This window comes from Lampetra planeri, unplaced genomic scaffold (genome assembly GCF_965212315.1).
Source record: "Lampetra planeri unplaced genomic scaffold, kcLamPlan1.2.h2 scaffold_115, whole genome shotgun sequence".
Taxonomy (NCBI): domain Eukaryota; kingdom Metazoa; phylum Chordata; class Hyperoartia; order Petromyzontiformes; family Petromyzontidae; genus Lampetra; species Lampetra planeri.
Genome location: NW_027613862.1, coordinates 71,021 through 198,023, shown reverse-complemented (window position 1 = coordinate 198,023; position 127,003 = coordinate 71,021). Strand labels below are relative to the sequence as shown.

The 127,003-nt window shown below is 48.8% G+C and overlaps 2 protein-coding genes and 2 long non-coding RNA genes across 15 annotated transcripts; 3 read left to right on the top strand and 1 right to left on the bottom strand.

Moving 5' to 3' along the window:
• Positions 1-9,104: 9,104 nt before the first annotated feature.
• Positions 9,105-22,792, bottom strand: SLC10A4 (solute carrier family 10 member 4). Its single transcript, XM_078621756.1, has 3 exons — positions 21,757-22,792; positions 11,663-11,873; positions 9,105-9,677 (listed from the first exon to the last, which is right to left on the bottom strand). The coding sequence occupies exons 1-3, from the start codon at positions 22,407-22,409 to the stop codon at positions 9,105-9,107; spliced, it is 1,437 nt and encodes a 478-aa protein (XP_078477882.1). The 5' UTR covers positions 22,410-22,792.
• A 1,490-nt stretch (positions 22,793-24,282) lies between these two features.
• Positions 24,283-95,650, top strand: LOC144738757 (uncharacterized). Its single transcript, XR_013589312.1, has 2 exons — positions 24,283-25,651; positions 93,706-95,650. It is a non-coding gene; the product is annotated as an uncharacterized LOC144738757 (long non-coding RNA).
• Positions 37,828-95,650, top strand: LOC144738754 (uncharacterized). Of its 12 annotated transcripts, none has more exons than XR_013589309.1 (9): positions 37,828-38,185; positions 68,334-68,486; positions 69,468-69,559; positions 70,166-70,428; positions 86,706-87,177; positions 88,607-88,766; positions 90,587-90,638; positions 90,885-90,949; positions 92,981-95,650. XR_013589309.1 is itself a non-coding variant. In XM_078621752.1 (8 exons), the coding sequence occupies exons 1-7, from the start codon at positions 38,009-38,011 to the stop codon at positions 90,594-90,596; spliced, it is 1,320 nt and encodes a 439-aa protein (XP_078477878.1). In that variant the 5' UTR covers positions 37,828-38,008; the 3' UTR covers positions 90,597-90,638; positions 90,885-95,650. The 12 variants fall into 12 exon arrangements, 9 of the variants coding, with proteins under 9 accessions (XP_078477878.1, XP_078477872.1, XP_078477871.1 ...); XR_013589310.1 differs by having other exon boundaries at positions 90,582-90,638; XR_013589308.1 differs by having other exon boundaries at positions 90,587-90,949.
• LOC144738756 (uncharacterized) lies at positions 76,983-84,579 on the top strand. The gene is made up of 2 exons (XR_013589311.1): positions 76,983-82,985; positions 83,067-84,579. It is a non-coding gene; the product is annotated as an uncharacterized LOC144738756 (long non-coding RNA).
• Positions 95,651-127,003: the final 31,353 nt, after the last annotated feature.

The following is a 127,003-nucleotide window of genomic DNA, read 5'->3' as shown; positions in this document are numbered from 1 at the left end:
CACAGATATTATCAGAGCGTGTTTTTGTTTGCATTTTGACCGCAAGCATTGTGGTTAATGCAGTTACGTGAATCCTTGTAAAAAGGTTCCAGTTTTGTTGCCATAAAAAAGGGGAAAAACCCTATTATTATAACACGACACCTTACTAACGCACGTCTTACTAAAACGCAAGAACTTACTAACGCGTTATTCCTTACTAACACACAGCGCCTTACTAACACACAGCGCCTTACTAACACACAGCACCTTACTAACTTTATAGCAATATCCGCCATTCGCTACTAAGTGACGGTGGCGTCACCACGGTGCCTGTGCCAGGCTAGGTGCACTTTGAGGCCACGTGAAGTTGTCGAAGGCTCGCTGCTAATGGGAGGTCACGGAACTGAGATGACCTGCAGATGCACCACCAGCTGTACCCCCTGCTGTGTCAATTTGATCTATTTTATCCGCCCGGCGCTCCGCTCGTTGTTGTGAGCGTCGCTCCTCCGCCCTCCGTTGTTGTTGGAAGGCGACTGCCTCCAACTGCCCAGTAGCGTCCTTCACGAGCCTCCTCCACTGAGGCCGATCTTGACACCGCTGGTACCAGTCATCGGCAAGTCCACTCAGCTCCACGTCCTCCTGTACCACATCACTCCATCTCTTCTCTAGCCCGTGCCGCGCCCGTTTAGCCCCCTCGATCCGGCCGAACAAAAGCTGTTTAGGCATGCGGTGGCTGGGCATGCGGGCTACATGACCCAGCCAACGCAGCCTCGCCTGCCGGAGGAGCTCACCGATGGGACTTTGCCCAGATCTTTCAACGATTTGTGAGCTCCTCACACAATCCAGCCTGGTTAAACCCAGGATGGATTTTCGGCAGGCCAGCCTAAATGTTTCTAACCGGCGAAGATGTACCATTAGGGGGGTCCACGTTTCACAAGCGTAGAGAAGGGAGGGAATGACTGTGGCCGAGAAGACCCGAAGCGACAGACCAGGTAGCTTCCACACAGCGTTACGCAACCGATGAAAAGATATTGCCGCTCGACTGATTCGGAATGAGACCTCCGCTGTCAAACCGGAACCGGTCATGAGCACACTGCCCAGGTATGGGAAACTCTCCACTCTCTCTACAACTGCCCCATCACCAATGAAAAGTTGAGGGGGTGGAGTGTCCGATGGCACAAAATACCCAGACAGGTGCTTTGTTTTGGTGGGGCTGATGGTAAGGCCCCATCTCTTAGTGGCACGCTCCAGGTTCAGCAGCAGCGCCTCCAACTCCTCCCCTGAATGAGCAGCAATTACCAGATTATCAGCATACATAACGTGGTTGACCAATAGGGAGCCAGCCCTCGACCGCACCCGGGCATCGATCAGCCTTACATTGTATCTGTACCAGATGGATATTCCACTAACATAAAACTAACATAAAACACCATCTTCTTGGTTCTTTCGATAAAGTCACGTAGAATGGAAATAATAAAATAATAAAAATAAAACATGTTTTATTTGTATTAAAACATAATATTATGCTTTATTTTTATTATTTTATTATAATATTATGTTTTATTTTTATTATTTTATTATTTCCATTCTACGTGACTTTCCCGAAAGAACCAAGAAGATGAATCCCTGCAGTCACGAAAGCTTTATATCGAAATAAAACACCATACTAAGATAAAACACTTTACTACCATTAAACACCTTACTAATATACAATCCACTGATACGCAGTGTGAAAGGAATGGCTTACTAACAACACAACAACAACAACACAACAACAACAACACGGGCCGATACGTCAGCAGTGTTAAACGTTGGGCAGATTGACTCGTCACAAAAAGTCAGACCCCCCCCCCCCCCTCAAAGATGACGTCACAAAGCTCTGCCCCCCCCCCAAAAAAAAAATGCTTCAAATCGCTTTAAACTATTGTCATTGCATCTTCTTGGTTCTTTCGGTAAAGTCACGTAGAAGGGAAATAATAAAATAATAATAATAAAACATTATAAAATCATCCTCACCTGAGGACGGCTGCTTGCGTTGTGGCCGAAACGTCGTAAGAATTGTATTTTATTATGTTTTATTTTTATTATTTTATTATTTCCCTTCTACGTGACTTTACCGAGAGAACCAAGAAGATGAATCCCTGCAGTCACGAAAGAAGCTTTAAATCGAAATTTATTGTCATTGTAGTGCGTATTTAATGTGGCGCTGCAACTCTGATGTTGTAGGAGAAAACATTTATTAAAAAGTCTATTTAATGAAGTAGAACGTGTTGTCTGTATTTATAAAAAGTTGCGCATTTTGATGTGACGTCACATTTCTCAAACCCCCCCCCCTCATCGTCACACATTGTCACAAATGTCTGACCCCCCCCCCCCCACCCCTAGGTGCGTGACGTCATTTATGGACGGCCCCTTACCTAAACACGTGAATATTATTAATCCTTGATCAACCTTCATTTGAAGCTTTCGTGACTTGCATCAATCCATATTCTTTCGGTAAAGTCACGTTGGGTATAAAAATAAATAAAAATAAATAAATAAATCACGACGTTTCGAACGCAACACAAGCGATCGAAACGTCGTGATTTTGTATTTTATTTTGCATTTTATTTTATTGCTTTATTTTATTTTTCTACCCACGTGACTTTCCCGAAACAACCAAATATTACGCAATCCTTGCTCGTTTCTGCGCGGATATAAATATCGGCCGTTCTTTCTGATTCGTGGGGGGAATGGGGGGTGAGTGCGTCAAGCGAACGTACACAAGTGGGGGGCACAGGGAGGTGGGGGGGGGTGTAAAAGGTTCGTGTACGTACAGGGAAAAGGGGTCGAGTTTTCAAAGATTTGTACTCAATGAGATGGGGCCCAACTCACGACTCAAATCGTAGGGTTATTGTTGTTGTTATTGTTGTTATTGTTGTTGTGCTGCTCAGTCGCTGTCGTCATCGTCATCCTCGTCGCAACGTTCTGACCCCCGTGACCCCTTTAGCGGGGTACATCTGTGACAAAAAGCTTCATAGCTCATCGGATTCCTCCTGCAGAATAAACACGATTTGTGTGTCCTGACGATTCTGATGATCCTGCGAGGTCATCGCTAGCTATCCAGCGCGCTGGGAGATCGTCGCCAGCGTACGTACGCTACAGGAGTCTGTGCGTGCCTAACGCACAGGGACAGCTGCTACTGGGGGTGCCCATAGGCTAGACCACAGCAGCAGCAGCGTCGCCACCCGATTGTGAAATCACCGCAGCCCGCGTCTGTGCAACCTCAGCGTCACCGCCACCCCCAAGTTCTAGCATGTGTCAATCGCAGGGAACGATTCGAATCGATATGCGGCGCTGGCTTATTACACGTTACATATATTATTATTATTTTCGTTTAAATACGTGAAACCATAAATGGAACGTAAACATTGGGTTTTTTTTCCTCTTCTTCCGTAAACAACACGAGTGGATGCATCAACACGACAAAGCCAACGCGAGCATTGTACAACTCGCAAACAGTGCCATCGCTTACACCACTGGAACCTCATTTGCCAGTAAAAATAAATATGATGATTGGTTTTTTTAACCCTTTAATCTGGCAACAAAACTGACACCTTTTTTTACGAGGAGTCATGTTTGCAAAGACCACAATACCTGCAGTCATAATGCAAACAAAAAACATAACTCTGATAATGTATGCACTGTCCTTGAAGTTGATTGGTCCACACCCGAGACAGCTTTCCTTAGAGCCTAGTCTCACATGGTGTTGGACCAGATGACGCCAAAAGGCGCACAACTCAAAGACAATGCACCATCAGAGTATGAGAGCTCGGGGTGAAGCATTTACACCATTGGTACCTCATTTGCCAGTAGCAAAATATGATAATTGTTTTTTTACCCTTTTATCTGGCAACAAAACTAATAATAAAAACTCAGGCCAAAATGTCGCCAGCAAAATAAATTAGACATCTTCAGCATCCCCCCCCCCCCCCGTGCTCATATATACAGTACACAGCCCCTCCCCTCCAAAACCACCCCCCACAGCCCCTCCCCTCTTAATACTGTACAGAGACTCCTCTACTTACGAACTAGTTAGGTGCCAGAGGTACTCAATTTTGACTTTAAACTTTCGCGACTGCAGGAATTCATATTCTTTGGTTCTTTCGGTAAAGCAGAGGTCGCAAACGGGTTTTGATTCCTTACCCGTACCCGTACCCGGCCGCACCAGGGTCGCAAACGGGTACCCGTACCCTACCCGTACCCGGCCGGGTACGGGTAGGGTACGGGTACCTGATTGCGACCTCTGGGATGTAGCCATGTTGCAGGCGTGGGTGGGTTGATTCTAGGAACTTGAATTGTGAGAAGAGACAAGACGTTGGGAAATGAGTGACAAACGGTGACTCACCAGTGACTCACGGCCTACCCGTACCCGTACCCGGCCGCACCAGGATCGCAAACGGCTACCCGTACCCGTACCCGGCCGGGTACGGGTAGCCGGGTATCGGGTACGGTACGGGTATCGGGTACCCGGTTGCGACCTCTGCGGTAAAGTCATGGAGATAGAAGAAGAAAAATAATAAATTGAATAAAAATAATAAACAATATATAGAAACCACGACGTTTCCATCGCAACGCAAGCGGTCGCCATCAGGAAAAGGGGGTTAAGCCTCTAAAGGCAAACTGTTTATAAAGGTTTAAAATGCGCGTAGCCCAAGTTTCAGCAGCATGGGCAGGGCAGCTGATGTTAAAGTAAGCGATGGGCAATGGTGGCATTGGTGGTGGGTTTCCACCAATTAAAGGGCTGCCAGGTAAAGGTTTAACAAGGGCTTAGCTCAGTTGTAGCAGCATCAGCTAATGTTAACGTAAGTGATGGTAGTAGTGGGTAACGACAGCACAGGTGGTGGGTTTACACCAATTAAAGGGCTGCCAGATAATCATTGCACCTCGATTTACACACCCACACTGTTGACGGTGGAGGTTGCTGCTAGTGGTGACGTTAGTCGTGGGTAATGATGGTACAGGTGGTGGGTTTCCACCAATTAAAGGGCTGGCAGGTCTAAAATGGAAACATTACAGACAGTTATGACTTAAACTGGTTGATAACGTCCTTCCAGCGATTGCTGAGTTTGTACCCATCTTCTCGGTTGACATTGTGTCTATGTCTGTATATATGGATGGCTTCATGAACGAATCTTTGTTGATAGCCAGTGGGTTTGCAAAGTACCTTCGTCTTAGAGAAATCAATTTCGTGTGAGCCAGCTGCATTAATGTAGCCCTTAAAGGTTTGGGACACCTCGCAGCAGACGTGACAAGATCTGAAATCGCTACAAATATCAAAAGCGCTAAGATACCAGTCATCATCATCAGTAAGGATGAGCGTTTTGAGTTATGTCAATTGAAAAAGAGACGGATGATATCGTCATCCTCTCAGCCGACAAGGGCAATGCCACGGTCATCATGGACAAAACCGTGTACAACAACAAAATTCGGGACATACTTAATGATGGTAGCTACACAAAAATTGAAAGAGATCCATCCCACCGACAACTTCGTTACAAAAACGAATAGTATCATCACTGATTCAGCTTCATTAATTGAACAGACCAAACGGTTTTCCTTAAAACCTTCTGCTGCTAGACCACCCAGATTATATGGCTTACCAAAAAACCATAAAGAAGGGGACACCCCTTCATCCCATCGTCTCCACCATTGGCTCACCCACCTACAAACTGGCCCAGTAACTGTCGGAGACCTTACAGCCATTCACTGGTAAGACCACCTCTTCTGTACTTAACTCAGCTCACCTGGTATCATCAATTAAGGACATCTCACTGTCCCCAGGTGATTTGCTCGTTAGTTTCGATGTAGTTTCTTTGTTCACCAAAGTTCCTGTGCCCGACACCATTGCGATCATTGAAGATTTGGTCCAACAAAGATTGAATGCTGATGTACCGGCCCCTGTTGGTGAGACACTGCCTCACCAACACATACTTCACCTGGAATGGAACATTCTACAAACAAACTGAAGGCACCCCAACGGGTTCTCCCTTATCTTCGGTTGAAGCCAGGCGAAGGTACGCTCATCCTTGCTGATGTTTCTGACTGGTAATTTAATGCTTTTGATATTTGCAGCGATTTCAGATCTTGTCACGTCTGCAGCGATGTGTCCAAAACCCAATTTGGCTCACTCGAAATTGATTTCTCTAAGACGAAGGTACTTTGCAAACCCACTGGCTATCAACAAAGATTCGTACATGAAGCCATCCACATATACAGACGTAGATACAATGTCAACCGAGAAGATGGGTACAAACTCAGCAATCGCTGGAAGGACGTTATCAACCAGTCCAAGTCAAAACTGGCTGTAATGTTTCCATTTTAAACCTGGCAGCCCTTTACTGGTGGAAGCCCACCACCTGTACCATCATTACCCACTACTACCATCACCACTAGCAGCAATCTCCACCGTCAACAGTGTGGGTGTGTAAAGCGAGGTGCAATGATTATCTGGCAGCCCTGTAATTGGTGGAAACCGCCATCTGTGCTGTCATTGCCCACTACTGCCATCACTTATTTAACATCAGCTGCCCCGCCCATGCTGTTGACACTTGGGCTACGCCAGAGGTCGCAAGCGGGTACCCGATACCCGTACCCTACCCGATACCCGGCTACCCATACCTGGCCGGGTACGGGTATGGGTAGCTGTTTGCGACCCTGGTGCGGCCGGGTACGGGTAGGCCGTGAGTCAGTGGTGAGTAACCGTTTGTCACTCATTTCGGGTAGGGTAGGGTACGCGTAGGTAACGGGTACCCGTACCCAGCCGGGTACGGGTACGGGTACCCATTTGCGACCCTGGTGCGGCCGGGTACGTGTACGGGTAAGGAATCAAAACCCGTTTGCGACCTCTGGGCTGCGCCCATTTTAAACCTCTATAAACAGTTTGCCTTTAGAGGCTAACCCCCCTTTTCCTGATGACGACCGCTTGTGTTGCGATCGAAACTTTATTTTTTTAAACTTCACTTTATTATTATTTTTCTATCTCCGTGACTATACCGAAAGAACCAAATAATATTCATCCAGAGGTACTGTTTGTCAGTCGAGTTGTTCGTAAGTCCAACTTTACTACCCGTCGATTCCAAACATGTTGTATGGTGTGTACACTAGACACGGGGAATCGCTTTAAAAGTTGTCTAATCTCCTGTAGATGTCACCGGTTCTTCACGTTCTGTAGATGCCACCGGTTCTTCACGTTCTGCAGATGTAGATGCCACTGGTTCTTCACGTTCTGCAGATGTAGATGCCACTGGTTCTTCACGTTCTGCAGATGTAGATGCCACTGGTTCTTCACGTTCTGCAGATGTAGATGCCACTGGTTTTTCACGTTCTGTAGATGTAGATGCCACTGGTTCTTCGTGTTCTGTAGATGAAGATGCCACTGGTTCTTCATCTTCTGTAGATGTAGATGCCACTGGTTCTTCATGTTCTGAAGCTGTAGATGCCACTGGTTCTTCATCTTCTGTAGATGTAGATGCCACTGGTTCTTCGCGTTCTGTAGATGTAGATGTCACCGGTTCTTCACGTTCTGCAGATGTAGATGCCACTGGTTCTTCACGTTCTGCAGATGTAGATGTCACTGGTTCTTCACGTTCTGCAGATGTAGATGCCACTGGTTCTTCACGTTCTGCAGATGTAGATGCCACTGGTTCTTCACGTTCTACAGATGTAGATGCCACTGGTTCTTTACGTTATGTAGATGTAGATGTCACTGGTTCTTCACGTTCTGCAGATGTAGATGCCACTGGTTCTTCACGTTCTGCAGATGTAGATGCCACTGGTTCTTCACGTTCTGCAGATGTAGATGCCACTGGTTCTTCACGTTCTGCAGATGTAGATGTCACTGGTTCTTCACGTTCTGCAGATGTAGATGCCACTGGTTCTTCACGTTCTGCAGATGTAGATGCCACTGGTTCTTCACGTTCTGCAGATGTAGATGCCACTGGTTCTTCACGTTCTGCAGATGTAGATGCCACCGGTTCTTCACGTTCTGCAGATGTAGATGTCACTGGTTCTTCACGTTCTGCAGATTTAGATGCCACTGGTTCTTCACGTTCTGTAGATGTAGATGTCACTGGTTCTTCATGTTCTGCAGATGTAGATGCCACTGGTTCTTCACGTTCTGTAGATGTAGATGTCACTGGTTCTTCACGTTCTGCAGATGTAGATGCCACTGGTTCTTCAAGTTCTGTAGATGCCACCACCACGATCAATCGCACGGCGGTTGAACTTACGACTCTCGGTCCCAGCAGGCAACTGGCCAATACGGAACAGCTTCGTTCGTATCTCTAAAAGTTCGTAAGTCGAATGTTCGTAACTAGAGGAGCCCCCGTATACCACCCCCCACAGCCCCTCCCCTCAGTCCCCCACAGCCCCTGCCGCTACAATACCCCCCCCCCCCCTCCACCACAGCCTCTCCCGACCCCCCTTGATAAATTACCCGCCCCTCCCCACAGCCCCTCCCCTCGGTCTCTCACAGCCGCATCATTTCCAGTGGAGCGCGAGACGACCCCACCCCACCCCCCACAACCCACCCTCCACCCCCCACCCCCCGGGGGTTTCGTATCTCTCGCGCTATCGCCTTGCGCATGCGCAGACGGCGGCTGGCGACATCGCCCGTCCTGGAGCCTCGGGCCTTGTCTCGTGTGCCCAGCCAAGACCTCGTAGGCCCAGCCTAGGCCTAGTAGGCCCAGCCTAGGCCTAGTAGGCCCAGCCAAGGCCTCGTCACCCACCTACTCCGCTCACTCACAAAGACAAAGATTCCCCCCCCCCCCCCCCGACCGTATTGCACACCCAGCCCGCCTCTCTCCCCAGCGGCGATGTTTGCTACACGCCGCACCAGGTGTACTCATTTTGTGGCCGAGTCGACCTAGAGGGGAGGCCCAGGAATGGTTCAGATAATGGTCACCAGTGGTGGTGGTGGCCGTGGGCGGGAATCGAATTCGGGTCGCCCCCGGGGGTTACGTAGTGCTAACCGCTTACCGCTCACTCGCTCGCCCACCCACTCGCCCACCCGCCCGCTCGCCCGCTCGCCCACCCACCCGCTCGCCCACCCACCCGCTCGCCCGCCCACCCACTCGCCCACCCACTCACACGTACGTGGACCTCACAGCATCGTCGCCCGCGTCGCCCGCGGGACCCGCGTGCCTCTCCTTGGCATCCACCGATCCGTAGGTGGCCTCCCTGGGCAGCCCCCCGTCGTCCTCCTTGAGCTTCCGGTACGTGATGTCCGAACCCCCCTCGTCGTCGTCGTCATCGTCGCCGCCGTCGCCCGCGGCCCGGCCTCCCGCGGCCCGCTGCCGGGCCCTCCTCACGCGGTAGGCCACGATGAAGAGGCCGGCCTCGGCCGCCTGGAAGAGGGCGTAGAGGAGCGGGAAGAGGAAGATTGCGCCGATGGCCTCCGGGTGGAAGGTCAGCTTGAGGATGGCGGTGCACAGCTGGACGTTCTGGCATCCCGTCTCCATCGAGATGGTGCGGCACAGCGAGGGGGGCAGGCGGCAGAGCCTGGCGAGGCCGAAGCCGACGCCGTAGCCGACGAGGGGCATGAGGACGGCGACGAGGTAGACGGTGGCGGGCAGCTGGCCCATGAGGTCGGGGCCCAGCAGGGAGCCGGTGAGGATGAAGAGGATGCCGAGAATGGGCAGCAGCAGCCACACGGACACCTGGGGGGGGGGGGGGTGGGGTTCACGTCGTCGTCAAGATGATAACGACAATGACGACGATGATGATTGGTCATCGTGGTTGTTGTTGTTGTTGACCTACGTCTCTGCTTTATTGACCTGGTTAAGGGACTATGATACCATCAGTAGGCCTGGGCTCTGGGTTGTTCTTCGTGCTTTCGGAGTCTCTGACCTCTCTGTTCACGATCATCATTAAGGTCCTTCATGATGGTGAGCGGGCCCGGGTAATGCTACGTGGCCGAGAGTCTGAGCAATTCCCTGTTCACCTTGGGGGTGCGACAGGGATGTCTTACATTATTTAACATAATCTTTGACCACGTAGTTAGAGAAGCTTTCCATTGCTGTACCGGAGGAATTAACATCCGGTACAGATACAATGGGAGGCTGGTCGATGCCCGGATGCAGTCAAGGGATGGCTCCCTATTGGTCAACCATGTTATGTATGCCGATGATCTGGTGATTGCTGCTCACTCAGAAGAGGAGTCGGAGGCGCTGCTGCTGAACCTGGAGCTTGCCACTAAGAGGTGGGGCCTTACCATCAGCCCCACCAAAACTAAGCACCTGCCTGGGTATTTTGTACCATCGGACACTCCACCCTCTCAACTCCCCATTGGTGATGGAGCAGTTGTGGAGAGAGTGGAGAGTTTCCCATACCTGGGCAGAATGCTAATGACCAGCTCTGGTTTGACAGCAGAGGTGTCACTCCAATTCAGTCGGGCGGCATTATTTTTTCATCGGTTGCGTAACGCTGTGTGGAAACTACCTGGTCTGTCGCTCAGCACAAAGCTTCGGGTCTTCTCGGCCAAAGTCATTCCCTCCCTTCTCTACACTTGTGAAAGTGGACCCCTCTAATCTGCGCCGGTTATAAACATTCAGGCTGGCATGCTTACGATCCATTCTGGGTTTAACCTGCAGGCTGGATTGTGTGAGGAGCTCATGAATCCATGAAAGATCTGGACAAAGTCCCATCGGCGAGCTCCTCTGGCAGGCAAGGCTGCGTTGGCTGGGTCATGTAGCCCGCATGCCCAGCCACCGCATGCCCAAACAGCTTTTGTTCGGCCGGATCGAGGGGGCTAAACGGGCGCGGCACGGGCTAGAAAAGAAATGGAGTGATGTGGTACAGGAGGACGTGGAGCTGAGTGGACTTGCCGATGACTGGTACCAGCGGTGTCAAGATCGGCCTCTGTGGAGGAGGCTCGTGAAGGACGCTACTGGGCAGTTGGAGGCAGTCGCCCTCCAGCAACAACGGAGGGCGGAGGAGTGACGCTCACAACAACGAGCGGAGCGCCGGGCGACTAAAACACAGCGAGTTGGCACAGTAGGGGGCACAACTGGTGTGCATCTACCGGTCATCTCAAGTCAGCCAACCCATGGCACCTGCTGGGTCTGTCCCATGACCTCCTGTCAGCAGCGAGCCTTCAACAACTTCACGTGGCCTCAAAGTGCACCTAGCCTGGCACAGGCGCCGTGGTGACGTCACCGTCACTTAGTATTGGTATTAAGTTAGTAAGGTGTATGTCAGTAAGGCGTTGCGTGTTAGTAAGACGTTGCATGTTAGTAAGGCGCCACGTGTTAGTAAGACGTTGTACTCTCTCTCCATTGCACCCCGCCCCTGCCCTTCTCTCTCTGTCCGGCCTGGTCAGGCCTGGTCAGGCCTGTCCGGCCTGGTCAGGTCGTTTCAGGCCTGTACAGCCTGGTCAGGCCTAACCAGGCCTGACCAAGCTGGTCAGGCCTGGTCCGGCCTGTCCAGCCTGGTCAGGCCTGTACAGCCTGGTCAGGCCTAACCAGGCCTGACCAAGCTGGTCAAGCCTTGTCAGGCCTGGTCAAGCCTGTCCAGCCTGGTCCGGCCTGTCCAGCCTGGTCAGGCCTGTACAGCCTGGTCAGGCCTAACCAGGCCTGACCAAGCTGGTCAGGCCTTGTCAGGCCTGGTCAAGCCTGTCCAGCCTGGTCCGGCCTGTGCTGTCCACCTTGAGGATGACGTCTGCGGCGCCCGGTGCGCGATGTCGCAGCGCCGCCCCGGCGGCGAGCGGCACCAGCGTGCCGCAGAGCGTGAGCGCGATGGCGCCGAAGGGCAGCATCTGCACGACGGGCGTGTCGAGCCAGTGGCGGCTGTAGACCCAGAGGCACAGCGGCATCAGCGGCAGCGCCAGCAGGGCCGACGAGGCCGTCATGATGATGCTGAGTGGGGGGGGGCGGGGGGGGGGGGGGTTGGGGGGGGGGAGAAACTCAGGGAGATACACAGAGACTTATAGAGACTCGTAGAGATACACAGAGACTCATAGAGATATACAGACACTCATAGAGATGCAAAGAGACTCAGGGAGACACACAGAGACTCGTAGAGATACACAGAGACTCATAGAGATGTACAGACACTCATAGAGATGCACAGAGACTCAGGGAGACACACAGAGACTCATAGAGATGCATAGAGATCCACAGAGACTCATAGAGACACACAGAGACTCATAGAGACACACAGAGACTCATAGAGATACACAGAGACTCATAGAGATCCACAGAGACTCGTAGAGATACACAGAGACTCAGGGATACACAGAGACTCATAGAGATACACAGAGACTCATAGAGATACATAGAGATCCACAGAGACTCATAGAGACACACAGAGACTCATAGAGACACACAGAGACTCATAGAGATACACAGAGACTCATAGAGACACACAGAGACTCATAGAGATACACAGAGACTCATAGAGATGCATAGAGATCCACAGAGACTCATAGAGATACACAGAGACTCATAGAGACACAGAGAGACTCATAGAGATACATAGAGACTCATAGAGATACATAGAGATCCACAGAGACTCATAGAGACACACAGAGACTCATAGAGACACACAGAGACTCATAGAGATACACAGAGACTCATAGAGATACACAGAGACTCATAGAGATCCACAGAGACTCATAGAGATACACAGAGACTCATAGAGACACACAGAGACTCATAGAGACACACAGAGACTCATAGAGATACACAGAGACTCATAGAGATACATAGAGATCCACAGAGACTCATAGAGACACACAGAGACTCGTAGAGACACACAGAGACTCATAGAGATACATAGAGATCCACAGAGACTCATAGAGACACACAGAGACTCATAGAGACACACAGAGACTCATAGAGACACACAGAGACGCATAGAGATACACAGAGACTCATAGAGATACATAGAGACCCACAGAGACTCATAGAGACACACAGAGACTCGTAGAGACACACAGAGACTGGGAGTGTCTGGGCGTGGGTTTCTCTTCTTTGCCATCTGCTGCTGCCGCTGCCCATTTTACTCGAGCTGCCTTAATTCATTAAAACACAACAATCGGTGTTTACTTTAAACGCTTGTTTTTTAATTTGTTTGATCGCCGGCGCTCGCCGCACCCCCACCGATGAGTGCTTAGGTACGGTGCGAAAGAAGTTCAGCGTTATTGTATATACACAGAGACCTGCAGAGACTCAGACCCACAGAGACCCACAGACACCCATAGAGACCCACAGAGACTCACAGAGACCCACAGACACCCATAGAGACCCACAGAGACTCACAGAGACCCACAGACACCCATAGAGACCCACAGAGACTCACAGAGACCCACAGACACCCATAGAGACCCACAGAGACTCACAGAGACCCACAGACACCCATAGAGACCCACAGAGACTCACAGAGACCCACAGACACCCATAGAGACCCACAGAGACTCACAGAGACCCACAGACACCCATAGAGACCCACAGAGACTCACAGAGACCCACAGACACCCATAGAGACCCACAGAGACTCACAGAGACCCACAGACACCCATAGAGACCCACAGAGACTCACAGAGACCCACAGACACCCATAGAGACCCACAGAGACTCACAGAGACCCACAGACACCCATAGAGACCCACAGAGACTCACAGAGACCCACAGACACCCATAGAGACCCACAGATCTCAAACCCACAGTGACCCACAGAGACTCAGACCCATAGAGACAAACAGAGACCCACAGAGACCCACAGAGACTCACAGAGACTCAGACCCACAGACACCCACAGAGACCCACAGACACCCATAGAGACCCACAGAGACTCACAGAGACCCACAGATCTCATACGCATAGAGACCCACAGAGACTCAGACCCACAGAGACTCATCATCACACATCATCATTATCATCACCATCATCACATTATCATCACACATCATCATCACCATCATCACCATCATCACAGCACCACCATCATCATCACCATCATCATCACATTACCATCATCACATCATCATCATCATCCTCATCACCATCATCATCACACTCAGTATCATCACCATCATCACATTACCATCACCATCATCATCACCATCATCATCATTACATCATCACCATCATCACACACATCACCATCAACATCATCACCACCATCATTATCACCATCATCATCATCACACACGTCACCATCACATCACCATCATCACACACATCATCACCACCATCATCACACACATCATCACATAACCATCATCATCACCATCACCACACACATCATCATCACCATCATCATACACATCACCATCACCACACACATCACCATCATCACACACATCACTATCAACATCATCACATCACAGCATAATCATCACCATCATCATCACCATCATCACATTACCATCACCATCATCACAATCATCATCACCATCAACATCATCACATCACAGCATCATCATCACCATCATCATCACCATCATCACATTACCATCACCATCATCACCATCACCACACACATCATCATCACCATCACCACACACATCATCACCACCATCATCACACACATCACATCACCATCATCACACACATCATCATCATCACCATCATCACACACATCACCATCACCACACACATCACCATCATCACACACATCACCATCAACATCATCACACACATCATCACCACACACATCATCATCACCATCACCACACACATCACACACATCATCACACACATCACACACATCATCACACACATCATCACACACATCATCACCACCATCATCACACACATCATCACATCACCATCATCATCACCATCACCACACACATCATCATCACCATCACCACACACATCACACACATCACCATCATCACACACATCATCACCACCATCATCACACACATCATCACATCACCATCATCATCACCATCACCACACACATCACCATCAACATCATCACATCACAGCATCATCATCACAATCATCACCATCACCATCATCACAATCATCACCATCACATCACCATCATCACATCACATCATCACACACTGGTCCCTGCTTAGACGAAGGAACCGGGATGAGGGAGTGAGAGAGAGAGACACGGGGGGCGGGGGGGGGGGTCTCTGTGATGCTCGTGTTGTGTTTAGCACAGAGACAACAACGACAACAGCGGCAAGGAGATCATTAAGCTTCTTGTTGACGGACAAACTATGTGGGTTTGAACACACACACACGCACGTGTACACACACACACACGCACGTGTACACACACACACACACGTGTACGCACACACACACACACGCACACACACGCACGTGTACACACACACACACACGTGTACGCACACACACACACGCACACACACGTGTACACACACACACGCACGTGTACACACACACACGCACGTGTACACACACACACGCACGTGTACACACACACACACACGTGTACACACACACACACACGTGTACACACACACACACACGTGTATGCACACACACACGCACGTGTACACACACACACAGACGTGTACACACACACACGCACGTGTACACACACACACACACGTGTACACACACACACACACACGCACACACACGTGTACACACACACACACACGTGTACACACACACACACACGTGTACACACACACACACACATGTACACACACACACACGTGTACACACACGCACGTGTACACACACACACACGTGTACACACACACACGCACGTGTACACACACACACACACGTGTACACACACACACACACGTGTACACGCTCACACACACACGTGTACACACACACACACACGTGTACACGCTCACACACACACGTGTACACACACACACACATGTACACACACACACACATGTACACACACACACACGTGTACACACATGCACGTGTACACACACACACACGTGTACACACACACACGCACGTGTACACACACACACACACGTGTACACACACACACGCACGTGTACACACACACACACACACGTGTACACACACACACACATGTACACACACACACACATGTACACACACACACGTGTACACACACACACGTGTACACACACGCACGTGTACACACACACACACGTGTACACACACACACGCACGTGTACACACACACACACGTGTACACACACACACGCACGTGTACACACACACACACACGTGTACACACACACGCACGTGTACACACACACACGTGTACACACACACACGTGTACACACACACGCACGTGTACACACACACGCACGTGTACACACACACGCACGTGTACACACACACACGTGTACACACACACGCACGTGTACACACACACACACGTGTACACACACACACACACGTGTACACACACACACACGTGTACACACACACACACGTGTACGCACACACACACACACGTGTACACACACGCACGTGTACACACACAAACACACGTGTACACGCACGCGCGTGTGTGCGTGTGTTGAACTTCTTTCGCACCGTACGTTGCCAACCGTGAAAATCTGTGGGTCTCTATGGGTCTCTATGGGTCTGTGTCTCTGTGGGTCTCTGTGAGTCTCTATGGGTCTGAGTCTCTGTGGGTCTCTATGGGTCTCTATGGGTCTCTATGGGTCTGAGTCTCTGTGGGTCTCTATGGGTCTGTGTCTCTGTGGGTCTCTGTGAGTCTCTATGGGTCTGAGTCTCTGTGGGTCTCTATGGGTCTCTATGGGTCTCTATGGGTCTGAGTCTCTGTGGGTCTCTATGGGTCTCTATGGGTCTGTGTCTCTATGGGTCTCTATGGGTCTCTATGGGTCTGAGTCTCTGTGGGTCTCTATTGGTCTCTGTGGATCTGAGTCTCTGTGGGTCTCTATGGGTCTCTATGGGTCTGTGTCTCTGTGGGTCTCTATGGGTCTCTATGGGTCTGAGTCTCTGTGGGTCTCTATGGGTCTCTATGGGTCTCTATGGGTCTGAGTCTCTGTGGGTCTCTATGGGTCTCTATGGGTCTGAGTCTCTGTGGGTCTCTATGGGTCTCTGTGCCTCTCTGGGATGGACCGCAGTGACGATTATCTGAACCGGGTCCCGGGTCTCCCCTAGGTTGACTCAGCCTCAAAACGTTCATTTATTTTTTATCACGTAAGGGCCACTGTGCTGACTGTACTTATTAGCTCGAAATATTTGTTTCAGAACTGACGTTGATTCTAAACACGGACGGGAGAAAAACCGGTGGGGACCCGGAGAAAAATCCACGCAGCCACGGGGAGAGAGAGAGACGCGAAAACTTGAAATATACAGCAGCAGGCATCGTCAGGGTCGAGATCGACCCCACGACCTCTTGTAGACCAGGCGAGGTAGTTAACATCTCACCACGGAGAGAGAGAGACACGAATACTCCAAATGTACAGCAGCAGGCATCGTCAGGGTCGAGATCGACCCCACGACCTCCTGTAGACCAGGCGAGGTAGTTAACATCTCACCACGGAGAGAGAGAGACACGAAAACTCCAAATATACAGCAGCAGGCATCGTCAGGGTCGGTATCGAACCCACGACCTCCTGTACACCAGGCGAGGTAGTTAACATCTCCTAGCCACCGTGATGATGATGAGAGAGAGAGACACGAAAACTCCAAATATACAGCAGCAGGCATCGTCAGGGTCGGTATCGAACCCACGACCTCCTGTACACCAGGCGAGGTAGTTAACATCTCCTAGCCACCGTTTCCAAAGCAGTCATTGCCTATGACCGTGCCATGATAGATATTGTTTTTAATCTGGAGGGAAAGAAACGTGAAGATGTAACGCTTGCTTCAACTATCCTGTCCCCGAGTAACAGAGGAGACACATACGGAGGCTGGGTAGCGGTACAAATATAAAGATCCCCCGTGTAGCCTGTAACAGACTGAAGGGGCAAGTGCTGTTAGCGAGCAGAATCCTATGAAGGCCGGCACGGCACACGAGGGGGTGGGTGGCCAGCACCACGCCCGGCCGCCTTTGTCTCCCCAGTGACGATGTTTACTGCACACCGCTCCAGGTACTCATTTGAGGCTGAGTCGACCTAGGTGAGGCCCGGGACCGGTTCAGATAATCGTCACCGGTGTTGGCCGTGAGCGGGAATCGAACTCGGGCCTCTGTCGGATTCGTGACGCAGCGTAGCGCTAACCGCTGCGCCACCGCTCCCCCCCTCGCCGAGACAGAGACAAAGATCCCCCGTGTAGCCTTAACAGACTGTTGGGGCAAGTGCTGTTAGCGAGTAGCAGCACCTATGAAGGCCGGCACGGCGCACGAGGGGGTGGGTGGGTGGCCAGCACCCACGCCCGGCCGTCTTTGTCTCTCTCCCCCCCCCATCACCCCCCATCACCCTGATGGAGACTCCCTGGCTCCGTGTCTCCGCGTGCCGCTCCGCTTGCTCGCTTTGATGAATCGTGGCGACTTCTGTGACAGGATTTCCATCGCGGTTCTCAGAATATCGGCGCGAGAAGCAGATCTTCAGACGACGCCGTCCTGGCGGAGATCACGACGATGATGACGATGATGATGATAATGTTGATGCTGATGATGATGACGATGATGATGATGATGTTGATGATGTTGATGCTGATGATGATGTTGATGATGTTGATGATGATGTTGACGATGTTGATGACGATGATGATGATGATGTTGATGACGATGATGATGATGTTGATGACGATGATGATGATGTTGATGATGTTGATGATGATGTTGATGACGATGATGATGTTGATGACGATGTTGATGATGACGATGATGTTGATGACGATGATGATGATGTTGATGACGATGTTGATGATGACGATGATGTTGATGACGATGATGATGATGTTGATGATGATGATGACGATGATGATGATGACGATGATGATGATGTTGATGACGATGTTGATGATGACGATGATGTTGATGACGATGATGATGATGTTGATGATGATGATGATGTTGATGCTGATGATGATGCTGCTGCTGCTACGTTCGCAGTCCAGTGGTGGGGAGTGGTGGTGCTGCGGTTAGCGCTACGCTGCGCTACGAACCCGGCAACCCGAGTTCGATTCCCGCTCACGGCCACCACCAACACCCAGTGACGATTATCTGAACCGGTCCTGGGCCTTCCCTAGGTCGACTCAGCCTCAAATGAGTACCTGGTGCGGTGCGTAGTCAACATAGCTCCTCTAGCAACGTAACTCTATTGGAATTTCGAGAGCAGTTCATATTCTTATCATCTTTTCCATTTCGCTCAGATTGAAATCGATGAGTGGAGTTTATTTTTTACGCTCCCCGCTTTTGAGACACTTCAGTATGAAGTACACTTCAGAATAAGTATTTTTTTTTTACTTTTTTCAAAACACGCTTTTATTACAGCCAACGTCAGTTGAGCGTGGACAATTAGACCCAAGCCGAAGCATAACGTATTAAAAAGATTGTTTAAAAATATATATTTTAGACTTTTATGATAGAATATGGTATTGTCATCAGTATGACATCATTATACGAAGTTTGCAGTCGATTCCACATTGGGAAGTGGGTTAAAATTCAGTTACAAGATTTGAGGATCCAACAACAACGACAACAACAACAGACAGAGTGAGTTAATATTGGTAGGAACCTCCTGGTTACACCAGCCCACAGGGGATTATTGTGTCCGTCAGTCGTGCATCCGAAAATGGGAGGGGTGGGGCTGGGTGGAGAGGGGAGGGTGGGGAGGGGCTGGGTGGGGAGGGTGGGGCTGGGTGGGGGGTGGGAGGGGCTGGGTGGGGAGGGTGGGGCTGGGTGGGGGGGTGGGAGGGGTGGGGCTGGGTGGGGAGGGGCTGGTCACCCCGTGGTGCCCTTATAAAACTCAACGTTTAACCTACTCACGCCGGCTTGTGCCCGCCCTCACAGTCGGGCATATTTGCGGAATACACCACGCCGCCGTTGACCCTGCAGGCCATTGACCGAGCAACCCAACGTTCCTACCAGCTCCCTCCGCAGGAATGTGTTTTATCTGTGTTGCCCTTACCCTGTATCTGCGATTAGCATGGTTGACTACGTACGGTGCGAAAGAAGTTCTACGTAGATACATCATCCCATCGCCCCCATCTCATCACACCCGAGGTTCATGTCTCCAGCATCACCATCCCATACACATCATCATCCCATCTCATCATCTTACAATCATCATATCATCATCGCATATCATCATCATCCCACCCCATCTGACCATCACCATTCCATCACTACCATCCCATCCATCTCACCATCATCCCATCTCATCATCTTACAAGCATCATTTCATCATCATCCCATCGTATCTCACCATCCCATCCACCCCATCACCACCACCATCACCACCAGCCTACTTGAGTTTCATGTCTCCAGGATCGTCATCCCACCCCATCTCGCCACCACCATTCCATCATCACCACCATCCCATCCATCTCACCATCATCATCCCATCTCATCATCTTAGAACAATCGTCTCATCATACCATCTCATCACCAGCATCCTGCATCATCTCATTATCACCATCCCATCCACCCCATCACCACCACCACTCCATCTGAGGTTCATGTCTCCGTCGATGAACAGCGACATGATGTTGGACAGCGTCCTGCCGGGGCAGCAGCCACACACCATCCCATCATCATCATCATATTGTCATCATCCCATTCATCTCATCATCTCACCATCCCACATCATCTTCACCACCATCATCACCACCCCACTTAAGGTTCATGTCTCCAGGATCATCATCCCACCCCATCTGACCATCACCATTCCATCACTACCATCCCATCCATCTCACCATCATCCCATCTCATCATCTTACAAGCATCATTTCATCATCATCCCATCGTATCTCACCATCCCATCCACCCCATCACCACCACCATCACCACCAGCCTACTTGAGTTTCATGTCTCCAGGATCGTCATCCCACCCCATCTCGCCACCACCATTCCATCATCACCACCATCTCATTCATCTCATCATCTCACCATCATCATCCTCAATCATCATCTTACAACCATCATCCCATCCACCCCATCACCACCATGACCACAATATCATCCATCTCATCATCTCATTCATCTCACCATCATCATGTCATCTCACCATCTCATCATCATCCCAAATCATCATCCTTACAACCATCATCCCATTCACCCCATCGCCACCATCGCCACCATCACCACCACCCCACTTGAGGTCCATGTCTGCAGGATCATCATCTCACCCTATCTCGCCACCACCATTCCATCATCACCACCATCCCATCCATCTCACCATCCCATATCATCATCACCACCATCATCACCACCATCTCATTCATATCATCATCTCATCCATCTCACCATCATCTCACCATCTCATCATCATCCCAAATCATCATCCTTACAACCATCATCCCATCCACCCCATCGCCACCATGACCACCATCTCATTCATCTCATCCATATCACCATCTCATCATCATCATCATCATCCTCAATCATCTTACAACCATCATCCCATCCACCCCATCGCCACCATGACCACCATCTCATCCATCTCATCATCTCATCCATCTCACCATCATCATGCCATCTCACCATCTCATCATCGTCATCCTCAATCATCATCCTTACAACCATCATTCCATCCACCCCATCGCCACCATGACCACCATCTCATTCATCTCATCTATCTCACCATCTCATCATCATCCTCAATCATTATCTTACAACAATCACCCCATCCACCACCATCACCACCATCACCACCGCCACCCTACCTGAGGTTCATATCTCCGTCGATGAACAGCGACATGATGTTGGACAGCGTCCCGCCGGGGCAGCATCCGCACACCAGCACCGCCACCGCGGCCGCCTCGCCCAGCGCAAACGCGTTGGCCATAGCGAACGCCACGAAGGGCATCACCGCAAACTGCGCCAGGGCCGCAATGAGGACCCCCGCGGGCCTTCGGAGGTGGTGGCTCAACTGACCGAGCTCCACCGTGCAACCCATGCCCAGCATGGTGAAGGCCAGCACCACGGCCACGTACACACTGATGATGGGGTTGAGCGGCGAGTCCCAGATGGGCGACACGGTGGGGCCCGTGGTGGCGGTGGCGGTGGCGATGGTGGAGAGTAGTCCACCTTCTCCTTCGCCTTCTCCGTCGCTGCTACCGCACGGGGGTGACGCGGTGGGGGGCGTGACCCCGAGCTCCAAACCGCCGTCCGTGATGTTCTCCAGGACGGAGTCCCACAGCCATGACGATGAGGAGTTGAGGAAGTCGATGGTGGTGGTGGTGTTGTTGTTGGTGGTGTTGTTGTTGGTGGTGTTGTTGGTGGTGGTGGTGTTGGTGGAGTCGTCCGGCACGGCGCTGCTGAAGAAGGTGACGTTGGTGAAGTCCTCCCCAGACAGCTCCACCGTGAAGTTGTCCATGGCGCCCGCAAGCTCGTCCCTACGACCGACCGTCGGAATCAGCTGACCGACTTTCTGACTGATCCTCCGACTGATCTTCTGACTCACCTGACCGACCTTCTGACTGACCTTCTAACTGATCTTCTGACTGATCTTCTGACTGATCTCCTGACTGACCCTCCGACCGACCGTCGGAATCACCTGACCGACTTTCTGACTGATCTTCTGACTCACCTGACCGACCTACTGACTGATCTTCTGACTGACCGTCCGTCCGGCTGACCGCTCAACTGACCGTCCACCGGCCCAGCTCGGCGTGGAGCTTGAGGAGACGACGAAAACCGCCCTGACAAATGCAACAACAACAGCAGCAGCAACAACAACAGCAGCAACAGCAGCAGCAGGGGCTGGAAGACCTCCACAGACCCACCCAACTTGTGTGATTGTGTGGTCTGTGGTGTGTGTAGTGTGTGTGGTGTGTGTGGTGTGGTTGTGTGGTGTGATTGTGTGATGTGTGTGTGGTGTGTATGTGTGGTGTGATTGTGTGGTGTGTATATGTGTGGTGTGATTGTGTGGTATGTGTGTTTGGTGGGATTGTGTGGTGTGTGTATGTGTGGTGTGATTGTGTTGTGTGTGTGGTGCGCATGTGATGGTATGTGTTTGTGTGCGTGCGATTGTGTTTGTGTGGTGTGCGTGTGATTGTGTGTGCGTGTGTTTGTGTGGTGTGTGTTTGTGTGGTGTGTGTGTGGTGTGTGATTGTGTGGTGTGATGTATGTGTATGTGATTGTGTGGTGTGTGGTGTGTTTGTGTGGTGTGCGTGTGTCTGATGACTCACCTATTCACCTGTCTAGTTTCTCAGCTGTTCAGTCGTTCGGCCGTTCACCTGTTCAGCTGTTCAGCCGTTCACCTGTTCAGTTGCTCGGCCGTTCAGCTGTTTGGATGTCCATCCGTACGTCCGTTTGGTTGGTCAGCCGTGGGTTCGGTTCAGATATTCGGCTGTTGCAGTTCGTCGGCTGTTGTTTGTTCGCCTGTTGGTCTTGTTCTGCCAGGACCAGCTGTTCTGTGCCGCTGCGTGAATCTTGTCCGCCTCGCTCCGCTGGAGCCGGCGGCTTTGTCTGTGGCACGCGGTTGCCAGGCTGGGCCGCTCTGACTGAGTGAATGGGTGGGCGGACGGGCGTGCGTGCGACACGCACACACAGACACACACGCACACACAGACACACACGCACACACACAGACAGACACGCAACACATTCACTCTGAGCGGTTGTGCGTGCGTGTGTGTGTCTGTGCGTGTGCGTGTCTGTGTGTGTGCGTGCGTGTGTCTGTGTGCGTGCGTGTCTGTGTTTGCGTGTGTCTGTGTATGTGCCTGTGTGTGTCTGTGTGTGCGTGTGTCTGTGTGTGCGTGTGTCTGTCTGTGTGTGTGTGTGCATGCGTGTGTCTGTGTTTTGTCTGTGTGCGTGCGTGTGTCCGTGTGTTTGTGTGTGCATGTGTCTGTATGTTTGTCTGTGTGTGCGTGTGTATCTGTGTGTGTGCGTGTGTCTCTATGTGCGTGTCTGTGTGTTTGTCTGCGTGTGTGTGCATGCGTGTCTGCGTGTCTGTGTTTTGTCTGTGTGCGTGTGTGTGTGTGCGTGCGTGTGTCTGTGTGTGTGCGTGCACGTGTCTGTGTGTTTGTCTGTGTGCGTGCATGTGTCTGTGTGTGTGTGCATGTGTCTGTGTGTTTGTCTGTGTGTGTGCGTCTGTGCGTGTGTCGGTGTGTCTGTGTGTGTGCGTGTATCTGTCTGCGTGTGTGTGTATGTGTGTGCGTATGTGTGTCTGTGTGTGTGTCGCTGTGTCTGTGTGTTGCTGTGTCTGTGTGCGTGCGTGTGTCTGTGTGTTTGTGTATGCGTGGGTGCGTGTGTCTGTGTGTCTGCGTGCGTGTGTCTGCGTGCATGTGTCTGCGTGTCTGTGTGTGAGTGTGTCTCTCTATGCGCTGCGCTACGAACCTGGTGACCTGGGTTCGATTCCCGCTCACGGCCAACACCGGTGACGATTATCTGAACCGGTCCTGGGCCTCCCCTAGGTCGACTCAGCCTTAAATGAGTACCTCGTGCGGTGTGTTGTAAACATCGCCACTGGGGAGACAAAGGCGGTCGGGCGTGGTGCTGGCCAACCACCCCCTCGCATGCCGTGCCGGCCTTCATAGGTGCTCGCTAACAGCACTTGCCCCAATAGTTAAGGCTATACAGGGGATCTTTGTTGTGTCTGTGTCCGTGTGTGTGTGTGTCTGTGTGTGTGTGTGCGTGTGTCTGTGCGTGTGTCTGTGTGTGTATGTCTTTGTGTATCTGTATGTCTATGCTGTGCGTGCATGTGCCTGTGTGTGTCTGTTGTACGTGTGTCTGTGTGTGTGTCTGTGTGTGTGTCCGTGTGTCTGTGTTTGTGTGATGGGGCAGTTGTGGAGAGAGTGGAGAGTTTCCCATACCTGGGCAGTGTGCTTAAGACCGGCTCCAGTTTATCAGCAGAGGTCTCACTCCGAATCAGTCGAGCGGCAATATCTTTTCATCGGTTGCGTAACGCTGTGTGGAAGCTACCTGGTCTGTCGCTCCGCACGAAGCTTCAGGTCTTCTCGGCCACGGTCATTCCCTCCCTTCTCTACGCTTGCGAAACGTGGACCCCCCCCCCCCCTAATGGAGCATCTTCGCCGGTTAGAAACATTTAGGCTGGCCTGCCTACGATCTATCCTGGGTTTAACCAGGCTGGATTGTGTGAGGAGCTCACAAATCCTTGAAAGATCTGGGCAAAGTCCCATCGGTGAGCTCCTCCGGCAGGCAAGGCTGCGTTGGCTGGGTCATGTAGCCCGCATGCCCAGCCACCGCATGCCTACACAGCTTTTGTTCGGCCGGATCGAGGAGACTAAACGGGCGCGGCACGGGCTAGAGAAGAGATGGAGTGATGTGGTACAGGAGGACGTGGAGCTGAGTGGACTTGCCGATGACTGGTACCAGCGGTGTCAAGATCGGCCTCTGTGGAGGAGGCTCGTGAAGGACGCTGCTGGGCAGTTGGAGGCAGTCGCCCTCCAACAACAACGGAGGGCGGAGGAGCGACGCTCACAACAACGAGCGGAGCGCCGGGTGGCTAAAGCACAGCAAGTTGGCACAGTAGGGGGCACAGGTGGTGCATCAGCCAGTCATCTCGGTCATCTTAGTCAGTCGACCCGTGGCACCTGCTGGGTCTGCCCCGTGACCTCCTGCCAGCGGGCATTCGACACTTCACGTGGCCTCAAGGTGCACGTGGCCTCAAGGTGCACATGGCCTGGCACACGCGTCGTGGTGACGTCACCGCCACTTAGTGGCGAATGTCGGTTGTTGTCTGTGCGTGTGTGTCTGTGCATGTGTTTGTCTGTGTGTCTGCGTGTCTGTGCGTGTGTGTCTGTGCGTGTGTGTCTGTGCATGTGTGTTTGTGCGTGTGTCTGTGCGTGTGTGTCTGTGCGTGTGTGTTTGTCGTGTGTGTCTATGTGTTTGTCGTGTGTGTCTGTGTGTGTCTGTGCGTGTGGTGTCTGTGCGTGTGTCTGTGTGCGTGTCTGTGTGTGTCTGTGGGGAGCGGTAGTGTCGTGGTTAGCGCTACGCTGCGCTACGAACCTGGCGACCCGAGTTCAATTCCCGCTCACGGCCAACACCACCAGTGACGATTATCTGAACCGGTCCTGGGCCTTCCCTAGGTCGACTCAGCCTCAAATGAGTACCTGGTGCGTTGTGTACACATCGCTACGAGGGAGACAAAGGCGGCGTGGTGCTGGCCACCCACCCCCTCGTGTGCCGTGCCGGCCTTCATAGGTGCTGCTAACAGCACTTGCCCCAACAGTCTGTTACAGGCTACGCAAACGCATCCATGCCATCATCAACTCCGTAATGTTGATGATGATGATGAATAAACCCAGCCTGGTTAATGCAGCATTGTGATTAATGACACGTGCGTGCGTGTGTGTGTGCGTGCGATCAATTGAGGGATTGTGTAATTAACCCAAAACAAATGTGCGTGTTACATTGATTCGCTTTCTCGCCCCAAACGGGATCGTGCCCAGCCAACAACGCAAATCGCCTCTCGCTCGCAACGCGGAACGCTCGCTGGACAGCTGTCTGTGCTTGCATGCTGTGTGTATGCTGTGTGTATGCTGTGTCTGTGTGTATGCTGTGTGTATGCTGTGTGTATGCTGTGTGTGTGTGCTGTGTGTGTGTGCTGTGTGTGTGTGCTGTGTGTGTATGCTGTGTGTGTGTATGCTGTGTGTGTGTGCTGTGTGTGTGCTGTGTGTATGCTGTGTGTGCTGTGTCTGTGCTAGCATATACACTGTGTGTATGCTGTGTGTGTGTATGCTGTGTGTGTGTGTGCTGTGTGTGTGCTGTGTGTGTGTGTGCTGTGTGTGTGCTGTGTGTATGCTGTGTGTATGCTGTGTGTGTGTGTATGCTGTGTGTGTATGCTGTGTGTATACTGTGTGTGTGCTGTGTGTGTATGCTGTGTGTGTGCTGTGTGTCTATGCTGTGTGCATTTGTCAGTAGTCATCTCGGCACTCAAGCCATGGCACCTGCTGGGCCTGTCACGTGACCTCCACCTGCACCTAGCCTGGCACAGCAGTTAACAGGTTACACCTGGGTCTGTCCACGTGACCTCCACCGGCACCTAGCCTGGCACAGAAGTTAACACCTTGGGCTAGCACAAATGATAGCTCCTCAACAACGTTGGCGGCTGATCATCACGCAAACTCCAAATATACAGCAGCAGACGTCAGGGTCGGGATAGAACCCACGACCTCCTGTAGACCAGGCGAGGTAGTCAACATCTCACCACGGGGAGAGAGAGACACGCAAACTCCAAATATACAGCAGCAGGCGTCAGGGTCGGGATCGAACCCACGACCTCCTGTATACCTGGCGAGGTAGTTAACATCTCCTAACCACCATGATGATGATGATGAGAGACACGAACTACAAATATTCAGCAGCAGGCATCGTCAGGGTCGGGATCGAACCCACGACCTCCTGTAGACCAGGCGAGGTAGTCAACATCTCACTGCACTTGCCCCGACAGCCTGCGGGAGGCTACCTCGACACGAGGGGGACCTTTTGTCTTTGTGGGTCTTTTTTTTTAAACACCGTGCCATCAAATTAGCCTGAAAGCGATGCCGTGCGCGCACCCCCCACTCCCCCCCACCCACACCCACCCCACACCCACCCACAGCCACACAACCACCCACAGCCACCCATCCACACACACACACCCACACCCATCCACCCACACCCCCCCACACCCCCCACACCCCCCACACCCACACCGCCCCCCCCGACCACGCCGTGATGTTGACAACGCAAGGCTCTCTGCGTAATTAACAGTGATGCATTGCGCGCCACTCCACTGCTGGATGACTCCCTCCCCCTCCCCATCTCTGTGCATTGTGGGGGGGAGCGGTGGTGCAGCGGTTAGCGCTACGAACACCGGCTGTGAGCCGAGTTCGATTCCCGCTCACGGCCACCGAACCGGTCTTGTGCCTCCCCCTAGGTCGACTCAGCCTCAAAACGAGTACCCGTTGCGGTGCGCAGTAAACTTGCCCCTACAGTCTGCTGAAGGCTACACGGGGGACCTTTGTCTTTATCGCCACGATTGCCAGTAACCGGCGTGGGGAAGTATGGTCGAAAAGACTCCCACGTGACCATCCGTGGCGTGGGGAGGGAGGCGATTCGTCCAGCAGTGGAGTAGCCAGGAGGTGCATCAAGGGTGTCCGGATTATAAGACGCACGGTCCACCACCACGTGCGTCTTATAATCCGGTACTTGTGTGTGTGACCAGATTTGTATAACTTTACTGAGTGCATACTCTTAGTTCTTTAGGTAAAGTCACGTAGGTAAAAAATGAAATAAAAATTAATAAAAATTAACCCGTAAAAACAAAGTTTTTCACTATAAATCCTTTATATGCGTGTTCAATGGGCCACAACCCAGCCCACATTGGTCTTTGAAACGGGCGGCTAGAGTCCTCTCGTCCTCTGGCTTGAGATGGCTGCCACCTATGGGTCAGATGATTGTGTGCCAGCATTAACCAATTGGTAAATAAATATTTAAACTTTTTCCCCTAAACAGTGTAACATTTTGGAAAAAAAATTTTCACGAAAATTCATTGCCACTTAAGAGTCTGTGTGCAAAATGTCAGCTCGATTGGATCACGGGAAGTGGGTTAAAAAACTACCGAAAGATTTGCACGGTCGTAAGCAAGCAAGCAAGCGAACTTAATATAAAGGATTTAAAAAAATTAAAAACAAACAATACATTTTTTTTTATTAATTTTGATTTCATTTTTTACCTACGTGACTTTACCGAAAGAACTAAGAGTATGAATCCTTGCAGTCACGAAAGCTTCAAATCTAGAATTTATTGAGTGCGTCTTATAATCCGGTACTCGTGTGTGACCAGATTTGTATAACTTTATTGAGTGCGTCTTATGATCCGGTTGTGACCAGATTTGTATAACTTTATTGGGTGCGTCTTATAATCCAGTACTGGTGTGTGACCAGATTTGTATAACTTTATTGGGTGCGTCTTATAATCCAGTACTGGTGTGTGACCAGATTTGTATAACTTTATTGAGTGCGTCTTATAATCCGGTACTTGCGCGTGACGAGATTTGTACAACTTTATTGAGTGCGTCTTATAATCCGGTGCTTGCGTGTGACCAGATTTGTGTAACTTTATTGGTTGCGTCTTATAATCCGGTTGGTGACAAGATTTGTATAACTTTATTGGGTGCGTCTTATAATCCGGTACTTGTGTGTGACCAGATTTGTATAACTTTATTGGGTGCGTCTTATAATCCGGTACTTGTGTGTGACCAGATTTGTATAACTTTATTGGGTGCGTCTTATAATCCGGTTGGCGACCAGATTTGTATAACTTTATTGAGTGCGTCTTATAATTCGGTACTGGTGTGTGACCATATTTGTATAACTTTATTGAGTGAGTCTTATAATCCGGTACTTGTGTGTGACCAGATTTGTACAACTTTATTGGGTGCGTCTTATAATCCGGTACTTGCGCGTGACCATATTTGTATAACTTTATTGAGTGCGTCTTATAATCCGGTACTGGTGTGTGACCAGATTTGTATAACTTTATTGGGTGCGTCTTATAATCCGGTACTGGTGACCAGATTTGTATAACTTTATTGGGTGCGTCTTATAATCCGGTACTTGAGCGTGACTAGATTTGTATAACTTTATTTGGTTGCGTCTTATAATCCGGTACTCGCGTGTGACCAGATTTGTATAACTTTATTGAGTGCGTCTTATAATCCGGTACTGGTAACCAGATTTGTACAACTTTATTGAGTGCGTCTTATAATCCGGTACTGGCGTGTGACCAGATTTGTATAACTTTATTGGGTGCGTCTTATAATCCGGTACTTGTGTGTGACCAGATTTGTATAACTTTATTGGGTGCGTCTTATAATCCGGTTGGCGACCAGATTTGTATAACTTTATTGAGTGCGTCTTATAATTCGGTACTGGTGTGTGACCATATTTGTATAACTTTATTGAGTGAGTCTTATAATCCGGTACTTGTGTGTGACCAGATTTGTACAACTTTATTGGGTGCGTCTTATAATCCGGTACTTGCGCGTGACCATATTTGTATAACTTTATTGAGTGCGTCTTATAATCCGGTACTGGTGTGTGACCAGATTTGTATAACTTTATTGGGTGCGTCTTATAATCCGGTACTGGTGACCAGATTTGTATAACTTTATTGGGTGCGTCTTATAATCCGGTACTTGAGCGTGACTAGATTTGTATAACTTTATTTGGTTGCGTCTTATAATCCGGTACTCGCGTGTGACCAGATTTGTATAACTTTATTGAGTGCGTCTTATAATCCGGTACTGGTAACCAGATTTGTACAACTTTATTGAGTGCGTCTTATAATCCGGTACTGGCGTGTGACCAGATTTGTATAACTTTATTGGGTGCGTCTTATAATCCGGTTATTGTGACCAGATTTGTACAACTTTATTGAGTGCGTCTTATAATCCGGTATTGGTGACCAGTTTTGTACAACTTTATTGAGTGCGTCTTATAATCCGGTACTGGCGTGTGACCAGATTTGTATAACTTTATTGGGTGCGTCTTATAATCCGGTACTTGCGCGTGACCAGATTTGTACAACTTTATTGAGTGCGTCTTATAATCCGGTATTGGTGACCAGTTTTGTACAACTTTATTGAGTGCGTCTTATAATCCGGTTCTGGTGACCATATTTGTATAACTTTATTGGGTGCGTCTTGTAATCCCATCGCCCCGTATTCTTGTACAGGGAAGTTGAGTTTGCAGGTCCACACGACGCACAGCCGTTTCAGTGCGGGCAACACAACCACACAACTTTGTGTCTCTGTGTTTGTGTTGTGATGGGACTTCGTAGGATGAACGCTGAGATTCATAAGGGGCACGGGGTGACCCGTAAGGTCTGAGTTGGTCTGTAATGAGGTTGGCAATGATAAGGGATTGACAGGTATGTATACACTACACTATACACTACACTACTATACACTACTATACACTACACTATACACTACACTACTATACACTACTATACACTACACTATACACTACTATACACCACTACACTATACACTACACTACTATACACTACACTACTATACACTACACTACTATACACTACACTACTGTAAACTACTAGACACTACACACTACACTACTACACACTACACTACTATACAGTACACACTACACTACTATACACTACACTACTCTACACTATACACTACACTATACACTACTACACACTACACTATACACTACACTATAAACTACACTACTATACACTGCTAGACACTGCACCACAATATACACTACACTATACACTACACTATATAGTATATACTACTACACTATACACTACTATACACTACACTACTATACACTACACTATTATAAACTACTATACACTACACACTATACACTACACAATACACTACACAATACACTACACTATACACTACACAATACACGACACTGCTACACACACGGCGAGCTTGTAAGACGAGTGGAGGGAGGGTGGAGGGGGTGGGTGCGTCTTTACTTTCCAGAGTGGCGTCTTATTATCATCATCATCCCGAGAATTCTAAACTTTAAATAACAACAATCCCCACCAGCGCGCGCTGTTGCAATACCGTGGCTGTGATGCCATCTAGAGGCTAGTCGTGTTTAAATCGCAGATGTTTCAGATCATATTTCGCGACACGATATTTGTTGCAAAGTAAAACAAGTTGTTTTGCTGTGCCTTTTTACACCTGATGAAGGAGGCTTGTGTTGCCTCCGAAACGTCGTGATTTAACTTAGTTGTTTTCATTTATTTTAATTTATTTTATTAATTGTTTTACCTACGTGACTTTACCGAAAAAACCAAAGGGTATGAATCCTTGCAGTCACGAAAGCTTCAAATCTAGAATTACAAACAATATTATTATATTTTTAAGGTTCGATATTTGGCATGAGTTCATACGGTCGTCGATCATTAACGCGGCGTTGATTAGGTCAATTAAAATTGTTGTCAAACATCGAAAACCCACACTCGACACCAAGTGGCGGTGACGTCACCACGACGCTTGTGGTGCCAGGCTAGGTGCACGTTGAGGCCACGTGAAGTGTCGAACGCCCGCCGGCAGGAGGTCACGGGGCAGACCCAGCAAGTGCCACGGGTCGATTGACTGAGATGGCTACTGGCAGATGCACCACCTGTGGCCCCTACTGTGCCAGGCTAGGTGCAGGAGGTCACGGGGCAGACCCAGCAGGTGCCACGGGTCGACTGACTGAGATGGCTACTGGCAGATGCACCACCTGTGGCCCCTACTGTGCCAGGCTAGGTGCAGGAGGTCACGGGGCAGACCCTACAGGTGCCATGGGTTGACTGACTGAGATGGCTACTGGCAGATGCACCACCCGTGCCCCCCACTGTGCCAACTCGCTGCGTTTTAGCCACCCGGCGTTCTGCTCGTTGTTGTGAGCGTCGCTCCTCTGCCCTCCATTGTTGTTGGAGGGCGACCGCCTCCAATTGCCCAGTAGCGTCCTTCACGAGCCTCCTCCACAAACATCGAGCACTCACACAGACACACACACACGCGCGCGCTGGTTAATTTCGTGAACGTATAACGTTCTTGGCCATCAGGTGGCAGCATTTGACGATCTTACACAGTGTACAGGTATCTTTCGATTTAAAGCTTTCGTGACTGCAGGGATTCATCTTCTTGGTTATTTCGGTAAAGTCACGTAGAAGGGAAGTAATAAAATAAAATAAAACATAATAAAACAATTCTCACGACGTTTCGGCCACACCTGAGGACGGCTACTTGCGTTGTGGCCGAAACGTCGTGAGAATTGTTTTATTATGTTTTATTTTTATTATTTTATTACTTCCCTTCTACGTGACTTTACCGAAAGAACCAAGAAGAGTGTACAGGTACTCCTCTACTTTCGAACGCTCGCCTTACGAACATCCAGAGATACGAACACACCTGTCCGTGTGTCCAGTTGCCTGTTCGGACAGAGAGTCCATAAATGACGTCACGCAGCTGGGGTGGGGGGGGGGGTCAGACATTTGTGAAGATGTGTGGGGAGGGGGGTGGGGAGGGGGGGGGAATGTGACGTCACATCAAAATGCGCAACTTTAAATAAATACAGACAACACGCTATACTTAATTAAATAGACTTTTTAATAAATGTTTTCTCCTACAACATCAGAGTGCAGCGCCACATTAAATACGCACTACAATGACAATAGTCTAAAGCGATTTGAAGCATGTTTTTTTTTTTGGGGGGGGGTGGGCAGAGCTTTGTGACGTCATATTTGAGGGGGGGGTCTGACTTTTTGTGACGCCTTGTGACGAGGGGGGGGGGTCAAAAATCGTCCAAAATCGCGTGACGTCATTTATGGACGGCCCCTTAGCTCGCATACAACAACAAAACCTCATCCCAGGAGTATGTCGTGAGTTTGTGATGGAGCTGAACACGCGATCCAGATCCGCGTTTTGCGGAAATCCAGGCCCCGAGTTTTGCGGGTATCCAAGCCCCGAGTTTTGCGGGGAATCCAGGTTTTTGCGGGGAATCCAGGCCCCGGGTTTTGCGTGAATCCAGGCCCCGCGTTTTGCGGCAACCCATGCCCCGCGTTTTGTGTAGAATCCAGGATGCGTTTTGTGGCAATCCAGGCTCCTCGTTTTGCGGGGAATCCAAGCCCCGGGTTTTGCGGGAATTCAGGAAGCGTTTTGCGACAATCCAGGCCCCACGTTTTGCGGGGAATCCAAGCACCGGGTTTTGCGGGAATCCAGGCCCCGCGTATTGCGGGGAATCCAGGCCCCGGGTTTTGCGGGAATTCAGGAAGCGTTTTCCGGCAATCCAGGCCCCGCGTTTTGCGCGGAATCCAAGCCCCAGGTTTTGCGGGAATCCAGGCCCCGCGTTTTTCGAGAATCCAAGCCCCGGGTTTTGTGGGGAATCCAGGCCCCGCGTTTGTCGAGAATCCAAGCCCCGGGTTTTGCGCGCAACCTTTTCAATCGTGTCCGCAGACAGTGGCACTGTAATTCCATGTAACTCAGTCTATGAATTATTAAATATTTATTTATTTGTTATAATAAAGACTGGCTTTTATCCCTGCTTCTCATGCGTCAGTGAGCAAGTATTTTGTTTAAAAGTAAATACAAAATAAATATGTAGTTTCAAGGCCGTAATTATTATTTTTATTGGGGGGACACACATCCCCCCATATTCAAATATTCTCAAAATGTCCCCCCCCCCCCCAACATACTGCTATTAAATAAATTTCTGTTTATATGATTGTGGTTATGGTTGTACTTTATTAATCCCTAATCTCTGCCATTACATACAACGAAACAAGAACAGGTAAAAAAAAGAAAAAATAGAGCAATGTAATACAATACACTATTAGACATTATTGTTAAAAATCTATAAAAAGTCCATCCAAAGCGTTAGTGATTTTTTAATATTTTAGGCAGGAAATGAGTTTTCAAATTGAGATTTTTTTTCTGGGGGGGCCCAGACCCCCTGGAAGATTTGGTACCCCCCCCCCCCCCAATGTTGACTCCACAGTAATGTGTCGCGAGTGATCTCGTCGTTACTATGTTTGTAAAGTTTCAAAATATCCTACCCCGTGTGCTTGGGGGCCGTCCATAAATGACGTCACGCACCTAGGGGGGGGGGGGTCAGACATTTGTGACGATGTGTGACGAGGGGGGGGGGGTTGAGAAATGTGACGTCACATCAAAATGCGCAACTTTAAATGAATATAGACAACACGTTCTACTTTATTAAATAGACTTTTACTGGTAGGAACCCACTGGTTCTACCAGCCCACAGGAGATTATTGTGTCCGTCCGTCGTGCAGGGAGGGGCTGGGTGGGGAGGGAGGGGCTGGGTGTGGAGGGGAGGGTGGGGAGGGGCTGGATGGGGAGGGTGGGGCTGGGGAGGGGCTGGGTGGGGAGGGTGGGGAGGGGCTGGGTGGAGAGGGTGGGGCTGGCTGGGGGGTGGGAGGGGTGGGGCTGGGGGGTGGGAGGGGTGGGGCTGGGTGGGGAGGGGCTGGGTGGAGAGGGGAGGGTGGGGAGGGGCTGGGTGGAGAGGGGAGGGTGGGGAGTGGCTGGGTGGGGAGGGTGGGGCTGGGTGGGGGGTGGGAGGGGTGGGGCTGGGTGGGGAGGGGCTGGTCACCCCATGGTGTCCTTATAAAACTCAACGTTTAACCTACTCACGCCGGCTTGTGCCCGCCCTCACAGTCGGGCATATTTGCGGAATACACCACGCCGCCGTTGACCCTGCAGGCCATTGACTGAGCCACCTAACGTTCCTACCAGCTCCCTCCGCAGGACAATGTGTTTTTGTATTCTTAGATATTTTTTCGGTAAAGTCACGTAGGTAAAAAAATAAAAATTTATCAAAGTAAAATAAAATAAAAATCATGACGTGTCGGAGGCAACACAAGCTTCCGTCTTCAGGTGGAACCGTCACAGCATGACTGCTGCAAAAAAACCCCTAAGAATATGAATCCTTGCAGTCACGAAAGCTTCAAATCTAGAATGTGTTTTTGGTTTGCTAACTCGCTGGCCACAGAAATCCAGTTGACCATGTTTTTCTTATAAATGCCACTGTATACATTGCATCATGGGAGGTGGGTGTGGGTGGGGGGAGGGGAGTTAATTATTCATTAGTATCCAATTAGTAGCCGTGCCAGTGTTGTGGGACAATTAAACTCTCCGCCTCTTAACTCGGGCGAACCACCCGCACGCCGCCTACAAGTGGAATTTACACCGAAATCCACAATCCACGAGGGGAAAAGAACAAAAAAATCCACTCCGGGTTCGATCCCGATCCAAAAAGTATATGGAGAGGAAATCCACCCCGGAAAATTCAATTTCCGAATGGTAACACCACGGCGTAAGACATACAGTCATAACCCGATCCCAATCCGAACGTTTGGCATGCAAATATGAAACTCCACTCCGGGTTAAAATCTTTCATTTTGCATCCCATGAAACAGATGGAGAAACTGGTTTGACTCCATAGGAGCCCCCCCCGCCCTTCGCCCCTGTCTTTGAGCATCTGGTGTAGTTAGTTAATCGGTATTGGCTCGCGCAAAGCTTGGCTCTGCTGATGCTACACTGAAAGTCCAAACCAGTGTCTCGGGCGTTTGCTGCTGTACTCCCAGAAGGCCGAGTAACTGATGGGATTACATTGGTTGTGTGTATATATTTATGTTTGTAGGAGGCGTTGTTTGTCCGATGACATATTTTTTTGCGTGAGATAATCCGGTCCTGGTTTCCCTTTGCACGATCCATTCCGCGAGCCGGCGTCGGTGGTGGGGGGGGGGGAATCCACTCCGCGTCTTCCGTTTCGCGCGCTCACATTCCTCAGTCGCCAGGCGCGAGGGGCGGGGGTGTGTGGGGGGTGGGGGAGGGGTGTGCGGAGGGTGGGGGAGGGGTGTGTGGGGGGTGGGGGAGGGGTGTGCGGAGGGTGGGGGAGGGGTATGTGGGGGGTGGGGGAGGGGTATGCGGGGGGTGGGGGAGGGGTGTGTGGGGGGTGGGGGAGGGGTGTTTAGGGGAACGGGGAGGGGTGGGGGGGGATGCTGGTAATGTGGGTGGAGCCTATTTTCAATTAGTTGCTATTGGTCAGTTATGATTCTCACACACCAATCATACGCCAGATGGGGGCGAAGAACGGCTTACGCGATGACGTCACCGGCGCACGCTTTGGGTCTGGAGAAGCTTAGCTCGAACGTGATGACGTCACTACGCACGCATTTGGTCAGGGCACTCGTCGCTTATCTCGAGCGTGATGACGTCACCGCGCACGCTTTTTTGGGTCAGGAGAGTCGCTTCGCTCTAGCGTGATGACGTCACCGCGCACGCTTTGGGTCAGGTGGTCGCTTCGCTCGAGCGTGATGACGTCACGGCGCACGCTTTGGGTTAGGAGAGTCGCTTTGTTCTAGCGTGATGACGTCACCGCGCACGCTTTTGGTCAGGAGAGTCGCTTCGCTCTAGCGTGATGACGTCACCGCGCACGCTTTTGGTCAGGATGGTCGCTTCGCTCTAGCGTGATGACGTCACCGCGCACGCTTTGGGTCAGGAGAGTCGTTTCGCTCTAGCGTGATGACGTCACCGCGCACGCTTTTTTGGGTCAGGAGAGTCGCTTCGCTCTAGCGTGATGACGTCACGGCGCACGCTTTTGGTCAGGATGGTCGCTTCGCTCTAGCGTGATGACGTCACCGCGCACGCTTTGGGTCAGGAGAGTTGCTTCGCTCGAGCGTGATGACGTCACCGCGTACGCTTTGGGTCAGAACTTCGTTCGAGCGTGATGACGTCACCGCGCACGCTTTGGGTCAGGAGAGTCGCTTCGCTCTAGCGTGATGACGTCACGGCGCACGCTTTTGTTCAGGATGGTCGCTTCGCTCGAGCGTGATGACGTCACCGCGCACGCCAAAGGCTTAACACCCGAGTGGGGAAGAAAGGCGGAGGGCTCGTGACGTCGTCACGCACGATGGTTCTCGAGCGTGCATCTATTTGAACGTAATGACGTATTCAAACGTCATCGCGTTCGTTGACCGATGGCTACGAAGTGGGTCGCGAACGGAACGCGGTGACGTCACCACGTCACGTTGGCGCGCGCGCGTGCGCGGCAATCGGCTTCAGCGCGATGACGCCACGCGCAAGTCGATGTGCCGTGACGTCATCGCGTTTGGCGGTTGGTGGGGGCGGGAGTTTAGCTCGGTGTGGGGTGGATGGGTGTAGAGGGGGGTTGGGCTAAATAGGGGGGGGGGGCTAAATAGAGGTTGGCTAAATAGGGGGTGGGGCTTAATAGGGGGGCGGGGCTAAACAAGGGGGGGGGGTGTGGCTAAATAGGGGGCGGGGCTAAGCGCGCGAGGCAACTGAGGAGATCGCGCGCGTTTTTTTCCCCCGTCGCCTCATCACCCCCCTCGCACAACGCAGCGAACAAAAACAATTTAAATTAATCGAGTGAGTTGCCTAGCCAATCCGTCATTTTGGCGACCCAAGTTTGAACGACGCACACGCCACACGACCGACCCATCATCATGTCGCAGGACGAATGCTGGGGCTGGGCCGGTTGCGAGGAAGCGCTGCACGGAGCGTGCAGAGACGGAGACGCGGTCCGCCTGGCGCAGTTGCTACGTTCGGCAAGACACGATCCCCTCGCCGAAGACAGACTCTACGGCTGGGCTCCTCTTCACTGGGCCGCCTACTTCGGCAAGGTAAAGCTGCGTGCTCATCTTTTTTGCCCGCCAAAAACAAAAAAAAATTGTGTTTTTTTGCTGCTTCTGAGGTGACCGGTGTTGAGAATCGTCGGTGGTGACGGTGGTTTGTTTGGAGTCGATCTTTTTTAATGGATTGAAAAGGGGAAATTAAAGCTAAGATCGCTTGTTGGAATCGATCGGTGTGTTCGAATTACGTCGATCAATCGCTTTGGACTCTTGCCGTTGATTTGCGTGCGAACGGGGGGAACGGCGGTTGACGGATTCGGTTTATAATCAAATAAAAAAAACAACGCGCACATAACGAGAATCGATACTGGAAATCGATAGCGGCGTTTCAAAATGTATCGGCCGAAATTCGACGGTGAAAATTTTACCTCGCGGATTTTAACTTCACAGTGGTCGAATCGAATTGTTCGATAATTGATATCCCATCCTGGATACACGGAATCGATCATTTGGTGGGGCAAATGCGTGCCAGGAATCGTTTTTTTTCCCACTGAATCGAGTCCGTGGTACCGTGAACAAGTGCTAGCCACCCACAGAGTTTTAAAAAAATACTTTGAGTTTCCCTCTCAGACCGTGCTCAGTAAAAAAAAAGTAGAATGTTTCACAAACCCGAGCCGATTGGTGGACAGTCCACATTAACACGCCGTGAGGTGTGAGCAAGGGCCATTAATAGCGTAAGTTTTGTTTCATTCATTCACTCATTCTCTCATTCACTCACCCACCCACTCATTCATTCGCCCATCCAATTGTCATTCACCCACTCGCCCCCACCCACTCAGCCACCCTTTACTTCACCCACCCAATTACTTCTCATTCATTCACCCACTAATTAATGCAATCATTTATTCACTCATTCATTCTCTCATTCACCCACTCACTCATTCACTCACCCACTCATTCACTCACCCACCCATTCATTCGCTCATCCAATTGTCATTCACCCACTCAGCCACCCTTTAATTCACCCACCCAGCAACTTCTCATTCATTCAATCGCCCACTAATTAATGCAATCATTTATTCACTCATTCATTTTCTCATTCACTCACTCATTCATTCGCCCATCCAATTGTCATTCACCCACTCACCCCACCCACTCAGCCACCCTTTAATTCACCCACCCAGCTACTTCTCATTCATTCAATCGCCCACTAATTAATGCAATCATTTATTCACTCATTCATTCTCTCATTCACCCACCCACTCATGAATTCGCCCATCCAATTGTCATTCACCCACTCGCTCCCACCCACTCAGCCACCCTTTAATTAACCCACCCAGTTACTTCTCATGCATTCAATCGCCCACTAATTAATACAACCACTCGCCCACCCTCTCATCCACCCACCCGCTCACCAACAAAGACAAAGATCCCCCTGATAGCCAACAACAGACTGTAGGGGCAAGTGCTATGAAGGCCGGCAGGGCACACGAGGGGGTGGGTGGCCAACACCACGCCCGGCCGCCTTTGTCTCCCCCAGTGACGATGTTTACTACACACCGCACCAGGTACTCATTTGAGGCTGAGTCGACCTAGGGGAGCCCCAGGACTGGTTCAGATAATCGTCACACACACACACCGACCCACTCAATAACCCACTCGCTTTCATTTACCCTCAACTCAGTAATTTATCTCACTAAGCCACTCTCAGCCTGGATATCTGTAAACTGGGAATGTGAAAAGTCTAAATAAAGATTCTGATTCACTACAAACTTTTGGCTCACAATCTTGTTTTACACTTTTATAGTTTTTATACTTATTATTGTGAGGCAATGCTTTTTTGGGTTTGTTCCACATGACTTTTCCAAGTTTCACCCCACCTACTGGTAGCATTAACACAACAACCGCCACAAAGTGTCGGTGGTGTCACCACGGTGCTTGTGCCAGGCTAAGTGCACGTTGAGGCCATGTGAAGTGTCGAAGGCTTGCCGACAGGAGGTCACGGGACTGACCAGCAGGTGCCATGGGTTGGCTGGCTGAGATGACTGGTAGATGCACCAGCTTGTGCCCCCTACTGTGCAAACTTTCTGCATTTTAGCGGCACAGTTCCGCTCGTTGTTGTGAGCGTCGCTCCTCTGCCCTCCGTTGTTGTTGGAGGGCGACTGCCTCCAACTTACCCAGTAGCAGCAGCAGCGTCTTTCACGAGCCTCCTCCTCCACAGAGCCTGAACTTGACACCGCTGGTACCGCTCTTCGGCAAGTCCACTCAGTTCCACGTCCTCCCCCGTACCGTATCACTCCATCTCTTCTCCAGCCCGTGCCGTGCCTGTTTAGCTCCCTGTATGTGGCCAAACAGAAGCTGCTTGGGCATGCGGCGGCTGGACATTAACACACGCGCACAAGCAGCGAATTGTCGGACGCACACTTTGAAGTTCGTCAAAGACGCGTCGATTTTGCAACAAGTGAAATCTGTGAAACTAAGATGATGGTGGTGGTGGCGATTATGGTAATTATAATTATTGCCACCACCACCATGATAATGGTGGGGAGCGGTGGTGCAGCGGTTAGCACGCTGCTCTATTAATCCGGCGACCCGAGTTCGATTTCGGCTCACGGCCAACACCTGTGACAATTATCTGAACCGGTCCCTGTCCTGGCCGTCCCATAGGTCCGCTCAGCCTCAAATGAGTACCTGGTGCAATGTGGGAAAACATCGTAAATAGGGATACAAAGGCAGCCGGGCGTGGTGCTGGCCACCCATCCCATCGTGTGCCATGCCGGCCTTCGTAGGTGCTCACTAACAGCACTTGCCCCAGCAGTCTGTTAAACGCTACATGGGGGATCTTTGTCGTTGATAATGATGGTGAGAGGTGATTATGATAATGGTACGAGTAATGATGATCCTGATAGCGGGGTGGTGATGATTCTGATGTAGGTGGTGATGATGATACGACGGAAGAGCGTACTTTGAAGGTTGGGTTTTGATCTGGCAGATGGAAGGAAGCGATGGCGAGAGCTGTGGAAGTAATCGACGGCCTTGCTCGTAATTCAAGTTTGGATTTGTGGTCATGGAGCGAATGCTCGTGCTAGCGGTAAGGAGTACTGTATCATGATTATGATGATGATGATTATATAGTCATCGATGACTCTCTTAACAGACAAATGTGAGATAGGATTTCTGATAGCATAACGGCTGAAAGTGGTGCCGTCTGGAATTTGAGGTGGCCAGGTGCTTCAGGGGAGGTGGAGGGGGAGTTCAAAGTGGCTATGTCAATATGACATAGCACCTCCGATTAGCACGGTTGGATACGTACGGTGCGAAAGAAGTTCAACGTACATACACTGGGTGAGTGGGTGAGTCGGTGGATAGTTGGATGAATGGGTGAGTGAGGAGGTGAGTGAGTGATTGCTTTTCTGTCCTTCCCCCCGTACCTCCGATTAGTACGGTTGGCTACGTGCTTTGCGAAAGAAGTTCAACGTACATACACTGGGTGAGTGGGTGAGTCGGTCAATAGTTGGGAGAATGGGTGAGTGAGGAGGTGAGTGATTGCTTTGCTGTCCTTCCCCCCGTTCCTCCCATTAATTAGCACGGTTGGTTACGTACGGTGCGAAAGAAATTCAACATACATACACTGGGTGAGTGGGTGAGTCGGTGAATAGTTGGGTGAATGGGTGAGTAAGGAGGTGAGTGAGTGATTACGTTGCTGTTCTTCCTCCCGCACCTCCGATTAGCACAGTTGACTAGGTACGGTGCGAAAGAAGTTCAACATACGTACGTACATACATACCTAGCCGGCACTTTTGATATCTTGTGTTCAAATATGGGGGTTTAGCCGCTCGTCCACAGTGATTAAACTGGGTTCTCAAGTGTAGCGAGTTGATGGTTTCAGCCCGGTGGGCAATGTGCTGCACTGCATTTGGTTGCATTGCAACTGATAACTTAAGCACTGGTCTCGATTTAAAGCTTTCGTGACTGCAGGGATTCATCTTCTTGGTTCTTTCGGTAAAGTCACGTAGACGGCTGCTTGCGTTGTGGCCGAAACGTCGTGAGAATTGTATTTTATTATGTTTTATTTTTATTAATTTATTATTTCCCTTCTACGTGACTTTACCGAAAGAACCACGAAGATTAAGCACGTCAGTTTTGACTAAATGTTTTACATTGAGGAGCTAGTTCAGCCCCTTATTATTGCGTCAGGAGTAGCAGAGCGCATCGTTGCTCTCCCTCCTGCTTCGTGTTCGTGAATCTGGATGACCACAGGCGTACAACGGGAGGGTTATTTTGCATTCGTTTTGACGGGCATGCGACAAACATTACTCTCATATGGCAGGGTGGGTGAGAAAGAAAGTTCTGCTACTGCCGCGTGGAACAGATGTCACTTACAGTTCAAGTTCATTTCAAGTTCATTTATTAGGTATAGCCCTGTGAGCCATTCGGCTCTTGAATCGGGTGCAACCGCAACAAACCAAAGACAAAAACATGAACAAAAAACATCTTAAAGTAAATATGTGACTAAGTGCAAACAGAAAATCCAAGAAAAGACAGCAAGATATTGCAGAAAAAACACTGTACAGAGTTAGACTGATGGCCTTAATCAAAGTTCTCTTGTGGTTGATGTTGTTTGACTTGCATCCCACTGGGAGTTTTGCACACAGCGTTGGTGTACGGTGATTTTCCTGCAATATTTTGCTGTCTTTTCTTGGATTTTCTGTTTGCACTCAGTCACATATTCACTTTAAGATGTTTTTTGTTCATGTTTTTGTTTGTTGCGGTTGCACCCGATTCAAGAGCCGAATGGCTCACAGGGCTATACCTAATAAATGAACTTGAACTTAAAGAGACCTCCAGAAGTAGTCGTGCGCTATCCGCTTCCGTGTGTTAACGCGAAAGCCTCGTGAATGAAATTAAGTATTTGTCTTGTGTGTGGCCCATGAGGTTTTCCCACCCCTGATAGTACCACCAGAATGCAGCTGAAAAACTTATAGAAATATATATTTCAAAAATATATATGGAAAAGCGAAGCAAAACGGTTTAAAAATTTAATGAGATGAACCCTGCCTCATGGAGACACGCTCCATGACCACCACCACCACACTCCCACATGCTTTGCATAGGACAGTTCCTCTCTGTGAGCGATGGTGGTGCGGGGGGAGTGCATCGGAGATGAGTTTTGAGCGGTGGTGAGTGGGCAGTGATGGCTATGGGGGAGTGGTAGGTGTGGGTGTGGATGGGTGTGGACTTTGGTGGCGAGTGTGGGCTGTGGTGAGTGTTGTTGGGTGGTGGTGAGTGGGCAGTGATGGCTATGGGGGAGTGGTAGGTGTGGGTGTGGATGGGTGTGGACTTTGGTGGCGAGTGTGGGCTGTGGTGAGTGTTGTTGGGTGGTGGTGAGTGGGCAGTGATGGCTATGGGGGAGTGGTAGGTGTGGGTGTGGATGGGTGTGGACTTTGGTGGCGAGTGTGGGCGGTGGTGAGTGGGCAGTAATGAATGGACAGTGATGGGTATGCATCTTCTTGGTTCTTTCGTTAAAGTCACGTAGAAGGGAAGTAATAAAATAATAAAAATACAACATTATGTTTTATTTGTATTATTTTATTATGAATCCCTGCAGTCACGAAAGCTCTAAATCGAAATGGCTATGCATGTTTAACTTCTTTCGCGCCGTGCATAGCCAGCCGTGCTAGTCGGAGGCGCGGGGGAAGGACAACAACCTAAACACAAAAAGCACTTCTAAAGTAATGAGTTTGACATTCTAGGTGATTTAAAAGTGCACAGCCCTGTTGGCTTCCTAATATCGGACGGAAGAGCGTTCGAGACGGTCGCAGAGGCACACAGGAAAGCGCTGCGCGACGATTTGGTGACCACCGCCTTTGTTCGATGGCCGAGCCAAAAGCCGCTAAAGGCGGTGGGGTGGGGATGGTAGGTGTGGGAGGTTGATGGGTGTGGTGCTCAGTGTTGTTGAGCGGTGGTGAGTGAGCCAACGATGGCTATAGGGGGGGGGTGGTGGTAGGTGTGGGTGGGTGTTGCTGGGTGTGGTTCAAGTTGGGTGTGTCCACATCGCGACACCTGCGTTCACCTGTGCAGTCGTACGCGAGGATCTGTTTGCGCGTTTTAAAATAGCCGGGAGCTGGATCGTAAAATATGTGTCGCTGCCACGCAGGTGTTTGTGGTTGTGCCGTGTAACAATTTCTGTTTTACAATTTTTATTTTACCAGGTAAAGCGCGCACTGAGCTCTATCAGCCAGATTAGTCTAAACCAGGGGTCGGGGAATCAACATCGCAAGAAGAGACATTTTTTTTTAATTTGGTAAAAAAAAATAAACATTTCATGAGCCGCAATGCATTGCGGTGAATACGAGAGGGTGGTCCTTAATAAATAACGTCACTAAGCTGCCCTTAAAGAGCCGCAGTTTTGCCGACCCCTGCTCTTAAACGTGTGGTGACGTTGAATCTAAATGTGGAGGGGAAAAGCCGGAGGACCCAGAGAAAAAATCCACGCGATCGCGGGGAGAGAGAGAGAGAGACACGCAAACTCTATTTATACAACAGGTGTCGGGTCGGGATCGAACCCACGACCTCCTGTACACCAGGCGAGGTAGTTAACATCTCACCACGGAGATAGAGACACGCAAACTCCAAATATACAGGTGTCGGGTCGGGATCGAACCCAGGACTTTCTGTATACCAGGCGAGGGAGATAACATCTCCCCACCACGGCGTGATGCCCGACGTTTTGCTTAGCTCACTGAAACCACTCCACCCACTCATCCATCCACCCACTCACTTCGGGAGGGCGTCTTTAGACCTACTCTTCCACGGTAACAAGACAAAGCGTCTTGGAAGAGGAGGAGGCAGTACCCACACTTTAACCCACCGCATGCAAACTGAGTGTCCAACCCATTGTCTCTGCTGGGTGGTGGTCAGAGACGGTGGGCTGGGCAGGGGTGCCCGGGGGATTTAATATGTTCGCCCCATTGTAATAGTGATAGGTTTTTACCCTTTCAACTGGTATAAAAACTGACACCTTTATACAAGGCATCATGTTTGCAATAACCACAACACAAGCAGTCAAAATGAAAACAAAAAAAAACAACTCTGATGATGATAATGATATGCATTGTCCTTATAATCATCAGAGTTGTTTCTTTTTGTTTGCATTTTGACTGCTTGTGTTGTGGTTATTGCAAACATGATGCCTTGTATAAAGGTGTCAGTTTTTGTACCAGTTGAAAGGGTCAAAACCTACTACTATATTTTGCCACTGGTAAAGGAGATGTCTCATAGTGTATTAGCCCCATTGTTTTGTGACTTCCTGTATCAGGAGGTAGTGTCGAACCAGTGGCCGTGTGTGCTCATCATTATACCACTGTGGCAGTTGTATATATGTGTTTGATTAACTTCTTTTGCACTGTACGTATTCAACCGTGCTAATCTGTGGGTCTCTACGTATGTGTGTAGATCTTCTTTTGCGCCATACGTAGCTAACCGTGCTCATCTGCGAGTCTCTGCGTATGTTGAACTTCTTTTGCACCATACGTATTCAAACGTGCTAATCTGTGGGTCTCTGTGTATGTGTATATTTAACTTCTTTCTCACCATACGTAACTAACCGTGCTAAACGGAGGTGCGAGATCCACTACATCGTGATGTTATTTATTAAGGACCACTGAGACTCGTGTTCACATTGCATTGCGGCTCTTGAAATATTGAGGTTCATAATGTTGGGACTGGAAAACCGAATGGGCTGATGGACTAAAACGTATTTCAAGTTCGACATTTCTATAATGACAGTCGAGCCTATATGCGGTGTGAGTCGACTAGTGGCCACACGAGGTAATGACAGGGGTATCAGTTGTGAGTGCGAATGGACTGGTGGCCACGGGAGGTAATGACAGGGGTATCATTCGTGAGTAGGAAGGGACTGGTGGCCACGGGAGGTAATGACAGGGGTATCAGTTGTGAGTGCGAATGGACTGGTGGCCACGGGAGGTAATGACAGGGGTATCATTCGTGAGTAGGAAGGGACTGGTGGCCACGGGAGGTAATGACAGGGGTATCAGTTGTGAGTGCGAATGGACTGGTGGCCACGGGAGGTAATGACGGGTATCAGTTGTGAGTGCGAAGGGACTGGTGGCCACGGGAGGTAATGACGGGTATCAGTTGTGAGTGCGAAGGGACTGGTGGCCACGGGAGGTAATGACGGGTATCAGTTGTGAGTGCGAAGGGACTGGTGGCTACGGGAATGATCAGGTGACTGAAGAGGACAGCGGAGTCTGCCAGTGGAGTGAGCGGTCTAGAACCAGCGAGCAGGTTCTGGCCTCGGTCGGTATATAAGGGAGATGCGCGGGAGACTCGGGGCTGTTGTAGTGAGATCTCCGCCTGATGTCAAGTGAACGTGTCTTCAATAAAGTGCCATCTCAAGAGAGAAGTGTTTCAAGTCATCATTACACGTACTTAAGAAGTATATCGAGATTGGTGGGTGACGTGGAGTTGTTTTAAATCAAATAAAGTCTTGCTGTCTCCATAATGTCTCCCACCCACCCCGCCCTCCTCATGTATACTAGTGGGATATCTATACATATACTCTTAGTTCTTTTTTTTACCTACGTGACTTTACCGAAAGAACTAAGAGTATGAATCCTTGCAGTCACGAAAGCTTCAAATCTAGAATCTATACATATATATCTCTACAAACCAGACGGATTTTATATCTGATGTGGGGCGGAGGGGCGGTCGCTCTTACTTTGGAGACGGGGAGCGAACGAGAGACGGGGAGGTACGAGACAGATGAGAATGCCCGTTGCAAACAAGCCAAAAATAAAATCGACGCGTCAAAACATGACCGACCCCCACCACCCGGGAAATTTGTTGAAATTCTTGGAATCGCCGTGGGTGGGTGGGGAGGGATTGAGGTGGGGCAGAGTGGGGAGTATCGTGCCCACTGGTTTTCTCGCGGTTTTTTTTGTTGAGTTTCGTGCCTGTTTTCGTCGTTTATGGCTGCGGAAGTTAGCAAAGGCGCCACGGTGGTGAGATGTCAACCACCTCGCCTGGTAGGCAGGAGATCGTGGGTTTGATCCAGACGCTGACGCCTGTTGTATATTTGGAGTTTTCCTGTTCTTCCCGTGGTCGCGTGGATTTTTTACCAGGTCCTCAGGTTTTTCCCTCCACATTTAGAAACATGCGTTTAGAGTATTTGGCTACTGATATAAATTTGAACGTGATGACAAGCCACTTGGTTGAGCTATCATTTGTGATAGCCAGGTCGCTTTTGAAAGATAGCTACGTAGCTCAGTGGGCCCTTACTTGTTAAAATACAAAATAGTTTAATGAATAACAACGATAGCCAATAAGGCAAGGCCTATTTTAGGGAAGTCTTAGCCACCGGGAGTCATGTATTCATGAGAGCTCATGGCAGCATTGTGTTACAAGACGCGGAGCAACACGTTGCGAAGTTGGACGCAGCTGTGGGTTACCGTTCCTATTTTATTACTCACAAACTCATTTGATGCTGGTGTTTTGAGCATCATATTTGTGCTAATGCGACCTCATATTTTAGACGGAGTGCTGTTTCCAGATGCTATTGTAACCAGATGCTATTTTTAAATCTTTTATATTAAGTTCACTTGCTTGCGCGCTTACGACCGTGCAAATCTTTCGGTCGTTTTTTAACCCACTTCCCGTGATCCAATCGAGCTGACATTTTGCACACAGACTCGTGCGTGACAATTAATTTTCGTGAATTTTTTCCAAAATGTTACTATTTTTAGGAAAAAAAAAATTATATTTAATTACCAATTGCTTAATGGTGGCAGGCAATCATCTGACGCATAGGTGGCAGCTATCTCAAGCCAGAGGACGAGAGGACTCTAGCCGCCACGCATATAAAGGATTTAGAGTGAAAAACTTTGTTTTTACGGGTTAATTTTTTACCAATAGCATCTGGTTATCGAGCAGTCTGACCCGGAAAGTTGAAAATCCATCCAGAGTTGTGGCTAACTTAAACATATGCTGCTGCCCGATTAAGATTGGTCTGGAAAACTCAAAGTGGGCTTTTGAACAAAAACGGGCGCAGAACGGAGGGCAGGTCTCCTTCTATTTGCTTGTTCTGTTATTACTGCCCCGTCGGTAGATTAAACACCGATCGAAGTCGGCTTAAATGCCCCGACCACTTAGCTTCGTAATAGCCATTGCAAAATATACATATAACAGCAACTGGTAACAGTTTGCAGAATCCGTGAACGCTTCTGCAAGTCAAGAACTAGGAAGCGATTCCGGCGTAGTTTTAAGTCGTGAGCTCTCCGCAACAGCGCCGGTCGGGAGATGGAATGGAATTGGCGAACTCTGGATTGCAAGTCCCGTGTGATAACCAATTGCAGCTCCCCTGTTGTTTCTCAGTTGAACAGGCGAACATTGTATTTTGATTTAAAGCTTTCATGACTGCAGGGATTCATATTCTGGGTTCTTTCGGTAAAGTCACGTAGAAGGGAAATAATAAAAATATAAAGCAATAAAATTCTCACGATGTTTCGACTGCAATACAAGCAATCGTCATCAGGTGTGAAATCCACAGTAAGTAAATTTTCTTAAAATGTTCTTAAATCTACAGTAAGAAAATGTACTTACCATGGATTTCACACCCGATGATGATTGCTTGTGTTGCAGTCGAAACGTCGTGAGAATTTTATTGTTTTATATTTTTATTATTTCCCTTCTACGTGACTTTACCGAAAGAACCAAGAATAGGCTAACATTGTGTTTATCGCTCGAGGCGTTTATGTAACTGTGTGTGCGTGGCAAACTGGTAACCGGCTTATAACCTTTTTTTTCTCTCTTTCGGTTTTAACATCACTAGTTTTCACTTGGTCGCTTGGATCATCACAAGCTTGAAAAAACATTGTTGGCATCAAAGTAAAACTGCTGGCCTTTGCTGCAGTTTGATGAAAGAGTTTCTTGTTGTTGTACGCAAATTAAAATCCAAAAGTCAAACTGCCCTTCTTGGCAGCTCCACCAACGAGCGTTGGGCATCCGCTGGTGTCCCTCAGCCGGCACTGGAAATTCTGCGTTCCCATGGCGAGGGCCAGGGCATCCGTAGGACTGCCGCTGTTGGTTTCGATGCAAAGTGGCGGCGGTGCTGCTGCCGAATTTCTTGATTTTTGAGCCGGTGGTGATGATGATTGTCGATTTAAAGCTTCTTTCGTGACTGCAGGGATTCATCTTTTTGGTTCTTTCGGTAAAGTCACGTAGAAGGGAAATAATAAAATAATAAAATAAAACGTTAAATAATTCTCACGACGTTTCGGCCACAACGCAAGCAGCCGTCCCTCAGGTGCAGAATTATTTATTATGTTTTATTTGTATTATTTTATTATTTCCCTTCTACGTGACTTTACCGAAAGAACCAAGAAGATAATGATTGTGTTGCTAATGCTGCTACTGATGTTGGGCCGAGTCAACCCATGACCAGGTGTTTTTTTTTTACTTTCTCTGACCACAGGTCCTCTCTTCCTTATACTTAGGGATAATGTGCCACTACCTGTTATGACGAATGGCTCAGAAACGTGTAAACTGATGAAGAAAATGGAACTGAGACTAAAAAGTGTGCAAAGTAGCACGGAGAAAGTGCAAGCTTGGAAATGTATTGAGACATATATTGGAGAACACGTGCAGGTTAGAGTTTCTAGATTTGAAGTTTTCGTGACTGCATGGATCCATACTCTTTGGTTCTTTCGGTAAAGTCACGTAGGTGAAAAAAGAAAACAATAATAAAAAGAAATGAATTAAATCACGGCGTTTCGATTGCAATCGAAACGTCGTGATTTCATTTATTCTCATTTTATTTTTTCACCTACGTGACTTTACTGAAAGAACCAAAGAGAGTAGGTTAGAGTTTGTTGTCGTTCCTCCCGCACCTCCGATTAGCACGGTTGGCTACGTATGTTGCAAAAGAAGTAGACTCGCATGAACATTGAGTATCATTATCACGCATTTGGAGTTTTTGGGTGCTATACATTTCCACGTGAATGATGATAAGCCATGTTGTTGAGCTATCATTTGTGCTATCCAGGTCGAATTTCGATTTGAAGCTTTCGTGACTGCAGGGATTCATCTTCTTGTTTCTTTCGGTAAAGTCACGTAGAATGGAAATAATAAAATATTAAAAATAAAACATAATATAATAATATTATATATTATTTTATTTTATTATGTTTTATTAATATATTATATTATTTTATTATGTTTTATTTTTATTATTTTATTACTTCCCTTCTACGTGACTTTACCGAAAGAACCAAGAAGAACTATCCAGGTCGCTTCTGACAAAAGAGCGGCATGGCTCAGTGAGGCCTTACCTGGTAAAATAATCATAATTATTTAGTTTTTTTAAATAAATGGCGACAGGCTTCGAAGAGGGAGGCTGTCCTTCAAGCAATGGATAGACAGTGGCTGAACCCCCCCCCAGCCCCTCCATCATTTTTTTTGTTTAAATGCATAATAAAAAACACATGCAGAAATACTCGCAGGATTGCATCATGAGTACGTTTTTGTCTCTGCATACTGCCGACCAGAAATAGGACCCCTCTCCTGCTTGCGCGAGAGATCGATTGTGTAAGTTGCAATCGCGTTGAGGAAGAAAAAGCTTGCGTGCGCATAGATTCTGTAGCCGACGTTTTTTTTGTCCCCCAATGCTCGTCGTTTCAAGCGGGAATCAGGACCGATATTAATCCTGGAAGAATCCGGTAGTAGTGGTAGTGCTAGGAGTAGGGATTTAGGTACGAGGTAGTAGTGATAGTGGTAGTGATAGGGGTAGTGGTAGTGATGGGGATTGGGTATGAGGCAGTAGTGATAGGAGTTGGGGTAGTGATGGAGGGTAGGGTAGCGATAGGTGGATGGGGTAGTGATAGTGGATGGGGTAGTGATAGAGGTTGGGGTCGTGATATGGGTTGCGGTAGGCCTGGTCGTAGCTTTAGTGTGAGGGCAATTTTATAATCGTTGCAAAGCGCCTTGCAGTAAGGCGCTATATCAATCTATATAAGGTAAGATTTAGCGTACAACATCGCTTATCCGACTTGCCGCGGGGTGACGTAGCGGTGGATACGTGAACACCTCGAGGGAGCGACAGATGCACCATGAGCAAGTAGGTGACTGGACAAAGCTAAATCTAAAGGGGGGGGGGGGTGGGGGTGGGGGCGGGGGGAATGCTTCCCTGTGATTTAGAAGGGAGCGAGTGAGCGTACGCGACATCGAGACTACGTGCGTTGCTGTCGCGTGAAAGAAAGTGAGATTTGGGAGCATACGTGAGTTTAAATAAATTAACCCGTAAAAAACAAAGTTTTTCACTATAAATCCTTTATATGCGTGGCGGCTAGAGTCCTCTCGTCCTCTGGCTTGAGATGGCTGCCACCTATGGGTCAGATGATTGCCTGCCACCATTAAGCAATTGGTAATTACATATAATTTTTTTTTTCTAAAAAGTGTAAAATTTTGGTAAAAAATTTTCACGAAAATTAATTGTCACGCACAACGAGTCTGTGTGCAAGATGTCAGCTCGATTGGATCACGGGAAGTGGGTAAAAAAACGACCGAAGGATTTGCACGGTCGTAAGCGTGCAAGCAAGCGAGCAAGTGAACTTAATATAAAGGATTTAAAAAAAAGAGACCGAGAAACTAAATCGTGGCTACAGTCGCGCTACAAACTCGGCGTTACGCCGGGTGCGGGAGGTGCCTTCGTTGACGAGGGTGGACGGAAAAGTGACATTGTGCCCCGTGTCGTTGGACGCGTGTTGGGCGTGGTCGGTCGTAGGGTTGGGATTACAGATGCAGCCGTAAGCCAATTAAATCTAATGAAGGTACAGTCCGATAATAAATTATTTGCTGTTCCTGTTCGTAAAAAAATACAGGGGTGGGGGGGTGATGGATTGGCCCAGATGAATAAAAAAGTGGTTATAAATGTTTTATTTTGCACGTCAAAATATTTATACTGGAGGAATCCGATGAGCTATGAAGCTTTTTTTCCACAGATGGCCGATAGAGGCATGGGGGGTCAGAACCTTACAAGAATAAATCATTGTGAATTGTAAGTGTGTTGTGGGTTCACTCTCCAACACACAACGGGTGAGTACTGAATAGGTAACTAAATCGGCACGTGTTGTTTACGTGACAAACCTGGGAAGGGTGGTGGTGGTGGGTTTAAGGACTCTTTATATTTGCGTGAATCTAACCCAAAGAAAACCTTAAACTCTTAGTTCTTTCGGTAAAGTCACGTAGGTAAAAAATAAAATTAAAATTAATTAAAAATAAAAACAATAAAATCACGACGTTTCGGAGGCAACGCAAGCTTCCGTCTTCAGGTGAAACTGTCACAGCAAAAAATCTGAAGACGGAAGCTTGTGTTGCCTCCGAAACGTCGTGATTTTATTGTTTTTATTTTTATTAATTTTAATTTCATTTTTAACCTACGTGACTTTACCGAAAGAACTAGGAGTCCGAATCCTTGCAGTCACGAAAGTTTCAAATCTAGAACCAAAGAAAACCTCTTGTGGATCATTTGATCGATACAAAAAACGTGGTCAGGTAGCTGAGCGTGCCTCGCAATCTGAAGGAAGTTGTTGTGAGTTCAAGTCCTCATTAGGGGTTGACTCACAGCCCATCGTGCATCTGGAGTTACTGAAACAATGGGGGGGAGGGGGGGTAGGACTACTTAGCGGGGAAGTCGAGGGCGGAGGTTGTCCAGTGGATATGCTCGTCTCCCCCCCCCTCCCCGCCATGGGAATGTGGAATTTCCACCACTGGCTCTGCGGGGATGTAACAGCGGGGGAGGTGAGCGATTCGTCTGTGCTCATTTGAGTCCGGAACTCGCTCGATATTTTTAAATCCTTTATATTAAGTTCACTTGCTTGCTTGCTTGCGCGCTTACGACCGTGCAAATCTTTCGGTCGTTTTTTAACCCACTTCCCGTGATCCAATCGAGCTGACATTTTGCACACAAGACTCGTTGTGCGTGACAATTTATTTTCGTGAAAATACATTTCCATAACTTTACACTTTTTAGGAAAAAAAAAATTATATTTAATTACCAATTGCTTAATGGTGGCAGGCAATCATCTGACCCATAGGTGGCAGCCATCTCAAGCCAGAGGACGAGAGGACTCTAGCCGCCACACATATAAAGGATTTATAGTGAAAAACTTTGTTTTTACGGGTTAATTTTTCCTCTCTTTCGAACGAACAAAGCACCCAGGATGTGCCCGATCTCATCCGATCTTGGAATCTAAGCAGGGTTGAGCCCTGGAAATTACTTAGGTGGTTATGGGCTGCGGTGAATGGTTGTTGTCAGCAGTGGTGCTCTCCCTGAAAAATTAATTCACATTCAACTTTCCCAATCCACCCACCGGATGAAGCCCTTTCCACATCCCCCGTTTGGTCGTGGGCGTTGCTTGACCATACTTCACCACGCTTGTGAATGCAAATGATGGGGGGGGGGGTGGGGGGCTGGGAGGCAGAGCTTGTTGCCAGAACTGGTTATGATATAAATCCTCACAGTACTGTGATTCACCATGATTATTATTGTTAGTTTAATGTGTTTTTATAATTGCTCACCAGATGCGTAATCATCAAACAACATCGCCGCCAACGCCTCTACCTCCAATCAGCCCCAGGGCAGCTGAACTTAAATATAAATATCTCGGCATCTGCAGGCAGAAATCTGATTCATTTAATCGCTCTCTGACATTCGGCTAAATTTATCTAGTCGGGTCTTTACGGGTGCAGCGGCATACAGTAAGACGACAGCTTGCATGCGCGCGTATGTATATGTGTGTGCGAGCGTGCGTGCGAGTCTGCGTGCGAGTGTGAGTGTGGTTGTGTGCATCTGCCAGTCATCTCAGTAAGTCAACCCATGGCACCCTGGGTCTGTCCCGTGACCTCTCCTGTCAGCGAGCCTTAGACAACTTCACGTGACCTTGGAGTGCACCTGGCCTGGCACAGGCGCCGTGGTGACGTCACCGCCACTTAGTGGAGAGTGGCGGGTATTGTTGTTGAGTGTATGAATGTATGTGCTAAACCTGGAGCATGCCACTCAGCGGTGGGGCCTTACTGTTAGCCCCGTCAAAACAAAGCACTTGCCAGGTTGAATTGTGTCAGCATATTTTGGTCATTTAACTTTTAATAAAAATTAGTTTATGCATAGAAGATTTCAATTTTTGAAGAATTTGTTTAGCAATATTTTCACATTCCAATTTTAATTCATCTGGAAACATTGTGTGCCGATATTTTTTTTTCCTTACAAGGCCGCGGATGCTATTGTCGAATGCGAGCGAGTGTTTTGTTATTCATATCTGTCTGGGTATTTTATTTCACCGAACCCCTCCACCCTCTTCGACTCCTCCACGAGCAATGGGACATTTGCGGAGAGAGAGTGGAGGAGTTTCCCCATACTTTGGCCGTGCGCTCATATGACCGGCGCCGGTTTGGCAAGCGGAGGTCACATTCGAGAGTCCCGTCAACCGCTATTATACTGGTAGGAACCTCCTGGTTACACCAGCCCACATGGGGATTATTGTGTCCGTCCGTCGTGCAGGGAGGGGCTGGGTGGGGAGGGTGGAGCTGGGTGGGAGGGGAGGGTGGGGAGGGGCTGGGTGGGGAGGGTGGTGCTGGGTGAGGGGTGGGAGGGGTGGGGCTGGGTAGGGGGAGGGTGGGGTGGGGGGTGGGAGGGAGGGGTGGGGCTGGGTGGGGAGGGGCTGGGTGGGGAGGGGCTGGGTGGGGAGGGGCTGGGTGGGGAGGGGCTGGGTGGGGAGGGGCTGGGTGGGGAGGGGCTGGTCACCCCGTGGTGCCCTTATAAAACTCTACGTTTAACCTACTCACGCCGGCTTGTGCCCGCCCTCACAGTCGGGCAAACAGTATTTGCGGAATACACCACGCCGCCGTTGACCCTGGCCATTGACCAAGCAACCCAACGTTCCTACCAGCTCCCTGCGCAGGAATGTGTTATTTTCATCGGCTGCATAAAGTTAGGCCACGGTGGCAAGATGTCATCTGCCTCGCCTGGTGTGCAGGAGGTCGTGGGTTCGATCCCAACCCTGACGACACCTGTACATTTGGAGTTTGCATGTCTCTCTCACTCCCTATGGTGGCATGGATTTTTGTCCGGGTCCTCCGGTTTTTCCCCTCCACATTGAGAATCAACATGCGCTGAGAATATTTGGCTCCTATAAATTTCCACACAAGCCGCTTTGTTGAGCTATCATTTGTGGCCAGGTCGCTTCTGAAAAAGAGCTACATTGCTCAGTGTGCCTTACCTGGTAAAAGAACAATTAGTTTTTATTAGTTTAGTTTAAAGTTACGCTTGTGTGTGTGTGTGGAAGCTCCCTTGGCCTGATTCCTGGCCGCGGTGAGTGAAATCTGAACCGTTCACCCTCTGGGCCCTCCCCCAAAACTTGACTCTGAGTTAAAATGCAAAATAAATAAGTAATATGGAAAAATACTTTTTTTTTTAAACACGCTTTAATGAAATGTACCGTACGAGTAATGGCAGAACTCCACGACTCCAGGAAGTGGCCCCAAGGCTTGCCATAACGTCAGGGACCGTGGTGATTTACAGCCAACGTCAGTTGAGCGTGGACAATTAGACCCAAGGCGAAACATAACATATAAAAAAGAATGTTTCAAAATATATATTTTTTATGATAGAATACTGTATAGTATTGTCATCAGTAAGAAATAAGTATACCAAGTTTGCAGTCGATACCACATTGGTAAGTGGGTTAAAATTGAGTTACAAGATTTGAGAATACAACAACAGACAGTGAGTTAATAGAAAGCGTGTAAAAAGATTGTTTAAGAATATTTATTTTATTTTTTATGATAGAATATAGTATTGTCATCAGTAAGAAATAAGTATAACAAGTTTGCAGTCGATACCACATTGGGAAGTGGGTTAAAATTGAGTTACAAGATTTGAGGATACGACAACAACAACAGAGTGAGTTAAATAAAAGCGTGTAAATAAAATGAAAGCACTGGGGAATACAACGGTGGTCAGGTGTACTGCTGGCCTTCATAGATGCAGCCAGTATTGGTCTACGTGGGGTGAAGGGGGGGGATCATTGCCTGCGTGTGAAAAGTGTCAGCCTGTGTGAGTTTTATTGTATGTTGTGGTGGTTGACTGTGGGCAGTTATAGAGTTAGTGAGTGATTTAATGCGTGCGCGTGCGTGCAAAGCCTGCGTTTGTTAGTCCACTGCTGAATGAGAGACTTTCCGCATGCCGTGTGGGCCGTGGCGAGATGTTAACCACCTCGCCTGGTATGCAGGAGGTCGTAGGTTCGATCCCGACTCTTCTGAACAAGAGCTCTATAGCTCAGTGAGCCTTACTTGGTCAAATAAAACGTTTTGTAGTTAGTAGTATTTTAATTTGTTCAACCATGCTTCACTACGCTGATCAGAGTGGGTTAGTTAAGGCAGGGGGGGGGATCATTGATGTGGAGGCATAGAAAAACCATACAACAGTTGATTTTACCACTGTAATGCCTGCTATGCGTGGTGGTGACCCAACCATGCACTGTCCAGGCTCAATTAGAACCTGTATCTTCAAGAGCTATGGTCTTTGCTTATAATAATACCCGACAGTTACCGGCAGGATTAATTGAGGCGATACTGACTGATGATGAGACGCTGTAAGTCGAAACCGGTCCAGAGTTTTGCTTGTGCCGAAACGATTTGCTGCTGAAATTACGCACCGTCAGAAGGCCGTGGGGTGAGGTGAGTTGCGTCAAAAAAAATTTGCTTTTTATTTTTAGTGCGGAGAGACATATATATGTACGAGGGTAGAGCGGCATCGTTCGCTGATCTTACGTTTGACGTTCTGTCTTTCGACCACTAGACGGCAGATTTGCGCGTTTATCTAGGCATGGCGCCCCCTCACTTTCCAGAAGCGTTTTGGAATCAGAATATGGTCCTCAAATGACGGAGCAGCAGCAACAACAACAACAACAAAAAGTTGCATTGTATTTGTTGCTGCACAATTCGGCTAAGTTGCAGCTCTGAGAATTAAAGTGTCAGAATATTTATTTCTACTCGAGGAAGTTTTAAGTTTCATGTATTAGGTATAGCCCTGTGAGCCATTCGGCTCTTGAATCGGGTGCAACCGCAACAAACAAAAAACATGAACAAGAAAACATCTTAAAGTGAATATGTGACTGAGTGCAAACAGAAAATCCAAGAAAAGACAGCAAAATATTGCAGAAAAAGTACCGTACACAAACACTGTGTGCAAAAATCCCAGTGGGATGCAAGTCAAACAACAACAACAACCACAAGACAACTTAGATTAAGGCCATCAGTCTAACTCTGTACTACAACAAAATCTGATGAGCCACGAATTTCTTTTTCGCAGATGTCCAGCAGGGGCACGTACTTGGGGAGATGTTTAAACAGGCGCCAACTCTGCGCTCATTTTTACATCTGGGCAGTTCCAACGTTTCGGATGCACGTCTGGGATATTTTTTTTTATAACCAGATAAAGCACAGATACCACATTTCTATTGTGTTTTTTGTGCAGTTGTGTGGGTGATCTGCCTGAGGACCACTACGTCTGGATTTGAACCCAGGGATCTCAGCGGTGTCCGCTTCGCACAATCCAGTTTCAGACACTCGAAAGATGTGGCTATAACCGCCAGTATAGTGGTTCGGCGTAGTGTAGGTTAACCAATTGAGATTTCTGTCTTTCAGATGGATGTAATATCATCCGGCTTTTGTTGAGGTGGGAGAATTGCTAAAACACAAACACCCTACTCTTTTGTTTTTTTCGGGTAAAGTATCTTGATACAGCAATTTTGCTGTGACGGTTCCACCTGAAGACGGAAGCTTGTGTTGCCTCCGAAACGTCGTGATTTAATTTATTTTCCTTTTTTTCACCTACGCGACTTTACCGAAAAAACCAAACAGTATTGACCCTTGCAGTCACGAAAACTTCAAATCTAGAACAAACACCCTAAAAATAAACTTACGTACTCGGATAAACTGACTTGGTATACGACTAACAGCAACAACCAATACGAAACATTACGCTGTGTTTTCAATTAGCCATTTTTGGTCATCATTAACGGACAATTATTTTGTACATTTAGCATTCTCGTCATTCTTACGGCGCGGGGTTATCACGCACGGATTTAGACAGCGACGTTGCTCCGTGTAATCCCAGTTGAGTAAACTTGCGGTGTAATTTTTCAAATATGGACCATGACGCAGGCACGCAGTGATGTCCCCTTAAAGATACCGTGACGAACGACCGCGCAGTATCTTTAACGTTCACTCGGGAAGCTTACGGCACGCTTAAAGGTACCGCGACCAACTACGTTGTGGGTATCCTTAACGTTCACTCGGGAAGCTCACGGTACACACACACACGCTCCTATACTTGTACAGTTAATACAAACCGGAGTAGTGTCCAGGGCAAGCCTGCCAGAAATGAACCGCGAATCGTTGTTGGCGACGACGATTATCCTCTTGGGCTTGCCAGCACTGGGCCACGGCTCTGTCAAAAAAAAAAGTCTTACTGCCAACGGGTCCAGACCAGGGCACTTTTCAAACGGGTTCAGAGTTTGGCAGATGCCGTGGTTTTCAGACGGTTAGCAAATCTTTTTTTTTATTCTTAAATTTTTTTTTAACGTTCGTCCGTTTTGAAATAAGGCGGTTGCTGTTGGTTTAAAGAAATTATTTTGAATCGAATGCTTTTTATTGGCTGCTTGACAATGATGCTTCTTGTATTTAAATTAGGAAACTTTTTTTTTACGATTGTATACTTCTCGACTGTAAATGAGTTTAGTTTAAGTAATGTGAATACATTTTTCTTCTTGGTTCTTTTGGTAAAGTCACGTATGTCACGTATGTGACTTTACCGAAAGAACCAAGAAGATGAATCCCTGCAGTCACGAAAGCTTTAAATCGAAAAAAAAATGGAATACATTTTGTTAGGAATGATAGCCGAGCATTGCAACGGTGTGGGCATCCAATGAATGGAATTCATTCAGAATCTCGTCCACTGAGGGGAGATGGAGCGATCAAATCGGTTCATGTTGCAAGTGCCCGCTGGATTATTACACTGAAAAGGTTGTTGGAGGTGGTTTGTTGAGGGAGGCCTTCATCCAACTGGATCGATCATGGCTGATGATGGACACTCTTAACCTTCTAGAAATAGATTAGAAACCACATGCGACCTTTCTTGCCAGTATGAAAGTAAAAACTTAGGTTTTACTCTATCTGGCAATAAAACAGGGGGTAGTAGGTTTTTACCCTTTCAACTGGTACATAACTGACACCTTTATACAAGGGATCATGTTTGCAATAACCACAACACAAGCAGTCAAAATGCAAACAAAAAGAAACTACTCTGATAATGATAATGATATGCACTGTCCTTGAAGTTGATTGGTCCACACCCGAGACAGCTTTTCTTAGAGCCTAGTCTCCATTGGTGTTGGACCAGATGACGCCAAAAGGCGTACAACTCAAAAACAGCGCACTATCAGAATATTGAGAGCTCGGGGTGAAGCATGTGTTGTGGTTATTGCAAGCAAGATCCCTTGTATAAAGGTGTCAGTTTTGTACCAGTTGAAAGGGTAAAAACCTACTACTATATTTTGCCACTGGTAAAGGGGAGGTCTCATAGTGTAAAACAGGGGGTGTTAAGAAGTTCAAACAACAAACAGAAACCTTTTGCAAGGAATCATGTCACTGCATTAACCACACACGGCAGGCACATGTGGTGAACATGCAAACAAAAACATTCCCTAGTTATCTTTGGCATTGTCTTTGAAACTGATTGGTCTACAGCAGCGGAGACGGCCTTCTTTAGGGCCCAGCGTCAACCTGTGTTAGACTAGAGAACGTCAACAGGGGGGGGGAACAGCTGTTCTTATAGATTATAAACTCTCCTTCCCCCCCCCATCAACCAGCACGCGTCAGAACATGGGGCATGGCGGATATTTTTGCATCGCTCAACTTACCGCAGCGGGCCTTTGTTCTTGTGTACAGTGAAAATCTAATAAACATGTATAAAACAAATATTAAGAAATACCTTAAAACTATATGTACGATGAGACCATTGCAGAATGTGTCATTGTGATATTTGTATGGTCTTGTTTTATTTTAATAAATAAAAGATAACTCCCAGAAAAGCAAACAATTGTTATCTCGCAGATACGGTTTGTGGTTCCTGGACCCAGGGCCTCTTACGTAAATTTGCCTTTCCAGGTGGCTGGGTGACCCAGAGGTCAGAAGCATTGAGCCGCTGTGGCTGAGATAATATTAACAAGAACAATAAGTCATTCACATTTGCAATGCTCGCATCATCCGCAGATCCAAATGCGCCCGTGTGTGGACAGCAGGAATATAACACATTCTTCCTGCGGAGGGAGCTGGTAGGAACACGTTGGGTTGCTCGGTCAATGGCCTGCAGGGTCAACGGTGGCGTGGTGTATTCCGCAAATATGCTCGACTGTGAGGGCGGGCACAAGCCGGCGTGAGTAGGTGAAACGTTGAGTTTTATAAGGGGACCACGGGGTGACCAGCCCCTCCCCATCCCTCCCAGCCCCTTCCCTCCCACCCAGCCCCACTCTCCCCACTCAGCCCCACCCTCCCCACCCAGTCCCTCCACACCCAGCCCCTCCCCACCCTCCCCACCCAGCCCCTCCCGACCCACCCCACCCAGCCCCACCCCCCTCCCAGCCCCACCCCTCCCACCCCTCACCCAGCCCCACCCTCCCCACCCCTCCCACCCCCACCCAGTCCCACCCTCCCCACCCAGCCCCTCCCCACCCAGTCCCTCCCCACCCAGCCCCTCCCCACCCAGCCCCACCCTCCCCAACCAGCCCCTTCCTGCACGACGGACACAATAATCCCCTGTGGGCTGGTGTAACCAGGAGGTTCCTACCAGTACCAGTGTTTTTCATCGCCAAGGGTCGCATGGGCCTCTGGCGGCCCCTGGTGGCCTTTAGTGCGAGGTCTCCTGATGTGCGGAAAAATATATTTAAAAACTTATCTTTAAATAAGATCATATACAACAGGACCCTGCGGGGTGGGCTGGTAGGAATAATACTAATACCGGTACAGGGATATTGACCGGGTATAGAGGAGTTAAAAAGAAAATGATTTGTGCATGGGGGGTGAGCGATGACGTCCACACCCCCCTCCACACTGACCCACGCGCCCACAGAGCGATGACGTCCACACCCCCCTCCCCACTGACTCGCGCGCCCACAGAGCAAGGATTGCAACAGGCGATGTCATTGGCTGCGCCGGATGCGACGGCCATCTTGTTTAGTTCATTTAGTTCACGGATCGCAGGGGGAGCGGGCAGCCATCTTGTCGGACAGGCGGACAGTCGGACGGACGGACACATTAATCTATTGGTGGTCTGGTCCACTTCGTTCCTACCAGTATAAACACATACTGAGCTATTGTGAAAGCCCAGCGTGCCGTTTGTCTGTCCATTTGTCCGTCAACAAAGTTATAAGAGGCTTGCAGAAGTGCTAAAAGTTATAGAAAGTGGGGGGTAAATAGTTGATCTAAAAGATTTCCGAAAATTGTCGACCCAACCCCGCTGAATTTTCTTTTTGACCCCTGCGTAGGCATATACACCTATACACCCACTCACTCACCCAATCACCCACCCAACCACCCACTCAACCACTCACTCGCTCATCCATCCACCTATTCACCTACCCATTCACCCACCTACCCATTCACCCACTCACCTACTCACCCACTCACTCACCCACTCACTCACCCACCCACCCATTCACTCACTCACCCACCCATTCACTCACTCACCCACCCATTCACTCACTCACCCACCCATTCACTCACTCACCCACCCATTCACTCATCACCTACACACCCACCCATTCACTCAACCACCCACCCATTCACTCACTCATTCACACCTACCCACTGACCCACCAGACATGATTTAAACAGCTCTAACCACTCTGTTTTGTTAGCAAAGGCACAAAGCGTTGTTCCATAGCCTGCGAGCTTTGCAGTGCCAAAAGGCCGATCGCTCACCCAATCACCCACTCACTCACCCACTCACTCATCCACGTACCCACTCACTCACCCACTTACTCATCCACTTATCCACTCACTCACTCACTCAACCACTAACTCGCCCGCTCACCCACAAGACAGGACGTAAACAGCTCTAACGATTCCGATTGCCACAAAGCGTTGTTCTGAAAGCCTGGGAGCTGTGCTGTCAAAATTCCGGATCACTCACTCACCCACCCACCCACTCTCACATCCACTCACTCGCCTACAAGACAAGACTTAAACGGCTCTTAGCGACTGCCTGATTAGCAAAGACACAAAGCGTCATTCCAAAGCCTGGCAGCTTGCACTGGCAAAAGGCCGATCGCCCCACGAACAGAGCCTTGACCTTGGAAGAAGGCAATCCAAAGGTCTCTGGAGCATTGTTGGGAGTATAAAAATGGATCGCTTCCTACAAATGTTGCACGGCTAACTCATAGAGAGCCGTGTAGGTCAGCAGCAGCAGCAGGAGGAGGATCTTATAGTCCACTTGATGTTTGACTTGTAGCCACCTGCAAAGACGAGAGATCAGGTGTGACGATGATGTGCTCGTGAAGCGGTGTGCGCGCGCGAAAATGGTGAGATCCTGCGGTTAGAATTCAGGATATTTATCGGAATGTTTAGACTGTAGGAATCTGAGCCATGAAGTATTTTTTTCCGCAAATTCATGCGGCCAGCTCGCTAGGATTAAACCGGCTTCCCCCAAGTGCAAGGGGCTCGCCAATGGTGTCAGCCTGGTTGCCAATGATGGAGCAAAAAAAAAAAAAACGCATCATGAAATTTGTCTCTGCGCTTCATTCGGCTAAGTTGCAGCTCTGAGAATTAAAATATAAACATAACTTTTTTTAATATACTGGAGGAATCGGATGAGCTATGAAGCTTTTTTCACGGATGTCAAGTAGGGGCAGGTCAGAACATTAACCAATACAAAAACACACGATAGGGAAGTCTTCTTGGTTCTTTCGGTAAGTCACGTAGAATGGAAATAACAAAATAATAAAAATAAAACATAATACAATAATTCTCACACAGAAAAAATATTTTATTATGGGTTATTTTTATTATTTTATTATTTCCATTCTACGTGACATTACCGAAAGAACCAAGAAGATGAATCCCTGCAGTCACGAAAGCTTTAAATCGAAACGATGGGGAAGGTTAACAAATGACAAAATAAAATATACAAAAGAAACTAAATTATTTTATTTCACCAATTAAAGCCCACACACTGAACTATTAGCTTCTTTTTCAGAAGCGACCTGGCCTCAAACGATAGCGCAACAAACGTGGCTTATCATCACGTGGAAATTTATCACAGTCAAATAATCCAAATATCGGTTTAAAGCTTTCGTGACTGCAGGGATTCATCTTCTTGGTTCTTTACCGAAAGAACCAAGAAGATGAATCCAAATATCATCGACCTGTCGCGTGACGAACCTCGCCCTTGCATGCGCAGTGAGTGGGGCGTTGCTGCCCCCTCGACTGTGCGGACCAGAGGCCACTTGAAGGGTTCGGAGGTAGCTCTGTGGTGTCCGCTTCCGTGGGCCGTTCACCAGCATGGAGGGTCGCGCTGCCGTGCGACAGTTCCGAATTTATTCTCGGTGTCGTGACACGACGATTGGGATATAAGTGGGGAGCAGAGGTCGCAATCGGGTACCCGATACCCGTACCCTACCCGATACCCGGGTACCCGTACCCGGCCGGGTACGGGTACCCGTTTGCGACCCTGGTGCGGCCGGGTACGGGTACGGGTAGGCCGTGAGTCACTGGTGAGTAACCGTTTGTCACTCATTTCGGGTAGGGTACGGGTAGGGAATGGGAACCCGTACCCGGCCGGGTACGGGTTCCCATTTGCGACCCTGGTGCGGCTGGGTACGGGTAAGGAATCAAAACCCGTTTTCGACCTCTGGTGGGGAGTGAAATTTGTTCGTGAATTCTTTTTTTTATCAATGGTGATTTGCCTACATCTGTAAATCAAAAAAATAATGGGCTATCTGGTGGCCATACCACCGTTCGCCACCAGGTGGCGTGCGAGTTCTGTTAGAACCCAAATTAAAGCGAGTAGAGATGTTTTAATATGGGAATTGTATCGCTTGGGGTTTTAACACACTTCAGGTTTTGAGTCTTGCGGGGTATTTTTTGTCTATCAGTCTGTAGATCCTTTTTTGAGTCTACGGGGGGCTCTGTGAGCATCTGGGTCTTCCATGCGAGTCTACGGTTCTCTGCGGAAGTTATCGGTGACCTGGCTTAGACCCATGAACATCTGTGAAAAAGTGCTGGATGGCTCAACGCATTTCTCCAGTACGAATACATATTCTGATTCTGATAAACTCGACTATGCTTTGAGAACCCCGGTATAATTGGAGTTGGGTGGACGAAAACACAGGTTCAAACCCAGGACATCAGATCACCTACTATTGAAACTATTTTTAGATCACCAGGTAAAAGGCCCCACTGAGCCAGGTAACTTTTTTTCAGAAGCGACTGGGCTACCACAAATGATCGCTCAGCAAAGTGACTTATCACGTGGATATTTAAAGCAGCCGAATACTCTTAAACGCATGATGTAGATTCAAAATGTGGAGGGGAAAAACCAGAGGACGCAGAGAAAAATCCGCTCGACCACAGAGAGAGAGACACACAAACTCTAAATATATAGTAGGCGTCGGGGTCAGGATCGAACTCACTAACTCCTGGATACCAGGCCAGGTAATTAACATCTCGCCAGAGAGAGAGAGAGACGCCAACTCCAAATATACAGCAGGCGTCGGGGTCGGCATCGAACCCAAGACCTCCTGCATACCAGGCGAGGTAGTCGACATCTTACCACAGAGAGAGAGAGACACGCAAACTCCAAATTTACAGCAGGCGTCGGGGTTGAGATCGAAGCCATGACCTCCTACACACCAGGCGAGGTAGTTAACCTCTCGCACCCCGACATGGCTGTTGTGAATCTCTCTCAGCAAACCCAGCCACCCCTTGAGAAGCGTTTGCCACGGAGACACACAGTGACTCACTGACCCTGCAAATGCCTCCCCCCTTTCACATTACCGGGGAATGTGGAAGGTTTATTTAGACTTGTCACCGTGTTCGTCTTGCTCTCGCTTGATTCACTGCCTGTCGGTAATAAATGCGCAACGCCGGCTCTCTCCTCTGTTTTGCTTTTTTTCGGGCGGCAGGGTGGCGCAAGTGGGAGAAACGCTCTGTGCCTCAAAGAAAGGAGCATACCTGTCAACCCATATGGTTTATGAGAATACGTTTTACCCTTTCTGGCTATAAAACAGGTGTTAAGATGTTAAAACACCAAACTGGAACCTTTTGCAAAGAATCATGTCTGCATGAACCACATGTATTTGTGGTAAACATGCAAACAAAAAGACATGCTCTGGTAGTATATGATGCATTGGCTTTAAAACTGATTGGTCCACACCAGAGACAGCTTTATTTAGAGCCTAGTCTCAAACAGTGTTAGACCAGAGGACGCCAAAAGACAAACTTGCGCCGTCGTTTTAACTGCCACGCTGGGAGATTGGCATAGTTGTCAACATATATACGGCTTACCCCGTATTCTTGTACAGGGAAATTGAGTTTTCAGGTCCATGTGGCGTACAGCCGTTTCAATACGGGCACAAATAATGTGTCTTAGTCGTTTGTGTTTCTCTCCTTGTGATGGGACTTTGCAGGATGAACGTTGAGATTTATAAACGAACGGGGTACCCAATAAGGTCTGAATTGTTCTGTACTAAGGTAGAGACATAAGGGGTTGACAGGTATGTAGTGATGAGTGTCGTGGTGAGTGTACTAGTGGTGAATAGTAGTGGTGATTGTCTATTTGTTTGTGTTTCTCCCTCGTGATTTGACTTTATTGGATGATCGATTTTTAGGGGCACGGGGTGACCAATAAGGTTTGAATCTCTCTGTAATAAATTAGGCACTGATAAGAGGTTGGGGGCGGGGGTCGCCTGGACATCTGTTGAAGAAGAACTTTGAAGCACTTCTTCAACAGATGTCCTGCATGGGTTTCAAGTGGGTTACCTCTTTCCTCCCATAGCTTGACAAAGATCCCCCGTGTAGCCTTAACAGACTGTTGGGGAAAGTGTTGTTAGCGAGCACTCGTGAAGGCCGGAACGGTACACGAGGGGGGTGGGTGGCTAGCATCACGCCCGACCGTCTTTGTCTCCCCAGTGGCGATGTTTACTACACACCACACTAGGTACTCATTTGAGGCTGAGTCGACCTAGGGGAGGCCCAGGATAGATTGAAATAATCGTAACTATTGGTCGTGACCGTAATCGAACAAAAATCGTTGATTATGAATCGAACTTAGGTCGCCAGGTTCATAGTGCAGCGCGCTAACCACTACACTACCACTCCCCATAGCTACATACACACACAAAATAACACCCAATCATAAAATGTAACTCCTATTACTAAGACATCCCAATTTTGAATAATTAACCTGCAAATTTACCCCATTGGAGTTTGCGTGTCTCTCCCCCGTGGTTGCGTGGATTTTTTTTTCTCCGGGTCATCCGGTTTTTCCCTCTACATGTAGAAACATGCATTTATATTATTTAGGTTATTTCTGCTGCTATAAAATTTCACGTGATGAGCCACTTTGTTGAGATGTCATTTGTGGCCCAGATCTTTTTTTGAGAAATAAGTTAATTCCTCAGTGGGCTTTACCTGGCAAGAGAAAACTAGTTTAGTTTCATTTGTATATTTTTAAGTGATTTTATTTCGATTTAAAGCTTTCGTGACTGCAGGGATTCATCTTCTTGGTTCTTTCGGTAAAGTCACGTAGAAGGGAAGTAATAAAATAATAAAAATAAAACATAATAAAATACAATTCTCACGACGTTTCGGCCACAACGCAAGCAGCCGTCCTCAGGTGAAACCAGGTCTGTCGAGGCAACGCTGTCGCCTGAGGACGGCTGCTTGCGTTGTGGCCGAAATGTCGTAAGAATTGTTTTATTTTTATTATTTTATTCCCTTCTACGTGACTTTACCGAATGAACCAAGAAGATTTAAGTGATTTCTTTAGCTTTCCTATACTTTGCAACGCCATCGTGTTTTTTTGTATTGTTTGTTGTTGTAACATTCTTACCCCGTGCCCCTACTTGACATCTGTGAAAAAGAGCCTGATAGCTCATCGGATTCCTCCAGTCTAAATAAACATTCTGATTGTGAACATCGCCCCCGACTGCAAGATCTTGAGCAGGCAACCCTCCTGATAAAGAATCCTGAGACTCTGGGAGGTTTTCTGAAGTAATCAAGTGTAGCAATAAAGACAATAAGTAGCAATGGGTGAGATTTACACTATGAGATCTCTTTTACCAGTGGCAAAATGTAATAGTAGGTACCAGTTTAAAAGGGTAAAAACCTACTATTATATTTTGCCACTGGTAAAAGAGATCTCGTAGTGTAAATGCTTACCCCGAGCTCTCAATACTCTGATATTGCACTGTGTTTGAGTTGTACGCCTTCTGGTGTCATCTGGTCCAACACCAATGGGGACTAGGCTCTAAAGAAAGCCGTCTCGGGTGTGGACCAATCAACTTCAAGGACAGTGCATATTATTATCATGATCAGAGTTGCTTCTTTTTGTTTGCTTTTTTAACTACTTGTGTTGTGGTTATTGCAAACATGATGCCTTGAATAAAGGTGTCAGTTTTGTACCAGTTTAAAAGGGTAATAAGTATAACCCGTAAAAACAAAGTTTTTCACTATAAATCCTTTATATGCGTGGTGGCTAGTCCTCTCGTTCTCTGGCTTGAGATGGCTGCCACCTATGGGTCAGATGATTGCATTGCACTATTAAGCAATTGGTAATTAAATATCATATTTTTGTCCTAAAAAGTGTAAAATTTTGGAAAAAATTTTTTCACAAACATTAATTGTCACGCACAACGAGTCTGTGTGCAAAATGTCAGCTCGATTGGATCACGGGAAGTGGGTTAAAAAACGACCGAAAGATTTGCACGGTCCTAAGCAAGCAAGCGAACTTAATATAAAGGATTTAAAAACCTGCTATTATAATGGGGTGAGATGCCTAGGCATTTTAAGGGGAATGTTTTTGTTCTTTAATGAGAAATTCCCCCCTCCTCGTCTCTCCTCCCCGCAGCTCGACTGCCTCTCCACGCTTGTGCAGGCCGGCGCCAGCGTCACAACGGTGACCTCGCGCTACGCTCAGACGCCGGCGCACATCGCAGCCTTTGGAGGCCACCAGCACTGCCTGCTGTGGCTGCTGAGGGTCGGGGCAAACGTCAACCAGCAGGTGCCGGGTGGTGCTGGTGGTGGTGACAATGAATGGGGATGCTGATGGTGGTGGTGATAGACAAGGCGTGGTGGTGGTGATGATGGCGATGGTGGTCATGGTGGTGGTGACGATGAATCGGCGTGTTAGTGATGTGGTGGTGGTGGTGACAATGAATGGGGATGCTGGTGGTGGTGGTGGTGGTGATAGACAAGGCGTGGTGGTGGTGATGATGGCGGTGGTGGTCATGGTGGTGGTGACGATGAATCGGCGTGTTAGTGATGTGGTGGTGGTGGTGACAATGAATGGGGATGCTGATGCTGATGGTGGTGGTGGTGATGATGGCGGTGGTGGTCATGGTGGTGGTGACGATGAATCGGTGTGTTAGTGATGTGGTGGTGGTGGTGACAATGAATGGGGATGCTGGTGGTGGTGATAGACAAGGCGTGGTGGTGGTGGTGATGATGGCGGTGGTGGTCATGGACACGGTGACGATGAATCGGCGTGCTAGTGGTGTGGTGGTGGTTGTGACAATGAATGGGGATGCTGGTGGTGGTGGTGATGGCGGTGGTGGTCATGGACGTGGTGGTGGTGACGATGAATCGGCGTGCTAGTGGTGTGGTGGTGGTTGTGACAATGAATGGGGATGCTGGTAGTTATGGTGGTGATAGATAAGTTGTGGTGATGATGGGGGTGGTGGTGAAGATGCGTACAGGTGGCGGGGGAGAGAGACATTGCTAATGTTGATTCTTGCAGTGATTGTGATTGATGATGAAGCTGCTGCTGTTGAAGCTGACAAAGATGATTAAACTCTTTTGGTGCTCCTCCCAATGACAGTGGTGATGATGGTAATGACAATAATGTTGCCGGCAATGGCTATGATGATAATGGTGTTGCCGTCAGTGAGGATGTTGCTGTTTTTACCCCCATTGACATTGACGTCGATCATGATGACGACGATCATGATGACGATGATGACAATGATGGCGGGCGGCTCAACAGGACTACCTGGGCGAGACTCCCCTGCACAAGGCTGCTCGCTCCGGGAGTGAGGAGTGCGTCCATTTGCTGGTGGCGTGTGGAGCGCAAGTCGAGTGAGTGTCTCCCCCACCACCCCCGCCTCCTCTCTCTCTCTCCCTTTGTGTGAGAGGGACATCGCCACACAGACAAAGATCACCCAGCCCCCCAATCTAGTATTATTATTATTTTTTCTAATCGTTTTCTAAATAAACTAAGCGGTTAGCGAGCACCTACGAAGGCCGGCACGGCACACGAGGGTTGTGAGTGGCCAGCACCACGCCTGGCAGCCTTTGTATCCCTCGTGGCGATGTTTACACATCAATGCTGGTTACACGCCGCACCAGGTACTCGTATGAGGCCGAGTTGACCTAGGGGAGGCCCAGGACAGGCTCAGATATTTGCCACCGTGAGAGGGAATCGAACGGTGGGTCGCCGGTTTGGTTCGAGCAGCGAGCTTAACCGTTGCACCACCGCTCTCCCCACGTCGCCACACACAGACACGCGCTCGACTATACCGACAACAGCCGCCGTTGGCTACCAAGTTGCGGTGCCAGGCTAGGTGCACTTCTAGTCCATAGAGGCAGGTGCGGAAGGCTCGCCGGGCAGGAGGTGAACAGCTTTAAACTCACCGCCCCTCGCGTTTCCCCTCCCCGCGCGGCCCCGATCTCCCCCCCCCCCAGAGTGCCCAACCACAGCGGCATCACCCCGCTGGAGTTGGCCATCTCTCAGGGCTTCTCGCGCCCTGCCGCATTCCTCGCCAACGAGCTTGCCCGTCGCCGCGGCGACGCCGGAGGAGGAGGTGTGGGAGGAGCGGCGGCGGCTGCGGCGGCTGCGGCGGCTGCGGCGTCGACGGTCTCCAACGGTGACGGAGGAGGGCGCAGCCGCAAGCGTTCCCACGGCGACGCCAACGCCAACGGCGACGAGAAGAAAGCGCGTTGCCAAGGTACGGCTGGAGCGCGGCGCGAGCGTCGGTTGCCGAGCGATGGTTGCCGAGCGATGGTTGCGAGTGACGGTTGCAAGGGTTTGCGCTGGAGACCCGGTTAGGTTGCTTTGCTGTGCGTGTGTGTGCACTCCTGTGGCGTAGCGGTTTGCTCGCTGCGCTACGAACCCGGCGACCCGAGTTCGAGTCCCACTCGTGGTCACCGGTGACGGTTATCTGAACCGGTCCTGGGCCTCCCCTAGGTCAACTCGGTCTGAAATGAGCACACGGTGCGGTGCGTAGACAACGCCACTGGGGACACAAAGGCGACAGGGCGTGGTGCTGGCCACCCACCCCCTCGTGTGCGGTGCCGGCCTTCATAGGTGCTGCTCGCTTAACAGCACTTGCCCCAAAAGTCCGTTCAGGCTATACGGGGGAGCTTTGCCCACGGCCCAAGGAGGAGAGGGGCGGTGCTGCGTTCACCGCTTATTGCCACAGAGGTTCGCGGTTCGAACTCGTCGGGCCGCCCTGGTTACTACTGCAGTGTGCTCATTAACCGTAAGCACATTACAAGCCCCTCCGCTTCCCCGGTGGACGTGAAAGATCCCGTGACGTCATTATGAAAACAGAGAGCAGGCCACTGCGTGTGTGTGCCGCCGGGCGTCACGGTTTGAAGTCGCCTCGTTTGAAAGTGACGAATTATTAGGATTGCACGCGCGCGTAGAGCAACATTGCCCGCTTCAGGCTGTTGCCTGGTGTGCAGGAGGTCGTGGCTTTGGTCCCGACCCTGACGCCTCCTGTATATTTAGAGTTTGCGTGTCTCTGTGGTGAGATGTTCACTACCTCGCCTGGTGTGCAGGAGGTCGTGGGTTTGGTCCCGACCCTGACGCCTCCTGTATATTTAGAGTTTGCGTGTCTCTGTGGTGAGATGTTCACTACCTCGCCTGGTGTGCAGGAGGTCGTGGGTTCGGTCCCGACCCTGACGCCGCCTCCTGTATATTTAGAGTTTGCGTGTTCTCGCTCTCCGTGGTGAGATGTTAACTTCCTCGCTTGGTATGCAGGAGGTCGTGGGTTCGATTCCATTTGCAAATATACGTTTTATATATATATCCTCTTAGCACGTGATAGTTTTTTTTCTCCAGGTCCTTGGGTCTTTTTTAATTCTCCGAACGTCCCGATGCGACAGGGACACCCTCCTCCTACTGCACTGCACAGCTCTCGGGAGAGAGACGCGTGACGTTGCTGTGATGCGTGTGATGCGGCTCGCGAACTCGCGAGCTCTTAAGCAGGACTTTTGGGGCCCACTGGTTCGGTGCACGGACCGGGCGTTCGCCAAAGTGTGGGGTCGTTATTGTTCGGGTGGCGAAGGCGTCTCGTCTCGCCTGCCCCAATGGGAGACATTCGGTATTGTTCTGAACTGTTTTGACAGCCGGGGCTGTTTGGTTTAAGTGAACCACCTGCTGGGGTTGTCTGTGATGGCTTGTTGTTGCTGAAGGGGTGACGCGGTGGCGAGATGTTCACTTCCTCGCCTGGTATGCAGGAAGTCGTGGGTTCGATCCCAACCCTGACGCCTGCTGTATATTTGGAGTCTGCGTGTCTCTCTCCCCGTTGTTGCGTGGATTTTTCAGTGGGTCCCCCTGTTTTTCCCTCCACATTTTAGAATCAACGTCACGCGTTTTAGAGTTTTTGGCTGCCATTCATTTCAACGTGATGATGATAAGCCACTTGGTCGAGATATCATTTGTGATAGCCAGGGTCTGTCACAAATGTGTTTTAGTTTCTAGTCGTTAGTTGATGCCAGATGTATTGAGTTCAGCTACACAGATTGGGGCTGGGAGTCTTGGAGAATGCGTCGGAGCTAGCTGTCACCCGCCAAGATCCCGGGTTCCAGTCCGCGATGATGACCAGGGTTATTAACGTCTTTTGTTTTTTGTTGACGCACCTCCGTTTAGCACGGTGGGCTAGGTGCGATGCGAAACCGTACACGTAAAAAATTACAAACGGCAACAAGATAAATGGATGACCGATCTCTCTGGGAACCCACACATATCCAGCTTTGGTGAAGTACGGTGGAATATGCCCCATGACCGATATGACGTGGTGAGGCATTCATCCAGCAGCGGATTGACAAGGCGCTGTAAGTTTGTTTCTTTAATGCACGGAATATTATATTTCGTTGCTTGTCGCGTGACCAAATCGCACTGGGACGCGCCGTGCGGTTCGAACGGGGTCGCTCTTTGCTCACGGTCGCTTTGATTGTCACGAAAAGAAGAAACTAAATTAAGCGGATTTGGTAATCGAATCGACGATTTCGCAAACGGGTGATCAAGAATCCCTCATGAATTGACGACGAGGTGTGTGGTCGGCCGAGATGTTGACTGGGATTCGAACCCCCGTGCCTCTCTCCTTGACTTGTGAGTCAATCTCTCAAACTTGAGAACCGTGGAGTGCTTGATCGGTGTGGCGTTAACGATATCGATCGTTCTGTGTGTTTGTGTGCACAAAGCCTGGCACAAGTGCCGTGGTGACGTCACCGCCACTTAGTGGCGAAGGGCGGTTGTTGTTGTTGTGTTTGCGTGACCTGAAGTATCACTTGACATTACAGACAGCGCTTTGTCCCAACGCGGTAAAAGTGTAAAAAAAAAAATCTGATTTGGCAACATACCCACATTGTGACGGACGAGACACCTGTGTACGTGTTTAAATGCGGGCGTTTGTGTCTTTTAACTCGTGCGTGTGCGCGCGAGGGTGTTCTGTGTGTGCGTGTGTGCGCGTGAGGTCGGGGTGTGTGAATGTGTCTGCGCGAGTACACGTCTGGGCGTATGCGAGCGTGTATGAGTGTGTGAGGGTGTCATTGTGTGTGTTGCCAATGTGCGCGCGTGTGTTTCTGTGCGTGTACGATCGTGCGTGTGCACATCTGTTGTGAAGGCGCGCGCGTGTGTGTGTGTGCGCAAGCGTGCATGTGCAAACATGTTGGGTGTCTGTGTGGTTGTCGTTAGTCCACTTTACGCGGTTTGTCAAGAACACGCGGCGAGCATTCATTGACCGCACCTAGGCTCGGTAACTTCCAAAACCTGGCGCGGCTTCCGGTACTTGGGTGGTCATACCGACCAGCCTGGGTTGACCGTAACAGTGCGGAACGGGCGATGTGTAAAACGTGCGGTGGATTCCCGCGTTGAATCTCGGTGAATCTCTCGCGCGGTCCGGCGGTGGGTGCTTTTCGCCGCTTGCCTTGGAGCTTCTCGGGGTTCGAATCATGCAGGGGCCACCCTGGTTAATGCTTAATGCTGCAGGTGGTGTGCCTATTAAACTGGAATGAAAACAAAATACACATACTACACGCCCTCCACTTCACTCGACGGTGGACGTTAAAGGTCCCCGTGACATAATTTCGCAACGGGTGTTGCCGGCGTCGCGTTGACGAGTTTTTCCGAAAGTAATAAAAAATTAACGTGCAAGTTACATAGCTGTCAACCCCTTATCCAGTGCCCTAGCTTGTTTACAGACCAATTCAGACCTTACTGGTCATCCCGTGCCCCTTTTGAAGCTCAACGTTCATCCTACAAAGTCCCATCACAAGGGGAGAAACACAAACACAGAGGCAAAATCATATTTTTTTTTGCCCGTATAGAAACGGCTGTACGCCATATGGACCTGAGAACTCAATTTCCCTGATACGGCGTAAACCGTATGGGTTGACACGGTATGAAGTTACAACGGCGCATTCGTGATAGCCATGCGTTTAAACAAGGATGTCGGGAACACCAAATGCACTCGTTGCTGTTGTTGTGAAGTGTCGTGTGTTGTTTGTAAGTTCAATGACGGTGATGTTCATGCGTGCGTTTTAATCTCAATGCTTTCCCTGTTGTTGATCCTTCACTTTTCACCTGACTCTTCCTTTGTGTGCGTGTTGTGTGGTGTGTCCATGTGGCCTGCACGTGTGTTGTTTGTGTGTGCTGCGTCTGTGGTGTTTGCTGCGTCTGTGGTGTGTGCGTGCGTGCCTGATGTCCTGTGTGTTTTGTCTTTTATGTATGTGCGTGTACATGGTATGTGTTTGAACGTGTGCGTGTGGCGTGTGTGTTGTGGCACGTCATGTGTGTGCGGCGTACGTGTGTGTGTTTGTGCGTATGTGGTGTTGCATGTTGCCTCTGTGTTTTCGCTCTGTGTGTGTTGTGTTGTCCGGCGTGGTGTGCATGTGTGTCTCGTGTGTAAATGGTACGTGGGTGTGTTGTCTGCTGTGTGTTTTTACATGGTGCATGCGTTATACGTACTGTGTGGTACGTGTGTCTGTGTTGTGTGCACGTATCGCTTGGTGTGTGTTCGTGTTGTGTTTGCGATGTGTCCGTCGTGTGGCTGATTGCTTGCGTTGTGCTCCTGCTTAAATTCCGTTCGACCTCCTGCAGCCTCCTCCACTTCTCTCTCAGCTCTCGTTAAAATGTGATTTTTGTCTGCCACGAACCCGTTACGCAATGTTAGCCGCCCCCCCCCCCCCCGGGTTAATCCACCCGCAGCGGTTTAAAAAAGAATCGCTCTGGACCACCCTCGGAAATTGAGGAAGGTCTCTGCGTAACAGCCGGTGTGCAGTGTGTGTGGTTCTTGCAGCGAGCGTCAGTCGGCGACGAGTGTTGCTTGGCATAATTCGTAGACGTAAAGTTTAGACTTTTGGCGAAAGGGGGCAATTTGAATCGTCAACCGGGATTCCGAAGCCGTTAGGGGCCCACCAAGGAACGTCGCACAAGTCAGGGCCGCAGTTCCGAACATTTTTGTTGTTGCCGACGTAAGACGCTCACGGGTGTGAGTCTGACGGCGCCACCGCCGCCTCCGATCTCCACGGCTCCTTTTGTACCAGGCTAGGTACTCTTTTTTTTTACTAAGAGGTCCCCCCCTCCGCACCCAACCGCACACAACCGCTCACCACCTACCTCCCCACCACTCTACGCGCAGACTTCCTGCCTCAGCCTACGCCGACCCCTGCCACCATCGGCGTCGGCAGGGAGTGCCTGTGGCAGGAAGATACTTTCTTCCACCACCACCACCAGCAGCAGCAGCAGCTCAACCACAACGGCGGCAACGGCAGCAACAACAACAACAACGGCAGCGGCGGCGGCAATCATCGTAACGGCGATGATTGCGGCGACGAGGCCATGGCCGTGTCGGATGGTTGCGGCGCTCACCACGCGGAGGTCGCTGCCGTGGCCGTGGCTCCCAGCGCCACGTTGCAGGCGTCGTACCGTTGCGTGGGCGGCTACGCGTATGACTTCTGATCGCAGAGTCGTTTCCCCACCCCACTGCCCCCCTGTTGTGGGCGGTGGTGGTTTTGGTGATGGTTTTGGTGGTGGTTTTGGTGGTGATTGCTGGTGCCTCTGGCACGCTGTCAACTGGTGCACTAATGTGGGGGGAAGTGCTCCCGATTTTCGGGTTAATCCCAAAAAAAATAATCCGAAAATCTCGCCTTGATACGAAATTTTCAGACGTATCCGGAACACACGTTTTGTTTTGGATCATAGTGCATCTGTGGGTTTCTGTACGTCTGTGGGTCTCTGTACGTCTGTGGGTCTCTGTACGTCTGCGGGTTTGTACGTCTGTGGGTCTCTGTACGTCTGTGGGTCTCTATGTCGGCGAGTCCGTGGGTCGATGTAAGTCTATGGGTCTCTCTACACACATGGGTTTGTAAGTATATGGGTCAATGTCTGTCTGTGGGTCTCGGCAAGTCTCTAAGTATGTGAGTTTCTGTACCTCTATCTTTGTTGAACTTCTTTCACACCGTACGTAGCCAACTGTGCTAATCAAGAGTTGTGGGGAAAGGACAACAGACTTAACACAAAAAAGCAGTATGCATGTCTGGGTCTATGTAAGTCCGTGTAAGTCTATGGGTCTACGTAAGTCCAGGTCTCTATGCAAGTCTATGAGTTGCCATGTACGTCTGTAGGGTTTACCTTTATCTGTTACAAGTAATAAATATTATCCCAAGCGATCATGATAGTGGTTGGAAAAATAGTTCCATGTTCACGGAGCGGCTTGAAATTCGGCGTGAAAAATCACTTTAAGGCGACTTTTCACCTGCCGCTTTGCCGAGGTAGATGCGCATCATTTGACCCACCCCCCCACCCGCTCTCAGCGATTCGACGGACAGACCCCTCGCGATCCGGAGTCGCGGTTCGACTCTGAGAACGGCACCGCATTTTGAAGTGTGCCGGGAAGAAATTTGTTGAAGCGCCACACCTTCGTGGCCGCCGAATCGGCGACACCCGCCGAGGTTTGCGGCTTTCAAAACCGGGTTTCAGCCACCATCAGAGGTCGCAACCGGGTACCCGATACCCTACCCGATTCCTGGCTACCCGTACCCGGCCGGGTACGGGTAGCCAGGCCGGGTACGGGTACCCGTTTGCGACCCTGGTGCGGCGGGTACGGGTAGGCCGTGAGTCACTGGTGAGTCACCGTTTGTCACTCATTTCCCAACGTCTTGTCTCTTCTCACAATTCAAGTTCCTAGAATCAACCCACCCGCGCCTGCAACATGGCTTCATCCCAGAGGTCGCAATCAAGTACCCGATACCCGTACCCGGCTGGGTACGTTTGCGACCTCTGGCCATCATGGCCCTCCAGCCACATCGATTACACATCGGGGAGTTCCTCCTGTGCAGTGAGTTGATGGTCTCAGCCTGATTACCAAAGACTACACACATACACACACGCACGCACACCGTCGTTCCCTACTTTCTGACTAAAAAAAAAATCTACGTCACAATCAGAATGACTTATTTATAGTGGATGAATCCGATGAGCTTGTAAAGCTCTTTTTCACAGATGTCCAGTAGGGGCACGGGGTAGGAACGTTAAATCAACAGACGGTGCAAAATCACAATAGGTTCCAGCTATCATTTGTGATGGGCCCAGATCGCTTCTGACAGCTATACGGTAGCTCATTGAGGCCTTGCCTAGTAAAAATAAAAATCTGCTAGGAATCGCCGTCGGTTTTCTCAACTCCCGTCTTCCTATAAGTTCAGCGTCCGACGGTGGCAGACCATCACCGCCTGCGCGAATTTACAATTTGTAACTTTTGCGAGGAGAGTTATTTTGTTCGGCGTTTTTTTTTTTTGTCGTGGTCTGGTCATCGACAAGCTGCAGGAGTTTCTTCCGTCCGAGTCTTTGGATGTCATTTAGTTGTCCCGCCTGTGTCTGGTCAGCTGGGCTTAGTGTGATGCCAGCCAATCGGTGAACTCGCACACTTTTTGCGGACCGGCACGTATCGGGCCAATGACCGTCTTCATCAGCTCGCGCTACAAACTCTAATCATGTCGCTGAGTGATGCGAGTTCTGCGTCTTTTATTCGTCAGTGGCGCTGATGGTGACAGGTGGTGGTGGTGAATATGACGGTGGTGGTCGCGGCGATGATTTCTTTGCGTCCGTGCCACCGTCAACCGATTGACTTGGTTCAAAGTAAATAACTATATATGTAAAAACACACACACGGTTGAAAAACGGCAGTGTCGACGATTTAGTGGTGAAACGATGACCGTGCGATTTCGGTCCGCGATAAATGAAATCCACAGACTCGCAGTTTACAGGGTTTGTCGTTGACTGGACGCGACGGACACGCTGAACTAAGTTCTTGCTAAGCAGAGAGGCGGCGCAGTGTTCATGGTCCCGCCTCGCAGCCGCGAGGGCCTGGGTTCGATTCCCGACTCAAACATTTCCGCGTGTGGAGTTTGTCATCTCCCCCGCCGCCTCCCCATCGTTCTGCATGGGTTTTCTCCAGTTTCTCCAGGTACCTTCCCATAGCTAAACCACCACCGCCACACACACACACTAACTATACACCCAGTGGAACTGGTATTGTGCCAAAACCACGTCCCAACGCTGAAATATTACACTGCAAATCACTCTCAATTGGGATCTCGCGCACACGCACACACACACAGGAGCCATATTTCTCCTCCTGCACCCGCTACTTCGAAAATTTGGCAGGACCCTCCTGAACAACAGACTTGAGACTCAGTGAGTCAAACAAAGTGTAATCATAATGATGTTATTAACATTGTTGGGGGCATAACCTCTCGCCTGGACAGAATGTTGGAAGTGAAACCTACACACGGCTGAATTCGAACTGGCTTCTTCTTTCTCCACACCCGTTTATATTTATCCCGTTGGTCATCGTGGTAGTGTAAGTATTCAAAGCAAGGATCCAAAATAAATTAGTGATATCCTTCTGTCCGTGGTGCCCCAAGCACAAGAATAAACGTTGCTTGCCGGGATGTTGTTTTGACACGCAGCTGTAGGGCTTTCACGACCAATGTCATCCGCAATAGAGGGTTTTTTTCGGGTTAGATCGCGTAAATATAAATGTTATTTAAACCCGTGTGTTGTGGCAGGTTTAACGGTTGAACGTCACGTTTATATTTACGCAATCTAACTCCCCCCCCCCCCAAAAAAAAAGGCTCGATTATCGGGTTCTTATTGTTTATTTTCTTTTCGCTATAGGGAGGGAGAGGGGTGCGTGGGGGGGGGGAGTCGTTTGGAAAAGCACAGACCTGAGAAAACAATTGTTGCAGCAGAAAAAAAAAATCGTCCGTCCATTTAAAAACGCGACCTGCTGGTTGCTGCTGATGCGGTGTTTCTCATGGTCAGCCTAGGGTCAGGGGACGGCGTCGCAGTGCCGATATGTTTATTACCTCGCCTGGTATACAGGAGGTCGTGGGTTCGATCCCGACCCTGGCACCTGCTGTATATCTGGAGTTTGTGTGTCTCTCGCCCCGTAGTCGCGTGGATTTTTATCCGGGTCCTCCGGTTTTTCCCCTCCACATTTTAGAATCAACGTCACGCGTTTAATAGCGTTTGGCTGCTGATATAAATTTCCACACGATGATGATGGTAAGTCACTTCGTGCAGCTGCTATCATTCGTGATGGCCAGGTTGCTGTACAGGGACTCCTCTATTTACGAACGAGTTAGGTTCCAGAGGTACGAAGTCAATTTGTTCGTAAGTCCAACTTTGCTCCTGTCGATTCCAAACACGCTGTACGGCGTGTACACTAAACACGGGGAAAGGCTTTACAGGTTGTATTAATCTCCTGTAGATGTAGATGTCACTGGTTCTTCACGTTCTAAATATATAAATGTGTCGGTAAACCCGCCAAAACCCAACACGGCCAATTAGTAAGGTTTGTCACGTCAACAGAACGTGGAAATTCGTTACTAGTACAGCACTAACCGGTGTGTCGGAGAGCCAAGCTTGCCTCTGATTGTAAATGTTGTGGCTTGGCTCTCCAACATACCAATGTGCTTGGTTGCCCCCTATCCTATCACGCAATAATTCCACACTTGCTTACCTTGGAGGTCCGGGTGTCAGTCAAAAGCAGCGGTAGATGCAGAGGGAAGGAAGCGATGACTGGATGGATAAAAAAAACTATTCTTGAGTCGTCTGCACAGGTGCGTAACTTTTGGTAACCATATTTTTACGTCTAATCCAGATGTTGCCGGTTATATCCAATCCATACCTGTCAACCCCTTATCAGTGCGTATCTTATTACAGACGAATTCAGAACTTATTGGTAACCCCGTGCCCGTATAAATCTCAACGTTCATCTTACAAAGTCCCATCACATGGGAGAAACACACAAAAAAAATAGACTCGTTTTTTTGCCCGTTTTGAAACGGGCTGTACGCCATATGAACCTAAACTCAATTTCCCATGTACAAGAATACGGGTAAACCGTTATGGATTGATAGCTATTCCAATCTCCCGGAGTGGGCAGTTAAAACGACGGCGCAAATTCTTGAATTACCCCCCCCCCCCCCCCCACCACCAACCAAACTCAACCAAGCCCAACCAAAAAGGGAAGCGGTGTAAAAACCGGAGCCGGTTCGCCGCAGTTGAGTCAATCGATTGCGGTGCGCATTCTCGTAGCAACGGTGGAGTAAAGTGTGGGAACTCCCACCGCTTCTTCGAAGACGGTCTGGCTGGCGTTGGATGCGTTAGGCCGCCGTGTACCCTACCCCCCAGAGCTTCCAGCGAGGTGGTTGGGGGAAGCCTCCTTCCGCCAGCAGCAGAACTTGCAGGGGCTGCACCTCTTAAAGCGTCGACGAATGAAATAAAAACTCCGATCGAACTCTGAGCGGCGCGCTCATCTCTACTGGCCCTGCCCTGTGAAAGTGTAAAGAGTGGGAGTTGTCGCTTTTCACAAAAAAAATCAAGAGCTGATGCCGATGATGAGCAAGCTGCTGATTCTGATGATGTGGATGGGCACGGTGATGACTGATTATGACGATGATAGCGATGATAACGTTGGTGGCGATGATGATGATGATGATGACAATCGTGGCGTCCAGTGATTTTCGATATCGTGGCTGAGTGATTGTGACGGCGGTGATGATGATGATGCTGATTATGATGATAGCGATACGAATAATAATTATGATAATGATGATGCGAATGGTGATTGCAGTCATGACGACGACAATGATGACGATGATTGTGTGGTTGACGTGCGATTCTCTTGCACGGATATAAAATTCACCGGCGCCAATCAACTTAACCGAACGTTATGTCATTCCACCCACGATAATCTCTTAAGCAGCCCTTTTATATTTCTCTTCATACTCCCGATTCGCACACAACAAGACAAAGATCCCCCGTATAGCCTGAACGGACTGTAGGGGCAAGTGCTGTTAGCGAGCACCTATGAAGGCCGGAACGGCACACGAGGGGGTGGGTGGCCAGCACCACGCCCGACCGCCGCCTTTGTCTCTCCAGTGGCGATGTTTACACACCGCACCAGGCACTCATTTGAGGCTGAGTCGAATTAGGGGAAGGCCCGGGACCGCTCCCCACACACACACACCACACGCGTGTGAAACAGCTACGCTTGCTTTTGCCGTAAACCCATTGCTTCAACATACCAAAGTCAACGTTGTGTTCGCGTTAAGTACAAAGGAAGCGTTGTTCTGACGGAGGAGTGATGATGGGATGACCACGCTAGGTTAAACATTTATCAATTATTATTTTATCAAAGTTTAACGAGCGGTAGATTAACGCCGTCGCGCATATTTCAATCCTATGAAATTGTCTTCTCGTTTCCACGTTCACTGATAGCTGTAGAATTCTTTAAAAAAATATATAGATAAATTCAGAATTTTCGGGCGGGGGCAGGAGGATTGCTGGAGTGGGAGAAAGAAAAAATCACAAACTTTATTTATCTCAGAGAAAATCCGATGAGCTATGAAGCTCTTTCCAGATGTCCAGACGGGGTAAGACCGTTACAAAAACTAACAATAGAACAAACAAAAACACGACACGAGTGCAAGCGTATAGGAAAGGTAATCAAAACACTAAAACAAATCTACAAATAAAAGTCAACTTTTTGAAATAGAAAAAATTTACAATTTGCGGATAAATCTTAAGTAACCGCCCCCCCCCCCCCGCGCGCCCACTCCGACTCATCGTCCCGAGAGCCGGCTCCCTCCCCACCCCCCCCCAGTGCCTTGCGCATGTTTGGAAAATGTTATTTATCCTGGAGAAAATCTGATGTCCAGTAAGGGGGGTACGGAGTCAGAGAAGAAACAAAAAAAATGTGGTGAAATCTCGAGTAACCCCCCTTTGCCACGGTGGCGAGATGCCAACTACCTCACCTAGTATACAGGAGGTCATGGGTTTGATCCTGACCCTGATGCCTGCTGTATATTTGGAGTTTGCGGTGTCTCTCTCCCCGTGGTCGCGTTGATTTTTCCCTGGGTCCTCCCGAGTTTTTCTCCTCCGCGTTTAGAAGGAAAGTCACGCGTTTTAAGAGTGTTTTGGCTCCTGCTGTACATTTCCACGCGATGATGATGATGACGATAAGACCACTTCGTTGAGCTATCGTCTGTGGCCAGGTCGCTTCTGAAAAAGACCTAATTAGCTTAGTAGGCCTTACCTGGCAAAATAAAAATACTTTCTAGTTTATTGTCCCCCGAGAACCCTCTGCCCAGTGCCTTCCGCATGCATCGCAGCGAGCGAGAGACAGAGGCGATCGTCCCGCGGTGATGATGATGACCTTCAACCCTTCACGGACATCATCGTCTTTGTCGTAAATTTCGATTTAAAGCTTTCGTGACTGCAGGGATTCATCTTCTTGGTTCTTTCGGTAAAGTCGCGTAGAAGGGAAATTCTTCGTCACGTAGAAGGGAAATTATTTCCCTTCTACGTAATCCTCGCAGGAGATCCCTTCTACGTGACTTTACCGAAAGAACCAAGAAGATGAGTCTTTGTCGTAGTTTTTGAACGGATTGTTAACTCCTGCCGCTTTGTGTCCGTGGTTGCGTTTGATTTGGTCGGTCGAGCGATCGATCGACTGACGTCACCACGTATGGGGGAATTCATTTGGGCAACGTGAGCTTGGGGTGCTCTGTGTGGAGTGAGCAGTGACACAGATCTCCTGCGAGGATTACAGCCTTGGGACGTTGACGATTGTGGTGATGATGATGATGATGTTGTTGGTGGTGGTGGCGGTGATGTGCGTACGTACGGTGAACTTCTTTCGCACCGTACGTAGCCAACCCTGCTCATCAGAGGTGCAGTGGAAGAACGACAAACATGATGATGGTGGTGGTGGTGGTGGTGATGGTGGTGGTGTGATGACAACGACAAAGATCCTGATGATGGCCATTATGATGATGACAATGATAAAAGGTGGTGGTGGTGATTCCGATGGTGGTAATCATGACAAAGATGATGGTGATGACAATGGATGGCGGTGGGTGATGATGACGATGGTGATGATGATGATGACGATGGTGATGATGATGATGATGACGATGGTGATGACGATAGTGATGATGATGATGACGATGGTGATGATGATGATGATGGTGGTGATGATGATGACGACGATGGTGGTGATGATGACGACGATGGTGATGATGATGACGATGGTGGTGGTGATGATGATGATAAATTCAGTGCACTTCACTGCATGGGGACCACGTAGTGAGAGCTCGCACACGGCCACCTCATCGAGTCCGCTCGCTGCCCTCTCTGCGTCAGCGCGCATAACTCTCCCCACCCACCGACCCACCCTTTTGAACGTCTTTAGTGTGTAGGTATACCGACCGGATTGTCAATGTGTGTGTGTGTGCGCGCACGAGCGTGTTCGTGGTAGCAGCTGTTATCGCTTTCAAATATTAAACTCTTTATCTTTGGCGGTCGTGTGTATGCGCGTGCGTGTGTACGTGTGTCTGTTAATGTCCCGCGACCCAAATCCAGCCCGGATTTCGCACACAGACCCTTGACCCCACACCAGCTTGTGTGGCAAATGTTAGTACACAAGTTGGCTGTGTCACGCGCGTGCGTGTGTGTGTGCGTGCGTGTGTGTGTGCGTGCGTGTGTGTGTGCGTGCGTGTGTGTGTGCGTGCGTGTGTGTGTGTGGCATCGCATTGATTTGCTCGCCGTGCTACGAAACCGCCGCGACCCGTGTCAACTTTCGTTTGTTACTCCCCGATTTTGAAATTCCGTTCTACGCGGATTGAAAAAAAGAAATAAAATATTTTGCACTCGCGTTCCAAGGTGGCGGTGGTGGTGGTGATGATGATGATGACCTTTTCGATCGTACGATCGTCGCCGTTGTTTTTTTCTAAACGGATTGTTTACTCTGCTTTTGTGACTCTATTGTTACCCCCCCCCCTCCCCAGTGTAAAGTTAAAAACACAAACCCCCCCCACCCCCCCCCCAAAAAAATCGAACGTCTTTAATCTGTTACGATGGTGTGACGGGTTGATCCGATCGCCCACGACCGGACGGTTTGAGCGACGGGCGCGACGTGAGCTCCGCTTGTTTGTCTCGCCCCCCTCTCCGTCGGTTTGCGTCGTGCGCCAAATCCGTTGTTGTGCCCACGGCCGTCGGTCGGGCCAGTTCACAGGCAACACCTCCTCCTAGCCGACGTCGTCGCCGCCGGTTGTTAAACCCGACACGGCAGCGTCTCCACCGAGATCGCTCGCGAGCCGTCGTTACTGCTGTTACGCCCTTTTTCATTTTTTTGTACTTTTTTGCTTCACGCAACCGATGTCCCGAACACACGCGCGCACCCCCCTCCCTCCCCCCGGCCCCCTTTTGTTACGACGCGGCGGTCTACGTCGGTAGCGTCGCGCGGGGTAGAGTCCTGCATTCGGCGCTTTAATCGCGAAATAAAGCCTGGAAGTTTTGCTGACCACCGTGTCCGCGGCCCCCGACTTTGCTTGCGTTGTCCCTACGATCGGAGGGGGGGAAGGGGGGCCCTGCCCCCCCCCCGCCCCTTACCCCCACCCCCAACCCCCACCACTGCGTGTCCGGCTCGATGATTTTTAAACATTGACAACAGTTGCCAGAAGTTCGCCCCGTGTACACAGATACACCACACGCACACAGTAATAATAAAGGACGTTGAAATCGATGATGAGAACCGGGGGTTTGTCTGTAGCGGTTGCAAGGAAACGAGCCGTTTTAAAAGTCGTAACGTTATTGAATGCGGGCACTGCGCACGCACGCACGCCAACATCTCGCACCCATGCAAGCACACGCGCCTGTTTTGAACGTACGTACCCACCAACCCACACGCGCGCACACACAATCGTGCACGCACGCACCAACCAACACGCCTCGTGCACACGCACGCAGCAAGACTCATCGTACGTGCTAATAATACACTTTGCGCACACGCTCTCGTACACACTCGCACGTACTCGCACACACACTAACACACCTTTCGCACGCGCACGCACGCTCATTCACAAGCGCACACTCGCACGCACGTGGACGCACGCACGCACACTCCTACGTACTCGCGCGCGCACTGACACGCCATTCTCACGCACACATTCATAAGCACGCACACTACCCACACACGCGTACAAGCTCGCACACACGCGCACTAACGCACACTCGCACGGACGCACTCCCACGCAATCACGCGCGCACTGACACGCCATTCTCACGCACACACATTCGCAAGCACGCGCACATGATCACGTACGCACGCTGCACACACACTATCGCACCTTTCGCACACCCGCACGCACTCGCACGCACCTTTTGGAACTTCTTTTGCTGTTTTTGATGTTTGACAATTATTGGCCGACGTTCATGTGCGTGCTCGTGCGTGTGTGTGTGTGCGTGTGTGTGCGTGCGCGTGTGTGTGTGCGCGTGTGTGTGCGTGCGTGCGCGTGTGTGCGTGTTTGCGCGTGCGTGTGCGTGCGCATGTGTGTGTGCGTGTCTCCTTTTATCCCCCTCTCGTCTTTAAAACTCTGGTTTCTCGTTGTGCTTTTGTCTGATTTTACAGATGAATCCGTGGTTCTTTGTACTTGGGAGTGCTCCACCACCTGGGGGGGGGGGCGGGGGGGAGCCCCCACCCCTCCTGCGACTTGTAGACGCGTGTGTATGAGTAGGCCTGAGGCCGTAGTCCCCATTTGCTTTCCTCGACCGAGATCGGGCAAAGCGAGGGATAAGTTTGGGGCAGAAAAATGAAAAAAAAAAGTCTGTTTTATCGACGTTGTGCCGCTGGACGGGAGGTGATGTGGTGCGCGTGTCACGTTGTAGCTTGGGCGGGGGTTTCCCTCCTTCGGGAGTTATGGGGGTGGGGTTTTTCGAGGTGTGTCGGGCGGTGGGTTGCCCCCCTTCCGGGAGTAGTCAATCGCGAAAAAGAAAAAGTCGATGACGAAATAAAATAATCGGCTCCTTGTTGTTAACGCTAATCGCTGACGTGCAGTCGATTGGTTCTGTCTGTACCGAGCTCGCAGATGATTTGACGAGATTTGTCCTGCTAAGGTGCAGCCTTTGCGATCGTGATGCCCATGGTATGGACGGACAGACGTACGGACGAACGTACGTACGGACGGACGAACGTACGGACGGAGACTGACTCACGTACACACGACACAAGACATGCTGACTGAAGCCCGTTACAGGTAAGAGCACGCATTTTACAGACGGTGACTGAACGAGCGCGGCTAGGACGCTGCAGCAAAACAACGCGGCATCTGGAATTGAGCCTCCCTGCTACTCCAGAATCGCCGTGGATTCCATTCTTTCCCAGCGACGAGCGATGCGGGAGCGAGCGAATCGCTTAGCGCCCTGGCGGTCCGTCCACTCGGCGCCCCCACGGGTGTTTCCGCGGCTAAAATAGAAACCCCGAAACCCTGACACGCGCGATCGGCTCTTTGCTTTCGCCGCATCACCTTCACCTTTCTAATCGCTCGTTTGTGTTGTTTTTTATTTTGGTCGCTGGTCGCGACTCCCCCACTACCCCCACGCCCTCCACCCCCCCCCCTCTCCGGCCCCCTCCTCGTGTCTCCCATTCAGACGACGACGACGACGATGTGGATGATGAGGAGGAGGAGGTGTTGGTGGCGAACGCCTGGCCCTACATTCTCCACGGACCGGAGCGCGCCTGGTGTGCCGGCGCGGAAAGACACGGCGCGGGTTTCTGCCTCGCGGAACGCGGACTGCCCCAGGCGGATCCCACCAACGGGGTTGGTGGTGGCGGTGGTGGCGGTGGCGGCGGCGGTGTTGGTGGTGGGGAAACGGGCGCCGCAATTCCTGGGACGGATTCCTGTTCCCTTTCCTCGGCCAACGTAATGGAGTTCGCCAACGGAGGGGCGGCGGAGTGCGGGATGGAGTGTGGGCGAGGGGGCGAGGATGGTGAGCGAGAGGGCGAGCGTAGCCCCCCTCCCGTGCTGTTTGGACAACTGCATCAGAACGGTAGTCCCAGCAGCATGGTGGAACAGAGACCTCTGTGGCCAAAGAGACTGGGTTGGCTGGACAACGGAGAGAGGTGATTGTTGATTTTGGGTGGTCGTGGTGGCGGTGGTGGTGGTGGTGGTGGTGGCGTGGCGGTGAGGAGATGGTGAGGTGGTGAGGTAGTGTGGTGTTCGTGGTGATGATGATGGTGGCGGTGTTGATGATGATGATGATGGTGGCGGTGTTGATGATGATGATGATGGTGGTGTTGATGATGGTGGTGGTTCGCCTTTTAGCGTTCTGGTCTGACGCTGGTGAGATGAGGTCCTAAAGAAGGCTGTCTCTGGTGTAGACAAATCAATTTCAAAGTCAATGCTATATATTATCAGTGCATGTTTTTGTTTGCATGTTCAGTACAGGTACCGTGTGTGCTTAATGCAGTAACTTGATTCCTTGCAAAATGTTTATATTTGGTGCTTGAACATATCAACACCTATTTTATTCATACTCTGATACTGGAAGAAAAGCTCCCGTGTTGATGGTGAAGGTGGTGGTGGTGGTGGTGTTGATAATGATGGTGGTGGTGCTGATGAAGGTGTTCTTGATGTTGATGATGGTCGTGGTGTTGATGATGATGATGATGGTGTTGGTGAAGGTGTTTATGATGGTGTTGATGGTAGTGGTGATGGTGATGGTAGTGGTGTTGATGGAGGTTGTGGTGGTGCTGGTGTGAAGGTTTTTGTGAGTGTTGCTGATGGCCAGTCGGCGTTGATGGTGGTGGTCGAGATGCCCACGAAGGTGGTGGCGACGACGACGATGATGACGACGATGATGACGACGATGACGACGACGATGATGACGGTGGTGTTGGTAGTATAACAGTCAGCGCGCTGCGTTACGAAACTATCGATTATTTTAACCGACCCTGGGCCTCCCCTGGGTCGACCCGGCCTCAAATGAGTACCTCGTGCGGTGTGTAGTAAACATGGTCACTGGGGAGACAAAGGCGACCGGGCGTGGTGCTGGCAACCCACCCCAGTCGTGTGCCGCTCCGGCCTTCATAGGTGCTACTCGCTAACAGCACTTGCCCCAACAATCTGTTACAGGCCATGCGGGGGGGTGGGGTGGGGAGGGTCTTTGTCTTTGTGTTGGTGGTAATCAAAAACAAGTATAACCCGTAAAAACAAAGTTTTTCACTATAAATCCTTTATATGCGTGGCGGCTAGAGTCCTCTCGTCCTCTGGCTTGAGATGGCTGCCACCTATGGGTCAGATGAATGGCTGGCACCATTAAGCAATTGCTAATTAAATATAATTTATTATTTCCTAAAAAGTGTAAAATTTTGGAAAACATTTTTCACGAAAATAAATTGTCATGCACAACGAGTCTGCGTGCAAAATGTCAGCTCGATTGGATCACGGGAAGTGGGTTAAAAAAACGACCGAAAAATTTGCACGGTCCTAAGCAAGCAAGCGAACTTAATAAGTGACGACGCCGTCGCTTGCCCCCCCCCCCACCGACAGGGATAACGATGACTTCTACGCCTTCGGCCACTACCACGGCTTCGGCGATTCCGCCGAGGATTTCGAAGACGTTTGCCGGAGTTCGCACGACAGGGCGGTGGCGGCGGCGGTGGCGGCCGCATCGCGGAATGGCCTCGCGCCAAGCCAGGTGCACGACCAGGTGGGCAACCGGGTTGTGTCGACGGGGCGACTGGCCGGCTGACTCATCGATGGTTGACAGGGGCGGGTGCTGGGGGTGTGTGGGTGTGGGGGTGTGTGGGTGTGTGGATGACCGGGCGATTGAACGGGGTGATCGAGCAGGTGACTGATCAGGTGATTGAGCAGGTGATCGATCGAGCAGGTGATCGATCGAGCAGGTGATCGATCGAGCAGGTGATCGATCGAGCAGGTGATCGATCGAGCAGGTGATCGATCGAGCAGGTGATCGATCGAGCAGGTGTTTGACCAGGTGATTGACCAGGTGACTGACCAGGTGACTGATCAGGTGATTGAGCAGGTGACTGACCAGGTGACTGACCAGGTGACTGATCAGGTGACTGACCAGGTGACTGACCAGGTGACTGATCAGGTGACTGAGCAGGTGACTGACCAGGTGACTGACCAGGTGACTGACCAGGTGACTGACCAGGTGACTGACCAGGTGATTGAGCAGGTGTTTGACCAGGTGACTGACCAGGTGACTGATCAGGTGACTGACCAGGTGACTGACCAGGTGACTGACCAGGTGACTGACCAGGTGACTGAGCAGGTGATTGAGCAGGTGACTGATCAGGTGACTGACCAGGTGACTGATCAGGTGACTGACCAGGTGACTGATCAGGTGACTGACCAGGTGACTGACCAGGTGACTGACCAGGTGACTGACCAGGTGACTGATCAGGTGACTGACCAGGTGACTGATCAGGTGACTGACCAGGTGACTGAGCAGGTGACTGAGCAGGTGACTGACCAGGTGACTGACCAGGTGACTGACCAGGTGACTGATCAGGTGACTGACCAGGTGACTGATCAGGTGACTGACCAGGTGACTGATCAGGTGACTGACCAGGTGACTGATCAGGTGACTGATCAGGTGATTGAGCAGGTGACTGACCAGGTGACTGACCAGGTGACTGATCAGGGGATTGAGCAGGTGATTGACCAGGTGACTGATCAGGTGACTGACCAGGTGATTGACCAGGTGATTGACCAGGTGATTGAGCAGGTGACTGACCAGGTGACTGATCAGGTGACTGATCAGGTGACTGATCAGGTGACTGACCAGGTGACTGATCAGGTGATTGACCAGGTGATTGAGCAGGTGACTGACCAGGTGACTGATCAGGTGACTGACCAGGTGACTGATCAGGTGATTGACCAGGTGATTGAGCAGGTGACTGACCAGGTGACTGACCAGGTGACTGATCAGGTGACTGACCAGGTGACTGATCAGGTGATTGACCAGGTGACTGATCAGGTGACTGATCAGGTGACTGATCAGGTGACTGATCAGGTGTTTGACCAGGTGACTGATCAGGTGACTGATCAGGTGACTGACCAGGTGACTGAGCAGTCACCTGATCAGGGGACTGATCAGGTGACTGACCAGGTGATTGACCAGGTGACTGAGCAGGTGACTGACCAGGTGACTGACCAGGTGACTGACCAGGTGACTGACCAGGTGACTGACCAGGTGACTGAGCAGGTGATTGAGCAGGTGACTGAGCAGGTGACTGAGCAGGTGACTGAGCAGGTGACTGACCAGGTGACTGATCAGGTGACTGATCAGGTGACTGATCAGGTGATTGACCAGGTGACTAACCCCAAAAAACTCTTACGGATGATATTGATCGCGAAAGTCGATGTGTTAAATGAACATGCTCCATCTCGCGCGATGTTTCCAGGTGAAATGCTTTGAACGAGTCGCAAAGCGTGAGTGTGTCACCCTCCGCGAGATGTTAACCTCTTGCTCAAATTTCTTTTGTGTGTCTTCCAGAATAGCAGGATGTAGCTGATCTGGGTCCCGATGCAGACTCGTGGACTTGAAGGCACAGTGAGTGTCGACTGTGTGGAAGTGTGCGTGGTTTATGTGTGAAGGTGTGGTGTGTGCCGTATGTATGTGGCGTGGTGCGTATGTGTTTGTGGTGTCTTTTTTATTGTTGGTGGGGTCATCCCACGTGTGTGAGATGTGCATGGTGTGTGAGGTGTGTATGGAGTGTGAGATGTGCGGTGTATGTGTGGGGTGTTTGTGTGTGTGTGGCACGTGTGTGTGTGGCACGTGTGTGTGTGTGTGGTGCAGTGAATCACACTAAGAATCAATCAGACCCCTACCACCAACACCCGCTCCACTGGGGTCAACTTCAGGTAAGTCTGCTCCACGTGAGTTCCCTCCTGAGTCCAATCCACGTGAGCCCGCTCCACGTGTTTCATCTGTTCCTGTACCCTGTCGGTCGTGGCTACGCTACTGCACATGGCCTGTAATGCAGCACTGTAGAGGGTGGATCAGGCCGCCACGGTGGTGAGATGTGAACTCCCTCGCCTGGTATATTATAAGAGGTCGTGGGTTCGATCCTGACCCTGACGCCTGTTGTAAATTTGGAGTTTGCGTGTCTCTCTCTCTCTCCGTGGTGAGATGTTAACTACCTCGCCTGGTTTACAGGTGGTCGTGGGTTTGATCCCGACCCTGACGCCTGCTATATATTTGGAGTTTGCGTGTCTCTCTCCATGGTGAGATGTTAACTACCTCGCCTGGTTTACAGGAGGTCGTGAGTTCGATCTTGACCCTGACGCCTGTTGTAAATTTGGAGTTTGCGTGTCTCTCTCTCTCCATAGTGAGATGTTAACTACCTCGCCTGGTTTACAGGTGGTCGTGGGTTCGATCCCGACCCTGTGACGCCTGTTGTATATTTGGAGTTTGCGTGTCTCTCTCTCCCCGTGGTCGCGTATATTTTTCTCCTGGTCCCCCCCCGGTTTTCCCCCTCCACATTTAGAATCAACGTCACGTGTTTTGAGTATTCGGCTGCTGCTGCTGCTATACATTTCCCAGCTATCATTTGTGTCCAGCTCGCTTCTGACAAACGAGCTTAAACAGCTCAGTGAGCATAACCTGGTGAAAATAGCAGTCTTTTGAAATACGTGGTCAACCAGGTTAGTGTCTAACTGTGTTGTTGGCCGACTGGTTTGCATCGCATTAAGTTCCTTGCTGTATTTGCCTCCGTGCAGTTTGCCGTTCTGTGTGTGCTCCGTGTGTGATGTCCTTCCCTGTGTGTTCCCTCGCTGTGTGTTTTACCCCATTTTCACCTGATGAGCGGCTTGTGTTGCGTTCGAAACGTCGTGATTAATTTTATTTGTGACTTATTAAAATTGTATTTTATTTCTACATACGTGACTTTACCGAAAGAACCAATGACTGTAATTGTTCAGCTTTTAGTTCTATAGGGAATGATGGCGGGGTGGCAAGTGGGGATAATTCTAGATTTGAAGCTTTCGTGACTGCAAGGATTCATACTCTTAATTCTTTCGGTAAAGTCACGTAGGTAAAAAATGAAATTAACATGTGACGGTCCCACCTGATGACGGAGACTTGTGTTGCCTCCGAAACGTCGTGATTTTTATTATTTTATTTTTATTCATTTGAATTTCATTTTTTACCTACGTAACTTTACCGAAAGAACTAAGAGTATATGTGAGGATAATTTCCATTCGTGCGGGGATTGGGTCTTGACCCCCCACCGCCTTGTATGCGTTGGGTTTTCATCCGGGCACCCCGGGGGGGTTTCCTGCCGCACGTATAATGACGCTCATTCGTGGAGTTGTCCAACATCTCTGTGACGGAGCACACGGGGTTAGCTTGGATGACCTTCGGTGTTGGTTCTGGCCGACTTGCAACTTCGTCTTCCTGGATTCGATTGTGACTTTCAAATGTTTGTAAAAATGTATCATTAGCCCGTAATTAAATGACGAATTGTTAATCTTCTTGGTTCTTTCGGTAAAGTCACGTAGAAGGGAAATAATAAAATAATAAGAATGAAACATAATAAAATACAATTCTCACGACGTTTCGGCCACAACGCAAGCAGCCGTCCTCAGGTGAAGAACAGGTCTGTCGGAAAGACAGCGTCTGAATGGATGAAAAATATTAAATAAATGGGTTCATTCAGACACTGTCTTTCCGACAACCTGTTCTTCACCTGAGGACGGCTGCTTGCGTTGTGGCCGAAACGTCGTGAGAATTATTCTATAATGTTTTATTTTTATTATTTTATTATTTCCCTTCTACGTGACTTTACCGAAAGAACCAAGAAGATGAATCCCTGCAGTCACGAAAGAAGCTTTAAATCGGAATTGTTAATCGTCGATTGTCAGTAACGCCACGGTTGATTTTGTGATCCGCAGCTCCAAGGCATTGTGGGTACCTGGATGGGGCGGTGAACGTTTCGCCCTGGGAACCCCTTCGATTGTGTTCACCACTCGCGCGCCACGCACAGACAAAGATCCCCCGTGTAGCCTTTACCACCAAGACTGTTGGGGCAAGTGCTGTTAGCGAGCGCCTATGAAGGCCAGCACGGCACACGAACGGGTGGGCGGCCAGCACCACGCCCGGCCGCCTTTGTCTCCCCAGTGGCGATGTTTACTACACACCGCACCAGGGGAGGCCCAGAACGAGTTCAGATATTCGCCACTGCTGATGGCCGTGAGCGAGAATCGAACTCGGGTCGCCAGATTCGTAGTGCAGCGCTTACCGCTGCTCCACCGCTCCCCGCATATACACACGCCACGCGCGCTACACACATACACGCCACGCACGCACACGGCACACACACGGCACGCCACGCACACCCACGGCACACACGGCACGCCACGCTACGCACACAAACAGCGGTATTGTAATCAGATTACCAAAGATTAGGGACTGGTAATCCTGTGTGATTGTCATTGTATAATCAGATGATATGTATGAGTGTCGGTGCGTGTGTGTATATATATATGCTGTTGGCACAGTAGGAGGCACAGGTTGTGCATCGGCTAGTCATCTCGGTCAGTCGACTCGTGGCACCTGCTGGGTCTGCCCCGTGACCTCCTGCCAGCGGGCGTTCGACACTTCACGTGGTAGCCTCAAGGTGCACATGGCCTGGCACAAGCGCCGTGGTGATGTCACTGCCACTTAGTGGCGAATGGCGGTTGTTGTTGCTTGTAGGTGTGTGCGTGTGTGTGTGTTTATGTGGGGAGCGGTAGTGTAGCGGTTAGCGCGCTGCGCTATGAACCCAGCGACCCGAGTTCGATTCCCGCTCACGGCCAACACCAGTGACGATTATCTGAACCGGTCCCCGGCCTCCCCTAGGTCGACTCAGCCTCAAATGACTACCTGGTGCGGTGTGTCGTAAACATCTCCACTGGGGAGACAAAGGCGGTCGGGCGTGGTGCTGGCCACCCACACCACCTCGTGTGCCGTGCCGGCCTTCATAGGTGCTCGCTAACAGCACTTGCCTCTAGAATCTGTTAGAGACTATACGGGGGGAAATTTGTGTCTTTGGGTATGTGTTCATGTCCGTGCATATACACAGTATACGTTGTGTAAACATCACCACTGGGGAGACAAAGGCGGTCGGGCGTGGTGCTGGCCACCCGCCCCCATCGTGTGCCGTACCAGCCTTCGTCGGTGCTCGCTGAACAGCACGCGGACCCCACAGTCTCTCAGGGCTACGTGGGGGGGGATCTGTGTATCTTCATACAGAGTGTGTGTGCGTGTGCCTGTGTGCCCGTATGTGTGGGGAGCGCGGTAGTCGTTCGCGCTTTGCACTGCGAGGCACGGCGACCCGAGTTCGAATCACGCTCGCACAAGCCACCGTCGGTGTCGACTCGCCGTGGCGCGTCAAACAAATCGGCGGCCGGGGTACGACGCGCTCACACGGCCTCAACGGAGGTCCCCACCGAGTTTGATTCCCATGCGATTCAAATCTCGGCGGAAGCGTGATACCGTGGGCCGGTTTGCCGCGCCTTGCAAAAATTACCGCAACTACTACCGCCAGCCATCGCCAAAGCCGCACTTGAGCCGGCGTGGTGAAGTATGGTTCGGATGAGCGAGCTGCTGCTGCAGGCACTCCGTCCTATGAACATTCAGTCTCGGGTGCACCCCCAGAGAAAGCAGGACCACTTGACCCCGTCTACTCTGTCCACATCTAAGGGGGGGGGTGGATAAACTGAAAGGCAAAGGGTTAAAACTTTGTCGTTTCGATTTAAAGCTTTGGTGACTGCAGGGATTCATCTTCTTGGTTCTTTCGGTAAAGTCACGTAGAAGGGAAATAATAAAATAATAAAAATGAAACATAATAACATATAATTCTCACGACGTTTCGGCCACAACGCGAGCAGCCGTCCTCAGGTGAAGAACAGGTCTGTCGGGGAGACAGCGTCTGAATGACCCCATTTATTTAATATTTTTCATTCATTCAGACGCTGTCTTTCCGACAGACCTGGTCTTCACCTGAGGATGGCTGCTTGCGTTGTGGCCGAAACGTCGTGAGAATTATTTTATTAAGTTGTATTATTATTTTATTATTTCCCTTCTACGTGACTTTACCGAAAGAACCAAGAAGATGAATCCCTGCAGTCACGAAAGCTTTAAATCGACAATCATTATCATCTTCTTGGTTCTTTCGGTAAAGTCACGTAGAATGGAAATAATAATATAATAAAAATTAAATATAAAATATTATGTCATGTCATTTTTTATTTTATTACTTCCCTTCTACGTGACTTTACCGAAAGAACCAAGAAAATTTGTTGTTTCGTTTCTCTTCTCTCAAGTGTTGGTCGAGATGTAAAAGACTAAAGAGAGTGAAAATATGTTCAAGGTTTTTTTTGTAATAATTTATTAAACACAAGATGAGTGTTCTGTGTTGTTTTTCTTCTTTTCTAATCGTTTGTGATACTGTAAAATAAAATTTAAAAAAAGATGGTTCGGACGTGCGATGGTTACTCCGAAGTGTACAAAATGTTCGGTGGGTTTTTCTGAAAGTGAAAATGCTCTCGTTTCTCAACTTTGGAATAAAATTTTCAAAAATGCATCAACAGATTATCTCTGCTCGTTGAGTCTTGACCGGCGGTGAGCTGTGTGTGAGCTTGTAATACTGTGTGTGTGCTGTGTGTGAGCTTGTATAGTGTGTGTGCTGTGTGTGAGCTGAGTGTGCTATGTATGAGCTGTGTAAGCTGTGTGAGCTGTGTGTGTGCTGTGTGTGAGCTGTGTGTGAGCTTGTATACTGTGTGTGAGCTGTGTAAGCTGTGTGTGTGCTGTGTGTGTGCTGTGTGTGTGCTGTGTGTGAGCTGTGTGTATACTGTGTGTAAGCTGTGTGAGCTGTGTGTGTGCTGTGTGTGAGCTGTGTGTGAGCTTGTTGTATACTGTGTGTGAGCTGTGTGTGTGCTGTGTGTGAGCTGTGTGTATACTGTGTGTGAGCTGTGTGTATACTGTGTGTGAGCTGTGTGTATACTGTGTGTGAGCTGTGTGTGAGCTTGTTGTATACTGTGTGTGAGCTGTGTGTATACTGTGTGTGTGCTGTGTGTATACTGTGTGTGTGCTGTGTGTATACTGTGTGTGAGCTGTGTGTATACTGTGTGTGAGCTGTGTGTATACTGTGTGTGAGCTGTGTGTATACTGTGTGTGAGCTGTGTGTGAGCTTGTTGTATACTGTGTGTGAGCTGTGTGTGTGCTGTGTGTGAGCTGTGTGTATACTGTGTGTGAGCTGTGTGTATACTGTGTGTGAGCTGTGTGTATACTGTGTGTGAGCTGTGTGTATACTGTGTGTGAGCTGTGTGTATACTGTGTGTGAGCTTGTTGTATACTGTGTGTGAGCTGTGTGTATACTGTGTGTGAGCTGTGTGTATACTGTGTGTGTGCTGTGTGTATACTGTGTGTGAGCTGTGTGTGAGCTGTGTGTGTGCTGTGTGTATACTGTGTGTGTGCTGTGTGTGTGCTGTGTGTATACTGTGTGTGAGCTGTGTGTATACTGTGTGTGTGCTGTGTGTATACTGTGTGTGAGCTGTGTGTGAGCTGTGTGTATACTGTGTGTGTGCTGTGTGTGTGCTGTGTGTATACTGTGTGTGAGCTGTGTGTATACTGTGTGTGTGCTGTGTGTATACTGTGTGTGAGCTGTGTGTATACTGTGTGTGAGCTGTGTGTATACTGTGTGTGAGCTGTGTGTGAGCTGTGTGTGTGCTGTGTGTGAGCGGTGTGTGAGCTGTGTGTATACTGTGTGTATACTGTGTGTGAGCTGTGTGTGAGCTGTGTGTATACTGTGTGTGTGCTGTGTGTGTGCTGTGTGTATACTGTGTGTGAGCTGTGTGTATACTGTGTGTGTGCTGTGTGTATACTGTGTGTGAGCTGTGTGTATACTGTGTGTGAGCTGTGTGTGAGCTGTGTGTGTGCTGTGTGTGAGCTGTGTGTGAGCTGTGTGTATACTGTGTGTGAGCTGTGTGTGTGCTGTGTGTATACTGTGTGTATACTGTGTGTGTGCTGTGTGTATACTGTGTGTGAGCTTGTTGTATACTGTGTGTGAGCTGTGTGTATACTGTGTGTGAGCTTGTTGTATACTGTGTGTGTGCTGTGTGTATACTGTGTGTGCTGTGTGTATACTGTGTGTATACTGTGTGTGTGCTGTGTGTATACTGTGTGTGAGCTTGTTGTATACTGTGTGTGTGCTGTGTGTATACTGTGTGTGAGCTTGTATACTGTGTGTGTGCTGTGTGTATACTGTGTGTGTGCTGTGTGTATACTGTGTGTGTGCTGTGTGTATACTGTGTGTGTGCTGTGTGTATACTGTGTGTGAGCTGTGTGTATACTGTGTGTGAGCTGTGTGTATACTGTGTGTGAGCTTGTTGTATACTGTGTGTGCTGTGTGTATACTGTGTGTGAGCTTGTATACTGTGTGTGTGCTGTGTGTATACTGTGTGTGAGCTGTGTGTATACTGTGTGTGTGCTGTGTGTATACTGTGTGTGAGCTGTGTGTATACTGTGTGTGTGCTGTGTGTATACTGTGTGTGTGCTGTGTGTATACTGTGTGTGTGCTGTGTGTATACTGTGTGTGTGCTGTGTGTATACTGTGTGTGAGCTGTGTGTATACTGTGTGTGTGCTGTGTGTATACTGTGTGTGAGCTTGTTGTATACTGTGTGTGAGCTGTGTGTATACTGTGTGTGTGCTGTGTGTATACTGTGTGTGTGCTGTGTGTATACTGTGTGTGAGCTGTGTGTATACTGTGTGTGAGCTTGTTGTATACTGTGTGTGAGCTGTGTGTATACTGTGTGTGAGCTTGTTGTATACTGTGTGTGAGCTGTGTGTATACTGTGTGTGAGCTGTGTGTATACTGTGTGTGTGCTGTGTGTATACTGTGTGTGAGCTGTGTGTATACTGTGTGTGTGCTGTGTGTATACTGTGTGTGAGCTGTGTGTATACTGTGTGTGAGCTTGTTGTATACTGTGTGTGAGCTGTGTGTATACTGTGTGTGAGCTTGTTGTATACTGTGTGTGTGCTGTGTGTATACTGTGTGTGAGCTTGTTGTATACTGTGTGTGTGCTGTGTGTATACTGTGTGTGTGCTGTGTGTATACTGTGTGTGTGCTGTGTGTATACTGTGTGTGAGCTGTGTGTATACTGTGTGTGAGCTGTGTGTATACTGTGTGTGAGCTGTGTGTATACTGTGTGTGTGCTGTGTGTATACTGTGTGTGTGCTGTGTGTATACTGTGTGTGTGCTGTGTGTATACTGTGTGTGAGCTGTGTGTATACTGTGTGTATACTGTGTGTGAGCTGTGTGTATACTGTGTGTGTGCTGTGTGTATACTGTGTGTGAGCTTGTTGTATACTGTGTGTGTGCTGTGTGTATACTGTGTGTGAGCTGTGTGTGAGCTGTGTGTATACTGTGTGTGTGCTGTGTGTATACTGTGTGTGAGCTGTGTGTATACTGTGTGTATACTGTGTGTGAGCTGTGTGTATACTGTGTGTGTGCTGTGTGTATACTGTGTGTGAGCTGTGTGTATACTGTGTGTATACTGTGTGTGAGCTGTGTGTATACTGTGTGTGAGCTGTGTGTATACTGTGTGTATACTGTGTGTGAGCTGTGTGTATACTGTGTGTGTGCTGTGTGTATACTGTGTGTATACTGTGTGTGAGCTGTGTGTATACTGTGTGTGAGCTGTGTGTATACTGTGTGTATACTGTGTGTGAGCTGTGTGTATACTGTGTGTGAGCTGTGTGTATACTGTGTGTGAGCTGTGTGTATACTGTGTGTGTGCTGTGTGTATACTGTGTGTGTGCTGTGTGTATACTGTGTGTGAGCTGTGTGTATACTGTGTGTGTGCTGTGTGTATACTGTGTGTGAGCTTGTTGTATACTGTGTGTGTGCTGTGTGTATACTGTGTGTGAGCTGTGTGTGAGCTGTGTGTATACTGTGTGTGTGCTGTGTGTATACTGTGTGTGAGCTGTGTGTATACTGTGTGTATACTGTGTGTGAGCTGTGTGTATACTGTGTGTGTGCTGTGTGTATACTGTGTGTGAGCTGTGTGTATACTGTGTGTATACTGTGTGTGAGCTGTGTGTATACTGTGTGTGAGCTGTGTGTATACTGTGTGTATACTGTGTGTGAGCTGTGTGTATACTGTGTGTGTGCTGTGTGTATACTGTGTGTATACTGTGTGTGAGCTGTGTGTATACTGTGTGTGAGCTGTGTGTATACTGTGTGTATACTGTGTGTGAGCTGTGTGTATACTGTGTGTGAGCTGTGTGTATACTGTGTGTGTGCTGTGTGTATACTGTGTGTGAGCTGTGTGTATACTGTGTGTGAGCTGTGTGTATACTGTGTGTGAGCTGTGTGTATACTGTGTGTGTGCTGTGTGTATACTGTGTGTGCTGTGTGTGTACTGTGTGTATACTGTGTGTGAGCTGTGTGTATACTGTGTGTGAGCTGTGTGTATACTGTGTGTGAGCTGTGTGTATACTGTGTGTGTGCTGTGTGTATACTGTGTGTATACTGTGTGTGAGCTGTGTGTATACTGTGTGTGAGCTGTGTGTATACTGTGTGTGTGCTGTGTGTATACTGTGTGTGAGCTGTGTGTATACTGTGTGTGAGCTGTGTGTATACTGTGTGTGAGCTGTGTGTATACTGTGTGTGAGCTTGTTGTATACTGTGTGTGAGCTGTGTGTATACTGTGTGTGTGCTGTGTGTATACTGTGTGTGAGCTTGTTGTATACTGTGTGTGTGCTGTGTGTATACTGTGTGTGTGCTGTGTGTATACTGTGTGTGAGCTTGTTGTATACTGTGTGTGTGCTGTGTGTATACTGTGTGTGAGCTGTGTGTATACTGTGTGTGAGCTGTGTGTATACTGTGTGTGTGCTGTGTGTGTACTGTGTGTGTGCTGTGTGTATACTGTGTGTGAGCTGTGTGTGAGCTGTGTGTGAGCTGTGTGTATACTGTGTGTGTGCTGTGTGTATACTGTGTGTGTGCTGTGTGTATACTGTGTGTGTGCTGTGTGTGAGCTGTGTGTGAGCTGTGTGTATACTGTGTGTGTGCTGTGTGTATACTGTGTGTGTGCTGTGTGTGAGCTGTGTGTATACTGTGTGTGTGCTGTGTGTATACTGTGTGTGTGCTGTGTGTATACTGTGTGTGAGCTGTGTGTATACTGTGTGTGTGCTGTGTGTATACTGTGTGTGTGCTGTGTGTGAGCTGTGTGTATACTGTGTGTGAGCTGTGTGTATACTGTGTGTGTGCTGTGTGTATACTGTGTGTGAGCTGTGTGTATACTGTGTGTGTGCTGTGTGTATACTGTGTGTGTGCTGTGTGTGAGCTGTGTGTATACTGTGTGTGTGCTGTGTGTATACTGTGTGTGAGCTGTGTGTATACTGTGTGTGAGCTGTGTGTATACTGTGTGTGTGCTGTGTGTATACTGTGTGTGAGCTGTGTGTATACTGTGTGTGTGCTGTGTGTATACTGTGTGTGTGCTGTGTGTGAGCTGTGTGTATACTGTGTGTGTGCTGTGTGTATACTGTGTGTGTGCTGTGTGTATACTGTGTGTGTGCTGTGTGTGAGCTGTGTGTGAGCTGTGTGTATACTGTGTGTGTGCTGTGTGTATACTGTGTGTGTGCTGTGTGTATACTGTGTGTGAGCTGTGTGTATACTGTGTGTGTGCTGTGTGTATACTGTGTGTGTGCTGTGTGTATACTGTGTGTGTGCTGTGTGTATACTGTGTGTGAGCTGTGTGTATACTGTGTGTATACTGTGTGTGCTGTGTGTATACTGTGTGTGTGCTGTGTGTATACTGTGTGTGAGCTGTGTGTATACTGTGTGTGTGCTGTGTGTATACTGTGTGTATACTGTGTGTGAGCTGTGTGTGAGCTGTGTGTGAGCTGTGTGTGAGCTGTGTGTATACTGTGTGTGAGCTGTGTGTGAGCTGTGTGTGAGCTGTGTGTGAGCTGTGTGTGTACTGTGTGTGTGCTGTGTGTATACTGTGTGTGAGCTGTGTGTGAGCTGTGTGTATACTGTGTGTGAGCTGTGTGTGAGCTGTGTGTGAGCTGTGTGTATACTGTGTGTATACTGTGTGTGAGCTGTGTGTGAGCTGTGTGTATACTGTGTGTGAGCTGTGTGTATACTGTGTGTGTGCTGTGTGTGTGCTGTGTGTGAGCTGTGTGTATACTGTGTGTGAGCTGTGTGTATACTGTGTGTGAGCTGTGTGTGAGCTGTGTGTGTACTGTGTGTGTGCTGTGTGTGTACTGTGTGTGTGCTGTGTGTATACTGTGTGTGAGCTGTGTGTATACTGTGTGTGAGCTGTGTGTGTACTGTGTGTGTGCTGTGTGTGTACTGTGTGTGTGCTGTGTGTATACTGTGTGTGTGCTGTGTGTATACTGTGTGTGAGCTGTGTGTGAGCTGTGTGTATACTGTGTGTGTGCTGTGTGTATACTGTGTGTGAGCTGTGTGTATACTGTGTGTGTGCTGTGTGTATACTGTGTGTGAGCTGTGTGTGAGCTGTGTGTGTACTGTGTGTGTGCTGTGTGTATACTGTGTGTGAGCTGTGTGTATACTGTGTGTGAGCTGTGTGTGAGCTGTGTGTGTACTGTGTGTGTGCTGTGTGTGTACTGTGTGTGTGCTGTGTGTATACTGTGTGTGTGCTGTGTGTGTACTGTGTGTGAGCTGTGTGTGAGCTGTGTGTGTACTGTGTGTGTGCTGTGTGTGTACTGTGTGTGTACTGTGTGTGTGCTGTGTGTATACTGTGTGTGTACTGTGTGTGTGCTGTGTGTGTACTGTGTGTGTGCTGTGTGTGTACTGTGTGTGTGCTGTGTGTGTACTGTGTGTGTGCTGTGTGTATACTGTGTGTGTGCTGTGTGTATACTGTGTGTATACTGTGTGTGAGCTGTGTGTGTACTGTGTGTGTGCTGTGTGTGTACTGTGTGTGTGTGCTGTGTGTATACTGTGTGTGAGCTGTGTGTATACTGTGTGTGAGCTGTGTGTGTACTGTGTGTGTGCTGTGTGTGTACTGTGTGTGTGCTGTGTGTGAGCTGTGTGTGAGCTGTGTGTGTGCTGTGTGTGTACTGTGTGTGTGCTGTGTGTGTGCTGTGTGTGTACTGTGTGTGTGCTGTGTGTGAGCTGTGTGTGTACTGTGTGTGTACTGTGTGTGTACTGTGTGTGTGCTGTGTGTGAGCTGTGTGTGTGCTGTGTGTGAGCTGTGTGTGTGCTGTGTGTGTGCTGTGTGTGTACTGTGTGTGTGCTGTGTGTGAGCTGTGTGTGTACTGTGTGTGTGCTGTGTGTGTACTGTGTGTGTGCTGTGTGTGTACTGTGTGTGTGCTGTGTGTGAGCTGTGTGTGTACTGTGTGTGTGCTGTGTGTATACTGTGTGTGAGCTGTGTGTATACTGTGTGTGAGCTGTGTGTGAGCTGTGTGTGAGCTGTGTGTGTACTGTGTGTGTGCTGTGTGTATACTGTGTGTGAGCTGTGTGTATACTGTGTGTGAGCTGTGTGTGAGCTGTGTGTGTGCTGTGTGTATACTGTGTGTGAGCTGTGTGTATACTGTGTGTGCTGTGTGTGTACTGTGTGTGAGCTGTGTGTATACTGTGTGTGAGCTGTGTGTGTGCTGTGTGTATACTGTGTGTGTGCTGTGTGTATACTGTGTGTGAGCTGTGTGTGTGCTGTGTGTGTGCTGTGTGTATACTGTGTGTGTGCTGTGTGTATACTGTGTGTGAGCTGTGTGTATACTGTGTGTGAGCTGTGTGTGAGCTGTGTGTGTGCTGTGTGTATACTGTGTGTGTGCTGTGTGTATACTGTGTGTGTGCTGTGTGTATACTGTGTGTGAGCTGTGTGTGTGCTGTGTGTGTGCTGTGTGTATACTGTGTGTGTGCTGTGTGTATATTGTGTGTGTGCTGTGTGTATACTGTGTGTGTGCTGTGTGTATACTGTGTGTGAGCTGTGTGTGTACTGTGTGTGTGCTGTGTGTGTGCTTTGTGTATACTGTGTGTGAGCTGTGTGTATACTGTGTGTGAGCTGTGTGTGTACTGTGTGTGTGCTGTGTGTGTGCTGTGTGTATACTGTGTGTGAGCTGTGTGTATACTGTGTGTGAGCTGTGTGTGTGCTGTGTGTATACTGTGTGTGTGCTGTGTGTATACTGTGTGTGAGCTGTGTGTGTACTGTGTGTATACTGTGTGTGTGCTGTGTGTATACTGTGTGTAAGCTGTGTGTATACTGTGTGTGAGCTGTGTGTATACTGTGTGTGTGCTGTGTGTATACTGTGTGTGTGCTGTGTGTGTACTGTGTGTGAGCTGTGTGTATACTGTGTGTGTGCTGTGTGTATACTGTGTGTGTGCTGTGTGTATACTGTGTGTGTGCTGTGTGTATACTGTGTGTGTGCTGTGTGTATACTGTGTGTGTGCTGTGTGTATACTGTGTGTGTGCTGTGTGTATACTGTGTGTGAGCTGTGTGTATACTGTGTGTGTGCTGTGTGTATACTGTGTGTGTGCTGTGTGTATACTGTGTGTGTGCTGTGTGTATACTGTGTGTGTGCTGTGTGTATACTGTGTGTGTGCTGTGTGTATACTGTGTGTGAGCTGTGTGTATACTGTGTGTGTGCTGTGTGTATACTGTGTGTGTGCTGTGTGTATACTGTGTGTGTGCTGTGTGTATACTGTGTGTGTGCTGTGTGTATACTGTGTGTGAGCTGTGTGTATACTGTGTGTGTGCTGTGTGTATACTGTGTGTGAGCTGTGTGTATACTGTGTGTATACTGTGTGTGACCTGTGTGTGTGCTGTGTGTATACTGTGTGTGAGCTTGTTGTATACTGTGTGTGTGCTGTGTGTATACTGTGTGTGAGCTTGTTGTATACTGTGTGTGTGCTGTGTGTATACTGTGTGTGAGCTTGTTGTATACTGTGTGTGTGCTGTGTGTATACTGTGTGTGAGCTGTGTGTATACTGTGTGTATACTGTGTGTGTGCTGTGTGTATACTGTGTGTGAGCTTGTTGTATACTGTGTGTGAGCTGTGTGTATACTGTGTGTGTGCTGTGTGTATACTGTGTGTGTGCTGTGTGTATACTGTGTGTGAGCTGTGTGTATACTGTGTGTGTGCTGTGTGTATACTGTGTGTGAGCTTGTTGTATACTGTGTGTGTGCTGTGTGTATACTGTGTGTGAGCTTGTTGTATACTGTGTGTGTGCTGTGTGTATACTGTGTGTGAGCTTGTTGTATACTGTGTGTGTGCTGTGTGTATACTGTGTGTGTGCTGTGTGTATACTGTGTGTGTGCTGTGTGTATACTGTGTGTGTGCTGTGTGTGTACTGTGTGTGAGCTGTGTGTATACTGTGTGTGTGCTGTGTGTATACTGTGTGTGTGCTGTGTGTATACTGTGTGTGAGCTGTGTGTGTACTGTGTGTGAGCTGTGTGTATACTGTGTGTGTGCTGTGTGTATACTGTGTGTGTGCTGTGTGTATACTGTGTGTGTGCTGTGTGTATACTGTGTGTGTGCTGTGTGTATACTGTGTGTGTGCTGTGTGTATACTGTGTGTGTGCTGTGTGTATACTGTGTGTGAGCTGTGTGTATACTGTGTGTGTGCTGTGTGTATACTGTGTGTGAGCTGTGTGTATACTGTGTGTGTGCTGTGTGTATACTGTGTGTGTGCTGTGTGTATACTGTGTGTGTGCTGTGTGTATACTGTGTGTGTGCTGTGTGTATACTGTGTGTGTGCTGTGTGTATACTGTGTGTGAGCTGTGTGTATACTGTGTGTGTGCTGTGTGTATACTGTGTGTGTGCTGTGTGTATACTGTGTGTGTGCTGTGTGTATACTGTGTGTGTGCTGTGTGTATACTGTGTGTGAGCTGTGTGTGACCTGTGTGTGTGCTGTGTGTATACTGTGTGTGTGCTGTGTGTATACTGTGTGTATACTGTGTGTGTGCTGTGTGTATACTGTGTGTGCTGTGTGTATACTGTGTGTGTGCTGTGTGTATACTGTGTGTGAGCTTGTTGTATACTGTGTGTGTGCTGTGTGTATACTGTGTGTGAGCTGTGTGTATACTGTGTGTGAGCTTGTTGTATACTGTGTGTGTGCTGTGTGTATACTGTGTGTGAGCTTGTTGTATACTGTGTGTGTGCTGTGTGTATACTGTGTGTGAGCTGTGTGTATACTGTGTGTATACTGTGTGTATACTGTGTGTGTGCTGTGTGTATACTGTGTGTGTGCTGTGTGTATACTGTGTGTGAGCTTGTTGTATACTGTGTGTGAGCTGTGTGTATACTGTGTGTGTGCTGTGTGTATACTGTGTGTGAGCTGTGTGTATACTGTGTGTGTGCTGTGTGTATACTGTGTGTGTGCTGTGTGTATACTGTGTGTGTGCTGTGTGTATACTGTGTGTGTGCTGTGTGTATACTGTGTGTGTGCTGTGTGTATACTGTGTGTGAGCTGTGTGTATACTGTGTGTGAGCTGTGTGTATACTGTGTGTGTGCTGTGTGTATACTGTGTGTGAGCTTGTTGTATACTGTGTGTGTGCTGTGTGTATACTGTGTGTGTGCTGTGTGTATACTGTGTGTGTGCTGTGTGTATACTGTGTGTGCTGTGTGTATACTGTGTGAGCTGTGTGTATACTGTGTGTGTGCTGTGTGTATACTGTGTGTGTGCTGTGTGTATACTGTGTGTGAGCTGTGTGTATACTGTGTGTGTGCTGTGTGTATACTGTGTGTGAGCTGTGTGTATACTGTGTGTGTGCTGTGTGTATACTGTGTGTGAGCTTGTTGTATACTGTGTGTGTGCTGTGTGTATACTGTGTGTGAGCTTGTTGTATACTGTGTGTGTGCTGTGTGTATACTGTGTGTGAGCTTGTTGTATACTGTGTGTGTGCTGTGTGTATACTGTGTGTGTGCTGTGTGTATACTGTGTGTGTGCTGTGTGTATACTGTGTGTGCTGTGTGTATACTGTGTGTGAGCTTGTTGTATACTGTGTGTGTGCTGTGTGTATACTGTGTGTGAGCTGTGTGTATACTGTGTGTGTGCTGTGTGTATACTGTGTGTGTGCTGTGTGTGAGCTGTGTGTATACTGTGTGTGTGCTGTGTGTATACTGTGTGTGTGCTGTGTGTATACTGTGTGTGAGCTGTGTGTATACTGTGTGTGTGCTGTGTGTATACTGTGTGTGAGCTGTGTGTATACTGTGTGTGAGCTGTGTGTATACTGTGTGTGAGCTGTGTGTATACTGTGTGTGTGCTGTGTGTATACTGTGTGTGTGCTGTGTGTATACTGTGTGTGTGCTGTGTGTATACTGTGTGTGAGCTGTGTGTGAGCTGTGTGTATACTGTGTGTGAGCTGTGTGTATACTGTGTGTGAGCTGTGTGTATACTGTGTGTGTGCTGTGTGTATACTGTGTGTGTGCTGTGTGTATACTGTGTGTGTGCTGTGTGTATACTGTGTGTGTGCTGTGTGTATACTGTGTGTGAGCTGTGTGTATACTGTGTGTGAGCTGTGTGTATACTGTGTGTGTGCTGTGTGTATACTGTGTGTGTGCTGTGTGTATACTGTGTGTGTGCTGTGTGTATACTGTGTGTGTGCTGTGTGTATACTGTGTGTGTGCTGTGTGTGTACTGTGTGTGTGCTGTGTGTGTACTGTGTGTGAGCTGTGTGTATACTGTGTGTGAGCTGTGTGTATACTGTGTGTGAGCTGTGTGTATACTGTGTGTGTGCTGTGTGTATACTGTGTGTGTGCTGTGTGTATACTGTGTGTGTGCTGTGTGTATACTGTGTGTGTGCTGTGTGTATACTGTGTGTGTGCTGTGTGTATACTGTGTGTGTGCTGTGTGTATACTGTGTGTGTGCTGTGTGTATACTGTGTGTGAGCTGTGTGTATACTGTGTGTGTGCTGTGTGTATACTGTGTGTGAGCTGTGTGTATACTGTGTGTGTGCTGTGTGTATACTGTGTGTGAGCTGTGTGTATACTGTGTGTGTGCTGTGTGTATACTGTGTGTGTGCTGTGTGTATACTGTGTGTGTGCTGTGTGTATACTGTGTGTGAGCTGTGTGTATACTGTGTGTGAGCTTGTTGTATACTGTGTGTGTGCTGTGTGTATACTGTGTGTGTGCTGTGTGTATACTGTGTGTGTGCTGTGTGTATACTGTGTGTGTGCTGTGTGTATACTGTGTGTGTGCTGTGTGTATACTGTGTGTGTGCTGTGTGTATACTGTGTGTGAGCTGTGTGTATACTGTGTGTGTGCTGTGTGTATACTGTGTGTGTGCTGTGTGTATACTGTGTGTGTGCTGTGTGTATACTGTGTGTGTGCTGTGTGTATACTGTGTGTGTGCTGTGTGTATACTGTGTGTGTGCTGTGTGTATACTGTGTGTGAGCTGTGTGTATACTGTGTGTGAGCTTGTTGTATACTGTGTGTGTGCTGTGTGTATACTGTGTGTGTGCTGTGTGTATACTGTGTGTGTGCTGTGTGTATACTGTGTGTGTGCTGTGTGTATACTGTGTGTGTGCTGTGTGTATACTGTGTGTGTGCTGTGTGTATACTGTGTGTGAGCTGTGTGTATACTGTGTGTGAGCTTGTTGTATACTGTGTGTGAGCTATGTGAGCTTGTATAGTGTGTGAGCTTGTAATACTGTGTATACTGTGTGAGCTTGTTGTATACTGTGTATGAGCTTGTATACTGTGTGCTGTATGATCTGTGTGCTGTGTATAAGCTGTGTGTGCAATTGGTCTCTAAGTCTGTGCGTCTCAGTGTGTTAGTATATTAGTCGATATGAGCCTGTGGGTCTCTGTAAGTTTGGGTCTATACGTGCGTCTGTTAGTCTATTGGTCTCTGTAAGCCTGTGTGAGTCTATGGCTCGATATCAGTCTATGGGTCTCTAAGTCTGTGGGAATCCATGTCCAGTGTCTGAATATCTTCAGCATTGGCCTCACAAGACCGTGTCGACTACACGGGAGGTCTCTGTAATATAAAGACAAAGATCCGCCGTGTAGCCTTAACAGGCGGTAGGGGCAAGTGCTGTTAGCGAGCACCTATGAAGGCCGGAACAGTACACGAGGGGGTGGGTGGCCAGCACCACGCCCGGCCGCCTTTGTCTCCCCAGTGGCGATGTTTACACACCGCACAAAGTATCTCGCTTGAGGCTGAGTCGACCTAGGGGAGGCCCATGACCGGTTCAGATAATCGTCGCCGGTGTTGGCCGCTCCACGATCGCTCCCCACAAATAATTACCGACGATATTCACCCAGAAACGTCTGTCCGTCCCGCGCGTGACGTCACTCCACATGAGGCCTACCCCTCCCCCCTCATTAATATTCATGAGTAGGTGGATTTGTACACGAACGCAGAGGAAGGTTGAGCTGAAACACATTGTCCTGCGGAGGGAGCTGGTAGGAACACGTTGGGTTGCTCGGTCAATGGCCTGCAGGGTCAACGGCGGCGTGGTGTATTCCGCAAATATGCCCGACTGTGAGGGCGGGCTCAAGCCGGCGTGAGTAGGTGAAACGTTGAGTTTTATAAGGGCACCACGGGGTGAGCAGCCTCTCCCCACCCAGCCCCACCCCACCCAGCCCCACCACTCCCACCCCACACCCAGCCCCTCCCCACCCAGCCCCACCACTCCCACCCCACACCCAGCCCCTCCCCACCCAGCCCCTCCCTCCCACCCCACACCCAGCCCCTCCCCACCTAGCCCCACCCAGCCCCATCCTCCCCACCCAGCCCCACCCAGCTCCTCCCCATCCTCCCCTCCCACCCAGCCCTCCCACCCCCCACCCAGCCCCACCCTCCCCATCCAGCCCCTCCCCACCCAGCCCCTCCCTTCCCACCCAGCCCCTGCACGACGGACACAATAATCCCCTGTGGGCTGGTGTAACCAGGAGGTTCCAACCAGTATTAAATAATCGATTACGCAAAATGACGGTTAAAAATAAATATACGCAGCAAAGTGCTACGTCCGTGCGTGACGTCACTGCAAAAGAGGCCCCTCCCCCCTCATTAATATTCATGTTCGCGTGGAAATTTACACGAATGCACAAGAAGGAAGCCCACTCCACATGCCCCACCCCTCCCCTCATTAATAATCATGAGCAGGTGACGTCACTCCACATGCCCCACCCCTCAACAATAACCACGAGGCCGTGACGTCACTCCACATGCCCCACCCCCTCACAATAACCATGAGGGGGTGACGTCACTCCACATGGGGCAACCCTAATTAATAATCATGAGCTGAACAATTTTTCTATTCAAAATTTCAGATTTACTGCAATATGCAGCCGTCCTTGGACGGGCAAACGAGCTCTTATCAAATAAACACATTGTCCTGCGGAGGGAGCTGGTAGGAACACGTTGGGTTGCTCGGTCAATGGCCTGCAGGGTCAACGGCGGCGTGGTGTATTCCGCAAATATGGCCGACTGTGAGGGCGGGCACAAGCCGGCGTGAGTAGGTTAAACGTTGAGTTTTATAAGGGCACCACGGGGTGACCAGCCCCTCCCCACCCAGCCCCACCCCCCACCCAGCCCCACCCTCCCCACCCAGCCCCTCCCCACCCAGTCCCTCCCCACCCTCCCCTACCCACCCAGCCCCTCCCCACCCAGCCCCTCCCTGCACGACGGACACAATAATCCCCTGTGGATTCTAGATTTGAAGCTTTCGTGACTGGAAGGATCCATACTCTTTGGTTATTTCTGTAAAGTCACGTAGGTGAAAAATAATAAATAACAAATTACATAAAAAAAATCGATATAAATAAATCACGACGTTCCGATTGCAACACAAGCAACCATCACACACCTGATGATGATTGCTTGTGTTGCAATAATAAATAAAAAAATAAAAAATATCAATAAATCACGTTTCGATTGCACATCGGATTACGATTGCTTGTGTTGCAATCGAAACGTCGTGATTTATTTATTTCTATTTTTTATTTATTTAAAATTTTAATTGATTATTTTTCACCTCCGTGACTCTTTGGTTCGAACCTACGTGACTTTACCGAAATAACCAAATAGTATAGATTCCTGCAGTCACGAAAGCCTAAAAATCAAGATATAACACAAGATCATAGCAATACCTGCCATGCACCACGACGTCGCTGGTGGCTTCACCACGGCGCCTGTGCCAGGCTAGGTGCACTTTGAGGCCACGTGAAGTGTCGAAGGCTCGCTGCTGACAGGAGGTCACGGGACAGATCCCAGCAGGTGCCATGGATTGGCTGAGTGAGATGACCGGTAGATGCACCACCAGCTGTACCCCCTACTGTGTAAACTTGCTGAATTTTTTCGCCCGGCGCTCCGCCCGTTGTTGTGAGCGTCGCTCCTCTGCCCTCAGTTGTTGCTGGAGGGCGACTGCCTCCAACTGTTTCACGTTCTGCAGATGTAGATGCCACTGGTTCTTCAGGTTCTGTAGATGTAGATGCCACTAGTTCTTCACGTTCTGCAGATATAGATGCCACTGGTTCTTCACGTTCTGCAGATGTAGATGCCACTGGTTCTTCGCATTCTGCAGATGTAGATGCCACTGGTTTTTCACGTTCTGCAGATGTAGATGCCACTGGTTCTTCGCATTCTGCAGATGTAGATGCCACTGGTTTTTCACGTTCTGCAGCTGTAGATGCCACTGGTTTGTCACGTTCTGCAGATGTAGATGCCACTGGTTCGTCACGTTCTGCAGATGTAGATGCCACTGGTTCGTCACGTTCTGCAGATGTAGATGCCACTGGTTCTTCGCATTCTGCAGATGTAGATGCCACTGGTTTTTCACGTTCTGCAGATATAGATGCCACTGGTTCTTCGCATTCTGCAGATGTAGATGCCACTGGTTTTTCACGTTCTGCAGATGTAGATGCCACTGGTTCTTCACGTTCTGCAGCTGTAGATGCCACTGGTTTGTCACGTTCTGCAGATGTAGATGCCACTGGTTCGTCACGTTCTGCAGATGTAGATGCCACTGGTTCGTCACGTTCTGCAGATGTAGATGCCACTGGTTCTTCGCATTCTGCAGATGTAGATGCCACTGGTTTTTCACGTTCTGTAGATGTAGATGCCACTGGTTCTTCAAGTTCTGCAGATATAGATGCCACTGGTTCTTCACGTTCTGCAGATGTAGATGCCACTGGTTCTTCGCATTCTGCAGATGTAGATGCCACTGGTTCTTCACGCTCTGCAGCTGTAGATGCCACTGGTTCTTCACGTTCTGCAGATGTAGATGCCACTGGTTCTTCACGTTCTGCAGATGTAGATGCCACAAGTTCTTCACGTTCTGCAGCTGTAGATGCCACTGGTTCTTCACGTTCTGCAGATGTAGATGCCACTGGTTCGTCACGTTCTGCAGCTGTAGATGCCACTGGTTCTTCACGTTCTGCAGATGTAGATGCCACTGGTTCGTCACGTTCTGCAGATGTAGATGCCACTGGATCTTCACGTTCTGTAGATGTAGATGCCACTGGTTCTTCAGGTTCTGTAGATGTAGATGCCACTAGTTCTTCACGTTCTGCAGATATAGATGCCACTGGTTCTTCACGTTCTGCAGATGTAGATGCCACTGGTTTTTCGCATTCTGCAGATGTAGATGCCACTGGTTCTTAATGTTCTACAGATGTAGATGCCACTGGTTCTTCACGTTCTGCAGATGTAGATGCCACTGATTCTTCACGCTCTGCAGATGTAGATGCCACTGGTTCTTCGTGTTCTGCAGATGTAGATGCCACTGGTTCTTAATGTTCTACAGATGTAGATGCCACTGGTTCTTCACGTTCTGCAGATGTAGATGCCACTGGTTCTCCACGTTCAGCAGATGTAGATGCCACTGGTTCTTCACGCTCTGCAGATGTAGATGCCACTGGTTCTTCACGCTCTGCAGATGTAGATGCCACTGGTTCTTCACGTTCTGCAGATGTAGATGCCACTGGTTCTTCACGTTCTGGAGATGTAGATGCCACCACCGCCGTCTATTGCGTAACGGTTGAACTTACGCCTCTCGGTTCAGAACAGGCATCTGGACGTACGGCGATGGGGTAGGTTTGTTCGTTTTCGATTTAAAGCTTTCGTGACTGCAGGGATTCATCTTCTTGGTTCTTTCGGTCACATAAAATAATAAAAATAAAACATAATAAAGTTATTTTATTATGTTTTATTTATTATAAACATAACAACATTTTTTTATTATGTTTTATTTTCATTATTTTATTATTTCCATTCTACGTGACTTTACCGAAAGAACCAAGAAGGTTTGTTCGTATCTCTGAAAGTCCGCAAGTCGAGTGTTCGTAAGTGGGGGAGTGCCCTGTAACGATTTGCGGAAAGTCAACAGTGGCACTTGTTCGTGGCAAACGTGGAGGTTTGACATCGGGTGGAAATTCCCCATTGCTATGACGAGAGCTCGGAACTTAACCGGTGCAATTCTCAGTAGCACCCGCGTGGTGACGCTACAGCAGTAGGGATTTAAAAAGCCCTCACCTCTGACCTCTTAGATATGACACAACTCATGCGAATGGGTCACGTCCGTGTCACGTGGTGACGCAGGGCGACGTGCGATTGGTCATTAGCTCACCCTCGCCCCGCCCTCCGCCCCCCGCCCGTATTATTAATTTATTTAGTTTGAGTTCGCTGGTCGCCATCTTGGGTAGGGGTCAAGGCAATGGCGGACTGCATCGTATTAGAATCGAGTAACTTTTATTTTTAAATACAAATCGGTTTCGTTGAGACTTTGTGATTAACTCAAGGGGGGTTTGTGTCTGCTACCCAATAGCTGCCATTCGCGTAACTATTCGTAAAATATTCCCGTTTTTAAAATAAAAAACATCAGAATTTTTTTTTTAATTATCGAATTCTCGGCGGTGTATATACAAGCGCAAATTTCCTATCGTCAACTCGATCTCTCTCTCTCTCTACTGGCCTCGCTTCGAAAGGTCCATTCCCCGAAACGTCGCTTTAATATTTGAATGAGTATCCCCAGCCCCTCCCTCTACCCCGAGGCCCCCTTACCCAACATGGCCACGGGTGGAGCCGGGTCACGTGACGCGCTACTCACGTTCAGTGGCCCCCCCCCTCACCACCTAGCCCCCACCACATCCCCCGCTGCCCCGCCCCTCACCCCCCGCTCCCCCGCCCCTCTCACCCCCCGCCCCCCTCACCCCCGCTCCCCCGCCCCCCTCATCCTTCACTACCCCGCCCCTCACCCCCCGCTCCCCCCGCCCCCCTCATCCCCCACTACCCCCCGCCCCTCTCAACCCCCGCTCCCCCGCCCCCCTCACCCCCCGCTCCCCCCCGCCCCCCTCATCCCCCACTACCCCCCGCCCCTCTCACCCCCCGCTCCCCCGCCCCTCATCACCCACTCCCCCCCGCCCCCTCACCCCCCACTAGCCCCGCCCCTCATCTCCCACTCCCCCCCGCCCCCTCACCCCCCACTAGCCCCGCCCCTCATCCCCCACTACCCCCCGCCCCCTCCTCCTAGAAAAAAAATGGTGGCTGAGCTCTCTCTGCAGGCAGCGTTTGGAGGGTGGTGGGAATTTAACTTCGTGAACTTTTAAAAACGATCGCAGAATTATAATCAACAACGACGACGACGTCAACGTTGCCGTGTTAGTGCAAGTTTAGTTTAGTGTTTTTTTAATAAAGTTAAACGTACATTTATATCACCAAAACACAGAAAAATGTGAAATCGTTCAGCTTGAGGTTCGTGTCCGCGGGGGTTGATTTTGGCGGCGTGGGAGTTTTTTTTTAGAGTTTTAGTTTAAATTATAAATTATTATAAATAGTTATTATTGCTGCTGCAGTTATCAAACAACCACAGTAGGTAAGTGGTCTCACCTCGTGTCCCGTATCACTCTGCGTTGTTGATGGGGGGTCTCCACAAAAATTTTCTATAACTTTTTAATGATTGAGCTGTTTGTTGTTGTTGTTTGTTTGTTGTTGTGTAGAGGAGGAAGAAGACGCAAGGAAGATGGGGCTACCGCCGCTGGAGTTCGTAGATTGTCACATCGACAGCCCTCAGTTCAGGGAACGTCTCAAGTCTCACGAAGTTGCGCTCGACAAGACGAACAAGTTCATCAAAGAGCTCATCAAGGACGGACGAGGCCTCGTCGCCGCCTTTAAAAGTGAGTCAAAGACTTCGTCAACAACACGACAACAACAACAACACGACAGCAACACAGCAACAATCACAACACAACAGCAACCACACAACCACAACAACAACACAACAACCACAACAACACAACCACAACACAACAACAACCACACAGCAACAACAACACGACAACAACACAGCAACAACAACAACACAACAGCAACCACACAACCACAACAACAACACAACAACCACAACAACACAACCACAACACAACCACAACACAACAACAACCACACAGCAACAACAACACGACAACAACACAGCAACAACAACAACACAACAGCAACCACACAACCACAACAACAACACAACAACCACAACAACACAACCACAACACAACCACAACACAACAACAACCACACAGCAACAACAACACGACAACAACACAGCAACACAGCAACAACAACAACACAACAGCAACCACACAACCACAACACAACAACAACCACAACAACACAACCACACCACAAACACAACAACAACAACACAACCACAACAACAACAACAACACAACCACAACAACACAACCACAACAACACAACCACAACAACACAGCAACAACACAGACACAACACAACCACAACACAACCACACAACAACAACAAAACAACACCACAACAACAACACCACAACAACAACAACACGACAACAACGACGCCCCTAAATAGGTTGACCGGGGCATGGAGGCTTGTAGCTGTTGTGTAAGTCAGTCGTGAATTGTACATTCTTATACAGCAGTGCCTTAAATCTTGTGAATTGATTAAAGTATAAAGTTGCAATGTCTATTGTTTTTACTTAAAACTAACTTGCCTATCATGTTTAATCTCTGAGTTGAGTGTCTGTGTTGCATTGGGTCGTATCTGTGTACAAGGTGGGGGCTGTTTGTGTGGTCAGTAGTGGTGAGGAGTGATACATCAGTGGCTTAAATATCAATGAATAGTGTTTAAAACATAACTTCATCATCATCATCACTCAGTTGGGTGTCTGTGTGCATTGAGGTTGTAGCTGTCAGACACCGTGATCCTGTCTTGTGTAAGTCAGTCGTGAGTTGTACATTCTTATACAGCAGCGCCTTAAATCTTGTGAATTGATTCAAGTATAACGTTGCAATGACTATTGTTTATTTTAAAATAACTTGCATATCATGTTCAATCGCTGAGTTGAGTGTCTGTGTTGCATTGGGTCGTATCTGTGTACAAAGTGGGGCTGTCTGTGTGGTCAGTAGTGGTGAGAAGTGATACATCAGTGGCTTACACATCAATGAATAGTGTTTAAACATAACTTCATCATCATCATCAGTCGTCAGCACGAAGTGTTCGTGTCTGTGTGCATTGGGGTTGTATCTGTGAATACTGTGAGTCTGTGTGGTCAGTAGAGAGGAGTCAATGACAGTGGCTTTCACTTGTGAATGGATTTCGTTACAACGTTGCATTGACTATTGTTTACTAAACATAACTCATCGTTTTTCATCACTCGGTTGAGTGTCTGTGTGCATTGGGGTTGTAGCTGTAAATACTGTGGGTCTGGGTGGTTAGTCGTGAGGAGAAGTGATACATCAATGGCTTACACATCAATGGATTAAAGTTGTAATGTTTGCAATTAATAGTGTTTAAAACATAACTTCATTATCATCATCAGTCTTTATCACTGAGTTGGGTGTGTGCATTGGGGTTGTGTGGGACTTTGTGATCAGTCGTGAGGATAAGTGTTACAGAAGTGACTTACACATCAATGGATTAAAGTTGTAATGTTTGCAATTAATAGTGCTTAAAATATAACTTCAGAATCATCAGAAATCTGATTTTTTCAAATGCGTTTTTAAACCTATTTATACGCTTCCGCTTGCTAAACTGTTAGTTCATTTAGTAAATGGATTATAATATAATTGTTTTACACTAAGTGTCTGCTATTGCTATCTGCTGAACAGCGCTTTGAGATATTTTATGGAAAGCGCTTTACAGTATAAATGTAATTGTAGAAGGGAAATAATAAAATAATAAAAATATTACAAATATAAAACAATAAAATTCTCACGACGTTTCAACTGCAACACAAGCAATCATCATCAAGGTGTGAAATCCACAGCAAGACAATTTGAGAATATGAATCCCTGCAGTCACGAAAGCTTTAAATCAAAATTTCATGTAATTGTTGTTATAAATCTTTTCATCGTTGAGTTGAGTTCACGTGTGCATTGGGTTGTAGATGTGAACACAGCGGTACTGTGATCAGTTGTGAGGAGTGAATTACACAGTGGCTTAAACTTCTGAATGGATTCAAGTATGGTATTTGCAATTAATAGTGCTTCAAACATAACTTCATCATCATCATCAGTCTTCATCACTGAGTTGAGTGTCTGTGTGCATTGGATGTAGATGTGAACACAGCAGTACTGTGATCAGTTGTGAGGAGTGAATTACACAATGGCTTAAACTTCTGAATGGATTCAAGTATGGTATTTGCAATTAATAGTGCTTCAAACATAACTTCATCATCATCATCATCAGTCTTCATCACTGAGTTGAGTGTCTGTGTGCATTGGATGTAGATGTGAACACAGCAGTACTGTGATCAGTTGTGAGGAGTGAATTACACGGTGACTTAAACTTCTGAATGGATTCAAGTATGGTATTTGCAATTAATAGTGCTTCAAACATAACTTCACCATCATCATCAGTCTTCATCACCGAGTTGAGTTCACGTGTGCATTGGGTTGTAGATGTTAACACGTGAAGGAGAGTGGGGTTGATGTATTGGCTTCAGCATCTGAGTTGATATCCTTGCAATTAATAATCAAATATACATGTTACAGTCGTTGTCATCAGTCACGTGTCTGTGTGCAGTGTGTCGGGCAGCTCTCAATAGCAGTCGTTGTTGCTGAACAAATCATATGGAGGAGTGTGGTATTGGTTGCAGCATCTGAATAATATCAAGCGTATTACTATTGCTGCTGCACTTGAAAATGTTAACGCAATGGAATCTCGGTTTATCCGCGTGCGGTTGATCCCATTCGTGGATTAACTGCGCGCAACCTGAGGCTTTGACCTACATTAATATCTCGTGGATTTTCCCCTAAGCAAGAAGTTAGTCGTCAAAAACAGTAACACATTGCTATTCTTGGAAATGTTTTATTTACAAGTCACACGGGGCTTAAACCCAACAGAGGAGTTTGCAATATTCCACATCATCATCATGGGTTCGATCCCGACCCTGACGCCTGCTCCTGTATATGTTGAGTTTGCGTGTCTCTCTCTCCACGGTGAGATGTTAACTACCTCTCCTGGTATGCAGGAGGTCGTGGGTTCGATCCCGACCCTGACGCCTGCTCCTGTATATGTTGAGTTTGCGTGTCTCTCTCTCCACGGTGAGATGTTAACTACCTCTCCTGGTATGCAGGAGGTCGTGGGTTCGATCCCGACCCTGACGCCTGCTGCTGTATATGTTGAGTTTGCGTGTCTCTCTCTCCACGGTGAGATGTTAACTACCTCGCCTGGTATACAGGAGGTCGTGGGTTCGATTCCGACCCTGACGCCTGCTGCTGTATATGTTGAGTTTGCGTGTCTCTCTCTCCACGGTGAGATGTTAACTACCTCTCCTGGTATGCAGGAGGTCGTGAGTTCGACCCTGATGGCTGCTGTATATGTTGAGATTGCGTGTCTCTCTCCACGGTGAGATGTTAATTAGCTCGCCTGGTATGCAGGAGGTCATGGGTTAGATCCCGACCCTGACGCCTGCTGTATGTTTGGAGTTTGCGTTTTCTCTCTCTGTGGTCATGTGGATTTTCCCCGCGTCCCCCGGTTTTTCCATCCGCATTTAGAATCAACGTATTTGGCTGCTATACATTTGCACGCGATAAGCCACATCGTTGGGCTATCATTTGTGGCCAGGTCGCTCAATGGGCCTTACCTGGTCAAATAAAAAATTGACCCGTAAAAACAAAGTTTTTCACTATAAATCCTTTATATGCGTGGCATCGGTTTTATTTTATTACTCATTTCTGTTTTTCTTGAGTAAGAGTTTCATTTTTATCACATTGGTATTTTAAATTAAATATGAAAAAAAAATTCCTGAAAAGTGGAAAATTTAGGAAATTTTTTTTCCACAAAAATAAATTGTCACGCACAACGAGTCTGTGTGCAAAATGTCAGCTCGATTGGATCACGGGAAGTGGGTTAAAAAACGATCGAAAGATTTGCACGGTCGTAAGCGCGCAAGCAAGCAAGTGAACTTAATATAAAGGATTTAAAAATAGTTGAATAGTTCATCATCATCATCACGATCCAAGGGCAGATATCCCGTCGTTGTCCACTACACATTCCGTCATTGGTTTACACTTTCCTCTGCACTGTAGTGGCAATATGCTCAAGTAGTAAAAGTTGAAGGTGGTATAGTACTATAGTAATAGAGCAAGTGCAGAATCACTGAACTGGAATTTTTCGATTTAAAGCTTTCGTGACTGCAGGGATTCATCTTCTTGGTTCTTTCGATAAAGTCACGTAGAAGGGAAGTAATAAAATAATAAAAATAAAACAATACAATAATTCTCACGACGTTTCGGCCACAACGCAAGCAGCCGTCCTCAGGTGAAGAACAGGGCTGTCGGAAAGACAGCGTCTGAATTATTTTATAATGTTTTATTTTTATTATTTTATTACTTCCCTTCTACGTGACTTTACCGAAAGAACCAAGAAGATGAATCCCTGCAGTCACGAAAGCTTTAAATCGAAATAAACCACTTGGTTGAGCTATCGATTGTGTTTTAGTTTAATTTATTAGGCACTAGCTGTACTACCCCCGGCTTCGCCCGGGACTTGGATCCACCACGCCCAGCCGCCTTTGTCTCCCCAGTGGCGATGTTCACACACCACACTAGTTACTGGTTTGAGGCTGAGTCGACCTAGGGGAGGCCCAGTACCGGTTGAAATAATCGTCACCGGTGGTGGCCGTGAGCGGGAATCGAACTCGGGTCGCCGGGTTCGTAGCGCTGCACGCTACACCACAATGCGTTACGCTTCCACGTGCGCGGGTCACGTGACAGATGTGACGTCACAGCTCACTTGCTGTGCAAAAAATCAATGCATTATTGAGCTCCCCCCCCCCACAAACAAAAGTGTATTTGTATAATGTTTGCATGGTGTACAGTCTGGAAAGTACCCACATGGCAAATTTCAAGTTTGTTGCATGTCGGGAAGTACGCTAAACATTTTGAACAGACGCACATAATCACAACTTTGCCGTTTATATATTTATGGAGATAACCCTGTGAGGCATGCGGCTCTTGACTCAGAGTGCAACGTGACAAGTAAAAACATGAACAAAGAAACGTCTTCAAGTGACTACACGCAACAGAAAAAAAAATCGTGGAAAAAAAACAGCAAAGTCTTCCATAAAAAAAACACCGCATTTCAACGCCGCGTACAAAAATCCCAGTGGGATGCAAGTCAAACAATAACAACCATTAGACAATGTTGTTGATAGTGGCCAGGTCGCAAAATTTGAGCAGGTAAGGCCCAATGCCAATGCCTTACCTGGTCAAATTTTAAATTGTAGGTGTAGTAGTGTATTGGTCATAGCTACGGAAACTGTGGCCAATCGTCAGGAGTGGAATGATCACATTGCATTTATAAAGTCTGAACGGATGAAAGTTCTATTTATCATGGGACCTTTTTGCCAGTATGAAAGTATGAAAAATAGACTTTACCCTTTCTGGCAATAAAACACGAGTTATGTTAAGATGTTCAAACCATAGACTCACACAGAGACCCATAGACTCACACAGAGACCCATAGACTCACACAGAGACCCATAGACTCATGTCAAGCCTGGTGGTGCCCATTCAGACGCTGTCTTTCCGACAGACCTGTTCTCCACCTGAGGACGGCTGCTTGCGTTGTGGCCGAAACGTCGTGAGAATTGTATTTTATTTTGTTTAATTTTTATTACTTTATTATTTCCCTTCTACGTGACGACTTTACCGAAAGAACCAAGAAGATGTTCTTAATTTGCTCATCGCACAGCAAGTAGATTTGTGAATGCATCTTCACAGCGGGGACCTGTCATCCCCCTTGTATGCACATCGTTGTCTGTCTACTTGGGGAGACAAAGGCGGCCGGGCGTGTGGTGCTGGCCACACGACCCACTCGCGTGCCACCGTACCGGCCTTCGTAGCCGCCGCTGCTGCTGCTACTCGCCAACAGCACTTGCCCCAAAAGTCCGTTGAGGCTACACGCACGGGGGGGGTCCTTTGTCTGGTTCACATTCGTGCAATATTCACCCCCCCCCCCCCCCCCATCATTTATTGGTTTTTATATTGATTAGACTTCATTTGTAATTGTACTGTGCTCTGATCACACACCTGTCAACCCGTACGGTTTTATATCCGTATTTTTGTACGGGGGAATTGAGTTTGCAAGTCCATACGGCGTACAGCCGTTTCAATACGGGCAACATTTTTTGTCTATTTGTGCTTTGTGATGGGACTTTGTAGGATGAACGTTGAGATGTATAAGAGGCACGGGGTGACCAGTAAGGTCTGAGTTGGTCTGTAATGAGGTTGGCAATGATAAGGGGTTGGCAGGTATGTAGTGGTGAGTAGTGGTGAGTGTAGTGGTGAGTGTAGTAGTGGTGAGTGTAGTGGTGAGTGTAGTAGTGGTGAGTGTACCATTGGTGAGTGTGCCATTGGTGAGTGTAGTAGTGGTGAGTAGTGGTGAGTGTACTGGTGAGTGTGCTAGTGGTAAGTGTAGTAGTGGTGAGTAGTGGTGCGTGTAGTGGTAAGTGTAGTAGTGGTGAGTAGTGGTGAGTGTACTGGTGAGTGTGCTAGTGGTAAGTGTAGTAGTGGTGAGTAGTGGTGAGTGTAGTGGTAAGTGTAGTAGTGGTGAGTAGTGGTGAGTGTACTGGTGAGTGTGCTAGTGGTAAGTGTAGTAGTGGTGAGTAGTGGTGCGTGTACTAGTGAGTGTACTAGTGAGTGTACTAGTGAGTGTAGTGGTGAGTGTGCTAGTGGTAAGTGTAGTAGTGGTGAGTAGTGGTGAGTGTAGTGGTGAGTGTACTGGGGAGTGTAGTGGTGAGTGTGCTAGTGGTAAGTGTAGTAGTGGTGAGTGTCTCTGTGTTTGTGTTTCTCCCTTGTGATGGGACGTTTGTAGGATGAACGTTTAGATTCATAAGAGGCACGGGGTGACCAGTAAGGTCTGAGTTGGTCTGTAATGAGGTTGGCAATGATAATTGTCTTTTTACCCTCCTATCTGGCAACAAAACTGACACCTCTTTTTACAAGGAGTCATGTTTGCATAGACCACAATACCTGCAGTCATAATGCAAACAAAAACACAACTCTGATAATGTATGCACTGTCCTTGAAGTTGATTGGTCCACACCCGAGACAGCTTTCCTTAGAGCCTAGTCTCACATGGTGTTGGACCAGATGACTGCAGGTATTGTGGTCTATGCAAACATGACTCCTTGTAAAAAGGTGTCAGTTTTGTTGCCAGATAGAAGGGTAAAAAACCAATTATCATATTTTTTACTGGCAAATGAGGTTCCAATGGTGTAAATGCTTGCCCCGAGCTCTCATACTCTGATGGTGCATTGTCTTTGAGTTGTGCGCCTTTTGGCGTCATCTGGTCCAACACCATGTGAGACTAGGCTCTAAGGAAAGCTGTCTCGGGTGTGGACCAATCAATTTCAAGGACAGTGCACATACATTATCAGAGTTGTGTTTTTTGTTTGCATTCCGACCGCAGGTATTGTGGTCAATGCAAACATGACTCCTTGTAAAAAAAGTGTCAGTTTTGTTGCCAGATAAAAGGGTAAAAAGACAATTATCATATTTTGCTACTGGCAAATGAGGTTCCAATGGAGGTTGGCAATGATAAGGGGTTGACAGGTTTGTGATCAGTCTGAAAATAATAATCGGCACGAGCCGACTTGCCTCTGCAGGGGGACGTTTTGTTTGCGTAACATTTTCGATTTCTCATGTGGTGACGGAGTTGTGTTTTGTATTCTTAGGTTTTTTTCGGTAAAGTCACGTAGGTAAAAAAATTTAAATTAATAAAAGTAAAATAAAATAAAAATCACGACGTTTCGGAGGCAACACAAGCTTCCGTCTTCAGGTGGAACCGTCACAGCACGATAGCTGCATCAAGTAAATGATATGACGGTTCCACCTGAAGACGGAAGCTTGTGTTGCCTCCGAAACGTCGTGATTTTTATTTTATTTTACTTTTATTAATTTTAATTTTTTACCTACATGGTGACTTTACCGAAAAACCCTAAGAATAGGAATCCTTGCAGTCACGAAAGCTTCAAATCTAGAAGAAGTTGTGTTTTGCTCCGACTTCTGTTCGCTTCATGGCTCTGCAGGTACAGTGACTTCGTTTTGTATTCCTTTTGCCATCCGGGTCAGTTGCTCTTGCGAACGAGACTCATCCCAGTCTCTGGTTAAACAAAATAAACTCATTACTTAAACTCACTCATACAGTCATTCACTCGCCCACTCGCTCGCCCCGCTCGCTCGCCCCGCCCGCTCGCCCGCTCGCTCGCCCGCCCGCTCGCCCGCTCGCTCGCCCGCTCGCCCGCTCGCTCGCCCGCCCGCTCGCCCGCTCACTCGCCCGCTCGCCCGCTCACTCGCCCGCTCGCTCGCCCGCTCGCTCGCCCGCTCGCTCGCCCGCTCGCTCGCCCGCTCGCCCCGCTCGCTCGCCCTCGCTCGCTCGCTCGCTCGCTCGCTCGCCCGCTCGCTCGCCCGCTCGCTCGCCCGCTCGCTCGCCCCGCTCGCCCACTCACTCGCCCACTAACTCGCGTACTCGCTCTCGCGAATGAGACTCAAAATCATTGTAGGTACTAAAAAAAAACTCTTGAGTTGAAGTGCAGAATGCATTGCCCACCACCTCACATATAGCCAGTGACCATTTATGGCTGAGTGGACCTAAGGGATGCCCAGAACGGGCCCCGGATAAAAATAGCCACTAAGAATTGCACGCGCACTTGTGCAAGTTGTATTCTTACAACGATCACCCCCAAGAGAGCGTCAAACGCGGAGACGGAGCACGGGAAGGAACGCCAAACTCAAAGTGTAAACGAGACTTGCCGAATAATGGTTAAAGGGAATATAGAAGACGGCCACGCGCAATTAGAACGCCTGTAATGGGACGGACAAATGAGACAAAGGTTCCCCGTATAGCCTGCACAGACTGTAGGGGCAAGTGCTGTTAGCGAGCACCTATGAAGGCCGGGCACTGAGGCACACGAGGGGGTGGGTGGCCAGCACCACGCCCGGCCGCCTTTGTCTCCCCTAGCAGCGATGTTATTTACACACCGCACCAGGTACTCATTTGAGGCTGAGTCGACCTAGGGGGGAGGCCCATGACAGGTTCAGATTAATCGTCACCGGTGTTGGCCGTGAGCGGGAATCGAACTCGGGTTGCCGGGTTCGTAGCGCAAGCGTGGCGCTAACCGCTGCGCCACCGCTCCCCGTACGGGAAACAACACAGACAGGCAGACATTATAGAGAAGACAGCAGACGAGACAGAATAGAGACAAGAGGACACACGGCACACACCATGCACACCATGTGAACAAACGAGGCGGAGAAAACATTTTCAGTTTTTTCAGTTTCATTTATTAAACTCGCTGTACTACCCGGCTTCGCCCGGGACTTGGATTCACGACGCCCGGCCGCCTTTGTCTCCCCAGTGGCGATGTTCACACACAGCACACCAGTTACTCGTTTGAGGCTGAGTCGACCTAGGGGAGGTCCAGGACCGGTTGAAATAATCGTCACCGGTGGTGGCCTTGAGCGGGAATCGAACTCGGGTCGCCGGGTTCGTAGCGCAGCGAAGCGCTAACCGCTACACCACAATGCGTTGCGCTTCCACGTGCGCGGGTCACGTGACAGATGTGACGGCACAGCTCACTTGCCGTGCAAAAAAAAATGCATTATTGAGCTCCCCCCCCCCCCCAAAAAAAACCCCACAAAATTGTATTTTAATAATGTGTGCATGGTGTACAGTCGGGAAAGTACCCACATGGAAAATTCCCAGTTTGTTGCATGTCGGGAAATACGCTAAACATTTTGAACAGACACCCATAATCACAACTTTGCCTTTTATATATATGGAGATAACCCTGTGAGGCATGCGGCTCTTGAATCGGGGTGCAACCGCAACAAACAAAAAACTAAAACATGAACAGGAAAACATCTTGTAGTGACTGTGTGACTGAGTGCAAACAGAAAATCGAGGAAAAGACCTCGAAATCAGACGACGCGGACGAGACAACAAATGACAGACAAGACGAGATGGTCTACACAGACGACGAATATGATGATACAGACCATGCAGACCATGCAGACAACACATATAAGATGACAGTCTATAGATACAGACAACAGATGAGACGGACAAGACGGAGGAACCGCACGAGATAAATAAGTAATATTTAAAAAAACTTTTTAAGAAACACGCTTTAATGAAATGTACATTACTAGTAATATAAGAACTTCACGACTCCAGGAAGTGGCCCCAAAGTTTGCCACAACGTAAGGGACCGTGGGCAATTACAGCCAACGTGAGTTGAGCGTGGACTATTAGACCCAAGCCGAAACATAACATCTAAAAAAAAATGTTTTAAAAATATTTTATTTTTATTTTTTTACGATAGAATATAGTATTGTTTTCAGTATGACATAAGTATACCAAGTTTGCAGTCGATATACCACATTGGGAAGTGGGTTAAAATTGAGTTGCAACATTCGAGGATACAACGACGACAACAACAGACTGAGTGAGTTAAATAAAAGCGTGTAAATAGAATTTTTAAAATTTGTTTTTTATTTTTTACGATAGAATACGGTATTGTCATCAGTATGACATAAGTATACCGAGTTTGTAGTCGATATACCACATTGGGAAGTGGGTTAAAATTGAGTTGCAAGATTTGAGGATACAACGACAGACAGAGTGAGTTAATAGAAAGCGTGTAAAAAGATTGTTTAAAAATATTTATTTTATTTTTTATGATAGAATATGGTATTGTCATCAGTAAGAAATAAGTATAACAAGTTTGCAGTCGATACCACATTGGGAAGTGGGTTAAAATTGAGTTACAAGATTTGAGAATACAACAACAGACAGAGTGAGTTAATAGAAAGCGTGTAAAAAGATTGTTTAAAAATATATTTTACATTTTTATGATAGAATATAGTATTGTCATCAGTAAGAAATAAGTATAACAAGTTTGCAGTCGATACCACATTGGGAAGTGGGTTAAAATTGAGTTGCAAGATTTGAGGATACGACAACGACGACGACAACAACCTACAGAGTGAGTTAAATAAAAGCGTGCAATAAAAATAATTTTAAAAAAATATGTTTTTAATTTTTTATGATAGAATATGGAAGTATACCAAGTTTGCAGTCGATATACCACATTGCGAAGTGAATTAAAATTGAGTTACAACATTTGAGTATACAACAACGACAGACAGAGCGAGTTAAATAAAAGCGTGTAAAATAAGATCAATGATCGAACCGTTAACCACTTAAAACCCACGTCCAAACAGCCGAGGAATTGTGGATGATCACAGACAGGGCCTCCTCCACGCACTGAAGCGTTATAGTGAGAAAGCAAATTGATTTTCTCGCTCACCTTTAGCCTGCACGCGTACGGCAGTAGACGTGGTTAACGATTTACGGTGCGTCTCTCTCGCGTGAACTCTGCGCCACCCCAAGCGAGGCGACACAGACGAGAGGGACAGTCTTCTTGGTTCTTTCGGTAAAGCCATCACGTAGAAGGGAAATAATAAAATGATAAAAATAAAACACAATAAAATGCAATTCTCACGACGAACAATACAAACGAGACAGAACAATACAAACGAGACAGAACAATGCAAACGAGACAGAACAATGCAAACGAGACAGAACAATACAAAAGAGACAGAACAATGCAAACGAGACAGAACAATACAAAAGAGACAGAACAATACAAAAGAGACAGAACAATGCAAACGAGACAGAACAATACAAAAGAGACAGAACAATACAAAAGAGACAGAACAATGCAAACGAGACAGAACAATACAAAAGAGACAGAACAATACAAAAGAGACAGAACAATGCAAACGAGACAACAATGCAAACGAGACAGAACAATACAAAAGAGACAGAACAATACAAACGAGACAGAACAATGCAAAAGAGACAGAACAATACAAACGAGACAGAACAATACAAAAGAGACAGAACAATGCAAACGAGACAACAATGCAAACGAGACAGAACAATACAAAAGAGACAGAACAATACAAACGAGACAGAACAATGCAAAAGAGACAGAACAATGCAAACGAGACAGAACAATGCAAACGAGACAGAACAATACAAAAGAGACAGAACAATACAAACGAGACAGAACAATACAAACGAGACAGAACAATACAAACGAGACAGAACGAGACAAACGAGACAGAACAATACAAATGAGACAGAACGAGACAGATGTTAACTACCTTGCCTGGTACACAGGAGGTCGTGAGTTCGATCCCGACCCTGACGATGCCTGTTGTATATTTGGAGTTTGTGTGTCTCTCTCTCTCCATGGGGAGATGTTAACTACCTTGCCTGGTCTTCAGGAGGTCGTGGGTTCGATCCCAATCCTGATGCTGCTGTATATTTGGAGTTTGCGTGTCTCTCTCTTTCCCCGTGGTCACGTGGAATTTTCTCCAGTTTCTCCCTCCGTGTTTAGAATCAGTGGGCCTTAGCTGCTAAAATAAAAAAAATTGTTTTAGTTTTTTGGAAATGTGCACCAGGCCCTGGCAC

Excerpts from the sequence above, each read along its gene's own strand:
- SLC10A4 (XM_078621756.1), bottom strand. The coding sequence starts at position 22,409 with ATGGACAACTTCACGGTGGAGCTGTCTGGGGAGGACTTCACCAACGTC. Across the intron at positions 11,874-21,756 it reads GACGGAGATATGAACCTCAG|CATCATCATGACGGCCTCGT; the intron begins GTAGGGTGGCGG and ends CCCCCCACTCAG. Across the intron at positions 9,678-11,662 it reads CCGCAGACGTCATCCTCAAG|GTGTCCGTGTGGCTGCTGCT; the intron begins GTGGACAGCACA and ends CCCCCCCCCCAG.
- LOC144738754 (XM_078621746.1), top strand. The coding sequence starts at position 38,009 with ATGTCGCAGGACGAATGCTGGGGCTGGGCCGGTTGCGAGGAAGCGCTG. Across the intron at positions 68,487-69,467 it reads GGGCAAACGTCAACCAGCAG|GACTACCTGGGCGAGACTCC; the intron begins GTGCCGGGTGGT and ends GCGGCTCAACAG. Across the intron at positions 88,767-90,586 it reads CAAGCCAGGTGCACGACCAG|CAGGATGTAGCTGATCTGGG; the intron begins GTGGGCAACCGG and ends CTTCCAGAATAG.